The following is a 144,179-nucleotide window of genomic DNA, read 5'->3' as shown; positions in this document are numbered from 1 at the left end:
CTTGATTGTTTGCTGGGTCTGTCCCATACGTTCAGGTCAGGAAGAAGATTTTCACCCAGGGAATGTCCCAAGTACTACAATCAATGCATTGCAAAATGTCTTGTTCTTTTGTAGTTGCAAAACTCCTTCATATATTTTTTGGTAGCTATCTAAGGCCTCTTTATCTCTCAGGATCCCAAACGTGTTATCATATTATGGAAATATGCAGGTCAATATTCTTAGCTCAGAGTAAGACTGTTCATTTATTCAACAAATGTATATGGAATTCCTGCCATGAGAGATCTAGCAACTGGGAGTACAAATAAGGCAAAATCCCCTCTCTCTATTGTGTGTCCTGGGAAAGAGTAAACAAGAACTACAAAGCCCCTGGTTTTATGGGGCTTAAAGTCTGTAGGAAAGACTGATGATTAACCCAATACTATTAGAAGGTGGATAAACATGAAGATAGGGGAAGCACACTATAATGGGAGAACAGAGCAAGGGGGATTGACCTTCAGGAAAGGGTATCAGGGAAAACTTCCAAAGCTAGGGACATTTTAGTAAGACATAAAGTGTGAGTAGAAGTTAGTCTGGTGAAGAAGAAGGTAAAAAGATTATCAGACAGTGGGAACAGCACACGGAAAAGCCCAAAGATGAAAGAACCCCAGTATGGCTAGAGAATGGAGTGTGTGTGTGTGTGTGTGTGTGTGTGTGTACACACATGAGGTGGGGAGAGGTAGGGTAATGGAGGCATCTCAGACATAAGATGCCTACCCAGTATCCAATCTGCCACTTCTTTCTAGATAAACCCCAGTGGACATTCCTTAATCATAGGGAAGAAGGCCTCTACCTCAGCGTGCAGAATAAATCATGATTGGCCTAGTTTCTTTTCTCTCTTGCCCAGTGATTGGTCTACTAGCAGGCACATATGAAAAGAGGAGCCTCCCTGTGAGAGGGCCATGGGAATGGTTAGCCTCTAGGAAGAACTGGACTTCAATTAAAGCCTGAAGAAGTAGGAATAAACAGTTAAAGATGGAGGAGAGTTTATCAATCATAGGAAAGATTTCATAGAAACTGTGTGGCAGAGCAACAGTGGGAAATTGAATCAAAAGCACAGAACACAGAGATGTGAGTGGAGGGGTAGATAACAGGAAGAGATTGCATACTAGGTGGTGAGAAAAGATAAATGGTTACAAGGCAAAATGGGCTTGGCTAATTAGGATCCTTTTAGTTGAAAGCAATAGAAAGTCCCTTGAATTGGTATGTTTTACTTTTTTTACATTTTATTTATTTTTGGCTGCGTTGGGTCTTTTTTGCTGTGTGCAGGCTTTCTCTAGATGTGGCGAGCAGGGGCTACTCTTCATTGCAGTGTGCAGGCTTCTCGTTGTGGTGGCTTCTCTTGTTTCAGAGCATGGGCTCTAGGCACGTGGGCTTCAGTAGTTGTGGCATGCAGGCTCAGTAGTTGTGGTGCATGGGCTCTAGAGCACAGGCTCAGTAGTTGTGGGATACGGGCTTAGTTGCTCCACGGCATGTGGGATCTTCCCAGACTAGGGCTCGAACCCATGTCACCTTCATTGGCAGGCAGATTCTTAATCACTGTGCCACTAGGGAAGCCCAAATTGTTTTTTTTTTTTTTAAAGAAGTGCAGGGGAATTTGGCATAAGGATGCAGAAGTCTTTCATGGAACCAACGGTAAGAATGCAGCTGGACCTGAGGAAGAAGCTGGAAGCAAGAACTATTATGTCTTTGCTTCTCTTTGCCCATTTTCTTTCGTCTTATCTCTATATACAACTAATTAATTTTCTCTGCTTCTTTGTCCAAAGAGTGGATGCAGATCTCAAATTTACACATTCTTTTTCCAACCAAATGAGCTAGCAAATTGTAACCAACTTCAGACCCAGTTCCAAAATCTCAGGAGGGAAGACCTGATTGTCACAGCCTGGGTAGGTGTCCATCCCTATTCCTATTGGCCAGGAGAGCAGAGTCACATGGGATAAACATGACAGTTAGCCCTGAACTCCAGTGGGTCAGGAGCGCTGCCCCAAATTGTGATTCAGGAAGTTGACTAATGCACTCAAGACAATTTATCCTTACAAGTGCTTTTCTGGCTATATGGGATTGGTAATAGTGGGGGCTCTCTGGCCTCTCAGGGATTAGCTAACTCCTGGGTAAATTACCTCTCTGAAGCATATCAGATGTCTGAGGGCTGTGAAGACTCCAGTTTCTCTGTATGGTGTCCCCTGTGGTCCAAAATGAATGAGACTTCCAAACTACACAGCTTCCAAGGAAGGGGGTGACTTGAGGCCTACAGATGTGTGTGAAGGTACATGTGATGATGTTCCCTCTCTTTCCTCCATTCGGTGGCTGCCTTTTGCCCTCCAGGTACCCACTACACTGCAGGGGTTCTCAGTTTTCTGTGGACACCAGAATTAACTGGAGAGCTTGTTAAAATTCAGATTCCCAGCTCCAATCCTAGCAATTCCAATTCAGTGATTCAGGGCAACATCTAGGAATCCTCATTTTTTAAAAAATTTTTTACTTTATATTGGAGGATAGTTGATTTACAATGTTGTGTTAGTTTCAGGTGTACAGCAAAATGATTTAGTTATTCATATATCTATTCTTTTTCAGATTCTTTTCCCATACAGGTTATCACAAAGTATTGAGTGTTGTTCCCTGTGTTATACAGTAGGTCCTTGTTGATTATCTATTTTATATATAGTAGTGTGTATATATAGGAATCTTCATTTTAAACAAGTACCTCAGGTGATTCTGGTGCATGAATTCCTTGAATCACACTTTGAGAAATTTGGTACTACCAGCTTGATGGCAACTTTCAGGGCCCTAATAATGCAACCAGCTAAAAGTCACTCCTTAAAGCTATATTTAGCTCATTTTATATGTTTACATACATCAAATTATTTCCTTTGTTGACTCAAATTTGCATTAAATACAAAAATGTCTTTTTTGGCATCATGTTTTATTCCTATTTCCCAATTTCACTCCCAGCATTTAACTTGCTGCTTCTTAATAATTCTTGGTGAATGCTTCTGACTCTATCTTCTCAGCAAACTCTTTTCCTTTAGTAAATACTTTATTGCTGGTGACAGTCCGATGATCTTACTGCTTGTATCACTTGGCTAACATAGTTGTCGAGGTGGGAAAAGGAATGTTTAGCCTTTTAACCTGTTACTTCTACTCCTTTTAGGTCAAAGGCAGGGTGTAAAAACATGCAACAAACAAAAATGTTAGGTTAAGTATGAAACTGAGAACCAGGAGTTCCAAATTACCAGTTTATCCTAAAATATAATAAAATCCCAGGATGCCAGAACTGGTAGAGAACTTAGAGTTTATCTAGTTCAATCCATCATTAGGTTGGCTGTAATAATATGAACTATTTATTAAGGAACTACTATGTATGGGGTATTCTAAGTTCTTTGTATGCATTATTTCATCTAATCTTCACAATAACACTTGAGTAAGGGATCATTATTCCTAATGGAGCCAGGGTTTTAAGAGCATCTCAATAGGCTTGATCAGTGAGGACAATTAATAGGAATTAATATAAAGCCATTTACCTGGTCTCCAAACCTGGCTGCACAAGTTTGGGATGGGTAAGATTGGACTCCACAGAATTTTGTATGAAATGACATGTGTATTTTCACTGACTATAAGTTAAATGGGAGGCAATAGAACGACTGCCAGAAAACCTAAGTATTCCCAAGTACATGAACGGAAGATTTGTCCACTCTATTCTCTGCTCATTGTTCTGTGGAGTTGATTCCAGGCCCCACAATTTATGAGAAATTTTGATCAACCAGACCCCCAAAGGAGAGATACAGGGTCTTGAAAGATATTTCCTCTGAAGAACATATAAAGGAATGGAGGATATTTCACCCACAATAACATGAAAGCTGCTTTGAATACTTGAAGAGCCATGATATGCATTAGGAAAGGACTACGTGGGGCTCTGAGAATAGAAAGAGGCACAATGAGTGGGTCTCACAGGGAGACAAATTTCAACACAAGGTAAGGAAACACTTTCCAACAATGAGGACTGTCCATCAACAGCATGGACCCCGGTGTCAGGCAGCAGGCTCCCCATCCCTGGAAGCATCCATGAAAACGAAGAACACAACTTGCCCTGGAAGTTTGGGAGGAGATTCATCCCAGGATATGCGATTTTGTCCTATGACCTCTCAGATCCTTCCCAACTTTGAGAATTTATTATTCTGATACAACAAACAGGTAATAGAAAGCTACTATACAAGAGACACTGAATCAGTGCTTTGAAGCACAAAAATAAGGCATGATTCTTACATTCAAATTACTTGCCAACTAATGGATAAAAAGACAGGTTGAGGGCCTCCCTGGTGGCGCAGTGGTTGAGAGTCCGCCTGCCGATGCAGGGGATACGGGTTCGTGCCCCGGTCTGGGAGGATCCCATATGCCGCGGAGTGGCTGGGCCCGTGAGCCATGGCCGCTGGGCCTGCGCATCCGGAGCCTGCGCTCCGCAACGGGAGGGGCCACAGCAGTGAGAGGCCCGCATACCGCAAAAAAAAAAAAAAAAAAAAAAAAAAAAAAGACAGGTTGAAAAATAAATGTGATAATGCATAGTTCAAACTCCCCCTTTTACAACTGAGGTTAAAGTCAACATCTTTGTAGCTTCATTTATTGATGAAAGAATTGAAATTGAGGGATAGGGTGAGTATTGGATCAGGTGTTGCACATAGTAGAATGGAGATTCTATTTTGGGGTGACAATACTGTATTAAAGTGGTATTTTATTCAGGGGTTTTAGGAGTGTCCTATAACCCCTCCATTTAAAAGATTCTGATGGTTATAGACAAAAGACGAAGTAAACCAGAGAAGGTAAGTACATACTGTGCAATATCTATAGATTAGTCTCTAAATTCCAGTGGCCTAGGCTGTACCCCTGGGAGAAATTCTTTCTCTAAGTTAGGTTGGCTTGAGTGGCATGGAAACAAAGCAGGCTGTTAGGCTCGCTCTTTGTACCTTCCACAAACCCAAATCCCCGTCCCAGATCCTGCAACTATAATAGGCAACAAGGAAAAGATATATCAGTTGCAGTTCCCATGTGGACTTGGCCTCTGCTACTTGTCGTGGGTCTTCCTAAACACTAGATCCTGCCATCATGTGGGAGAAGAGGAAGAAAGATGGCCAAGGCTGCCCTTAGAAGGAAGCAAAAGGAGAGGAGGAAACACCACATTCATCCACACTGAGGCTGTTCTCTTTAGGAGCTTCACCTGCTGGTAACTGGCCAATCCAAACCTGGACTCCTCCTTAGGGGAGAGACTTCCTCTGTATCCCAAATCATCCTGTGAAAGGGCAGGGGGCAGGGAAGTGTTGGGTGAAAGAGAGGCCAAGAGGGGCTATGACTTTCTTCTCCTAGAGGTCAAATTGCTGTTTTATATCATGAAGTTAATGACACCTGTTTCTAAATTACGTAATAGGACTGTTTGGTGTGTTCATCACATCTTTTTCAGGGCTATGAGCTCTTTGAAGAAATGTTAACTGTGCTATGACTTCAGACTGAACATTAGTTGGAATCTCAGAAAATAATTTTTTGAAATACCTACATAAGAATTTACTGTGCATGAACTATGTAATAGACACTTTGTCAGCACCAAATAATAAATTATAAAATTTATTCTCATAATAACCCTGTGATTTAGGGATGATTACTAAAATAATAAAATGTTTTGCTTTCCATCACATGTAACTTTCACACAAACATACTTCTGTTCATTCTGTGGCAAACTGTTCAAAAAACTTCTGAGTGTAGTTCTTAGTAATCTGACGTGTGTTTATGTTTCACAGGTTTTTTTGATCTTGTATCTTCATTGCCAGTACCCAGCCCTGGGTAATTCCTCATGTCTGTTCTCTCTGCTGCCACCCCCAGGCTACTGAGAGTTTCTGTGAGTAACCACAAAGCCATACTCCCAGGGTCCACTCTGATATATGCAAACTCTCCTGGGCTGGACTCTTACTGCTATTCAAGCAATCACTTTACTTATCGCTGTTGACTCCCAGATACATCCCTTTTAGTATCTATTCTATATTTTTCCATACTCCCTAAACCTTCTCCCATTGACCCCACTCCTTCTCCAAGACCACTTCATTCTTAGCAGATGGCCATTCTACTATAATATGGCTCCCCCATTCTTTCAAATGGATGCTCCCCTGACTTCACTCCATAGAGACTTTATCACCATAGCAACCACTGCTGGCTTTGGTTCATTTCCTCAGAAGCCCCAACTGGCAGAGATGGCTGAATCAGGGAAGTTTTGCAAGGAAATACTGGGAGCCCTTGGTACTGGGGGCTGAAATCTCAAAGGCAGCTCTAAATTTAACTAACCAGAAAGAAACAGATTCATAACCACAAAGAAAAAGCAAAAGGGGGTCTAGAAACAGCCATCTCTTGTCCTGCCACCTTCTTGAGGGAAATCATAGGTTCTATGAAAAAATAGAAGTAGAGGTGGAATTTGAGATCCTAATATCAAAAGAATTATGCTTTGTTTCATTCGTTGTTTTAATACATTAAAAGTGTGAACTTTAAAGAAAGAAAATGAATATCTGACATTGTTTATCCCTTAACTATAATTTCAAAACAGACTTATGGAGTTAAGGGGTGGAGTGATAGTTTAAGCCTATTTAGCAAACATTTGTTGCTGTTCTCTTTATGCCAGACACTGACTTAGGTGATGGAAAAGAATGAATACAATATAGAATCTGTCCTAATGGGAGATACATACACACTAGGGGGAAACAAAAAAGTTTCCAATTAGACTTAAGTCTGCTCTTACAGAGGCATTTCTATCACAAAGCACAAGTATTTGTAAGCCTACATGGAATATCCATGAATTTGGGGAATGTTGTCTAATAAAGAAAGCACTCAGCCTTCATAGCACATCCAAGTTACCAAGGCAGTTCATTCTCTTTTGAAGTAGTTCACCATGAGAGAGTAGCTCCCCTATAATGGACTCATCATTCACAGTTCTTGGGTTTTTGCATTTTCTCTTTCCTTCATCATGCTTACCCTTACTTCTACAGCAGCCGAAAAAGAAGCTCTCAGCCAAAATTTGAGGACAACAAGTTTAGGCTACACAACAGAAAACTATAATAAAATGTGGTCACACTGTACCCATATAAGGTAAGGACAAAGTACAGCAGCAACACAAGAAAGGTGGCAATTTATGTTGTCCTGGGGACTTGGGAGAGGAAGAGTTGGCAAAAGCTTCATAAAAGAGAAAATACTGGAGCTGTACTTTGTCCTCCTCCTTTATTCCTAGGTGATGTTTTAAATCATATTCTCCTTTTGGGGAAATTAAAAATAAAAAAAGTTGGAAGAGAAGAGGAAATAAAACTAATTACTTTATAATTCTTCCCAGCCTCAGTCTAGACTTGCCAGAGAGTCTTTGCTAGGTTATGGACTTAGGTGTTGTTATTAAGGATTGTGTAGGATAGAGCCTTATTCCCTCTATACCCCAGAAGGCAGTAAACAGTTACTGATTCACTCTCCATCTCTCTTAAGCTTGCATTACTTAATTTCTTTCTTCCCATTAAATTAGTAAAAATCTCTTATTTTTTTCCTCAAAGCGTTTTTGAAAGATCAAGGAAACCATCAAGTCTTAAGAGTATTGGAAACATTGGGGACACACATGGCGTTCAGATACTCTAGGTGTTGTCTAATGATATCATTTTTAAAATGTCTTTCATTATTTTGCCATGTCCTGAAATCCCATGAAAGCATAACAGAAATGGGCTTGGGAATTTTACTAAACTAAAATTTGTAAAGGAGGAGGGAAAGAAATGATGGTTTCCTTGATTTTCATTATTGTTCATGCCAAATTCCAGGAAAAAGTAAACTATCCATCAAGACTCACAGTTCGATGATTCTATATAGGAAGCCAAGGCTAGAAGTTCAAATTTTAACAGGGTTGATGAAAGTAGAAAAGAATCAGCCATCAAAATCTCATTTCCCATTGACAGCACTTTCTGTTCTACCCCCAAAATGTTTCTAGGGCTTCACCTATTATACTTAGAATCATCAACATTGCTGAAAGCACTGTAAGGGTATTCATTATCTTACTTACTTTCCTAATTAGTTATGGGGCACATCTCTAGAGAACTGAAAGGGGATGGGTATCAGGAATGCTTCCTTGATGATAGGAAACCAAGTGACAAAAGAGAGGTGATTTGTCCCAAGATATCTAAAGGCAAATTGGAAATGACAGCTAGACTCAAGTTTGGTTCAGCCTGAATAAAGAAAAATTCTACCTTATTCACTGCCACCAAAATATTCGCCTTCACCTACAAAATGATTTTCTTTCTGGCATGATTTTTTTCCTTCGTTCAGCCTCAGAGATAATACTAATGATTACCAGTGATGGTAGTGAAAGCCAAGCTTAATCACCATAATTGACAATTAAGTTGGGTAACAACACAGAGACAGGTGATTTCACACAGGGCTAATGAAAATGGGCTATTAAAATCCGCACACGTTTGGCAGCAATTATGAGCTCCTGGAACCATTTGCTTTGAAATGTGCACATTTCACAGGCGGCTGCCTGCCACTGAGACAACTCTGAGCAGAACCAAGAAAGAAAGAGGAAAAGAAAGAGTAGCCAGAGATTTCTGTAGGTGCCATTTCCTTTTAGTGGTTTGCTGGATCTTTATTATTACGTGCCTGATATTTTAAAGCCAAAGAAAAATGCATAATTCACAGTTTTAGGGAATGATGACCCATTTTCCTACAAAACCACAATGGGACTGGCAGGGGACAAGGGATTGGGTGCGAACAAATCCATGGGGGCAGAGTAGAAGGAATCTGTGGAATTAAGGGTGGGCCATGTGGGAGAAAGTCAGGTTTCCTGTCTAGAGTGCACCAGAGGCCCTTATTTTAACAATTTTCACAAAATGTAAAGTAGAAGTAATCCCTGCTTCCCAAGGATGACAGAGAATAGTTAAATAAGTTCAGTTCCTTAAAGGCACTTGGATTCAGGAGGTGAAGTTACTTGACTGGTTCACCACTATTACTCCTTTATACTCAGTCTGCCACCATTCTGCTAAAAGCCCCTGTCCATTAAGCTCGCACTATTTGGATATACCAGTTATGAGGGAAGTTAATTAGCTTGTTTTAATAACGGGAAACCAGACTTTGTCAACTCAGTGTCACTGGCACAGGATGGAAGTGTACACTTAACAAGGGTGAAGATGGGTCATCAGACCCTTTTTCATCTTGAATTTTTTGACTTAAGGTAGAGCAGTGTGTTGAAAGTGGAGGGACATAGGGTTGGCTGAGGAAGTTCGAAAGGGTAAAGAAGAAAAACTTGGCACAAGTCACAATTAAACTTTGGGATGAACAGAAGCTACAGGAAAGTTTAAGGCAAGGTGCCACCATTATTGCTGCCTTAATCAAAGAAAGAAATTACAGACTCATTGGTCAACTACTGGTAGCATAAAGAACATGGAGAAAATTACCTACTGTGTTCTTAGAAACATTTACCTAAGTATCTCTTTTGTGCTTCTCTCCGAATTGTATATGGTAGAATGTTTAAGTCGTCTTTTATGTCTTTTATAATTTGGAGGATGTGATGCTTAGGTGAACTTGAAAACATTTTATGCATGTGAAATATAAATTGCCTAAACTGGAAAAGAACAGATAAGTGAAAAATAATAGCCTTCACATAAATAATCTTTTCACAAACGCATGAAGGTAAAATAGGAATAATGATGAGTCAGATAATTCTTCAAGGAATGAGAATTTAGAAAATGTCAACTATTATCTTTATATGTTAATTAGTAAATCACAGTATAAATGAAACTAATCAATAAGATTAATGAGTATTGTTAATTCTAAAAAAAAAAAAAAAACAGGAAACCAGATGACAGAAAGCAGTAACTAGTTGTCTTAAGGCAGTCTGGGAATAACATCTAAATATATTTAAATATGGCAGTTGAATCTTGTTTTTTATCCACTATGACAATCACTTTTTTTTAATTTTTAAATTTCTTAATTAATTAATTTATTTATTATTGGCTGTGTTGGATCTTCGTTGCTGTGTGCAAGCTGCCTCTACTTGTGGCGAGAGGGAGCTACACTTTGTTGCAGTGCGAGGGCTTCCCTTGTTGCAGAGCATGGGCTCTGGGCATGTGGGCTTCAGTAGCTGTGGCACGTGGGCTCAGTAGTTGCGGCTCGCATGCTCCAGAGTGCAGGCTTAGTAGTTGTGGAGCATGGGCTTAGTTGTTCCGTGGCATGTGGGGTCTTCCCGGAGCAGGGCTTGAACTCGTGTCCCCTGCATTGGCAGGCAGATTCTTAACCACTGTGCCACCAGGGAAGTCCCGACAATCTCTCTTTTTTTTTAAATTAATTAATTAATTTATTTTTGCTGTGTTGGGTCTTCGTTTCTGTGTGAGGGCTTTCTTCAGTTGTGGCAAGCAGGGGCCACTCTTCATCGCAGTGCGCAGGCCTCTCACTATCGTGGCCTCTCTTGTTGCGGAGCACAGGCTCCAGACGCACATGCTCAGTAGTTGTGGCTCATGGGCCTAGTTGCTCCGCGGCATGTGGGATCCTCCCAGCCCAGGGCTCGAACCCGTGTCCCCTGCATTAGCAGGCAGATTCTCAACCATTGCACCACCAGGGAAGCCCCTCTCTCTTTTAATTTATGCATTTAGAGCACTCATATTTAAAGTGATTATTGATATAACTGGATTAATACCTACTATATTGTAATTGTTTTTCTTTTTACATCTTTATTGGAGTATAATTGCTTTACAATGGTGTGTTAGTTTCTGCTTTATAACAAACTGAATCAGTTATACATATACATATATCCCCATATCTACTCCCTCTTGCATTACCCTCCCACACTCCCCATCCCACCCCTCTAGGTGGTCACAAAATACCGAGCTGATCTCCCTATGCTATGCGGCTGCTTCCCACTAGCTATGTATTTTACGTTTGGTTGTGTATATATGTCCATGCCTCTCTGTCACTTTGTCACAGCTTACCCTTCCCCCTCCCCATATCCTCAAGTCCATTCTCAAGTAGGTCTGTGTCTTTATTCCTGTCTTACCCCTAGGTTCTTCATGACATTTTTTTTCTTAAATTCCATATATATGTGTTAGCATACGGTATTTGTCTTTCTCTTTCTGACTTACTTCACTCTGTATGACAGACTCTAGGACTATCTACCTCATTACAAATAGCTCAATTTCGTTTCTTTTTATGGCTGAGTAATATTCCATTGTATATATGTGCCACATCTTCTTTATCCATTCATCCGATGATGGACACTTAGGTTGTTTCCATCTCCTGGCTATTGTAAATAGAGCTGCAATGAACATTTTGGTACATGACTCTTTTTGAATTATGCTTTTCTCAGGGTATATGCCTAGTAGTGGGATTGCTGGATCATATGGTAGTTCTATTTGTAGTTTTTTAAGGAAGCTCCATACTGTTCTCCATAGTGGCTGTACCAATTCACATTCCCACCAGCAGTGCAAGAGTGTTCCCTTTTCTCCACACCCTCTCCAGCATTTATTGTTTCTAGATTTTTTGGTGATGGCCATTCTGACTGGTGTGAGATGATATCTCATTGTAGTTTTGATTTGCATTTCTCTAATGATTAATGATGTTGAGCATTCTTTCATGTGTTTGTTGGCAGTCGGTATATCTTCTTTGGAGAAATGTCTATTTAGGTCTTCTGCCCATTTCTGGATTGGGTTGTTTCTTTTTTTTGTTATTGAGCTGCATGAGCTGCTCATAAATTTGGAGATTAGTCCTTTGTCAGCTGCTTCATTTGCAAGTATTTTCTCCCATTCTGAGCGTTGTCCTTTGGTCTGGTTTATGGATTCCTTTGTTGTGCAAAAGCTTTGAAGTTTCATTAGGTCCCATTTGTTTATTTTTGTTTTTATTTCCATTTCTCTAGGAGGTGGGTCCAAATGGATCTTGCTGTGATTTATGTCATAGAGTGTTCTGCCTATGTTTTCCTCTAAGAGTTTGATAGTGTCTGGCCTTACATTTAGGTCTTTAATCCATTTTGAGCTTATTTTTGTGTATGGTGTTAGGGAATGATCTAATCTCATACTTTTACATGTCCCTGTCCAGTTTTCCCAGCACCACATATTGAAGAGGCTATCTTTTCTCCACTGTACATTCCTGCCTCCTTTATCAAAGATAAGGTGACCATATGTGGTGGGTGTGTCCCTGGGCTTTCTATCCTGTTCCACTGATCTATATTTCTGTTTTTGTGCCAGTACCATACTGTCTTGATTACTGTAGCTTTGTAGTATAGTCTGCAGTCAGGGAGCCTGATTCCTCCAGCTCCGTTTTTCATTCTCAAGATTGTTTTGGCTTTTCGGGGTCTTTTGTGTTTCCATACAAATTGTGAAATTTTTTGTTCTAGTTCTGTGAAAAATGCCAGTGGTAGTTTGATAGGGATTGTATTGAATCTGTAGATTGCTTTGGGTAGTAGAGTCATCTTCACAATATTCATTCTTCCAATCCAAGAACATGGTATATCTCTCCATCTATTTGTATCATCTTTAATTTCTTTCATCAGTGTCTTATAATTTTCTGCATACAGGTCTTTTGTCTCCTTAGGTAGCTTTACTCTTAGATATTTTATTCTTTTTGTTGCAATGGTAAATGGGGTGTTTTCCTGATTTCACTTTCAGATTTTTTATCATTAGTGTATAAGAATGCCAGAGATTTCTGTGCATTAATTTTGTATCCTGCTACTTTACCAAATTCTCTGATTAGCTCTAATAGTTTTCTGGTAGCATCTTAGGGTTCTCTATGTATCGTATCATGTCATCTGCAAACAGTGACAGCGTTACTTCTTCTTTTCTGATTTGGATTCCTTTTATTTCCTTTTCTTCTCTGATTGCTATGACTAAAACTTCCAAAACTATGTTGAATAAGAGTGGTAAGAGTGGGCAAACTTGTCTTTTTTCTGATCTTTGTGGAAATGGTTTCAGTTTTTCACCATTGAGGACAATGTTGGCTGTGGGTTTGTCATATATGGCCTTTATTATGTTGAGGAAAGTTCCCTCTATGCCTACTTTCTGCAGGGTTTTTATCATAAATGGGTGTTGAATTTTGTTGAAAGCTTTCTCTGCATCTATTGAGATGATCATATGGTTTTTCTCCTTCAATTTGTTAATATGGTGTATCACGTTGATTGATTTCTGTATATTGAAGAATCCTTGCATTCTTGGAATAAACCCCACTTGATCATGGTGTATGATCCTTTTAATGTGCTGTTGGATTCTGTTTGCTAGTATTTTCTTGAGGATTTTTGTGTCTATGTTCATCAGTGATATTGGCCTGTAGTTTTCTTTCTTTGTGACATCCTTGTCTGGTTTTGGTATCAAGGTGATGGTGGCCTCGTAGAATGAGTTTGGGAGTATTCATTCCTCTGATATTGTTTGGAAGAGTTTGAGAAGGATGGGTGTTAGCTCTTCTCTAAATGTTTGATAGAATTTGCCTGTGAAGCCATCTGGTCCTGGGCTTTTGTTTGTTGGAAGATTTTTAATCACAGTTTCAATTTCAGTGCTTGTGATTGGTCTATTCATATTTTCTATTTGTTCCTGATTCAGTCTTGGCAAGTTGTGCATTTCTAAGAATTTGTCCGTTTCTTCCATTTTATTGGCATAGAGTTGCTTGTAGTAATCTCTCAGGATATTTTGTAGTTCTGCAGTGACAGTTGTTACTTCTTTTTCATTTCTAATTCTATTGATTTGAGTCTTCTCCCTTTTTTTCTTGATGAGTCTGGCTAATGGTTTGTCAATTTTGTTTTTCTTCTCAGAGATCCAGCTTTTAGTTTTATTGATCTTTGCTATCATTTCCTTCATTTCTTTTTCATTTATTTCTGATCCAAGTTTTATGATTTCTTTCCATCTGCTAACTTAGGGGTATTTTTTTTTTTTTTTTTTGTGGTATGCGGGCCTCTCACTGTTGTGGCCTCCCCCGTTGCGGAGCACAGGCTCCGGATGCGCAGGCTCCGGATGCGCAGGCCCAGCGGCCATGGCTCACGGGCCCAGCCGCTCCGCGGCATATGGGATCCTCCCAGACCGGGGCACGAACCCGTATCCCCTGCATCGGCAGGCGGACTCTCAACCACTGCGCCACCAGGGAGGCCCATGGGGTATTTTTGTTCTTATTTCTCTGATTGCTTTAGGTGAAAGGTTAGGTTGTTTATTTGAGATGTTTCCTGTTTCTCAAGGTAAGATTATATTGCTATAAACTTCCCTCTTAGAAGTGCTTTTGCTGCATCCCATAGGCATTGGGTTGTCATGTCTCCATTGTCATTTGTTTCTGGGTATTTTTTAATTTCCTCTTTGATTTCTTCAGTGATCACTTCGTTATTAAGTAGTGTATTGCTTAGCCTCCATGTGTTTGTATTTTTTACAGATCTTTTCCTGTAATTGATATCTAGTCTCATAGCTTTGTGGTCAGAAAAGATGCCTGATAAAATTTCAATTTTCTTAAATTTACCAAGCCTTGATTTTTGACCCAAGGTATGATCTATCCTGGAGAATGTTCCCTGAGCACTTGAGAAAAATGTGTATTCTGTTGTTTTTGGATGGAATGTCCTATAAATATCAATTAAGTCCATCTTGTTTAATGTATCATAGAAAGCTTGTGTTTCCTTGTTTATTTTCATTTTGGATGATCTGTCCATTGTTGAAAGTGGGGTGTTAAAGTCCCCTACTATGAATGTGTTACTGTCGATTTCTCCTTTTATGGCTGTTAGTATTTGCCTTTATATTGAGGTGATCCTATATTGGGTGCATAAATATTTACAATTGTTATATCTTCTTCTTGGAGTGATCCCTTGATCATTATGTAGTGTCCTGCTTTGTCTCTTCTAATAGTCTTTATTTTGAAGTCTATTTTGTCTGATATGAGAATTGCTACTCCAGCTTAATTTTGGTTTCCATTTGCATGGAATATCTTTTTCCATCCCCTTACTTTCAGTCTGTATGTGTCTCTAGGTCTGAAGTGAGTCTCTTGTAGACAGTATATACATGGGTCTTGTTTTTGTAACCATTCAGCCAATCTGTGTCTTTTGGTGGGAGCATTTCATCCATTTACATTTAAGGTAATTATCGATATGTACGCTCCTATTCCCATTTTCTTAATTGTTTTGGGTTCGTTATTGTAGGTCTTTTCCTTCTCTTGTGTATCTTTCCTAGAGAATTCATTTAGCATTTGTTGTAAAGCTGGTTTGGTGGTGTTGAACTCTCTCAGCTTTTGCTTGTCTGTAAAGGTTTTAATTTCTCCATCAAATCTGGATGAGATCCTTGCTGGACAGAGTAATCTGGGTTGCAGGTTTTTCTCCTTCATCACTTTAAATATGTCCTGCCACTCCCTTCTGGCTTGCAGAGTTTCTGCTGAAAGATCAGCTGTTAAACTTATGGGGATTCCCTTGTGTGTTATTTGTTGTTTTTCCCTTGCTGCTTTTAATATGTTTTCTTTGTATTTAATTTTTGACAGTTTGATTAATATGTGTCTTGGCGTATTTCTCCTTGGATTTATCCTGTATGGGACTCTCTGTACTTCCTGGACTTGATTAACTATTTCCTTTCCCATATGAGGGAAGTTTTCAACTATAATCTCTTCAAATATTTTCTCAGTCCCTTTCATTTTCTCTTCTTCTTCTGGAACCCCTATAATTCAAATGTTGGTGTGTTTAATGTTGTCCCAGAGGTCTCTGAGACTGTCCTCAGTTCTTTTCATTCTCTTTTCTTTATTCTGCTCTGCAGTAGTTATTTCCACTATTTTATCTTCCAGGTCACTTATCCGTTCTTCTACCTCAGATATTCTGCTATTGATCCCCTGTAGAGTATTTTTAATTTCATCTATTGTGTTGTTCATCATTGCTTGTTTCATCTTTAGTTCTTCTAGGTCCTTGTTAAATGTTTCTTGCATTTTGTCTATTCTATTTCCAAGATTTTGGATCATCTTTACTATCATTATTCTGAATTCTTTTTCAGGTAGACTGCCTATTTCCTCTTCATTTGTTAGGTCTGGTGGGTTTTTTATCTTGCTCCTTGCTCTGCTGTGTGTTTTTCTGTCTTCTCATTTTGCTTATCTTACTGTGTTTGGTGTCTCCTTTTTGCAGGCTGCTGGTTCATAGTTCCCGTTGGTTTTGGTGTCTGTCCCCAGTGGCTAAGTTTGTGTCAGTGTGTTGTGTAGGTTTCCTGGTGGAGGGGACTAGTGCCTGTGTTCTTGTGGATGAGGATGGATCTTGTCTTTCTGGTGGGCAGGTCCACGTCTGGTGGTGTGTTTTGGGGTGTCTGTGGCCTTATTATGATTTTAGGCAGCCTCTCTGCTAATGGGTGGTGTTGTGTTCCTGTCTTGCTAGTTGTTTGGCATAGGGTGTCCATCACTGTAGCTTGCTGGTCATTGAGTGAAGCTGGGTACTGGTGTTGAGATGGAGATCTCTGGGTTATTTTTGCCATTTGGTATTATGTGGAGCTGGGAGGTCTCTTGTGGACCAGTGTCCTGAAGTTGGCTCTCCCACCTCAGAGGCACAGCACTTACTCCTGGCTGCAGCACCAAGAGCCTTTCATCCACACAGCTCAGAATAAAAGGGAGAAAAAGTAGAAAGAAAGAATTAGTAGAAGAAGAAAGAAAGAAAGAAAGAGAGAGAGAGAGAGAAAGAAAGAAAGAAAGAAAGAAAGAAAGAAAGGAGGGAGGGAGGGAGGAAGGAAGCAGGGAAATAAGGAGAAAAAGAAAGGAAGAAAGAAAGTAAAATAAAATAAAGTAAGAGAAAATAAAGTTATTAAAATAAAAAATAATTATTAAGAAAACAAACAAACAAAAACGGATGGATAGAACCCGAGGACAAATGGTGGAAGCAAGGTTATACAGACAAAGTCTCACACAGAAGCATACACATACACACTCACAAAAAGAGGAAAAGGGGAAAAAATCATAAATCTTGCTCTCAAAGTCCACCTCCTCAATTTGCGATGATTCGTTGTCTATTCATGTATTCCACAGATGCAGGGTACATCAAGTTGATTGTGGAGCTTTAATCTGCTGCTTCTGAGGCTGCTGGGAGAGATTTCCCTTTCTCTTCTTTATTCTCACAGCTCCCGGGGCTCAGCTTTGGATTTGGCCCCGCCTCTGCGTGTAGGTCTCCCGAGGGCATCTGTTCTTTGCTCAGACAGGACAGGGTTAAAGGAGCAGCTGCTTCTGGGACTCTGGCTCACTCAGGCCAGGGGGAGGGAGGGGTACAGAGTGCAGGCCAAGCATGTGGAAGCAGAGGCCGACATGACGTTGCACCAGCCTGAGGCGCGCCGTGCGTTTTCCCGGGGAAGTTGTCCCTGGATAACAGGACCCTGGCAGTGGCGGGCTGCACAGCCTCCCCGGAAGGGGGGTGTGGATAGTGACCTGTGCTCGCACACAGGCTTCTTGGTGGCGGCAGCAGCAGCCTTAGCGTCTCATGCCCTTCTCTGGGGTCCGCGCTCTTAGCCGTGTGTCGCGCCCATCTCTGGAGCTCTTTTAAGCAGCGCTCTTAATCCCCTCTCCTTGCACACCAGGAAACAAAGAGGGAAGAAAACGTCTCTTGCCTCTTAGGCAGGTTCAGACTTTTCCCCGGACTCCCTCACGGCTAGCCGTGGTGCACTAAACCCCTGCAGGCTGTGTTCACGCCGCCAACCCCAGTCCTCTCCCTGCGCTCTGACCTGACCGAAGCCCGAGCCTCAGCTCCCAGACCCGCCCGCCCCAGTGGGTGAGCAGACAAGCCTCTCCAGCTGGTGAGTGCTGGTCGGCACCAATCCTCTGTGCGGGAATCTCTCCGCTTTGCCCTCCGCACCCCTGTTGCTGTGCTCTCCTCCATGACCCCGAAGCTTCCCCCCTCCGCCACCCGCAGTCTCCACCCACGAAGGGGCTTCTAGTGTGTGGAAACCTTTCCTCCTTCACGGCTCCCTCCCACTTGTGCAGGTCCCGTCCCTATCCTTTTGCCTCTGTTTATTCTTTTTCTTTTGCCCTACCCAGGTACATGGGGACTTTCTTGCCTTTTGGAAGTTCTGAGGTCTTCGGCCAGCGTTCAGTAGGTGTTCTGTAGGAGTTGTTCCACGTGTAGATGTATTTCTGGTGTATCTGTGGGGAGGAAGGTGATCTCTGCGTCTTACTCGAACACTCCCTAACACCATACACAAAAATAAACTCAAAATGGATTAAAGACCTAAACGTAAGGCCAGACACTATCAAACTCTTAGAGGAAAGCATAGGCAGAACACTCTATCACATAAATCATGGCAAGATCCTTTTTGACTCACCTCCTAGAGAAATGGAAATAAAACAAAAATAAACAAATGGGACCTAATGAAACTTAGAAGCTTTTGCACAGCAAAGGAAACCACAAACAAGACGAAAACACAACCCTCAGAATGGGATAAAATATTTGCCAATGAAGCAACTGACAAAGGATTAATCTCCAAATTTTACAGGCAGGTCATGCAGCTCAATATCAAAAAAAGAAACAACCCAATCCAGAAATGGGCAGAAGACCTAAATAGACATTTCTCCACAGAAGATATACAGACAGCCAACAAACACATGAAAGGATGCTCAACATCTTTACTCATTAGAGAAATGCAAATCAAAACTACAATGAGATATCATCTCACACCAGTCAGAATGGCCATCATCAAAAAATCTACAAATGCTGGAGAGGGTGTGGAGAAAAGGAAACCCTCTTGCACTGCTGGTGGGAATGTAAATTGGTACAGCCACTATGGAGAACAGTATGGAGGTTCTTTAAAAAACTAAAAATAGAACTACCGTACGACCCAGCAATCCCACTACTGGCCATATACCCTGAGAAAACCATAATTCAAAAAGAGTCATGTACTGCAATGTTCATTGCAGCCCTATTTACAATAGCCAGGACATGGAAGCAACCTAAGTGTCCATCAACAGATGAATGGATAAAAAAGATGTGGCACATATATACAATGGAATATTCCTCAGCCATAAAATGAAACGAAATTGAGTTATTTGTAGTGAGGTGGATGGACCTACAGTCTGTCATACAGAGTGAAGTAAGTGAGAATGAGAAAAACAAATATCGTATGCTAACTCACATACATGGAATCTAAAAAAAAAAAAAAAAAGGTCATGAAGAACCTAGGGGCAAGATTGGAATAAAGACGCAGACCTACTAGAGAATGGACTTGAGGATATGGGGAGGGGGAAGGGTAAGCTGGGACAAAATGAGAGAGTGGCATGGACATATATACACTACAAAATGTAAAATAGATAGCTAGTGGGAAGCAGCCGCATAGCACAGGGAGATCAGCTTGTTGCTTTGTGACCACCTAGAGGGGTGGGATAAGGTGGGTGGGAAGGAGGGAGACGCAAGAGGGAGGAGATATAGGGACATATGTATATGTATAACTGATTCACTTTGTTATAAAGCAGAAACTAACACACCATTGTAAAGCAATTATACTCCAATAATGATGTTAAAAAAAAAACCCACACAGCTTATAGAGGCATTCTCTCCCTTTTTTCTAGTATTTATATTTTTTCATTGTTTTTGTCCACTTTTATTAAGATGTAATTGATATACAGTACTATATAAGTCTGAGGTGTTCAGTATAATAATTTGACTTACATACATTACGAAATTTTAATCACAGTAAATTTAGTGAACATCCATCATCTCATATAGATACAAAATTAAAGAAATAGGGAAAATTTTCCTTGTGATGAGAGCTCTTAGGATATACTCTCTTAACAACTTTCATGTATAACATACAGCAGTGTTAATCTTATTTCTCATGTTGTACCTTACATGCATAGTATTTATCTTGTAACTGAAAGTTTGTATCTTTTGACCCCCTTCATCCTATTCCACGTTCCCTGTCCCCCCTCTCCCACCTCTGGTAACCACAAATCTGATCTCTTTTTATATGAGTTTGTTTGTTTTTGAAGTATAAGTGACCTACACCACTATATTATTTCCTTTTACACAGTATAATGATTCTATATTTCTGTACATTTCAAAATGATCACAATGATTTGTCACCATACAAAGATATTACACATTTATTGACTATATTCTGCACACTGTACATTTCGTACTCGTGACTCACTTATTTTGTAACTGGGACTTTGTACCTCTTAACCTCCCTCAACTATTTCTTTCTTTCTATCACCACACCCCACCCCACCTCTGGCAAATCGCTGTTTGTTCTCTGTATCTATAACTGTTTCAGTTTTGTTATGTTTGTTCATTTGTTTTGTATTTTAGATTCCACATGTAAGTGAAATCATACAGTATTTGTTTTTCTCATCTACATCTGATGCATTTGTTATTTTTTCCTGTGTGTTGTGTGAGGTATGTTCCAATTTTATCTTCCTCCAAATGGTTATCTGGTTGTCCCAATACTATTTATTATAAATTCCATCATTTCCAGTAAGTTGAGATTCCACTGTAATCATCCAACTTTTCTTTACATTTTTAGGACTTTGTTTTGGACTTTCAATTCTATTCTGTCTGTCAATTAATGTAACAGTAGGACACATTTATTCATAGATACTTTATCCTATACTTTTAAATCTGCTTTTCTTATTTAGGCTTTCTTCACTAAATACTAAATACTGTGAAATTTAGTACGAAACTCTTGGGAAACAATGTGGTATTTTTATTTGGATTGCATTCAATATATAAATAAGGGGAAACTAAGGTCACTGTAATATTGACTTGTTCAAGTATCTTATTCAATGTGTTTACATTGGTTCAAATATGCTTTTGTATCTTTTAGGGGTATTTTAAAGTTTTCCTTGTATAGGTTTTGCTCATTTCATGTTGATTTTATTCTTAAGTATTTTATTTTTATTGTCGCAATTTTACTTATTTTTTTATTAAAGTATAGTTGGTTTACAACATTGTGTTAGTTTCAGGTGTAAAGTGATTCAGCTATATATTTTTTTCAGATTATTTTCCATTATAGGTTACTACAAGATATTGGATATAGTTCCCTGTGCTGTACAGTAAATCCTTGTCATTTATCTACCTTATGTATAGTAGTTTTTATGTTAATCCCATACTCCTAATTTATCTCTCCCCTCTCTCCCTTTCCCTTTGGTAACCATAAGTTTGTATTCTATGTCTGTAAGTCTGTTTCTGTTTTCTATATGGATTCATTTGTATTATTTTTTACATTCCACATATAAGTGATATCATATTTGTCTTTCTGTGTCTGACTTACTTCATTTAGTATGATATTCTCTATGTACATCCATGTTGCAGCAAATGGTAATATTTCATTCTTTTTTATGGCTGATTAATATTATATCGTGTGATATATATATTACATCTTCTTAAACCAGTCATCTGTTGATGGGCACTTGGGTTTTTTCCCCATGTATTGACTATTGTAAATAGTGCTGCTATGGACATTGGGTGAGTGTATCTTTTAAAATTAGAGTTTTCATCTTTTCTTGATCTATGCCCAGGAGTGGGATCGCTGGATCATATATGGTAACTCTATTATTAGTTTTGTAAGGAACCTCCATACTGTTTTACATAGTGGCTGTACCAATTTACATTCCCACCAGCAGTGTAGTGGGGTTCTGTTTTCTCCACATCCTCTCCAGCATTTATTATCTGTAGACTTTCTGATGATAGCCATTCTGAATTGTGTGAGGAGATACCTCACTGTGGTTTTGATTTGCATTTCTCTAATAATTAGCGATGTTGAGCATTTTTCATGTGCCTGATGGCCATCCATATGGCTTCTTTGGAGAAATATCTATTTAGGTCTTCTGTTCATCATTCTTTGATTGAGTCATTTATTTTTTGATATTGAGTTGTATGAGCTGTTTGTATATTTTGGAAATTAAGCCCTTGTTGGTCACATTGTTTGCAAATATTTTCTCCCAGTCCATAAGCTGTCTTTTCATTTTGTTTATGGTTTCCTTTGCTGTGTCAAAGCTTATTTCCATTTACTTTTATTTCTATTGCTTTGGTAGACTGACCTAAGAAAGCTTTGGTGTAATTTATGTCCTAGAATGCTTTGCCTATGTTCTCTTCTAGGAGTTTTATGGTATCATGTCTATATATAAGTCTTTAAGCCATTTTGAGTTTATTTTTCTGTATGGTATGAGGGTGTTCTAACTTCATTGATTTACATGTAGCTGTCCAGCTTTCCCAACACCACTTGCTAAAGAGATTGTCATTTCCCCAATGTATATTCTTGCCTCCTTTGTCAAAGATTACTTGACTGTAGGTGTGTGGATTTATTTCTGGCCTCTCTATTCTATCCCATTGATCTATATGTCAGTTTTTGTGCCAAAACCACACTGTTTTGATAACTGTATCTTTGTAGTATTGTCTGAAGTCCGGAAGGTTATGCCTCCAGCTTTGTTCTTTTTCTTCACAATTGTTTTGGCAATTCTGGGTCTTTTATCCTTCCATATAAATTTTAGGATTATTTGTTCTAGCTCTGTGAAAAATGTAATTGGTATTTTGATAAGGATCACATTAAATCTGTAGACTGCTTTGGGTAGTATGGCCATTTTAATGATATTAATTCTTCCAGTCTAAGAGCATGGGATATCTTTCCATTTCTTTGAGTGATATTCACTTTCCTTTATCAATGTTTTATGCTTTCCAGTGTACAGTTATTTTTTGTTAGAATTTTATATGTGTTCTTCTTCCTTGATGATTTCTAATCATATATAATTTGTATATATGAAGACTATTGAATTTGCATGTTAAAATTTTATATATTGCTACTTTACTGAGGGTTTTTACTTTTTAATTGCCTGAGTTTATAACTGATTGTTTTGTTAAACTCTCATATCACCTTTTAACATAGATAGTCTAACGTCATCTTTCCAATTCTTATGTCTCTAACTGTTTTCTCTTTCTAATTACATTGGCTAAAACCTCCAGGACAATGTTAAATATTAGAGGAGATAATAGGTATCTTTCTTGGTTCTTGACCTTAGTAGAAATGGCTTTAGTGTTTTCCCATTTAGTAAAATATTGGCTGTAGGAGTAAGGTGTATATATTTTATCAATTTTATCAATTCCTAATCTGAGTATTTTAAAAAATAAAAATGAGGACTTCCCTGGTGGTCCAGTGGTTGTGAGTCTGCCTTCCAGTGCAGGGGACACGGGTTCAATCCCTGGTTGGGGAACTAAGATCCCACATGCCGTGGGGCAACTAAGCCCATGTGCCACAACTAGAAAGAAAAAACCTGCACACCACAGCTAGAGAGAAACCTGTGAGCCATAGCTGAGACCCGATGCAGCCAAAAATAATAATAAATAAAAATTTTTTTAATTAAAAAAATAAAAATGATTAGTGAAGTTTGTTAAAGACTTTTGTGGAATCTATGGTGATAATCTTATGCTTTTTTCCCCTTTTGATATGTTAATACAGAGAAAATTACCTCAATTTATGCCATATATATGTAATTTGGTATAGTGAATCTTATTTCATGTGACTTAAGTTTCTCTTTTCTTTTTTTTTAAGTTTGGCTTAAATGAAGCATAATTGACATATAAAACTATGATATATATCTAGATAGGTATAGCAAGAGAAACAATTTAAAACTGTAGTGTAAGTACAAAACAGTTAATGACAGTTATATTTGTCTTATACCTTTTATCACTGTGAGGTAATTTTCTTTGATGCTTTCTCTTGAATTCTATTTTGTTTAAAATTAACATTTGCCAATCCTAATTCTTGCTGTTAGTATTTCTTTGGCACATATTTTCCATATACTATTATGTTATTATAATAAGGGAAGTAGTTTGCCATTTAATATAGTGTAGTTCAGCACCTGTGCAATTCTTGCTGGGTGACAACCCAAATGTTAGTTGACTTATTTCCAGGTATGTGCAAACCATATTATGATTCTGGGATCAAATTTATGAGCAAGCTAGATATTTCATTTTCACCATACCTACTATCTCAATTGTTAAAATGAAATGGCTGTTTTCTCATTGTTTGTGTTAGTTAATTTTTTTAAATTAATTAAATTAATTAATTTATTTTCGTTGTGTTGGGTCTTCGTTGCTGTATGCAGGCTTTCTCTTGTTGCAGTGAGCGGGGTCTACTCTTCATTGTGGTGTGCAGGCTTCTCATTGTGGTGGCTTCTTTTGTTGCAGAGCACGGGCTCTAGGCACGGGGGCTTCAGTAGTTGTGGTGCACGGGCTCAGTAGTTGTGGCTTGCGGGGCTCTAGAGTGCAGGCTCAGTAGTTGTGCCACACAGGCTTAGTTGCTCCACGGCATGTGGGATCTTCCCAGACCAGGGATCAAACCCGTGTCCAGTGGCAGGTGGATTCTTAACCACTGTGCCACCAGGGAAGTCCTGTATTAGTTAATTTTTGATGTATAACAAATAACCGCAAACTCTAAGTGGCCTACAGCAATAAGCATTTATTTCACTCATTGATCTGCAAGTCCTCTGCTTTAGTTGAGGGAGCCCTGTTTCTCACTAAGTTCTGCAGGTCAGCCAGGAATAGCTTTGCTTCACATGTGTTCCACTAAGGTATAGGCTAACAGGATTACAGCTACTCATTGGAAGATCACATGGTGATAGCACAGGGAAAGAGGGCAACTAGAAAGAATTGAGGTCTCAAGACTGAGGCTCAGAATGGCAGACTGTCACATCTACCCACATTCCATTTATCGAAACAGGTAATATAGCCAACCCAAAGTCCACGGGTGAGGATGTGGATACTGTGAAGGGTAAGCATTGACATCAGTAATTTAACCTACTACATTTACCATCTACTTTTGGTTCTATTTTTTTGTCAGGGATTTTTTTTTCTTTGTTACATTTATGCATCTCTATATAGGACTATAAAAATAAATCGTATATTCTATTTAACTCCCCATCACCCATCTATTGAGACAGCTAATATATTTAATCTTATTCCAGGTGAATAACGTTTATCCTTTTTTTTCTTTTAAATTTTGGCTTTATTGAGGTATAATTGATATATAAAACTGTAAGATATTTTAAGTGTGTATTGTGGTGATTTGATATATGCATACATTATGAAAGGATTCCCTCCAACTAGTTAATTAACACAACCAATACATCACATATTTATCTTTTTTTTTCCTTTTGGTGAGAACATTTAAGTTCTACTCTCTTAGCACATTTTGATTATATAATACAGTGTTATCAACTATAGTCACCATGTTTACATTAGATCTTCAGACCTTATTCATCTTGTAGCTGAAAGTTTGTACCCATTTACCAACTTCTCCCTATTTCTCCCAGCCTCCATCCCTGGCATCCATTTTTCTACTCTCTGAATTTTAGGGGGGTTTTTCTTTTAAGATTCCACATATAAGTAATACATGCAGTATTAGTTTTTCTCTGTCAGGCTTATTTCACTTACCATAATGCCCTCACAGTCCATCCATGTTGTTTCAAATGTCAAGATTCCTTATTTTCCTCTTTGATATTTTGTATTTAAAAATATAACCAGAAATGGACCACTAGGCCATATGGTAATTTTATTTTTAATTTTTTGAGGAACCTCCATATTGTTTTCCACAGTAGCTGTACCAGTTTACATTCCCACCAACAGTGCCAAGGATTCCCTGTTCTCCACACCCTCCAACACTTGTTATCGCTTGTCTTCTTGATGGTAGCCATTCTAACAGATGTAGGTGATATCTCACTGTGGTTTTGATTTGTGTTTCCCTGATGATTAGTGATGTTGATCACTTTTGCATCAACCACTTAGCCATTTGTATGTATTCTTTGGAAAGTCTATTCAGTTTCACTGCCTACTTTTTAATTGTATGGTTTGTGGGTTTTTGTATTGAGTTGTATGAATTTTTAAAATATTTTTTGGATATTAACCCCTCATCAGATATATGATTTGCAAAAACTTTCTCCTACTCTCTAGGTGCCTTTATCATTTTGTTGATGATTTCATGTACAGAAACTTTTTAGTTTGATGTAGTCCCACTTGTTTACTTTTGCTTTTGTTGCCTTTGTTTTTGGTGCCAACAGTCTCTATTCTGTTCCATCGTCCTATGCATCTGTTTTCATGTCAATATCATACTCTTTTGCTTGCTATAGATTTGTAATATAGTTTGAAATCAGGAAGTGTGATGCTTCCAGCTTTGTTCTTCTTAAGATTGCTTTAATTATTCACTTATTTAGTTATTTTTGGTTCCATGCAAATTTAAGGATTATTTTTCTATTTCTGTGAAAAAATGTCATTGGAATTTTCACACAGATTGCATCAAAAGTGTAAATTGCTTTGGGTTATATAATCATTGTAATAATGTTAAATTTTCCAACCCATGAGAACAGAATATCTTCCCATTTATTTGTGTCTTCTTCAATATCTTTCATCAATGTCTTATAGTTTTCAGTGTAAAGGTCTTTCACCTCCTTGGTTAAATTTATTCCCAGGTATTTTACTCTTTTTGATGCAATTGTAAATGGGTGTGTTTTCTTTATTTCTCTTTCTGAGCGTTTATCAGTGTATAGAAATGCAATAGATTTTTGTATATTGATTTTGTATCCTGCAACTTTACTGAATTTGTTTATTAGTTCTGTGTTTTGGTGGAGTCTTTAGGGTTTTCTGTATATAAGATCATGTCATCTGCAAATAGAGACAGTTTTACTTTTTCCTTTCCAATTTGGATGGCTTTTATTTCTTTTTCTTTCTTACACACTCTGGCAAGGACTTCCAAAACTATGTTGAATAAAAGTGGCAAATTGGGCATCCTTGTCCAGCTCCTTATCTTAGTGGAAAAGCTTTCAGCTTTTAAACATTGAGATTGATGTTAGCTGTGGGCTTATCATGTATGGCTTTTTTTAACTTTTTATTTTATATTGGAGTATAGTTGATTAACAATGTTGTGTTAGTTTCAGGTGTACAACAAAGTGATTCAATTATACATATACATGTATATATTCTTTTTCAAACTCTTTTCCCATTTAGGTTGTTACATAATATTGAGCAGAGTTCCTTATGCTATACAGTAGGTCCATTTAAAATATAGCAGTGTATATACATGTCAATCCCAAACTCTCTAACTATCCCTTTCCCCCACCCTTCCCCCCCGGTAACCATAAGTTCCTTCTCTAAGTCTGTGAGTCTGTTTCTGTTTTGTAAATAAGTTCATTTGTATCATTTCTTTTTAGATTCCACATATAAGTGATATCATACGATATTTCTTTCCCTGTCTGGCTTACTTCACTCAGTATGACAGTCTCTAGATCCGTCCATGTTGCTGCAAATGGCATTATTTCATTCTATTCAATGGCTAAGTAATATTCCATTGTATATATGTACCACATCTTCTTTATCCATTCCTCTGTCCATGGACATTTAGGTTGCTTCCATGTCTTGGATATTGTAAACAGTGCTGCAATGAATATTGGTGTGCATGTATCCTTTCAGACCATGTTTTTCTCCAGATATATGCCCAGGAGCAGGATTGCAGGATCATCTCATAGTTGTATTTTTAGTTTTTTAAGGAACCTCCATACTCTTCTCTATAGTGGCTGTACCAATTTACATTCTTACCAGTGTAGGAGGGTTCTCAGAATTTACTGTTTGTGGATTTTTTGATGATAGCCATTTTGACTGGTGTGAGGTGATATCTCACTGTAGTTTTGATTTGCATTTCTCTAATAATTAGAGAAATAATTATTAAATAATTATTGGAGAAATGCAAATCAAAACTACGAGATATGTGACTTTTATGCTGAGGTATATTCCTCCATACCCACTTTGTTGAGAGTTTTTTTTTTAAGACTTTATTGAATTTGTTACAGTATTGCTTCTGTTTTATATTTTGGTTTTTTGGCCCTGAGGCATGTGGGATCTTAGCTGCCCAACCAGGGATTGAACCTGCACCCCCTGCATTTGAAGGTGAAGTCTTAACCACTGGACCACCAGGGAAGTCCCTGAGAATTTTTATCATGAATAGATTTGAATTTTGGCAAATGTTTTTTCTGCATCTATTGAGATGATCTACAGTTTTTACCCTTCATTTTGTTAATATGGTGTATCGCATTGATTCAACGTCTATCATTCAATTGTCCTTGCATTCCCTGGAATAAATCTCACTTCATCATTGTGTAAGATTCTTTTAATGTATTTTTGAATTGGTTTTGCTAATATTTTATTGAGGATTTTTGCATCTATGTTAATCAGGTATATTGACCTGTAATTTTCTTTCCTTGTGGTGTCCTTGTCTGGTTTTTGTATCAAGATAGTACTGGCCTCATAAAATGAGTTTGAAAGTGTTCCCTCGTCTTCTATTTTTGGAAGAGTTTGAGAAGGATTGATGTTAATTCTTCTTTATATGTTTGGTAGAATTTGCCAGTGAAGCTATCAGGTCCTGGACTTTTCTTTGTTAGGAGGTTTTTAATTACTGTTTAATCTTCTTACTAACAATTGGTCTGTTCAGATTTTCTGTTTCCTCATGATTCAGTCTTGGTAGGTTATACACTTCTAGGAATTTACCATTTTTTCTAAGTTGTCCAATTTTTTTTTTTTTTTTTTTTTTTTTTTTTTTTTGCGGTATGCGGGCCTCTCACTGTTGTGGCCTCCCCCGTTGCGGAGCACAGGCTCCGGACGCGCAGGCTCCGGAGGCGCAGGCTCAGCGGCCATGGCTCACGGGCCCAGCCGCCCCGCGGCATATGGGATCCTCCCAGACCGGGGCACAAACCCGTATCCCCTGCATCGGCAGGCGGACTCTCAACCACTTGCGCCACCAGGGAGGCCCTGTCCAATTTTTTGACATATATTTTTCATAGTATTCTCTTATCCTTTGTATTTATGGGATTATCAATTGTAATATATCCTCTTTCTTTGTAATTTCACTTGAGTTCTCTTTCTTGGTGTATCTAACTAAAGGTTTGTTTCTTTGGTTTTGGGTTTTTGTTTTGTTTTTTTTAAAAAAGCTCTTAGTTTCATTCATCTTTTTATTTTCTTTTTAGTCTCTATTTTATCTATTTCCACTCCAGTCTTTAGTTCCTTCTTTCCACTAATGTGTTTAATTAGAAGATTACCCCTAAGGCCACAGCTGTGAAGATAAGCTAATTGGCTCCTTTCACAGGAAGGCTGTAGGTTCATCTTACTGGCAGCTTGTTAAGAACTCTTTCTCCATTTGTTACAGTTCTATGGGACCCCCTGAATTTAAGACCCACTGCCACAAGACCCAGGTAATCGAGAGGTGTCCCCTCTGCCTGATAAATCAGCCCCTGTCAGGGCCTTCTTGGGGGGTGGGTAGCACTGAGAAAGTTTCTCTTCCTGCTTCCTGTGTAACCACATTCATACACAGTTGACTCAAACACGAGTTTCAACTATGTGGGTCCACTTACTTATATGTGGATTTTTAAAATAGAAATACAACAGTACTACATGATCCAAGATCTGTTGAATCCATGGATGTGGAACTGCAGTTACAGAGGAACCACAAGTGTATGGAGGGCTAGCTATAAGTTCTACACGGGTTTTCGACTGCACAGAGGGTGGGTGCCCCTAACCCCCACGTTGTTCAAAGGCCAATTGTAGTTTATTCCTTTTTCCCCAGTGGTGTATTGTATTTTCCTTTCAGGAGGGCTGGACTTTGCAAGTTCTCTCTCGTGGGTGAGTATCTGGCCACTTCAGCACTCACCTAATTCTTGCTCAACAGTAACAAGAGGTGTCCAGGAAGTCTCACTGGCTCTGCTGGTTCCACAGTTTGTATGGAGGTATGTCTGTCTGCTACTGGCTGAACAGGTGGGCAGAATTCCCCTTGGATCCCTTGGGGAAAGGTACAAGGTCTGGAAACCCTCATAGAGGCGACCCTGTTCATTATGGATGTCCAATTTTTTGGTTAACGAGGGGGATTAAAAAGGAGGAATATCTTATGCTGCCACGTGCTGATGTCCCTTTCCAACTTAAAATCTAAATAAATAGAGAGTTTCTCTTTACTAACTGGTGTGGAAGTTTTTCAGTGTTAACCAGTAGTGCTCTTGTACATTGAATATTAGCTAAGAATCAGCACCTTTGCTCCCACCTGTTATATGCCAGAAATGTCAGATAAACTGATAAAATGTGTAGAAAAATTTGGTGTCTTTGGAAAGATTTACTAAAGATGAGTCACCAAAAAATTGACATCAAATTACATTTGGACAAGATAATTGTAAAAGGTTGAGGAAAAAGTCATTTTAAAATATGTAGGACAATGCACTCAGTTGGCAGATAAGTCTTAAGTTCTTTTACTTGCTAAGTTATGAGAATAGATTTTTAATATTAATCTGTTAAATACAAAGTCAGTTTAACCAAATTAGTTCATACACGTTGCTAGATTTGATTTGTTTTTGTTATTTAGAATCTTTGTACTTATGTTCATAAGTAAGTATAGCCTATCATTTTCCTTGCTTGTATTGGCTTTGTTTTATTAAGGTTATACTGGCCCCATGAAATGAATCAGGGATACCACCTCTTTATCTATCCTCTATACAAAAGGGAGTATATACAAAAAGGGAATGACCTTCTGGGTTATTTAGTAGAACTTTTCTGTAAACTATTTTGGGCCTGGTGTTGCAATATTCATTTGCCTGAAAATATCTACTTTGCTTTAATTCTTAAATGATATTTTAACAAAGTAAACAATTCTAGGTTATTTCCTTTCAGCAATTTGAAGATATTAATCTACTATTTTTAACCTTCCATTTGCTGTTGAGAAATTTGTTCATAGTATAAATTTTATTCCATGAAGGTTATCTGTTTGGTTGGTTGTTTTTGTTTTGTTTTGTTTTTTTCTCTATGTCTATTTTAAGATCTTCTCTTAGTCTTTGGTGCCCTGAAGTTTTATTATGATACGTTTACATGGGGATTTCTTTTTATTTATTCATTCCCTGTTTGGGAATCATTGCTTCATGAAACTTAAGTATTAATATATTTCATAAATTTTAGAATATTTCAGCCATTGAACTTTCAGCAAATTGATTATTACATCTCATACCCATTATCCCTATTCTCTTATTTCACATTTTCCATCTTTGTCCCTCTTTACTACATTCTTAGACCTATGTTCCATTCCACCAATTCTCTTTTTATTGTGTCTAATCTGATTAACCCATTGTAGTTTCCTATTGTGGCCATAACAAATTGCCACAAATTTAAACAATGTTTAAAACAATAGAAATGTATGACCTTACAGTTCTATAGTTCAGAATTTCTAAATGGGTCTCCAGGCTGAAGTCAAAGGTTGTATTCCTTTCTGGAGGCTCTAGAGAAGAATCTGCTTCTTCACCCTTTCCAGCTTCTAGAAATTGTTCACATTTGTTGGCTGATGGTTTTCTTCCTCCAGTTTGAAAATCACATCCATCACTCTGACACTGACTGTTTTGCCTCCCTCTTCCACTTTGAAGTACTCAAGTGATTATATTGGGCCCACTTAGATAATCTAGTATTAGTCTCTTTACATTAAGGAAATCTGATTAGCAAATTTAATTCCATCTGCAACCTTAATTCCTGTTTTCATGTAACATAACATATTCATAGGATCCAGGGATTAGGACACGGACATCTTTGGGGGACCATTATTCTGCCTACCCATCCACTGAGTTAATTTCAATGATTTTATATCTCATTTCTACAAGTTTATTTGGCTGTTTTTCTAGTCTGCCTGGTCACTTACTATACTCTCATTTTTGTTCATATTTTCAGTTCAATCTTATTTCTACAAATGTTGTAAATATACTTTTAATATTTTACATCTGATAATTCCAATATGAGGCCTATTGGGTCTAATTCTGCTATTTGGTACTCCTGATCTTTTAAGGTGAGAAGAGTGATTGGGGGAATGTACAAGGTGCCTTGGGAAAAGCTATTTGGAATATTCTTGTAGGTTAGGGGACAGTTCCCAGAAGCAATGATAACTAAAGTAAGTCCTTTTGCATGAATTAATACTCTTAAGAAGGGGTTAGGTGTGTCAGGAGAAAACAGTATAAACAAAGACACAGAATCCTGAAACAAATGGTGAATGCAGTGAACTAGGAGTGTTTGGTGTTATTGGAACAAATGAAAAATGTAGCTGAAAGAAAATAAGGCTAGAGAGGTTGGTTGACTCACTCTAGGTCAGAGTGAATCGAGGTGATGCTGTAAACCCTATCAGTGATGAGTTACTGAAAATTTTAAGTAGGGAATGATACAGTCAGATTTGGTGTCTTGAGTATGTAACTCTACATATTTTATTTTGTTTTGTTTGCTTTGTTTTGCTTTATGCAATATGATAAGCTTAGTCTTTTAACTGGCATTGTAGTACATTTACACTTACTAATTAGTTACATACTGATTTGCTTCTACTGTGTTATATTTTATATCAATTTCTGTCAGTTTTCTTCCTCCTTACCTGATTTCTTTGTTTTGGATTGTTAAATTAGTATTTATATGTTCCCTCTAAAAAAGGGAGACCACTTCTTGGTTTTATCCCTGCCATACCCTCTACTTCTCAACTGCAACAGCATATGCAAGGAGACAACGTGGTACTATTTTTTAAATATTGAAGAAAAGACCTTTGAAACAAATTGCAGATTTAGCCAAAAAGTCATTCAAATGTATATGAATAATAAAAGATCCTCAGATATACTAAGTTCCTCAAGCACGATGAGGGAGTAAGATAAGTTAGTGAGGTAGTATGTTGCCCAGGGAGCATCTGATGGTTTTATTCCTCTTATTTGAATAATTCCTCCAAAAGTATATTTAAAATGGGTCTTTTTGTGACAAACCTTCTGAGACTTTTGGAAATTATACAATAATGTGCCTAGGTGTACAGGTTCTTCTAAGGTATGGGTTCTTTTTATCCCTTCTATTTAGTACTCTATGAACACTATCAATCTCCAGTTGTTAATCTCTCATTTTATTATTATTTTTTATTAAATGTAATAAAAATTGTTTTCCTTTTCCATTATGGTTTATTACAGGCTATTGAATATAGTTCCCTGTGCTATACAGTAGGACCTTTTTGGGGCTTCCCTGGTGGTGCAGTGGTTAAGAATCCGCCTGCCAATGCAGGGGACATGGGTTCAATCCCTGGCCTGGGAAGATCCCACATTTGCAGAGCAACTAAGCCCATGAGCCACAACTACTGAGCCTGTGCTCTAGAGACCCCGTGCCACAACTACTGAAGCCCGTGTGCCTAGAGCCTGTGCTCTGCAACAAGAGAAGCCACGAAAATGAGAAGCCCACACACTGCAATGAAGAGCAGCCCCCACTCACCACAACTAGAGAAAGCCCGCACACAGCAATGAATACCCAACACAGCCAAAAATAAAAACAAATACCAAGTGATATCACATGGTATTTGTCCTTCTCTGGCTTACTTCACTTATTATGATAATCTCTATTTGTATCCATCTTGCTCCAATTGGCATTATTTTGTTCTTTTTCATGGCTGAGTAGTATTCCATTGTATATATGGAATATATATATATATATATATATATATATATATATATATACACCACATCTTCTTCATCCATTCATCTGTTGATGGACATTTAGGTTGTTTCCATGTCTTGGTTATTGTGAATAGTGCTCCTATGAACATAGTGGTGCATGTGTCTTTTTAAATGATAGTTTTGTCTGGGTATATGCCCAGGAGTCAGATTGCTGGATCATATGGTAATTCTATTTTTAGTTTTCTGAGGAACCTCCATACTGTTTTCCATAGTGGCTGCACCAATTTTCATTCCCACCAAAAGTGTAGGAGGGTTCCCTTTTCTCCACACCCTCTCCAGCATTTGTTATTTGTAGACTTTTTAATGATGGTCATTCTGATCAGTGTGAGGTGGTACCTCATTTTAGTTTTGATTTGTATTTCTCTGATAATTAGTGACGTTGAGCATCTTTTCATGTGCCTATCAGCCATCTGTATTTCTTCTTTGGAGAAATGTCTTTTTAGGTCTTCTGCCCATTTTTCGATTGGGTTTTTTGTTTCTTTTGTTGTTGAGTTGTATGAACTGTTTGTATATTTTGGAGATTAAGCCCTTGTCAGTTGCATCATTTGCGAATATTTTCTCCCATTCTGTAGTTTGCCTTTTGTTTTGACTATGGTTTCCTTTGCTGTGCAAAGGCTTGTAAGTTTGATTAGGTTCCATTTGCTTATTTTTTGTGTGTGTGTGGTACGCAGGCCTCTCACTGTTGTGGCCTCTCCTGTTGTGGAGCACAGGCTCCAGACACACAGGCTCAGCAGCCATGGCTCACGGGCCTAGCCGCTCCACGGCATGTGGGATCTTCCCGGACCGGGGCATGAACCCGTGTCCCCTGCACCGGCAGGCAGACTCTCAACCACTGCACCACCAGGGAAGCCCCCATTTGTTTATTTTTGTTTTTATTTCTATTGCCTTGGGAGACTGAGCTAAGAAAACATTGGTACAATTTACGTCAGAGAATGTTTTGCCTATGTTCTCTTCTAGGAGTTTTATGATGTCATCTCATATTTATGTCTTTAAGTCATTTTGAGTTTATTTTTGTGTATGGTGAGAGGGAGTGTTCTAACTTCATTGATTTACATGTGGCTGTCCAACTTTCCTAACACTACTTGCTGAAGAGACTTTTTGCCATTGTATATTCTTGCCTCCTTTGTCAAAGATTAATTGTCCATAGGTGTGTGGGTTTATTTCTGGGCTCTCTATTCTGTTCCATTGATCCATATGTCAGTTTCTGTGCCCAAACCATACTGTTTTGATTACTGTCAGTTTGTAGTATTGTTTGAAGTCTTGGAGGGTTATGCCTCCTGCTTTGTTCTTTTTCTTCAGGATTGTTTTGACAGTTCAGGGTCTTTTATGGTGAGGAACTCCAACATTTAATGGCTGGGTGTTTGGGGCTGAATTGTGTCTTCCAAAATTCATGTGTTGAAGCCTTAATCCCCAGTACCTCTGAATGTGACTGTATTTGTAGATAGTGCCTTTAGAGAGGCATTAAGTTAAAGTCAGGCCATTAGGATGGGGCCTAATTCAATCTGACTGGTGTCTTTGTAAGAGGAAATTTGGAAATACAGATACCAGGGTATGCACGCACAGAGGAAACAACTTGTGAGGATACAACAAGAGGGTGGCCATCTGCAAGCCAAGGGGAGGGGGTCTCAGAAAAAGCCAACCCTTCTGACATCTTGATTTTGGACTTCAAGTTTCCTGAACTGTGAGAAAATACATTTCTTGTTGTCACCCAGTCTGTGGTATTTTGTTATGGCAGCCTTAACAAACTAATACACTAGGTAAAAAGAAGACCATGGGAGAAAACTGTGCAAAGATGATAAAAGATAAGTTCCTGGATTACTGTGTCACAGAAGAGTATCTTGTCGCAGAAGCCAAGGCAATAGTGTTTCAAAAAGAGGGAAGCAGTAGACAGTGTTGAACTCTACTCAGAGGTCAAGATGAGAACTGAAAAATGTTCTTTGGATTTAGCGACTTGGAGGTCATTGGTATTCTTAACACAGACTCTCTTGGTGGAGTGAAAGTGTAGAAAGTCAGAATGGTGTGGGTTAGAGTCAGTGGGAGGTGAAGAAACAAAAGCAGTGTAGATGGGACAACTCTTTGGAGGTTGGGCTGTGACGGGGGAAGGGAATGAGGATTTAGGGAGTTCTTTAAAAAAATTTTTGGCTGCGTCAGGTCTAAGTTGTGGCACATGGGATTTTTGTTGCAGTGTGCAGGCTTCTCTCTAGCTGTGGCGTGCAGACTTCTCTCTAGCTGTGGCGTGCGGGCTCCAGAGAGTGTGGGATCAGTTGTTGCGGCCCGTGAGCTTAGTCGACCTGTGGCATGTGGGGTCTTAGTTCCCCGACCAGGGATTGAACCAGCGTTCCCTGCACTGCAAAACGGATTCTTAACCACTGGACCACCAGGGAAGTCCCTAGGGAGTTCTTTTTAATGAGAGTGACTTGACCTTGTTTATACGTCAATGGAAAGATTCTCATTTAAAGAACAAACTGAATATATAAGAGAAAGTGGTAGAATAACATTCTTGAGAAGGCTGGAGGGGACAGAGTTCACAGCAGACATGGGGGAAGGGGGCAGTTGACCTTTTTGTTAACATAAGGGAAGAAAAGGATAGAAGGATTGTTGTTCATTTTCTGGCTGGTGAAGATCCTAGGTTTTTAAGCAATCTTTGCTTCCTAAAATGAAATCTCAGTTCAACTTTGCCTTATAACTAGTGTCATTTCCTCTCATGTTCTGGCATTTAGTTGGTTGGTTGTCTTATTTTCAGTGTGGTTGCGAGTCTTCACCTTAATGCCACTGGTATTTGAGAAGTTGGGAGAAGCTTCAAAGGCCAGTTGCTAGTCAGACACCATAAAAATGACAAGTTTATATATTCTCAAGTTTTACATTTAAGTACTTAAGCCATCTGGCGTTTATGATATATTCAGGGAGTCTAATACTTTTCCCAACTTGCTAGCCAGTTATCCACATACCATTTTAAATTCAATATTTGAGTAACTATTAATTGATTTGTGTGATAGGGAAAATAAATGAGAAATCACCTTTCTCAAAGGCCTTAGTACTTAGGCAGTAATTAAGTAAATATACCAATGAGTATAATATGTCAACAAATTAAGTGCCATAAACCCAATTATCATTTGTAGTTCAACCACAGAGAGGTTAGATTTTTCTGGATTCCTAAAGAATCAGATTTGATAGGGGACAATAGTGGGTTGGAGATACGGGAGGGGATTTAGAGGGTGCAGGGTGTCCAGGGAGGGACCAGAATGAGCAAAGGCTCAAGCAAGAAACTGTAGGATGTCTTTGGGAAATAAGGTTAAATTATGGTGGAAGACAAGTAATGCTCGAGTGAGTTTATTCTTCACTTAGTAGACAGCAAAAGAAAACACATTGGCCTAGAGATGGTTCAGGGCTCTAAAATGGGTGATTGATTCAAGCTATACTTGAGGAGGATTAATTAACTTAGAATGTAGTTTAGATTGATGGGACAAAAAATTAAACAGGCATGTTACAAAGTGAAGGAAAGTTTATTAAAAATCAAGAAAATATGTAAGATTGTACATAAAGAAAATTTCAAGTTTAAGTTAAGTTCCTCACTATCTCAATAAGCAGGGCTTTTAAAAATTGATGTTTATGGTACAAACTTCTCCATAAAAGCTCATCAGTGAACAAAATCTTATACTGTCCTCTTGGCCCTATCATGGCCTCCTCAGAGGGGGGGCCAGATGGCATCAAAGATGCTGTGGAAGAAATGGGACAGAACCCTTGGGATAAACAAAGTAGGTAGCTTCTCTCATTCTTCCTTCTCAGACAGTAACACACTTTGATGGGAAGAGTGAAGGGGTTATGAGACAGGAAAGACATATGGAGATAAAGCAGAGCAGCATTTTTGACTGATGAGCTAGGAGAGGTCAGAAAGGACAGCAGGGGGCTGCCACTAACAGGTGACCTCATGCTTAAGGGAGAAAGTGCCACATGAGTTTTCTGATCTCTTTCCGTGTTGTTTTGCCCAGTTTACCAGGGGGCAGACAGTCATGGCCCAGGGCCTTCATCCAGAGAAAAGGCCCATACGGTTGGAGCAAGTGGGACAGTATAGGGTGAAAAGAAGCCCCTTTCTTTTCAAAAAAAATACCTGTGCCCCTGAAAATGTCAGTTATGCTCCCTTTGGGAGTGAGTTCCCTGCTGATGCCCCTCTCAGATGTTCAGAAACATCTACAGCTAGTCCTATGAACTCTGATATCCAAAGGAAGTACAGCTTTTCAGGAGGGTATACAGCTTTTGGACAATCAAGTTTTCGTTGCATCTGCTTATACCGCACCTGTTTGGACTCTGGCTGCTTTTGAAGGGCCGGCAGCTTACTTATGCATTAGCTTAGATTTCTCTACCTTCTCCCTTTTTGGAGTTCCAATTCTGCTTCTAAGACTTAAGATGCCAGTCAAGAGGTTAAAGTTATTAATAATCACCCATGTGTCAAGCACTGGTGGTTAAGAGTAATAGATAGGAGGCAATAAAAATGAAAGTAAGAAATTTTAGGAGAAACAAATTAAGGAATCGTGAATTTAGGGTCTAATAGGTCTTCAAAACAGATGCTAAATTGTTGAAGGGTGAAGGAGCCGAGAGGGAGTCAAATAGAACAGTACAACCCAGGTGCCAACAGCACTACTCTCCTTAGAAGGCCATGGTCCCAGCTCTGAGACTTACAGCCTCAAAGCAGCAGAAATCAGGCTGGCTGAGGACAGTCAGCCAAGACTGAGACTTCATGTACAAAGTGTGAAAAGCCATAGCTTACATGGGTGTCTCCTCCTAAGACTCCTTCTCCTGTGGTTCTCTGCCCCCTGCCCTCCCCAGTCTGACATTCCCTGTCAGCTTTGTGCCATTTCCACAATTCCCTTATTTCTTGAAGCTGAACTGATTCGGTGGGAGGGGGAGTGATCTTCTGGTTTCTCTGAAGTCACATTTGACAGGCCTCTGGGCCAACGTGTGTTCTTCTAGCTCTGAATGCTGAGCAGGATGAAGAGAGGGCAGGAGGGGCTCCACATGTTTGGATCAGGAATCTCATTTCTCAGCCTTTCCCCTCAGAGACCTATCTTTCCAAAGCACGAATTGGCCGAAGGTGCTTCCTTCCCCTAGAGCCACCCTGTTCTCCTATTACCTTTCCTTTCTCCTTAATCCATTCACCTTTCTCACTATAAAGAAATCAGTCTGATGGAGGGGATGAAAACTAGATTGAGGGGAAAGAAAGCAAAGAAACCATTAGAGATAGAAAATGTATTTATTACTATGCAAATAGCTGTGCAAACTGGGGCCCTGGCAAGCTGCCAAAGGATTTTCCCAAATATCTTGTGCATCCCTGTATTACACGTACCACATCAGTACCACATCCAGGAGAACAGAATTAGAATTCAGAAAACAAAGTACCTCAGAGGCCCACCAGATCCTGATTCCTTTTTGAAATATTCTATTACAGTAGCTTTAAGCAAACATCTTAGCTGGTTGCTGAAGGCTGGATCTGATGCTGAGCTGATTGTTAAGGCACCAGCTGTCCTAAGGAGGAAGATGAGGCCTGTGGATGAAGGATGGCAGCCTTGCTTCTAGGAAAGTAGTAGCTGATAAGAATGGTCAAGGAATATATATTTCATCATTTTAAAAAACTTTAAAAGTTTTTAAAATCAACTTTACTAAAACTACTAGTTCTTTAGTAATTATTGAAATAACCACTCCAGAAGTAGCATGCCTTAGTTTCTTTTTACCATATCATAAATCTTTCCAATATTGTTAGTACTTATTACTGTAGAATTATTATCTGATATACTAAAACTCTTTTGATACTGCTTGAATTGTGCAAGTGTATAAAACATAAATTCTCTGCTAAGTTTTTACAGTGGTTTAAATAAACCAGCACTGAGTGAATTAATTTCAGTTAAGTATCTAAGTAAAAAGATGAAGTTTCTGTATAATTATAGCACTTGGGGGCCAATTCAGCTTCTTCTAGTAATTTTGGACTCAGTACAGTTCAAACAATGCTAACTTATACAGTAAGCAGGTCATTAGAAGAAAATACTAGTCCAGCAAAACTACATTATATACTCATGGTCAAAATGAATTTCACACTGCTCCTTAAGAATACATTGAATGGGTTCAGAAATAAAACAGTTCACTTGTTTACTTGTTTGTTTATTTTAGTGAACAGAGTGAAGTTCTTAGAATCAGGCCTTGGTCTATGGGCCTGAAGGATCTCCAGAGAATTGATGTGAAAAAAATTCAGTATGTTAGCAAATGGCAATTCTTCAATTAATTCCCCTCTTCATATATCTTTTAATTTAGCTGTTGGCAACCAGAAATGCTTGAGTATATTTACCTCCTTGGATATATACAAGTTAGAAAATGCTTCTTAGTTTTTTCTCATTGAAGAGGGGTAGACTGAAAAACATGGCAGAAGACGACTTGGCCTTGGATTAAATAATGACACCAGAAAAATGCAAGACATTTTCACCTTTTGAGCTGGAAGTGCACACCATCAGGATAACAAAAGGATACATGTAAGTTGGGATGCCTCTTGAGGCCAAGTGTTTCCGAATAAGTCGCTCAGTACCATACCAGTTAAAACCTTTCGTGGCATGTCCAATGCGTGGAAGATGGACACTTGCTGTTAAAAAAAAAAAAAAAAAAAATCATGATATCTTCGTTCATCAAATTGATTAATGTGTATAAAATATACATAGGAGATAATAACATATTCTGAGTCACTTTGTGGTTTCCAATGAACAAAATGTATATAATCTTGGTGTGTCCCACTCAAAGCATATGATTATGTCAAAAATATTCTGGGGAGGGGTCATAATAGGGGAAAATTAAATTAATTCTATTGAACACAAGGACCTACAGGCTCTGGAAATAAGTAGGTACTATGGAAATAAAATACGATCAATGATCAAGATGTAATTAAAATAAGGAAAGATTCTTTAACAAGTCAAGGGGACTTCCCTGGTGGCGCAGTGGTTAAGAATCCACCTGCCAGTGCAGGGGATGTGGGTTTGATACCTGGTTCGGGAAGATCCCACATGGTGCAGAGCAACTAAGCCTGTGTGCCACAACTACTGAGGCTGCGTTCTAGAGCCCTCGAGCCACAACTACTGAGCTCCCGCACCTAGAGCCTGTGCTCTGCAACAACAGAAGCCGCCACAATAAGAAGCCCGTGCACCGCAACAAAGGCATAGCCCCCGCTTGCTGCAACTAGAGAAAGCCCGTTTGCAGCAATGAAGACCCAATGCAGCCAAAAATAATAAAATAAATTTATTTTTAAAAAAGTCCATCAGTTCAAGAAACTCTGAGACACACTGGGCTTAGAAACAAAACTGAACTCAGATTTTTGGCAGAGAACTGTCTGCTAATGCGGCCTGGGACTCTCCAAGAGGTGCTTCACAACTGCATTATGACCAGTTTACTTCATCTCTGGTCCTTTACTTCCTCATCTGTAAAATGATACAAATACCCAAGTGGATGAAGGCAGTCCACAGAGATAATGGATACAAAAGTGATGTAGAAAGGAAAAGCGCTTTGCAAAAAGATGGGAAGGTTGTTACTTCTGTGATCTCTCATACTGGGGCTTACCTTTACCATGTATGTTGAATGGGGTCTTGACATTTCTTACCTCCCTTTAAAAATCACATCATATGCTTGGGAGCAGAAATTCATCTATCCCTGGGCACAAGTGGAAGAGCTTACCTTTCTTTTTCTTTGCTGCTAAAAATATCTTCTTCAGGCCCTCGTCTAGGGCTGCCATCTTAATGCCAGACAGGACATTGGCGCGATCACGGTGCTGGGCCACAATCAAGGCCAACTAGGAGGAACGATCATTAACTGGGTGGGAGCAGGAGTAGTTTCAAGGGGAGGTGATGGGAGTCAAAGTTCAGCTCTGATAAACTGATGTGGTTGTTTACTTACCAAATCTTGCCCTTTGTTTCTTGACTCTTTATCATCAATAGGAAATAAAAGGACACCTCCCAAACTCAAATCTGAGGTAAAACAAAAGGGAGCAACAGAAAGAACACAAAGTTCACTACAGAATGAGATCCCTGAGGAAGGACTATTCTGAATACTCCTTATGTCTTGCCTTTTCCAAATCCACTCAGGTATGGGTAAGAGTGGCACCCCTGTCTTGTTCCTGATATTAGAGGAAAAGCTTTCAGTTCTTGTGGAATGTAATGTTAGCTGTGGGTTTGTTGTATACGGCCTTTTATATCATACTGATGTATGTTCCTTCTATACCCAATCTGCAGAGGGTATGTTATCACGAAAGGGTGTTGTATTTTGTCAAATGATTTCTCTGCATCTATTGAGATGATCACTTTTATCTTTCATTCTATTAATGTGGTGTATAACACTTATTGATTTGTGTATGTTGAACCATCCCTACATCCCAGGGAAAATTCCTGCTTGGTCATGGTATGTAATCCTTTTAATGAGTTCCTGAATTAGGTTTGTTAATATTTCATTGAGAATTTTTGCATCAATGTTTACCAGAGATATTGGTCTATAGTTTTGTTTTCTTGTAGTGTCCTTATCTGGCTTTGATATTGGTAATACTGGCCTCATAGAACGAGTTTGGAAGTGTTCCCTCCTCTTCAATTTTCTGGAAGAGTTTGAGAAGGACTGATGCTAATTCTCCTTTGACTGTTTGGTAGAATTTGCCAGTGAAGCCATCTGGTCCTGGAGTTTCCTGTGTTGGGAGGTTTTTAATTACTGAGTCAATCTCTTTACTCATCATTGATTTGTTCAGACTTTCTAGTTCTTACTGGCTCAGTCTTGGTAGGTTGTAGATTCTATGAACTTACCCATTTCTTCTAGGTTATCTAATTTGTTGGTGTACAATTATTCACAGTAGTCTCATGATTCTATGTATTTCTGTAGGGTCAGTTATAATTTCTTTTCTGGTTTTATTTGAGTCTTCCCTCTTTTTCTTAGTCTTGCTAAAAGTTTATCAATTTTATCTTTTTGAAAAACTAGCTCTTAGTTTCACTGACCTTTTGTTTTTCTGGTCTCTATTTCATTTATTTCTGCTGTGAATTTTACGTCCTTTATTCTGCTAACTTTGGGCTTAATTTACTCCTCTTTTCTAATTTCTTGAGAGGTAAAGTTAGGTTGACTATTTGTGATCTTTCTAATTTCTTAATATTTGCATTTATTACTATAAGCTTCCCTCTCAGAACTGTTTTTGCAGCACCTCATAGGTTTTGGTTATGTTGTGTTTCCATTTTCATTTTTTTGAAATATTCTTTGATTTCCCTGTTGGTTTCTTCTTTGACCCATTGGTTATTCAGGAGTGTGTTGTTTAGTTTCCACACAGTTGCAAATTTTCCAGCTTTCCTCGTTTTATTTCTAGTTTCATACCATTGTGAACAGAAAAGATACTTGGTATGATTTCAGTTGTCTTATTTTGCCAAGACTTGTTTTTTGCTCTGTCATATGATGTCTCCTTGAAAATGTTCCACATGCACTTAAGAAGAATGTGTATTCTGCTGCTGTTGGATGGAATGTTCTATAGATGTCTGTTAGGTCCACTTGGTCAAATGTTTGGTTCAAGCCCATCATTTCCTTGTTGATTTTGTCTGGATGATTTACGTATCACTGACAGTGGAGTACTGAAGTCCCCTATTATTATTGTATTGTTGTCTATTTCTCCCTTCATATCTATTAATATTTGCTTAATGTATTTAGGTACACAGATTTACGTGCATATATATTTACAACTGTTATATCTTCTTAATGAATTGATCCCTGTATCATTATATAATGACCCCTTTGTTTCTTATTACCATTTTTGGCTTAGAGTCTATTTTGTGTGATATAAATATAGCTACTTCCACTTGCTTTTAGTTTCCACTTGCATGGAATGTATTTTTCCATCTCTTCGAGTCTACACGTGTCTTTAAGGCCCAAGTTGGTCTCTTATAGGCAGTATATAGTTGGGTCTTGTTATTTTTATCCATCTAGCCACTCTGTGCCTTTTGATTGATGAATTCAATCCATTTACATTTTATTTATTTATTTTTGGCTGTGCTGGGTCTTCATTGCTGCACGTGGGCTTTCTCTAGTTGTGGCTAGTGGGGGCTACTCTTCACTGTGGTGCATGGGCTTCTCATTGCGGTGGCTTCTCTTGTTGTGAAGCACGGGCTCTAGGCACACGGGCTCAGTAGTTGTGGCACAGGGGCTTAGTTGCTCCGCAGCATGTGGGATCCTCCCGGACCAGGGCTCGAACCTGTGTCCCTTGAATTGGCAGGCAGATTCTTAACCACTGCGCCACCAGGGAAGTCACCAATCCATTTACATTTAGAGTAATTATATGTAAGGACTTACTAATGTCATCTTGTGCTTTCCAGTGGTTTTGTATTTCCATTGTTTCTCTTTCCCTGTTTTCTGCCTACCTTTGTAAATTGGTTATTTTTTGTGGTGGTATACTCTGGTTCCCCTTTCTCTGTCTTTTGTGGATCTGCTCTAGGTTTTTGCTTTGTGGTTACTATAGCGCTTACATGAAACATCTTATAGACAGAACAGTGTTCAATTGCCTATAAAAGCTCCACCCTTTTACTCCTCCCTTTTATATTATACATGTAACAATTTACCTCTTTTTATGTTTTTATATTATTCATTAGCAATTTATAGTAGCTATAGTTAGTTATTTTTACTACTCTTTTCCTTTAACCTTTAAATTATAGTTGAGTGGTTAACACACCATCCTAACACTTAGTTTTCTAAATCTGACTCTATAAATTTTACCTTTACCAGTGTGTTGTGTACTTTCATATGTGTTCATGTCACTGATTAGTGTATTTTCATTTTGGCTTGAAGAACTCCTTTCAGCATTTCCTGCAAGGCAGGTCTAGTGGTGGTGAATTCCCTCAGCTTTTGTTTGCCTAGGAAAGCCTTTATTTCTCCTTCATACCCAATAGATAACTTTTCTGGTAAAGTATTCTTGGCTGGAAATTTTGATCTTTCAACACTTTGAATATGTCATTCCACTCTCACGACCTGTAGAGTGTCTGCTAGGAAATCTGCTGATAGCCTAATAGGGGTTCCTTTGTAGGTTACATTCTTGTTTTCCCTGGCTGCTTTTAAGATTCTTTATCATTGATTTTTGAGTTTCATTATAATGTGTCTTGGAGAAGGTCTTTTAGCATTGAGATTATAAGGTGATCTATCAGCTCCATGGACACGTATGTCCAAGACATTCCCCAGGTTTGGAAAGTTCTCAGCTATTATTTCTTAAAATAAACTCTTTGTCCGCTTCTCCTTCTAGAAGCCCAATTATTCTGATATTTGTGTTTTCTTGTTTCAATCTCATAACTTACATAAGCTTGCTTCGCTCTTTTAAAATTTCTGTTCTTTCATCTGTTCTGTGTTATTTCAAAATTCCTATCTCCCGAAGTCACTTATCCTTTCTTCCATATGGTCTCCCCTGCTATAGCTGCTCTCTATTGCATTCTTCATCTCATCCACTGACTTCTTCAGTTCTACGATTTGTTTGGTTTTTTAAAATTTCAATCTCTTTGAAAAGAAGTCATTATGTTAACATATTTTATTCCTGATTTTACTGAGTTGCCTGAGTCTTCTTGTAAAATTCATTGAGTTTCTTTATAACTGCTATTCTGAATTCTTTGTCAGTTAGATCATAATATTCTGTGCCTTTGAGCATGGTTGCTAGAGAACTGTCATTTTCTTTTTGTGATGCCATATTTCCTTGATTTTTCATATTCCTGGTACATGCTGGTGCTTTTGAATCTGAAGTAGCGGATACGTCCTAAACTCTGTGCTCATTACCTTCAGCAGATGGGGTATTATGTTCTATGGTTTTGGTATTATCTCAGTTTTTCCTATGTGTTTGTGCTCCACTCTTCTTGCTCTGTCTTGTGGCCAAATTTTTAAGCTTTTGTGTCTTCTCTGATTCTTATAATTCACCAGGTTGGCTGCACACCTTTTTTCCCCAGAAAGTGGCACTATAAATTAAGTTTGTGGTTTCTTCCCTGCCCATCGACAGGACCTGTTTTTGAGTGGGCTCCTGGTCTAGCAGAGCTCACTCTCATGGACACACTGCGGAGCAAGCACAGGGAGCCAGCAGCAGAACTGGGGGGAGGTGTGGGTTTAACACTTGGTGCATAGGGAGTGCCCACACACCTAGTAGGGAGATCCCCAGGGTGGTACCCCTAGAGGTCCTTGAGTGAACTTCCTACTGAGCACATGTCTTTGACACCATTTGAAACTCTTATCTGCCTCTTTCCCAATATCCTTCCTTCCCACAGTCGTGGAGCTCCCACCTTAGTACTCCAGATGCTGGCAAAGAGAAACAGGTTTTTCCAGCTGTGTTCCACCTGGCGAGGGTAGCTAGGTGCCTCTGCCAGAAGAATCAGCCCCTCGAAGTGTTTCCTTGGGGGGAGGGTTGATGCTGGGAAAGTCTCTTACCACCTCTGCTGCAAGCAAACTCATATTTTTCTTTTTCTCCAATAGTGTACCAGAGTCTCCCTTCAGGAAGGCTGGACTTCTGCAAGTTCTGTGTGTGAGTACCTGCCCAGGGCAGCACTCACCTGATTTTTGCCCTACAGCAGTGAGAGGGGTCTAGGCAGTTTTGCTGGGTCCATTGGTTCCTTGCCTATACGGAGGTGTGTCTGTCTCTTACCAGTTGCAGTGGTGGGTGAGTCTCCTCTTGGGTCTCCCAAAAGACCCACCAAAGCACCTCTGTTCATGTTTAGATGTCTAAACCGTCAGTTAAAAAGGGAGATTAAAGAAGAAATGTCTTATGCAACCATGTCACCCCCTTCACACCTGAATTTTTATGATCTCCTAATTCAGTGCCTCTCAAACGCTGCCTACAAAGTACTCCTGTAGGCATTGGAGAGTGAATGCAAAACCCAGAGGCATCCAGGCTGGGAGGGGGTGGGGCACTATGAACGTAAAATTCCTTTAGAAGAGTCTTACGTTTGTCTTAAACTATTCAAATATTGTATTCTACAATACTTACGTATTTGTATTTGTATATTTTCCTACCTCATCCAAATCAAATCAAATTCTCTAGAGAAATGTGCTAATTTAATTCTATGGCTTTGCATACTCCAATTTTTTTTTTTTTGGCCTACTCCAGTTTGAACCTTTTGTCCTCTCAATCCATCCTGCATACCCCAATTGTTCAAGTCATTCTAAAATATTTGCTCTGCTATGCCATTCTTCTACTCAAATCTCCCATATCTAGCCACTAGCCATTGGATAAGGTCCTGCCTAGAATGGCATCTCCCTGGACAAGTCATGTACGGTCTTCTATAATGTGGCCCAAATCTCTTTTCTTTAAAATCTAACTCTCCTCTATTCCTCAGCCTAAACCCTCTATTCCAGCCTGTCTGACCTACACAACATTCCCCCAAAACATCTGCAGTGTAGCTGCAGGGATCATTCAATACCCCATACTGGGAACGGTGGAGTTACAGGGATACCAAAAAGAATGAGACATGGTTATGGACTCTCCTGCCCTTTCTCTCCACCTATTTAAATTCAACCCAACCCACCCTTCCAGGCCTAAGAGAACTTTCACCACTTTCCATGAAGCCCTCCCTGATAATTCAAGCCCACTTTTCATCTACCCTGCTCTACCTTATTTCAATCCTTCTTCAGAAGACAGTGCACACCCTCATCTGTTTCCTTACTGATCACTTACGCCTTAACTCTGTGCAACCAGGTTTTACTTTTCACACATTCTTCCAAGTGCTCCAAGGTCATGTGACTGCCCTTGGGGCAAATCCAATGGCCTTTTCCCAATGCTCATCCTCACTACAGTGTCTGACACTACAGACCACTTCCTGACACCTCTCCTCCCTTGTACCTCAAAACACTCCATTCTCAAGGTTCTCTTATTTTTCTGACAGTTCCTTCTTTCTCCCCTTCTTGCCTCTGCTCCTAAATGGAGGTGTTTTCCATGCTCTATTCTCTGCCCTCCCATTCCTCGTCCAAAGGGGAACTTCTCAGCCTGCATCTCTAACTCCGACCTCCTCCTGAATTCTCTCCTTTTCCAGCTGCCCAATCAATATCTAGATCTGGGTTAATTATTTCACACATATTAAGCTCTGTAATATGTAATCTGTTTTAGTAGAAAGAGTATTCACTCTAAGTCCTTACATCCCCTTCTACCCTGGAGAAGTGAGCAGAAGAATTAGTAAAAAAACAATCTCTAAGAAATGTGAAGAGCCCTCCTCCATTGGATAAGATCCTTTATTTCCTATGGAACTTGAGAGGCTAATCACAACAATCACTTTACTCCTCTTGCCACTTTGTGATCTCCACACATAACAGGAGGTGCCCTGGCCCCTCCATATGCCAAGGGGGAATAGTGTTCAGCTTCCAAGTTCCCCTGCCCCGCACAGCTCTACTTCTGCCTCCAGGGAGTGTTACTTCATAATACAACCTCCTTCCCTTCAGCACCCAGGTCTTGTTAGCACTTCAATGGTATGTCTCAGTTCTCTCCCACAGGAGTCTGACATTTTCAGGAGATATTCCCTCAAGAAGATGGAGTGAATTGAGTAAACAATGAAATGATCTTCAAGCCAACACTTTAACATGAATGCAGGAATTGACATTTATCAAAGTACTTGCACATTCATTCATTATCTTCATTATAGTCCCATGCAGTGGGTGGAATAAGTATTATTCACAAATTACAAATGAGAAAACAGACACAGGGAGGGGAAGGGATTGCCTCAAAGCCACATATCAACCAGCTGACTGATGACAGAATGCGGCTCCAACCAGCTCGTCCTGCTCCTCATCTAGTGCTTTTTAATGCACCTAATACTTGTCCTAAGCGTCCTCTCCCCTCTTCTCCCATCCCTAACCCTTCTCTCTGCTTTGCTTCTTACCTTTCATTTTCCCAGCCAGCTCATATATTTTTCTTGGCTCAGCAGATCTTTTTTCCAGAGCTGTGAATAAACCACCTCTGCCCCAGCAGCCAGAGTCATCTGACAGAAGAAAGAGAAAATTTTCTTCTATAGGAGGCAAAATCCAGTCCACAATTTAAAAAAACAAAGGTACACCGAAGAGACTTGTAGAAGAATGATTTTTCAAAGAGCAGAAGAAACTAATCTCCTACACCTATTATACACTGGACTTCTCAAATATGTTTAGGTTTTCTGGAATATACTTGGCCATCATAACAGAAAAGCATCAAAAAAATTAGTGTTTTGATGGGCCTCCCTGGTGGCGCAAGTGGTTGAGAGTCCGCCTGCCGATGCAGGGGATACGGGTTCGTGCCCCGGTCTGGGAGGATCCCATATGCCGCGGAGCGGCTGGGCCCGTGAGCCATGGCCGCTGGGCCTGCGCGTCCGGAGCCTGTGCTCCGCAGCGGGGGAGGCCACAACAGTGAGAGGCCCGCATACCGCAAAAAAAAAAAAAAAAAAAAAAAATTAGTGTTTTGAAAGAGCAGAATCTCTGCGGTACTTCTGTAATTCCTGGGAGATGGCTGAGGAAAGATGCAGAGCAGACATAATACAACAGCACACAACTCCCATTTTACAGGTAAGAAAATGGAAAGGTTAAATGACTTATTCAAGCTGGTACTAACACAGCTAGTTAGTACCTGGTATTTACAGTCATTCATTCATTCAATTATACTATAAATATTTGTTAGTATTACATGTCAAGAACTGTTTTAGGCACTAGGGTTACAGCAGTGGACAAAAAAAAAATCCCTACTCCCATGGAGCTATTTTCTAGTTCAATGAAACAAATAAGCAAATACATAGGCAATACGTCAGGTGGTGATGTATCATCAAGTAAAATAAGGTAAGAAAGTGGATAAAGAAGAATAGAGGGGTGAGGATGGGGTCTGGGCAATCAAGAGAGACCTCTCTGAGATGCAGACATTTGAACAATGCTTGATGTGGCAAAGTGGGGAAAGAGGGCTCCAGACAAAGGAAGTAAAAAGTACAAAGGTCATGAGGGAAGAACATGCTTGGAGTTTTGAAAGGATTCATTTGTCTTATAGATGCTACCTCCTTGTACTCTCTTAAAAACCTTGTGCAGAGAACAGGGCAGATCTTATACCATTATACAGATAAGGAAGTTGAGGCCCAGAGAGGCTGGGCTGCTCAACCAGATAAACAAGAGGGACAAGAGTCAAATCCCAGTCTCCTGGTTCTAAAATTCACTCTTTTTGACCACACAAGACTACACTGGGCCCAGTAATCACCCCTAAATCAGGATTCTGCCTCATCTTCCCCAGATCTTGGTACCACAAAGACTCAGGCCCCACCACTTTTCCTACCTACGCAGTGCACGATGACAGCATCCTCCGCCCCAGCCTGTGGGTGGGTGACATCACCGCTTACATACTTGATGGAGGTCGAGTCTGGGTCCTCATAATCCAGTTGGGCAGAGCGTTCATCTTCCCAGTCCTCCAGGTCCTCTGGTTCGCTCTCCTCGGAAGGCAGGCAGAAGGACTGGTAATCGTTGGACTCCCACCAGGCCATCCTTCAACAGGCCAGAGAGGAAAGGAAATTAACTGGGCTTATCACAATTTCCCTTGGAGCACATCTTGTACTGCTATTCACAAACAGTAAGTGCCAAGTGGAGATGCAATTAGAAACTCACCCTGTTTTCTGCCTATTTGTAAATAAACAAGAAGCGTTACTGATTAGCCTAACTGCCTCCTGACTACACTTCAAAAATGAGCAGCCACCGGATGTCACTGTTTTTAAGAACGTGTGACTAAAAGGAAATGTTCAAGTAAACTACTCTCGTTAGGCAGCTGAAATAAAATCCTAAAATTTTCTAGCTTCAACTGAATGCATCTTCTCTGCCTTAGGCACTCAGGACTGTTCTCTTAAGTAGACTAACTGTTAAGGTTAAAGTTTAATCTTTAAAAATGTATTCTATTACCAGTAGGAACTACCAGCTTTACAGACATTTTCTGCAATTGTAAAGTGATGTTCAACTGTGGACTCACTATGCAATAGTGATTCCTTTACCAACTGGGACCCTCAGCTTTATTAATAATACAATCAAATAACACATACATACTTTTTCTTATGTTCTGCTTCTTCCTTCTTCCTCTTCTTCTCCTCTAATAGTTTCTTTCTCTTGGCTGCTGCTTCTTGTCCTTTCTTCCTCCTGTCCTCCAGCTCTTCTGGGCTCAGAATCCGCTTCCTTTTGGTAGACCCCTCCACAAGGCCTGGGATGAGAACCTGTAGGAAGAACAAGCTCCATAACCAGGAAAGTTGGGGGCTACCTGTTCCTTCACGAGTTTCATTCATCCCTAAAACATACTCTGAACAGAAGCAACGTGCTTAATATTTCACAAGACATTGCCAGCACGTCACCTTGGGTGGTGGGAAGTGGTAGCAAGACACTTCAATTAATACATCTTGTAGGCATGGTAACCAGGATACCATGCTCTAAACTCAACCAAAGCACTGCCATGGTTAGTACAGCAATACATCATTTTGATTAATTTCATTAATTTCATTAGGAATAAGGTACTTCAGAAAATAACTTTTTTTAAAAATTGAAGGCATACCCTGCAGGATGCTATTTTAGGTTTAACCATTTTTAATGGTATTATATCATTCTGTCTTAAACAGAATATTTCAACATCATGATTATCTTTTTTTTTTTTTTTTTTTTGCGGTATGCGGGCCTCTCACTGTTGTGGCCTCCCCCGTTGCGGAGCACAGGCTCCGGACGCGCAGGCTCCGGACGCGCAGGCTCAGCGGCCATGGCTCACGGGCCCAGCCGCTCCGCGGCATATGGGATCCTCCCAGACCGGGGCACGAACCCGTATCCCCTGCATCGGCAGGCGGACTCTCAACCACTTGCGCCACCAGGGAGGCCCTGATTATCTTAATGACAACTAGCATTTAATGAGCACAGATTAAGTGCCAAATACTGTGGACATTACATACAACACTTATGGTTGTCATCCTCTCTTAATGACATAGGGTCATGATTGTCAGCAGCAGGGTGTGGTATTTTGGTGTAATGCCATGATCCCTTCAGGGGTGGCTTAGATAGACAAGGCTGCTATCACCTGCATTAAATGGTAAAATATACCCTTGTTATTATTTTTATGCCAACTTCTTACATAGTTTTTATACTAGGGTACAGTCAATGATACTTATATTTCAACAAACACTTACACACTTATTTCTTAACCAATCACTCCCAGCATCGTTTTTTGTTCTCTTAGGATGAACGTTTGAAAGAATTTATCCGTACATAAATTAATAGTTCTTACACTGCCTTTATTTCGGAGTAACCGGCCCTCTTGACTAGTCTTCTCCAAAAGGGTTTTCTGAAGATTCACCAGTTGCTCAAATGATTTTCTGTCTTCTTTACTAGGCTCCTTAGAATAATCTTTACCTTCAAATAAGTACATGTGGTTTTCTAAAAACATAAAACACAAAGAGAGAAATGTTAGATACTAAAGAAAAATAGATTGATTCTAGTCAAAGCAATAACCAGGGCGAACAAAAGAGCAGCCTGTATTCTAAATGGGCTAAGACTAGCTTGTGATGAAGGTACTGGATTTCTGATCTCACTAATGCTGATGGGTTTGGGATCCACATGGGGATCTCGTGTATTTACTTTTCAAAGGAGAGAGCTAAAGGCTTTTTGGTCTATCTCTAGATGGTCTGTGAGTCTCTGCTGGATGCCTCCACCCTGCTGAGTTCTGGAACACTCATCACTTGTTCATTCCACACAACTCCCCAGCATAAATCTCACTGACATTAAGATTATCTAATAAAGGTAACCAAGAGCATATTTTTAAAATTCCAAACACACGTTTAACACTCAAACTTTTCCCCCCTTTGCTGTAATATTAAAAGGAACAAGTAGAAAATCTAGGAGGGAATAAAGAAGCACAAAAACAATCCCTTAGATTTACAATATTCTTTGTAGATCTCATGAAGCATCTTCATGAGCCTCACCCCAGTTCTGATATAACTAACCCCACTTAAGAAAGGGAAAACTGAGGCTCAGACAGTGATCAAGAGACTCCTCAGTTCTCATTGCTAATAAGTGAAGACGGCAGGATTTTCTGACTCTAAGGCCAGTGTGCTCTTTTCAGTACACTACTGTTCTCTATAGAAGGATGGAAAGGTAACAGGCCGGCAAATAACAATTACAGTAACAACAATAATGGTGACAGTGTAAACTTGAATAGCATTTTATGCTATGTGTTTTGCAACTGTGTAAAAGAGTAAAGCAGATACTAATAGCACCGTTTTACAGATGAGGACACAAAGGCTCAAAGAGGTTGGCTGATGTGCCAAGATCATGAATCACATGATAAAGATAAGTCACAACAAGCCAAGACTAGCAACCAGAGAGGTGAGACAATGATTCTAAAGTGAAACATATTTAATAGCACGTTACCAAAAATGTATTTTCACAGCGTTATAATATCAGCTGTAAGTATGCTTTCCCCAGAGAGTACGAAAGCAAAACATTTTCATTCTCAAGAGATCAACTGCTTCACACTTGTACCCAAATCCAACCAGCTGTAATTCTAATTGGCATTTGCTAATTAAATCAGCAGGGGGCTTTCAATGAGGTGCTCTATCAACAAGTGGAAAAAAAAATAAAGAGCCAAGAAGTGTAAAATATCAACATATGTATCTTCATGCAATTCTCAACTTATGAACGTGATTTAAAAAAAAAAAAGCCTGGCATTCAAGATAAAGCCACCCTGTTTTCTATTTTATTTTGATAGGGGATGCTGTAATTACTAGTCTTTCATATTTATTTGTATTCTTTTAACCATGCTATCTGTCTTCAGTCTGCAGCCCAGAGAAGTTTGGAGACCACAGGCTTAGACACTTATCTATAGCCTGCCAATGGAACCATCTACCACAGAGTGAACTCTACACTCACTGATCAAAGACAAAATTCCAAATTTTAATACAACTGGGAAATCTTTTCTGGCAGCTGGACTGCCTGAAAAAAAAATATTTCTCAGTCCAACTGCTAAAAATATTGTAATTATCTTTCTGGAAAACAGTGAAATTTTATTTTGTTCTACTAAACGTTAGGAAAATAAGCTGAAATTAATCTAGATGAGTGCAGAAATGGGTGCAAGCAAGCTTCAGTACTTAATGTAATCAAAGTGCAACTTAAAAATAGGACCACATACATCTATTTCTTCTCCCACCTAAAATAAGTACATGGCAGTAAAGGGATTTTAAAAATATATATGAGATGACAGTGGATGAAAAGGTCAGTAAATCTTTAGAAAATAGAAGTGGCTGGAGGGATGATAAGAGTGAAAAGAACAGTGGAAGCAAAACACAGGTGCCTAGTCAAGGGGTGATTATAAGAACACAGACCCTTTCAATCCCCCAAAAGCTTAGAACTTACCATGGACGAGGAACTGTGGGGTGGAGGAACTGAGAGAAAATCTGCACACCAAATACAGGAGTGCCCTGAACCCCTTCACTCACACTGTCTCCTCAATCTGAGCAAACAGGTTATTCCGACCCTTACCCACCTCTTCCAAGAAAGATATTAAAGGATTCGTCTCTGGAGAAACAGAGTTACCCAGAGAAAAGACTTCCAATACAGGCATCTGGGAAGGTCCCTTTCAGTGTGAAAGACAGCTCACCAACCAGTGATGCTGGAATAAGCCCCGGGAGCCCAGATGCTGTGGACCAGCTGGAGAAAGAGGATCTCACCGCCCAGGGCCAGAAGGGAAGGGGTAAGGAACTGAAATAGCACCGACGAATGGGGTCAGAAGGCCCAAGACAACTGATGGTTGCAAGGCAAATTTTATTGTGCTACAGTTGCAGATTATATAGACTAGAAAAGGGAAGGTTGCCAGACGGTGGTCTACATTATCTAATGACTGTCTCAGCTCAAGGTTAACTTCCCTGGGAGAAAACCCATAAACCCAGAATCATCAAAACTAACCTGCACGTGCACGGGGGAGACAGCTTTGCTTATCTCATTTTACATTATTTCTGATCTCTGGGCCCTGGTGATTTACCTCCCATGGAATGGAACAAGGAGGGAAACAAGTAGGGACAGTCCCTTCGAGCAGCGGCAGCATGCCTGGCACGTCCGCAGCCTCCTCTCAAGGCTGACTGCTTCCCACACCCAGATACCTGCTCAGGCCGGAGCTGCCCATCAGCTTTGGCATTTCACCAGCACACGTGAACAGACAGCCAGAGCACACCCGGTATTTCAGGAAAACTACCAACAAGGAGAAGACAAATTTTTTAAAAAGAAGGAGAAGCAACCAGAGAAAAGAGAGACAACACAGGGAGTAGAGGAATACTTTGTGAAAAGATACAATAAATATTTTCCCTGGAATACTTTTTAAAAGCTATAATAAATGTCCTCAGAGAGGATGTTATATCCCTGGAATGAGAACAAGATACATTTAAAACAACAACAAGCAGAGAATAAGAATGAGTTCTTGAAGAATAAAAATGGGACGCTAATATTAAAAAATTTAAAAGCTAAACTACGAGCAAAGTCAAAGAGCACTATCTTGTAGAATCACGCCAGCTGCTGACATTCCAATCTCCCCAAACATCCTATAAAAACCATACAGAACAAGGATAACAAAACCACCCTGAACCCACGCCTACTACAAAACTAGGAGGCAGAGTACTACAAACTTCAATTTGAAGGCAGGTAGAGAAATGAACATCTCAAACCAGCTAAGTCGGCTCCCAAGCCCACACTAGAGTAGAGAGTCAGGCAGAGACTGCATAGAAAAGAGGCAGTTCTAGCAACGTCAGACACAGATCAAATTTATCCCACACGAGAAGGACACACCCCAAATGGGAAAATAATGAAGCAAGGTCTGAGACCTGGCAGATCAGAGCAGCGGCTACTAAGGAATTGAAAGGAAGGAACTAGAAAGTAGTTGCAGCTTACAATTTGGGAAGGCACTGCTTCTGGGGGCAAGAGACAACTTAGAAGGGGAAGACATGCTTTGACAGTTTGGTGGCAAAGGGAAAGAAGGAAGCAAGTGATGGAAATTCAGGGTCCTACAGAAACAAGAGAGAATCACAAAACCGCAAGTCATGCCAGCCCACTCTCCACCCAATAAAAGGAAGCAGTGTCGGGTAAAGAAACTGCCCTTCTCTGTATGAACGGAATAAGGTACTCTTGAATTAAGAAGCCTAGTAAGACTATCAGACCTCTCACCCCAGTCCACACTGAATCTCTGTTGTCACTGGTATGGGAAAATAAAGTCATTTCAAAATAACCCTAAGACAACAGGAAACATCCTTACAAAGCTACTATGTGAAAAAAAAATTTCAAATCAGAAATTAAAATACTATAGAAATAGTAATGGACAAAAGACAAATGTTGACCCAAATCAGAAAAAAAAGACAAGATCATCTCATGATCATATATATTGCTTCACTAAAAAAATTAAAATTAACGGTACCTCACTTCACAGAGCAGTGAAATGAAAACATAGGTATAAGGCACATAAGTTCACACTTAATGCTCCACTGGTGTTAACTATAATTTAAAAAATAACTCATTCTACTATTCAGAAAAGGGATCACTGTGTGTAGCGCCATACTAAGGACAGAAGGATTTACTGATAAACAAAGGAGAAGACGCTTGCAATCAAGGGGGGAAAAACACAAATTAAAATCCTTGAGATTGATACTACCATAAGCATTAGTATCATCAACTTGGTTCAAAGTTCAGATACAAGGGAACAGCCAATTTCCAATCAGCCTAGGAAGAGTTCTTGAACCATGTTAAGTCTTAAACAGTGTGCCCAGGATGAGAATAGGGCTGGACAGGAAAAGGATGTCCCAGGAGCAGTATCCAGGACCTTCCCTGGGGACCGATCTCACTCATGTTCTAGCCTGGGGTGGCCGCGCCATTGGCTCTGCTCTCATCGCCCCCACTTACTTCCTTCCTCTTGTTCTCTGCTTCTTTCTTCTGCTGTCGGCAGGGCACCAGAGATCCACTGGCCATCTTTTGTTTCTCCCAGGATAGACTCCAGGTCTATTTCTTCCATGGTGCTCCCCTCAGAGGACAGCAGTTTATCCAAACCGAATTTGAGTATCTCATTCAACTTGAATGAAGAAAACAAAAAGTCCAGTTGGCCCTCATGAAAACAAACATTGGATATCATTGATTTGCAAAGTGGCTTAACGACACCAGGCGCACTCCTTCTCTGATGGTCAGCCTTCCTTCTCTCCCCATGACAGATGACACCAATGGGGCTGTTCTGTAGTTGGATGATGGGTAAGCAGAGAGTGATAAATGACAGAGATGCTGACTTTGACAATTCTCAATAAACAAAAAATCTGAGCCTCCAATTTTTTTTTTTTTTGAATAACAGCCATATCCTGCATTATCTTAGCACTTCTCATGGAGTCTTTTTCACAGGCAATCCCAGCAGCCACATGAGAAGTCAGACCCTGTTAGCTACTCTCCCATCCCTTCCACTGCCAAACTTCTTGGAACGAGAAGGCTACACGGGGTACTTCTTAAGTGACTTCTTTCCTTTGGCAATTTTGTTCCTGCCTCAGTGCTCTACGGAAACTGCCTTCACGAAGACCAGTAACAACTCCCAACCACTAGACCTGAAAGCCCTTTCTCAATTCTAATGTTGCTGGACATTCCTCTAGCATTGCACTACCCTGCTTCTCTTTCCTTCTCTCTGATGTGCCCTCAGCCTATCCCTAGGGCTGTAGGAATGACCTAAAAAGTTCAGATCATCTTTCCTGGCTTTAGCTTCCTGCTTCCAGCTCTGTACTTCCCTAAGTGATAACTCTGAGACTCTAAACCAAGCCGCATTCACATCTTGGCTCATTTGCATCTTGTCTCTTTAGACTGGGTCAGTTATCTCCAGATGGTGTATTCTGTGAGTAACTTGGAGATCTTAATGTATTCTGTATCAGCTTGAAAACAATTTAGACAGCTCACTCATCAAACCTGGATATACTGATCTTTAACCTGGATATATATAACAATACGACTGGCACCAAAAATAGAAGAAAGCCAAATATTTATGAAAAAGACTGGTCCGTCCTGGGACACTCCCTTCAGTCTACCTTGTATTTATGCTTTCACTTGTGATGTGTCTCAGTCACCAAGGGACTACACGTGTTTTTAAAGAAGCAATAATATTACAGTAATTAACGGCAAGGGCATGTGCTTGGAAGTTAGAGAGTACTTGGATTGGCGTCCTAATAAGTGAATGTCCTAGGGCAAATTATTTAAAATAGGAATAAAGAGAGTGCCTACCTCATTCCCTTGTTATTCATATTCACGAAACAATCGGAAAGAAGCACTTCATATGATACTTAGCACACAGTAAGCGTTCAATACATGTTCACTACATCTGCATCCGCCTCTCTCTGTTTCTATTATGTTCCTCCTGCAGGATAACAAACCTTCCTTCCTTCCTTGAGGACTTCAGGATCCTATACTTCTTAAATTTACTAAACAACAGTTACATCTTTTACTATTGGATTCTTTTCATCTTACAAACAAACCCTGCTGTCTTCTGAGACAAGGGCATTGGGTTGTTACCTTTGCTTTTGGCAACCAAAGAGATAACTTGCAGAGTCTTGGTAGGGAAGAGAGAAATCGGACATTAGAGCCGGAACGTAACCTTCTGATAACCACGAGCTGGGCGAGATTCCGACAGAGCCCCTCTCAAACAGCCAGGGGTCTATGTTCCCACTAGTATTTGGCCCACGGCACAGAGGCATGTCTACTCAATCACATGGACATGCCCAGCAGCCTGCTTCACAGGGACACCCCGACTGAATCCCCTGAGCCCCTCCCGCACTGGGAGAGTTCCAACTTCTCACTGACAACCCCTCCTCCTCCCACACCCAGAATGTGGGCACTCCAAGGCTCCGCCATCTATTCCCACCACCAGACCCAACGCTGAACTTGTCGCTCTCAAGGTTCTATGGGAGAACTCGTGCATGGAGAACTATATTTAAGAGTCTCTGCTGTCTGTCCCTACCTCTCTCTCAAGCCTTCATCTTACATTTGTAATTGCCTTTTGGATAATGTGAAAAAAATACATACAGCCGGCCCTGCCACCAGCATGGATAAGCATGCACACATCAATTGGGAACCAAAGGAAAAACAGAGAAAGAAAAAAAACACACTTTGCACCTTGAGATAAACAAAAATCAAACAAGTAAATGCACAAAACCCAGGGATACTTTCTAATTCTAGACCTAAAATAAAAGAATCCTTGAGCCCTTCCTGTCAGCTACCGACTCACTAACAAAACCAATGTGAGCCCTGTCTTTTGCAAAGCTGATGTGTAAAGATACGCACTGGTCTTTGTGGATATGATAGCCATGTGAGAAAATGTTTTTTTAACCAGACTAACTGTAAACTGGGTAATTCTGCTTATAATAGTGTTTAACTTTTTTTCCTTTAAATACTTGTTGTACTGATATTTTCTGTTTGAAAAACTAGTCCCTTTAAAGCCTACTCTCCTACAAACTTTTGCAAATGAAATTTTTGTCTCTGAGTTTTCCTCTAATAATAGTTTTGTTTATATTTTTTTACTGCAAACTCTGTTGACTAAAGCATAAACTATCTTCCCTTCCTAAAACTCTGCCTACCTTCTATCTTCCTAATTTCTACCCTCCTCATCATCCAGGCTTAAGACCTTATAGACACCTTTGAATTTTCCATCTCCCTAGCTTCCCACCTCTAAGCAGCCGACTCCTGTCATTTCTTCTTTTGTAATGTTGCTCACTCCAGACCCTCCCACTGCTACTGCGCCATCAGAGGTCTATTACTCACTTCACGCCTGGATCTTTCCAGTATGCTAGGAGTTGGTCTCTCCACTTCCAGCCACTCATCCCTGGGTCAAAATGGGAGAACCTGGGATATATCGTAATATGGGTTCCAATTTTAACCCAAGGGCTGCTACAGAATATCTCTAAGCCCTCTTCCAGAAGACAACTTTCTCTAAAGTCTTCCAAACCAGCATTTGCTTCCTATCCTGCGTCCCCTTCTTCAAGAAATTAACTCTAGTTCTTTCATCTATTTTTCCTAAGGCATAATTTTGAATTCCTGATCTTGTCCACCTTTCTCTGAGTTTGAAGAAGGTGATGTAGAGCGCTGATCCAAGGGTCTGGGGTTAAGATGGAGGTATGAGATTAATCATTATTTATTATGCTGAGTTGTTTATCTAATTCTCTTAAGGCCCCCTGAGGTAACTTGTGGTATCCTCACTTTTAGAAAAACAAAGGTTAAGAGATCTGCTCAAAGCCACTCAGCCAATAAGTGGCAAGGCTTGGATTTGAATCCAAGCAGAGGGATCCAAAGCCCATCCTCATTCTGTATTTTTCTGCCTTTATATATCAGATTCATTTTAGCTCCCACAGCAGCTTGCACGCAGTAGATATAATGAACGGTAGGAATTTGGCCAGAGAACAAATGTGTGGTTGGGGAGAGTGGGTGGTTAATTCATTTACTTTCTCATCCACAGGAGCACTGACTAAAACCGGGACACATTCTAAAGTGAAGAATACGTTTTACCTGGAGGTCAGCATGCGCAGCAGGTTTCTGGGCTCCCAGAGTAAAATGGCCCCCTTCTATGATCATGTTGGTGAGCTGCAGCTTGGAGGCTGCTTTCCTACAGACTATTTCTTCCACAGTGTCTCGGCCAATCAGCCGAATGACTTTAACGGACCTGTACAGAAGTCAAAGGAAAGCAATGCACTAACATAGAAGGGTCTGCAAAGAAGGGCACAAGCATGCAAGGTCAATACACCTAAAAGAAAACAAACCCAAAATGCCATGTTCAGGGTACAACTAAAGGGAAGTGGTTGTATGTGAACCTGAGCATTTGTTAGACAGATCCGGCTTCTAATTCTCACTGAACCCTTCCAAAAGAGTCAAGGGAGGGATGATGAGATGGCCATAACTGGGTTCCTTATCTGTGGTGGAGGAAAACTTTCGGGAGATCTAAATCATCCTCAGGCCAAAGGGTAAGACTTATCTTTTTAGCTTAGCTCCATAAAGCCATAACTTCATTTTTTAACTGAATTAGACCTTAATTCAGGAAGGATGAGATAAATAACTTCTAAAGCTTCCTTCTAGTCCTTTCACAATCTGACTCTGCTCTTTGTTTTTTTTTTTTTTTTTTTTTTTGCAGTACGCGGGCCTCTCACTGTTGTGGCCTCTTCCGTTGCGGAGCACAGGCTCCGGACGCGCAGGCTCAGCGGCCATGGCTCACGGGCCCAGCCGCTCCGTGGCATGTGGGATCCTCCCGGACCGGGGCAGGAACCCGTGTCCCCTGCATCGGCAGGCAGACTCTCAACCACTGCGCCACCAGGGAAGCCCGACTTTGCTCTTTTTAACAAAGCAAGTATGGAATAATAACATGCCCATCCCAGTACTACTCATGAGTGAGCAACAGAGCTGGGCTAAAACCTAGCGGTCTCTCACCCTCCAGTCTAGGACTGTCACCAGCCCACACTCTTCACCTTCCTCCCCAACCCAGAACTGCTCAAGAGCCAGGGAAGTGGAACCGTGCTATGCTTAAATCTCTCACTTGTTCTGGCCAATTCGGTGAGCCCTGGCAGCTGCTTGCAAGTCATTCTGAGGATTGAAATCGCTGTCAACAAAAATAACGGTATCTGCTGCCGTTAAGTTCATGCCAACTCCACCTGAAAACAATGCAAAAAAGAATGTTATCAGCAGCACATGGGCTAGGGACCAGACAATAAAGACGCAAGGCTACAGTGGCCAGATTGATAAATTGAGAGCAGCCAAAACAATTGGCTTCATCCTTCAAACTGACACCCCCATCCCCAACTCCAGACAGAGCCTTGTAGTGGTTAAAAGTCCTACCTGGGCTCCTATCGCCTGACTTGGGAAAGTTTAACGACTGAAAGTAACAGAATGAGGGCAGCAGGGGTAAGGAGCAAAAGTGGGTACTTAAGTTCATGCCCTGAAGCCATCTTAAATCTCTTCTGTTTAAAAATCTTCATTACAATTTGTTTAGAATCATCTATAGCAAAGGCCACATGCTCTTTCAGAAACAGTTTTAAATATGAGTGAGGTCTGCTGTGGGCAACATTAAGAGAAGAGCTCTTAACATCCACTGCAAGGTACAACTAAGCAGTAAGACCCGCGATACAAGTTAATGAGAAGAGGGGATGCCATTTAGTACACTCCCAAGAGGAGTGGGGAAGCTACCTCCCTCTGACTGGAGAAAACTTCAGTTAAGTCTCTTCTGTATGTGTTTCCACATTAATCAAAGACAAGGTAACAAAACCAACCAAAGGACAAGAACACTCCCTGGGACAACTTTCTGGTCTTTCTTCAGCACTGTAAGAAAAGGGCTGGGGAGGCTCCCTGGACTACAGGAATTAATTAAGAGAACCATGAAGGCAAATTACAGCCTTCTCTTTGATTAATGTGGAAACAAGTACAAAACTGACTCCCTCTTTGCAGGGTCGTTACAGCTCGTTGCTGAAACAAGCAAGCCTGAAACGGCTTGTTCCAAGAGCCAAAATTAAGGACTAACTTTTGAGACAGGCTACTGTCTCTATGCTGGATTTCAAGACAAGTCAGGCAGGAATATTCTAATTAAACCCTTCATATAAAATTAAAGTTGGAATAAAGAGATATTAAAGACTGATTACTGAGAGATGCTAAATTATACTTAGTAATAATGATGGCTACCCTGGTGCTGTGCTTTACTCCTTGCCAGGCACTGTTTTAATAAGCACTTTACATATATTAACTCCTTTAATCCTTGCAACAATCCTATGAGCAGTTACTGTTATTATGCTCATTTTATAGATGTTGAAATGGAAGCACAGAGAGGTTAAGGGATTTACTGGAAGTTGCACAGCTGGAAAGAGAAAGTGCCAGATTCAGTGCCACATAGTCTGGCTCCAGAGCCTATGCTTTTTACCCACTATTCCATAATACCTCCCAGGCACTTCTTTCATTAAAGTGTGCTCCCTAAAAATTTTCTTCTTCTTCTTGGGTTAGTGTTGTCTAAGTTAAACTCTTCTTCATGAAGGGGTAATATTTTATAAATAAGTTGTAGCCAGACTTCTTTGGGACATATTCATGAGCTATCACTGCCACCTGGTGGCGATATGACTCAATCAGAAATATGTGAAAGTTGGAGGGAAACTGCTGAATAAATGATAATGATGCAAATATACAGCTAAAAAGCAAGAGCAAACAGGACAGTGTTTGGAAAAGACTCATGTCCAGAACTGCTTTGGCTTCTAAAAGATCACTGTGTTTCAACTAATTCTGAGTGCTCCAAGGAGATTAGTTGAAAAGCAGAGATCTCTTTCTTCCTAATTTTAGACGTTTCAAACAATGCTTCTCTCTGAATATGAAGATGATGAAATCAGTAAAGCATAAAGAGGGCTGTTTTCCCAACAGTGATGATGTTTGCCCTGATCCTTTCGGTCTCTCCTAAGTCTACCCTGAGACAACTAATGACAGGAACAAATGGCTGAGATCCAGGGTGCAGTTGATGATCTTGGAAGCGAGTAGGGTCATATGAATCTGACCAGATCTTCACAATACAGAGGTGAGACGTACACAGGCGGAACAATGCTTAATAAATGCTTACTAAGTAAGCCTGAACTCTCTTCTCATAAAGATATTGATCTCTCTTTATTAATAGAGGACACATATCCCTTCAGAGCTCCTGCATCTATTCCATCAAGATTTAGGTCTACAAAAAATAAAATAATGAAACTTAAGATTCTATGAGTTTAAAACTAACTTAAGGTCTGCTTGTTCCATGACATGAGAATAATTTCATCTCCAAGAGCTGATGTCATATTATTTAAAGAAATGAAAACATTCTGTAACTGGTAAAACACTATAAATGTCATGTATAATATTTTTAACAAGTTTATATAGGCAATGTTATAAATAATTCTAACAAGCTGGCAATTTCATTATCACATTTTTTTTTTTTTTTTTGCGGTACGCGGGCCTCTCACTGTTGTGGCCTCTCCCGTTGCGGAGCACAGGCTCCGGATGCGCAGGCTCAGTGGCCATGGCTCACGGGCCTAGCTGCTCCGTGGCATGTGGGATCTTCCCGGACCAGGGCACGAACCCATGTCCCCTGCATCGGCAGGCGGACTCTCAACCACTGTGCCACCAGGGAAGCCCTATCACATTTTTTAATACTAGATTTTTATTAAGCTTTTACAACACTATTCCAGAGCTACTTGTAGGAAGGACAACTAGTAGACAGGTTGTTATCTCATTTCATGGCTGGGAAGGTAAGCTGCCTCTATCAAATGTGACTAAAATTTTGCAGAAAATCATAGAAATCTTTCAGGACGATCCCAGGTCAATAGTCAAAGCAGGTTAGAATTACTTTCCAACGACCCCAGGTGTTAGCCTTACTTCCCTGATGAGATGAAAGTTTAGATCGGTTGGATAGAAAAGAACACCATGCTAGGAGTCCAGCACCTTGATAAACTTATGTCATCTGCCTCAGTTCCCCCTTTTTTTCCACTCCTCAGTAATAACCTCACCTTTCAGAGAATTAAGGAAAAACATACTAATGGCTAGGATGTGAATGTACTGTGTCACCCCTTATTTGTCTGCTTTGGTCAGTGTCTATGCGGCCTACCTGCCCTGGTACTCAGGAGAAAAATAAAGATGGGCTGCTGTCCAAAGTTCCTGATGGCCAGGTGTCTCTCTTCTCCTCTCACGGAGCCATCCACACGCTCATAGCTGTAGCCTTCACACAGAGGGAGAAAACAGAGAAACATTAACCATTTCCAAGTATTCTCTGTGGAATTAAACACTGTCAGCTCAAAACCAAATGCTGATTTGTCCCTTCTCATATACAGGCACGCCCCTACTGTAAGCAACCTTCCTTTGGTTCTGAACAATGTTCTTACACTGCTTTCCTCTGTAACAGCCCCACACCCCAGGTAACTCTTCAGGGGCCTATCTGGACTGTTAAAAGTCTAAAAGTCTTGAGCAATGTAGTGGTCAAGGGATGTCACCTCTATAATCCATGTAGTCTTGGAGAATATCCAACATCTGGGTCATTTGGGAGAAAAGTAAAACTCGATGGCCCCTGGCAAGAAAAAGAAAAGGAAAACTGCCAACTCTGATAGTATTTAAGGTGGGTTTTGCTCAGGTGACACTTACCAAAGAATGCAAGTTTATAAAGAAATGAAATACTGAAGCAGAAATATAAATGTCATAATCATTTACAGAGACTTCTTCAGTAATGCAAAATGCTTTATGTAAGGATATAACAGCACATGTAGCTGTATCCTTAGAGTAGTTCTCAAACTAGAGTGGGGATATTCCCAGGAGCATGTGTCAATGCACCAGAGGGTGTAGGAAGACTGGATAACCAAGACACCTCTTTCTAGGATGTCAAATACTAAATGGAAAGAAATATACGCTTTTATTTTAACAGCAAAATAAAAGATTTGTGAAGAGAAAAATGCAAAATTCAAATGTACAAAAAACAAAAATTGATAACCCTAAAGAGCTTGTGGTTGGCAATCTATAGCTATTCTCTACTTGGGGGTGAAAGTTACTATCCTTTCAATGTATAGCATTATTGGTTAAAAATTCTGAGAAACATCACTTTAGAGAAGCAAGGGGCAGGTGGCATCTCATATCCCATGTGATACATGAGAAAATTTATGTAGGGAGAGGAGAGAGGAAAGGAGGAGGTAAAATGGATTAAGTCAAGAACAAATTCAAGGGAATTCCCTGGCGGTCCAGTGGTTAGGACTCTGTGCTTTCACTGCTGGGGGCCAGGTTTCAATCCCTGGTTGAGGAACTAAGATCCCACAAGTTGCACAGTGCGACCAAAACAAACAAACAAAAAACAAAGTCAAGCTTAGAGCCCCATGCTATCAGCCATTATTTGACCGTCATAGAGAGTGAAGTAAGTCAAAAAGAGAAAAACAAGTATCGTATGTTAACACATATATGTGGAATCTAGAAAAATGGTATAGATGATCTTATTGGCAAAGCAGAAATAGAGACACAGACGTAGAGAACAAACATATGGACACCAAGAGGGGAAAGGGAGGGGTGGGATGAATTGGAAGATTGGGATTGACATATATACACTACTGATACTATGTATAAAGTAGATAACTAATGAAAAAGAATAAAGAAAAAAAAGTTTGTGTAAACAAAGAAGCACAGCACTGTCAAAACAACATTCTCATTAGGAAAACTAATTTAATCTGATTTTGCAATGGGTGTAGATGAACAGTTATGAACAATTCCTTCAAGACTCTAGTCCCACATTGGTAGAAAATGCACTGAACTTAAAATTGAGGACCTCAGTTCTAATCCCATCTCTGTCATTTGCTAGCTGTGGTGGCCTCAGACAAGCCACACAATCTTTGGGCCTGTTTCATCACCTGTGAAAGGAAAAGGTTGGGGAGAAGATATTTATCAGTCCTTCTCCAACACTAAGACACTTAGAGTAGACACATCATAGCCAATAAAATATAGTAAGACATGTAGTTATTTGACTTGCACATTCCTAATGCTGGACAGTTTTGCCAAATCTGAGGTTTTAGGTTGGTTCAGGCCTACTTGGGTCAGTTGTCCCTAAGGGATAACTTTGAAATCCTTGGGAAACTAGGATTTTTCTAGACTCCTCTGTCCCTCTGGGGATCAGGAAGATCAGATACAGGCTGGACACCAGGCCACTGAACACTTAGCGGAAACTTTAGAGGCTCCAGAAGTGACTCGGTCATCCGATGCCCAACTCATGTCTCAGGGAAAGAGTCCCCAAGTTCTCCCTGGGTTCAAACCAAGGCCCACAAGTTAACAGAAGTAAATATTTACTAAGCACTTATTATGTGCCAATTCAATGCAAGGTACCAGCAGGAAATGAAACAAGAAATGCTTGATGTTATCTCTGTCCCTGTGGAACTAAACAATATAGCTGGAGTGAGATGGTTAATATACAGCAATTAACCAGACAGCAGATTAAGGCAGCACATTGCCAAGCACTGGATTAGGATCCTAAGTGCTGTATGAAATCAGGAAAGGAAAGGATGATTATGGAGGGGATGGTGTGGGATGGAATGGAATGGGGGGAGGGGGTTGTAGTTGCAGAGAAGATGGAACCTGAATCAGGGTCTTGAAAAAAGGAGAATTGGGATTAGTCTCAAGAAACCAGTGAGTTGCTCCTTATTCTGGTTTTAACAGTCACCAGCTCAGAGCAGAAAATATGAAACTACCACCTACTTGGAATACAGGAATGCCAGCAGCTTATCCAGCAGGTGAAGTTTCCCACTGGCCTCAATCAGGTGACCTCCAATTTCAAAAGGCTCTGGTTCCACACCTGGAAAAGAAAGAACCCACTGCCCGTAAATGTGTCCCCAGTCAGGGCAGACTGAACAGAAAAGCCGATAGCCAAGGCTACAGAGAGGCCAAGCTCCTTCCAACTGATAAAGGGCCCAAGTCTCATATCTCTTTGAGGTGTTTCATAATTATTTATTTTTTTTTTTAATTTTTTTTTTTTCTTTTTTTTGCGGTATGTGGGCCTCTCACTGTTGTGGCCTCTCCCGTTGCGGAGCACAGGCTCCGGATGCGCAGGCCCAGCGGCCATGGCTCACGGGCCCAGCCGCTCCGCGGCATATGGGATCCTCCCAGACCGGGGCACGAACCCGTATCCCCTGCATCGGCAGGCGGACTCTTAACCACTGCGCCACCAGGGAGGCCCCCATAATTATTTTTTACATGATGATCTCAGCACTGCCTAACATCAATCACAGAGCCTGGCACACCCAATATGCCTAAGAAATATTTACCCAAGGAAGAAACCCACTCTTTAGGAAGCTGAGGCACCAGGGATACGCTAAAGACCAAAGAGACCCAAAATTGAAACCTTCAGGCTCTCACTCTAGAAAACAAATCAAGAAATAGGCTTAGATGTATAAATGAGTCATTCTCGAGGTGGGGATAGTAGAATAACCTGGAGGGCTTCCTTCAAAATCTACATGTTCCCAATGCCCCATCTCTTAAAAAAAAAAAAAAAAAAAAAGCTCTGATATGCACCTAATTAAGATTCTGTGACATTTAAAAACAATTCATACTGCTACTTGGCAAAGACTTCCTTAAGATGACTTGGCAAACCCTCCACACTGATCCTATCAATAACAGAGCCCTCACAGCCACAAAAAGTCTGGAATGGTCCCAAAGGCTACCAATCAGAGTGAATTAAAAAAAAATTTTTTTTGAATGAAAATGAAAACACTACATATCAAAATGTATAGAATGCAACTAAAGTAGCACTTAAGAGGGAAATTTACAGACATCCATAAGATGAAAGGGAAGAAGCAAAGGAGGCTGAGAAGGAGCAGACGTAAGGCAGGTGGAAAAGCGAGAGAAAGTATTGTCCCAGAAGCCAAAGATAAAGGTGTCTCAAGACGCAATCAATTACGTCAAGGTTTTGAGAGGTTAATTAAAATGTGAACTGACAACTATTGGTTGAGCCACTTGGAGACCACTGGTGAACTAGGAATGGTAGTGATAAAAGGCTCAACAAGTGGGTTCAAGACCAAGGGGCATCCAATCATAAAGAAATGATCAGATAATGATTCACTTTGTTATACAGCAGAAACTAACACAACACTGTAAAGCAATTATACTCCAATAAAGATGTTAAAAAAAAAAGAAATGATCAGATAAATTCAGATTATGAGACATCCCATAAAACAACCTGCCCTGATTCTTCAAAACTGTCAATTTCATGAAAGACCAAAAAAAAAGCTGAGGAACACTTCTAGATTACAGGAGAGTAAAGAGAGCCCTCATAGCCACGAAAGGCCTGGAACTGTCCCGAAGGCTACCAATATAAGTGAATTAAATTTTAAAAAATGACAAAAAGGGCTTCCCTGGTGGCGCAGTGGTTGAGAGTCTGCCTGCCGATGCAGGGGACACGGGTTTGTGCCCCGGTCTGGGAAGATCCCACATGCCGTGGAGCGGCTGGGCCTGTGAGCCATGGCCACTGAGCCTGCGCGTCCGGAGCCTGTGCTCCACAACGGGAGAGGCCACAACAGTGAGAGGCCTGCGTACCACAGGAAAAAAAAAAAAAGACAAATGCAATGCAGGATCTATGACTAGATCCTGAATTTAAAAAAAAAGACAGACATGAGACAGATTTACAGGAGAGAAGCATACACATTATTTCCCATAAGTTTTTACATGACACAGGGAGCTCTCCTAAGGAAATGAAGAAAGACCCAGAAAAGTGGCAAAATTTAAATGCTTTTCTATTGTGCTGAACAAAGAGAGGCAATTGTGAAAAAGGAACCACACTACGTGGGAAAGGCTAAGGAGAATGAGAATTGTGTTTAACAAGGCCTATTTGTACAGAATTCTCTCATTCTCCAATTTCTGCCCTTGAGTATAACCATGTCACTCTCCTCCCAGCAAAGGGAGGAGGTCTTCATGGTGGGAGGGGATGGGGGATGGATATGTTATCCTTTCTGCGCCTGCTGTTTTGGGGGTTGGATTGTTTGTTTCGTTTTTGCTGTTGTTTCTTTTTTAAGTGTCCTTAGCTCAAAACAATAAAAAAATGTAAATTAGATAATGTCACTCCCTCTGATTAAAATTCTCCTGTGTTTTCCCATTGTATCTAAAATAAAAATAAAATTACTTTAAAAAAAGAAAAGAAAAATGAAGTCAAAAGGGATGTTTAGGAGACAATTGAAGAAATCTGAATATGAACAATACATGAGATAACATCAACATAAAAAATTAACAGGAGAAAATGGGGGAAAATAGACAGTAAATATAGGCAAATCTTTTGAAGAATTTTGCTGTGAAGTTGGCCACAGAAATGACAACAAAAAGTAATGTGAGAAAAAAGGGCACTGCCTCACCATCAAATAAATATGGGTGATCCACACACTTTCGAAGCTGGGACAAGACATTCTGAAGTTTAACTTTCTTTGCCATCTCATTTTCAAACACATCTGAAATTTAAAAGAGAGAGAGAGAGATGGACTACTGGACAACAACAGAAAAAACCCTGTAAGTTTCCATACATAACCTTACTCATTTCAATAATATATCTTTCAAACCTGTATTAACTTCCCAAATTTCACTGAATCGCATTAAGAATTAATAGCACATCGATATAACGTTTTCTTAACCATCACCTTGTTTCAAGAAGGAAGCCTAACTATAAAACAAAATCAGGGGGTACTTTGTTACTCTTTTGCAGAATTCTAAATTTCACTCTTCAACTGCTATTCTGGAGCCAAGGGACAAAACAGTGCAAATTGAGAGACCTGTCTATTCCTATCTCTCCCTTCCCAGTCCCGATTCCTTCCAGATAGTATTGGATTGGCCAAAAAGTTCATTCGGGTAACGTCTTACAGAAAAACCCAAACGAACTTTTTGGTCAACCCAATATGATTTATCCGAAACATTTTGCAATGTGTTAAATATGTGTCAGGATAGGAAAATGAAAGGCATGACTGGGACACCTAGAAGAGTTTGCTTAACTAAAGGCAATAAGGAAAACCAGGAGCAGGGGGATGGGGAGGAAATTTCACAAATGCAACAACCAATAAAGTCTGAGTTATATTAAAGATACTCTGCAGCGGACCCGAATATTATTCAGAATACAAAATTCCATCCCATGTGCTTGCTATACAAAGCGAGTGTGATTATAAAATATTTCCTTGCATGCAAATCACATCCTCATTTAGTTTCTAAATGGACAAGTGCCCTCTGATTACCTAGGTCTTTCATCAAAATGGCCTTGTAGTATTTTTTCTGCAGTGCTGACATGCCATGGTATATCACTACTTCTGTCTTCTTGGGAAGCTCTGTGGCTACCTCAGCTTTCACTCGCCTCAGCAGAAATGGCTGCAAGAGTTTGTATAGTTCACTTGCTGTATGAGGGAAAGACACACACACACAAGTAGTGTGGGACAAAAGCAAGACCAAGGCAATGAATTACTGGAGAACATACAACAGCTTCTTTTTGTTTCTCATTTTCATGCCAATTCTGGGTTCTAGGCCAGCACGGTAATGTTTCATAGTATTTCTTCCTTCATTGGGCTCTTCTTTCCAACTCCTTCTGATTCTTACTAATAATCTCATTTGCATAGAGCTAGTCTGTTTCCAGGATACTTCTGCATTTGATCAGCATAACAGCTCAGAAATGTACGGCAATAGGTAATATTGTCTCTATTTGTATAACTAAGTTAAGCGAAGCTCAGAGGAATTAAACCCCTTATCCAAAGTCACACAGCTGGCTCTAATGTTGCTAGCACTCAAACTTAGTTCTTTGACTTCAACGCCCTTGTTCCTTCCCCAGCTGTCATGAACTTCGAAAACTAGCCTAAATTGGAATTCCACTGCATGTAGGATTGCCAGATATGGCAAATAAAAATACAAGTGCCCAGTTAAATTTGAATTTGATAAACAAATAATTTTTTTTAATATCAGTATGTCCTGTGTAATATTTGACTGGGTGTCATATATTTTATCTAGCAACCCTAAACATGGGAACAATCAGAGCAGGCTCCCCAGGTAAATTTCAGCCTGTGGTGCGGGGATCTCTGCTGTGAGGAGCCTTTCCAACTCACACTCACCTAGTACATACATACCCACTAGTTGGCATGCCTACCACTTGCTTTGAATAATCATCCTGGGATAATATCACAGAGATAGACAGACAATCCTATGAGGCAGGGGGGCAAAGGTGCAAGAGGAAGAAGACTATGAATGGTGACTGTACAAACAAGGAAGGCTTCCCCCTGTACTTCTACCACCATCCATCCCAGACTTCTGGTTTTGGTGCAGTGTTAAAAGAAACACCAGTGCTGTGGAATGCTGAATGACAGTTTCAGACTATAGCGCCTGCATACTTTTCTGCCTCAGGAAGTAGCACGAGAAGTTAACAATGTCCTTATAGAAATTACACATTGGAAAAAAAAGGTCTGCAAATCAGCAAATATTATTTCTTCTGAAAATGACCCAAATAAGCACGATTATAGAATCATGTTAACAAACGAGTAAGAGAGTCATGAATAGCAGGAGCTGGGAACAACAGCAGGAGGGCTCTGACATCACCTTATCTTTGTGCAGCTCTGTATCTCCCCGGAAGGTATCCTCTGGTTATCGATTCTCTTTCTTTTCTATCTATAACCCTTATGCACTAGGGAAGTCTCTGGGCCAGACCTCTTGGGCATGATTTGTAAGAATGGAACTTACCTGACTCAGACTCTTTCTCAATATCCTGGTAACGCTGAATGAAATCTTCCACCTGCTCCTTGGAAAAGACATCAGGCTCCACAAAACTGAGGAGAGAGTAGAGCTCTCGAAGGCTGTTCTGGATGGGAGTTCCGGTCAACAGGAGATTGAAGACGACTGAAAACTCAAATATATAAATAAATAAAGTGAAAAATCCATAACCCTGGAAAGCAAGACTGAGTTACCCATCACAGCCTTTACAAAGAGAGGCATGATTTAATGAAATGACTAAAGGGACATGAAATCAGAAGGCTCAGGTTCAAAATGTATATAACTGTTTGATGTAGGAAATAATACCTCTTCAGTTTCAACTATAAGAAAGGATAATAATCCTGTGAAGGAGATACCATTATAAGGTAAGTAAAATCACATTTTGAATGCTAAAGTACTGCATGAGTATTGAATATGGGTACTGTTATTCAATCTATGTGGGCATTCAAGCACACAGCATATACCCAAGCAGTTTGAGAAGCCCAAAGCAATAGCAGCAGGACCCACCACTACAAGCAAGAAGCAAGAAGATCTCTTTTAAAAGAATGTCCTTTTGTAAAACTTTACAAGTGCAGCCAATGCAAGGCATCAAGACTTCTGGACATTTCTGGACCATATAGAGTCCAAAATGGAAACAAACTCTTTAAATTTTGAGCAAGAGATGGGAACACCAAGAATAACAGACTAATGAAGTAAAGGTTAGGAAAAACAATAACATCAGATATTAGGTAAAGCAAAGGACAACTCTGAACTAACATTAACAAGAACTTAGACCACTTGAGTTAAATAATACAGCACAAAAAGAAAGCCATATCCTATGTATATATGTTAAACATCAAAATACATTATGTATGAGTGTATGTATCTATATAGATACACATACACACTGCACTTTGATATTTAAAGTAATATATTTTTATTTTTTAAATAATATATATGCATATTTATGTTTGGGTATACACAGCACTGCAAAGGATGTGGCAGCATATACACCAAATATTAACATATGCAGTGGAGTAGGATTTTTGGTAGCTTTTACTTTTCTTCTTGTGTTTCTATATTTTGATTTGGGAGGGGGTCATAAGAAGATACTGCTTTTGGGAATTCCCCAGCGGTCCAGTGGTTAGGACTCTGTGCTTTCACTGCCAAGGGTGCAGGTTCAATCCCTGGTCAGGGAACTACGATCCCACAAGCCACACAGTGCAGTCAAAACTTAAAAAAATAAAATTAAATCAAATTTAAAAAAGGAGACAATGCTTTTGAAATAAGAAAAGGTGATAAATGAAACGACACAATCAATTAAAATTGATTTCAAAATCTTTTTTTTGGGGGGGGCACTCTCGTTTCTTTTTAAATTGTCTAATCAATGTCCATTCATGCCTACTCTGCTTGTAGGACAGTGTTTTCATAGTAGTTCAACAATAAAAATTTCCAATAACCAAATCACATTTTAAAAATATGTGCTCACCAAGCAAAGAACTAAAGTGACCAAAATAATGAGGTCAACAAAGATAATCAAGGTTGTCAGTCACTAAAATCAACTTACACTATCACATGAGTTAACATTTTTATTCAAAGCAGTGTCCATTTTGGCATCAAAACTTATACTCGGGAATAAAAAAAAAAGAAGTCCAGAGATGGGGCTTCCTTGGTGGCACAGTGGTTAAGAATCTGCCTGCCAATGCAGGGGACATGGGTTCAAGCCCTGGTCCAGGAAGATCCCCCATGCCTCAGAGCAACTAAGCCTGTGCGCCACAACTACTGAGCCTGTGCTCTAGAGCCCGCATGCCACAACTACTGAAGCCCACATGCCTAGAGCCCTTGCTCTGCAACAAGAGAAGCCACTGCAATGAGAAGCCCGTGCAATGCAACAAAGAGTAACCCCCAGTTCACAGCAACTAGAGGAAGCCTGCACGCAGCAACGAAGACCCAACGCAGCCAAATACAAATAAATTTATTTAAAAAAAAAAGTCCAGAGGCAATCTGTTTGTGTACAATATTTTGTAAACATTTTTGTATAAAATATTTTGCAAATATTTTCTACATTATTAAATATTCTGCATAATTTTTCATGGCAGCCTTACTTTGTAAGTGTACTGTATGCGTATAGCAAAAATTGTATAACCGATTCCTTATATTCACATTTAGGTTGTTTCCAACTTTTACAAACAAGCTCAAAACAACATTAGGAAGGAGGAAAAGGCAGTACCCTTCTCCCCACCAATCAATAAATGTGAGTATTCAGATATAGAGAGCAGACTTGTGGTTGCCAAGAGGAAGGGGGATAGGGGAGGGATAGACTGGGAGTTTGGGATTAGCAGATACAAACTATTACACATAGAATCGATAAACAACAAGTTCCTACTGCATAAAACAGGGAACTCTATTCAATATCCTGTAATAAACCATAACGGAAAAGAAAAAAAATTAAAATTATTAAAGTGAGTGTTTTTTTCTGACCAACTAGTTGTCTGCAATTCAAACCTCACCTAAAAAGGAGTACTTAGATGATGCAGAACAATTTCCTCACTTAGCCCCTCTGAGCCTTAGTTTCCTTATGAGTAAGAAGAAAAGGCTCTGGAGCCGGCAACAGACTTTAGCTTCCCCGACTCCAAGCTCAGGGTCCTTTTACTACACCCGCTTTTCTTCTCCCATTGTAAATCAGTTAACTGGCATGGTAGTTTATGAAGCAGTCTCTTATAAGGTTAGGCGCCAGGATATGACAACCTCTTGGGAAAGAGATACTGTTATGAGTCCCTAAAAAGAACATAAAGGACACTATAGAGCAGAGGGGCCCCCACTAAGGGACAGCAATCTTTGAGATTGTGCTAATAATAGACAGTGGCCATATCTGCATTAACACTAAAAACTGCAACTTTTAGCCAATAAATATAGAATTAAAATCTAAGACTTTCTCCAAAAGACCTCTAAATTTATTAATTGATCTATTTTAGGATAGGGACCAAAATTCAGTGACGGTCCCAGACATTCACACGTGGGGGTCTCCTGAACGAACAAGCCTTTACTAGGTCAACAAGGAGAAGGGCACTTCATACTCATAAGCTGTTCCACTGGCTCCTCAGAAAAGAGGGCATATCTAGGGCTACAATGACATGTCTCATCTACTTTGCAGGAATGATGCCAGAGATTAAGAGAATGGAATAAGATCAAGGGTGTCATATTCAAAAGTATGACAAAGACAGGAGAGATTGGAGGGACTATTCAACGGTGTGAAATCAGTCTCTTCATGACTCCGTGAACTGTCAAATTTTTTAAACAGGTAAATGGGGGAGGGGTACAATATGTCAGATATTTTGTTACTGCAGACAGAAAAACTACAGTAAGATTATTTTTAAAGAAACTGCCTCTTTGAAGAAGATCAAAAAGACAGTTGAAACATTTCCAAAAATACAATGTATTTTCCTGGGGTAGAGTCTTACTCATTTGATAACCAGATTTTAGTAAACACCTCCTGTGTAAAAGACAAGAGGAAGAAGTTAAGCCATATTAAGTACTACTTCTGTCACCATAAATGTTCACTGAGCCCTGTAGAAATCTCACTGAAAAAAAATATTTCAACTGAATTGGCTCTATACAGGACTAAACAATTTTTTTTTTTGCGGTATGCAGGCCTCTCACTGTTGTGGCCTCTCCCGTTGCAGAGCACAGGCTCCGGACGCGCAGGCTCAGCGACCATGGCTCATGGGCCCAGCTGCTCCGCGGCATGTGGGATCCTCCCAGACCGGGGCACGAACCCGCGTCCCCTGCATCGGCAGGCGGACTCTCAACCACTGCGCCACCAGGGAAGCCCCCTAAACTAATATTTTTTAAAAGGGAGTTATATAAAAGCTAAGAGTATCCTGGGAGTTTACCTCTGAAAGTGTCTTATGCAGCAAGGAGCTTTGGTTTTTCAACCTGTGAGCTTCATCCACAACAAGAACGCTCCAAGGGAAGCTGTGAGGGAAAAATCCAAGCTTTCAGTTTTATGTAACTCAAACATATATCTCACAACCAAAAGTCTTACTATAAAACCATGACTCTTGCTGGGAAGACTAATAGCAAGTCCATTCTATTAGAAACACACCCAAATTGCCTTCTTATCTTAGAGCTAATCATGTACATAAGACAATCTGGATAAGGTAGTAAAATTAAGGAAATTTATGGGAAAGATCTATGCATTGAAAGCAGAAAGAAAGGAGTCAGAGACATAAAGCAAAAGAAAACGCTTATGACCACCTACTATGTGCCAGACACTCAGCTTGGGGCTTGAGGTATGTTATTTAAACCAAAAATATAAAGTGAGCAAACATTATTGTGCACATTTTACCAACACAGAGACTAAAGCTCAGAAAGGTAGATGACTTGGTCAAGGTCATAAAGCTAGTATGAGGCAGAACTGGGATTCAGACCCAGAAGAAAAGCCAAGAGACAGTGGTGTCACGGTAACTAAAAAAGTATGATTTTAAGATGGGGATGTGGTGAACAGGATCAAATATTACAGACAGTAGGATACATCATTGGCTCTGTTAACGTGGCAGTCATTGGTAGCTGTGCCAGAGCACTTCTGCAGCATAATAGTTATGACCACAAACTCACAAGAGGTTGTAGTCATAAAAGCACATCCTCTGCATATACTCCTGGGAAGCTGTTTTTCCCACCAAAAAATTTCAAAATATGGAAATATATGTATGTATGAATATGTTCCAAGCTCCATTATTTAAAACAGCAAAAAATTGAAAATAATAATAATAGGTCCAATAATGGGTGACGAAATACAGCATTTTAAATGATAAATATGATTATGTTATAATATAAAGGCCTATATAACTAAAAAAGGTATTATATATCTTTTTCACAAATGTGAAAACCATGCAAAAGATAATAAAGTGGAAGTTATAAGGTTTTAACTTTTTTTTCATTTGTAAGTATTCTGTACTGCCATTACATTATTTTTATACTTAAAAAACTTAACATATATACAAGTAAAGCAGAATATTGGGAAGACAGTAGGTATGGAAATAAAAATCCCTCAAATATTAGAGGAAGATATTGAGCAGAGGTTGGCCTTATGAGGAGGAAGCCTTCTTCCTCTGAGGCCACAAAGAAAATCCAAAAAACAGGTAAAAATCCAGCAGAAATTGGGATCATTCCTGCTGGGTAGCAGGACCAGGGGCTGCACTGAAGGATAACAAAGAATAAGAGTGCAACTGATGTTGGACACTGGTCATGAGACAAGGTGTGAAAGCAGCTGTAATACAGTGCCTGGCTCCTGTTTGAATTACCATTCAAAATAAATTACGTGTTAATCTATTAAGATTATTATGGTATTATTAAGGTACTAAGAACTAGATATTCAGGTTTTTACACACCGCAAGCATCCAATAAAAAGTGTATTCAATGAAACAGACTTCAGGGAGGTGGATCTGGGCTCAGTGAAAGAAGGAGGTCAAGTCACTCATCAAAGGACACGCCAAGGGATGTTCCCTGGAGAGGATGAGGCAGAGGGAATTCCAGCACTGAACAGAAAGTAGGACAAAGTAACTTCTAGTCCCCTTGATCCAAAGATTTTGTAAGTCTGCTGTCAAAAAATGTTCCGATTTTTCACATTGTTACATGCACAGTCTCAGCTCTCTATGATAAGCCTCTTTAGGGCAAAGATTACATTACACTCCCTGGCTGTTCTCAGAGTGTGCAGTATAGTAATACAAAGTAAAACCTTGCCAAATACATGAACCTAGTTGCAGGGCAGGAATAAAGAGGCAGACATAGAGAATGGACTTGAGGACATGGGGTGGGAGGGGGAAGCTGGGGTGAAGTGAGAGTAGCATTGACATAATATACACTACCGAATGTAAAATAGTTAGCTAGTGGGAAGCAGCTGCATAGCACAGGGAGATCAGCCTGGTGCTTTGCGATGACCTAGAGGGGTGGGATAGAGAGGGTGGGAGGGAGGCTCAAGAGGGAGGGGATACGGGGACATGTGTATGCATATGGCTGATTCATTTTGGTGTACAACAGAAACTAACACAGTACTGTGAAACAAATACACTCCAATAAAGATTTATTAAAAAAAAGAATAAATCCGTGTTCTCAGAGTTCATACTAAGTAAACATTATAGATGTCTCTTTATTATTTATGTTCTTAAATTCACCTGGAATGGATTGAAGGCAGATGATCTAATATAGAAAGACTGTACTTCTGCTGAAAATGTGAAACTCCAGTGCACCTAGATACTTTGTAAAGCTCTCTTATAAAGAAGCTCCCCAGCACTGAGTGGTGGGTTTGGATGTCTGCTCTGCCATTTACTAGCAATGTGCCCTGGGATGGGTCACCTAATCTCTTACCTTTCTCATCTATAAAACAGATGATAATACCCACCTTAGGGTTTTCATGAAGATTAAATAGGATAATTTATGTAAAGTACCCAATAATATCTATCTCCCAATCTTCTTGTCTTTTGAGACTTCCAATATATTGCCTTGTTTTATGGATATCTCTACCCTTCTTACCCCTCTACTGGAGTTTATGTCCTCTTAGCATCACTCTATGGTTTACTTTCCTGGTATTGCTGATAACTCCCAGAACAGTGTCTTTCCAGGGGACAGATCTTCAATAAATATTAAGTTGGATATTAATAATAAAAAAGAAGTGAGAGGGAATGCATACCCTTTTCCTAAGAAAAGTAAGGTAATATGCTTACTTAAATGAAACTTAAGTGAAACAAAACACTAGATGGAAGTCATGAAATCTATGACTGATCCTTTAGTGTTTCAAAATAAGATGAAAATAAAAATCCAACTCAGAAGAACCTGGATAGGAAATCACATTCAAAATATTGATAAAGCACTTTGAAAAGTTTCCAAATATTAAAGACGCAAACCCCACCTAACCATGTCATAACTACACATGCTATGGAGAATGAAACTCTGTCAACATAACTTCTTATTCACCTAAAACTAGCTCTTGTTTGATTTACATGGTGACTGTTGTCTTAACCACATACTGCAACACCTCATCCCTATTGCCAGGTAGTACTAAGAGTTACATCTACGTTTCCCGTACTTCACGAGCTGAGGAGAGGCCTGAAAGCCAATTCACTGGAAAGAAGTATACTTAAAAATCCCTTTCTAAAAAGCTAATTTTATAGCACTCACTGCTCTTTTAGGATACTTCCAGGAAAAGGCTCAAATAATTCACCTGCTGTGTTGTAGTAAAATCTCCACACTGCAGTCCTGAAAGGTATTTGTGCAAGTTGTGATGTAAAGAATCTAGTATCTATTAACCACCCACCACTATACCTTATCTTATTTAATCCTCACAACAAACATCCAAGGTAAAAATTTCATTATCCCCATTATACAGATGAAGAAGCTGAGGTTCACAGACGTTAAGTAATGAACCCAAAGATTTACACCTAATGAGTAGGGGGTTAGACTGTAAGACTCCTGCCACGCCGCACACCAGATAATACTCGTGGATGACACATAAGGAAAAAACACGAAGTGCTAAAATGTGAAGTAAAGACATGACTTCCACGATATATTTAAGACAATTTTTGAAGTAGTGCAACATACTCACGACTTTAGAAATGATGCATCTTTCAAGCAAATCTGAAAAATTAAGGAAGACACATTACAAAGGCTGATATTGATATAACTCTGATATTAATAAGCTAGCTTTTTATTAACTCTCCTAAACTACAGGATTTAGCTAAGTCTTATTCATTCACTACGTAAGAAATTCTGAGCATAACTTCTAAGTAGCACCATCTTACAGACAAACAAAGGGAGGCATGAATGAGTGGAAGGTCTTGCTTACAGTGACCTGGACAGTCTTAGCTTGAAGAACAAGGACTTAAACAGGGACTGGAACTCAGTGTCTGGAACTAAGTGTCCTCCTTTCCCACCCTCCAGTAACAAGAGATGATGCCTCAGCCCTAAAAACCCTTTCCCCTGCCTGCCTGCCTCCTTCTACTCATTGGCCAGGAGGCAGCTCAAGTAGTACCTACCTGGGAAGCCTTCCCCCTTGATCCACCAGGACAGAGAGGGAGAGATAGCTAACTAACTTGGAGCACAATGGTCTTTCACTTCCTTTGCTCACATCCTCTCTGTAAGAATCTAATAAAAGTAGACCTTCTTCTCAGAACAATATGAACCCTCAAAAAAAAATTAAATATAATTCCAGTAGATTCTACAACTTCTAAGGTCCCAGGTTAAGAGTTCTGGCTGTAGAAAAACAGATACCTCATAGGTAGTTAGCAGCACATGAAAACGTGACTCCTGCCTTAGGTCTTGCTGTAGGTGGGCTCTCTCCTCCTTGTCACCTGAATATGTTACACAGGAAAGACCTGGAGCAAATCTGAATCCAAGAAAAGAGGTAGATGAACACAAACACAGAGCCATGGAAAAGGGGTGCACGTCTGGAAAATTACTTTTCATGGAAGGATTGCAGATGTGCAGACCCCAGGATGCCCTGCAGTCAGAATGAGTCCTGGGACCCTGAAATCTTACCTACAGTAATGGGTAAACCTAAGGGTAAGTCCCTGTGTGAAGAGGGAGACGTGTCAGATAAACATCTAAAAGGGTCTTGTGTTAACTGTAAAAAGAAAACTATTTTTCCACATTTGTTACTTCCTATGAAGTGTCACTATATCACTATGAAAAAGATGGTTTCTTCCTTAGTTCAGCAAAATTTACTAAAAATGAGTACTGACCTTCAAATTGACAAAAGGTAACAATAACATCCATTGGACCCTCCCCCATCAGATCCTCAGTCTCTACCTACACTGCCTCATGTCAGAGTTTTCTGGAAGAAATAAACTCACTGCTTAGGACAATATGTTGTTTTATCATATTTAACATAGCACCTAGAAAACAAAACCTTAATGTGAAAGATAAAATTTCAGCCACATCTACTCTTGTACCTCTCTATCTCTTCTTTCCAGTTGCTCAAAACAGACAAGGGACAAAGAATCAGAAATGGTCCTTCATCATTTAATCTTCCTGCCAAGTAAACGAAGAGAGCAATAGTCTGGAACACAGAAAAGGAAGGCATTTTTGACCATATTTCCACATGAGAAACAATGATAAAGTTCCCACAACCTTTTAGAGAACACTTACAATTGCATCAAAAATAATAAAACACAAACACAAATTGTTGTAGAAGACTTGCTTTACAAAAAACAAAAATAATATACAATCCTCCACACATTAGGAGAGTCACCCATTCCTAGAGTGAAATCAGGTAAGCCTCAATATGACTGCCAAAGAAATTTATGGTACTCAATTACATCAATAGTCAACAAGCAATGGTACTCAAAATTTACGTAACTGAACCTTTTATACAAAGGAAAACATCAGGAAAGACAATAGAAATCAGTGAAAACAATGCAAATGATGCATAAGGTCAGGAATGCTCTAAAAACATAAGGTAAGAAGTATCAAGACTTGACTGCAAAGAGGCCCAACCATGTGGTGGCCTCTTGCTGTTGTCCAGGATCTCCTAAGAGATGATGTTTTCCTTCCTCCCTCCATGTGCATTGATGGTGCACCTTCTATTTACTAGGCACTATTCTGAGCTCTGGTATATAATTAACAGTGAACAAAACAAACAAAACTCTTAGTTCTCCTGGGGCACACATTCTAGTGAGGAAAACAAACAATAATATAGCCTCATAAACTCAGGTCAGGGTCTAAACTAAAAATCTTTGTAAAGCCCAATAGCCTATTTTAGGATATAGCTATACACACTTTTGAGCTTTTAAATTTTTCTTTAAAAGGTTGCTGTGATATATAGAGAAAATAGCACTCTTTTATAAAACAAAAAGTTTGAGGGCCCACCATCCCCAATGGCTGAACTGTTTCTTAGAAAAATCTATCCTAAGGATATAATCCAAAATCCTAAAAAAGCTATACAAGTCCAAAGCTGTTCACAGAGAGGTTAATTTAAATATCACAAAAGAGGGGAACTCTCCATTCCTCATTTGTAGAACATTCAAGTAAATTATGATCAATTCTCTTGATGGACCATTATGCAGCCAATAGAAAATAATCACAGTGAAGAATATAAAATATAAAGAATATAAAATGGAAAATAACAATGACTATTAGATTAATAAAATGCAAACTATATGTGCACTATAATTTCAACCATGTAAAACACATATTGCTATTCATGATTATGGCTAGAGTGCTATGGTTATGGGTTTTAACTGATACTACATTAATTTCATAATGGAAATATTTTTCTTTTTTAACTACCCATGGCTTCCCAGCCCAGATTGTGCCCAGACAACCACCCAGTAAGTATTTACTGAATTAAAATCATTCTGTTTAGTTTTTGCTGAAGACGCTATTTAGAGAAAATTTATCTTTTATTATCTTAAACCAGCTATCTACAAATTTGGATTCACTAGCAGATTCTTCCCAACATTTAAGAAAGAAACAGTAACAACTCTATAAAAAATCTTACATAAATCTGAAAAGGAAGGGATACTTCTCAACTCAACTCACTTTATGAAGCCAGATTTACCCCAATACGAAAACCATACAAAGACATTACTCAATGCAAAATTACACATATGCAAAAATTCTAAACAAAATTTTAGTAAGATGAACTTGGAGGTGTGATTTTTAGGGCACTTAAAGTAGAGCTATATGAACAACCTGGGAAAGGCAAAGGACAAGTGGAATTTGCTGGCTCTGAATGAAGTCTGGGCGATTCCAATGTCCATGGCACAGGAGACTGCAAAGCGGGCTCTGTACCTGAGTACAAGAGTCCGTTAGCCTCCCTCCCAGAAACACTGGGAAACTTACCTTTGTTCCATAGCTCTCAGTTCAGGAATATACTAGAACCAGAATTATTGCCTGAGACACCTGAGGGTAATAAATGAGGTACCTGGGGCTACCATGCTCAGAGGTCATACTGTATCCTGAATAACCCAAAGATTGATGAGGTACACCTGGATTCGATTAAGGCGTCTCCAACATATGGCCAGCCTAGACTCTGAGCAGAACTGCTCCATCTGGATGTTTATGGATGTGAGGTTAGAGGGGGCAGGTTAAGCTTCTAAAAGGATGAATGAGAACTTTACTCACTCTGTGGGTTCACTGATGAAACCTTTTTGGAATCAACAAACCTACAGTTCCATGGTTTCTGCTCAAGTTGCCTCTGCTGTGTATCCTGACTGCACTGACTTTCTTTGGTACTTTATAGATGAATAAACCTTGTGTGATGAACCCAAGGAGTATCTGTGTCTGGACTTTTCATCAATCCAAGCCTACCACTGACATCTGTCAACATGAGCTGTATTGGTGATCATCCTACTGGAAGCATCAATCTCAACATGCAACCTGCTAATCAATGCCCAAGGAAGCCACATCTAACTCTCCAGGTGTCTAGACTATATCCTACAGTTAGATGGCCAAGGCATTTTGGAAAACACAGAGTATTTCCTCTGTACTTCTGTAGCATGGCAGAGAAATGGGAATTAGCCCCACCACTCACTGATGAAGAGAGACTAATATGAGAAATGATCCAGTTATCTTAACTAGATAAAATATTACTAAGGGGCTTCCCTGGTGGTGCAGTGGTTGAGAGTCCGCCTGCTGATGCAGGGGACACAGGTTCGTGCCCCAGTCCGGGAAGATCCCACATGCCGCGGAGCGGCTGGGCCCGTGAGCCATGGCCACTGAGCCTGCGCGTCCGGAGCCTGTGCTCCACAACGGGAGAGGCCACAACACCGAGAGGCCCGCATACCGAAAAAAAAAAAAAAAAAAAAAAAAAAAAAAAAAAATATATATATATATATATATATATATATATTACTAAGGAGGGCAGAGTCGATTTGATTCCTAAGACAGGTATATTTGCTTTATATAGAGAAAAACCCTGCCCATTAATTGTAATTCTATATGTCAAGGGATAGATAAAATATAGGTAGTGACACAGTTCAAAACCATCCCCATGGGCTTCCCTGGTGGCGCAGTGGTTGGGAGTCCGCCTGCTGATGCAGGGGACACAGGTTCGTGCCCCAGTCTGGGAAGATCCCACATGCGGCAGAGCGGCTGGGCCCGTGAGCCATGGCCGCTGAGCCTGCACGTCCGGAGCCTGTGCTCCACAACGGGAGAGGCCACAACACTGAGGGGCCCGCGTACCACAAAAAACAAAACAAAACAAAACAAACAAACAAAAAATCCCCATCATGAGAAAAGTCAAGTCCAACGTCATGATATCTTAACAAAGGTTCAGGCATTTTACCTCTTAGTATAAAAATACATACCAACAGCTGGCAGCTAAAGATAGTAATGAGTCATGAGGAGGTACTTCAGTAGAGGTGAACAGTACTTACTCCACAGTAACATACCTGGCAGGTCTTACCCAAGCCCATCTCATCTCCCAGTATGCAGCCATTCTGACAATGGAAGCGTTGGGCTAGCCAGTTGACTCCCTCCAGCTGATAAGGGCGTAGATGGATCCCTAGAAATAAAAAAAGCAGCAAGTCCAAAGAGCAGACATTTAAGCATACACACAGGCTATGCTTAAGACTTTGACTAAAGAACACAGCCTAAATTCCCATACCCCAAACCTTACTGGCCATATTCTTTGCTAAGAAGTTACAGATATGCAAATATTTGCTGACTTCCAAACTACTTTTTGAGCAGACTTAATCACCACTATAATCAAAGCTCTAAAACAGCCTGTCAGTGTTACAGGATCCACTTGACAGTTGAGGAAGTCAGCCTGGGATTTGGCCTCTAGACTGTCTGAGTCTCAGGCCAGTGTCCATTCTAGGAAATGAGGCTTTACTGATGTGATATAACAGCAAACAACACATGGACTGTACATGTCTCTGCTTGCTTAATTGCAATGATGTAAATTTGCCCTCAGGTGCTAAAGAAAAAAAATCAAAACAGGACTAGATTAAATCATGCTTCAATCAAGAAGCAGTGCTGGGCTCTTCAGGGGAAGATGGCGGAAGAGTAAGACACAGAGATCACCTTCCTCCCCACAGATACACCAGAAATACATCTACACGTGGAACAACTCCTACAGAACACCTACTGAATGCTGGCAGAAGACCTCAGACCCCCCAAAAGGCAAGAAACTCCCCACGTACCTGGGTAGGGCAAAAGAAAAAATAAACAGAGACAAAAGGATAGGGATGGGACCTGCACCAGTGGGAGGGAGCTGTGAAGGAGGAAAGGTTTCCACACACTAGGAAGCCCCTTCGAGGGCAGAGACTGCGGGTGGCGGAGGGGGAAAGCTTCGGGGTCGCGAAGGAGAGCACAGCAACAGGGGTGCAGAGGGCAAGGTGGAGAGATTCCCGCACAGAGGATTGGTGCTGACCAGCACTCACCAGCCCGAGAGGCTTGTCTGCTCACCCGCCGGGGTGGGTGGGGCTGGGAGCTGAGGCTCAGGCTTCGGTCCAAGCGCAGGGAGAGGACTGGGGTTGGCGGTGTGAACACAGCCTGCAGGGGGTTAGTGTGCCACGGCTAGCTGTGAGGGAGTCCGGGAAAAAGTCTGGACCTGCCAAAGAGGCAACAGACTTTTCCTTCCCTCTTTGTTTCCTGGTGCACGAGGAGAGGGGATTAAGACTGCTGCTTAAAGGAGCTCCAGAGACGGGCACGAGCCGCGGCTAAAAGCGCGGACCCCAGAGACGGGCGTGGGACACTGGGGCTGCTGCTACCGCCGCCAAGAGGCCTGTGTGCGAGCGCAGGTCACTGTCCACAACCCCCTTCCGGGGAGCCTGTGCAGCCCGCCACTGCCGGGGTCCCGGAATCCAGGCACAGCTTCCCCGGGAGAGCGCACAGCGCACCTCCGGCTGGTGCAACATCACGCCGGCCTCTGCCGCCGCAGGCTCGCCCCCAACTCCATACCCCACCCTCCTCCCGGCCTGAGTGAGCCAGAGTCCTGGAAGCGGCTGCTCCTTTAACCCCTGCCCTGTCTGAGAGAAGAACAGACGCCCTCCAGCGACCTACACGCAGAGGCAGGGCCAAATCGAAAGCTGAGACCCGGGAGCTGTGAGAATGAAGAAGAGAAAGGGAAATCTCTCCCAGCAGCCTCAGAAGCAGCAGATTAAAGCTCCACAATCAACTTGATGTACCCTGCATCTGTGGAATACATGAATAGACAACGAATCATCCCAAATTGAGAAGGTGGACTTTGAGAGCAAGATTTATGATTTTTTCCCCTTTTCCGCTTTTTGTGAGTATGTATATGTATGCTTCTGTGTGAGATTTTGTCTGTACAGCTTTGCTTCCACCATTTGTCCTAGGGTTCTATCCGTCCGTTGTTTTTTTTAAAATTTTTTTCTTAATAATTATTTTTTATTTTATCTTACTTTATTTTATTTTACTTTATCTTCTTTCTTTCTTTCTTTCTTTCTTTCCATCCTTCCCTCCTTTAGACAACAAATCATCCCAAATTGAGGAGGTGGACTTTGAGAGCAAGATTTATGATTTTTTCCCCTTTTCCACTTTTTGTGAGTGTGTATGTGATGCTTCTGTGTGAGATTTTGTCTGTATAGCTTTGCTTCCACAATTTGTCCCAGGGTTCTATCCGTCCTTTTTTTTTCCTTAATAATTATTTTTATTTTAATAACGTTATTATACTTTATTTTATTTTACTTTATCTTCTTTCTTTTTTCCTTCCTTCCCTCCTCCCTTCCCTCCTTCCTCCCTCCTTTCTTTCTTTCTTTCTTTCTTTCTACTTCTACTAATTCTTTCTTTCTACTTTTTCTCCTTTTTATTCTGAGCCGTGTGGATGAAAGGCTCTTGGTGCTGCAGCCAGGAGTCAGTGCTGTGCCTCTGAGGTGGGAGAGCCAACTTCAGGACACTGGTCCACAAGAGACCTCCCAGCTCCACATAATATCAAATGGTGAAAATCTCCCAGGGATCTCCATCTCAACACCAACACCCAGCTTCACTCAACGACCAGCAAGCTACAGTGCTGGACACCCTATGCTAAACAGCTAGCAAGACAGGAACACAACCCCACCCATTAGCAGAGAGGCTGCCTAAAATCATAAGGCCACAGACACCCCAAAACACACCAACAAACGTGGACCTGCCCACCAGAAAGACAAGATCCAGCCTCATCCACCAGCACACAGGCACTAGTCCCCTCCACCCGGAAGCCTACACAACCCACTGAACCAACCTTAGCCACTGGGGACAGACACCAAAAACAACGGGAACTACGAACCTGCAGCCTGCGAAAAGGAGACCCCAAACACAGTAAGATAAGCAAAATGAGAAGACAGAAAAACACACAGCAGAGCAAGGAGCAAGATAAAAACCCACCACCTAACAAATAAAGAGGAAATAGACAATCTACCTGAAAAAGAATTCAGAATAATGATAGTAAAGATGATCCAAAATCTTGGAAATAGAATAGAGAAAATGCAGGAAACATTTAACAAGGACCTAGAAGAACTAAAGATGAAACAAGCAACGATGAACAACACAATAAATGAAATTAAAAATACTCTAGATGGGATCAACAGCAGAATAACTGAGGCAGAAGAACGGATAAGTGAGGTGGAAGGTAAAATAGTGGAAATAACTACTGCAGAGCAGAATAAAGAAAAGAGAATGAAAAGAACTGAGGACAGTCTCAGAGACCTCTGGGACAACATTAAACGCATCAACATTTGAATTATAGGGGTTCCAGAAGAAGAAGAGAAAAAGAAAGGGACTGAGAAAATATTTGAAAAGATTATAGTTGAAAACTTCCCTAATATGGGAAAGGAAATAGTTAATCAAGTCCAGGAGGCACAGAGAGTCCCATACAGAATAAATCCAAGGAGAAATACGCCAAGACACATATTAATCAAACTGTCAAAAATTAAATACAAAGAAAACATATTAAAAGCAGCAAGGGAAAAACAACAAATAACACACAAGGGAATCCCCGTAAGTTTAACAGCTGATCTTTCAGCAGAAACTCTGCAAGCCAGAAGGGACTGGCAGGACATATTTAAAGTGATGAAGGAGAAAAACCTGCAACCAAGATTACGCTACCCAGCAGGATCTCATTCAGATTTGATGGAGAAATTAAAACCTTTACAGACAGGCAAAAGCTGAGAGAGTTCAGCACCACCAAAACAGCTTTACAACAAATGCTAAAGGAACTTCTCTAGGCAAGAAACACAAGAGAAGGAAAAGACCTACAATAACGAACCCAAAACAATTAAGAATATGGGAATAGGAACATACATATCAATAATTACCTTAAATGTAAATGGACTCAATGCTCCCACCAAAAGACACAGATTGGCTGGATACAAAAACAAGATACAAAAACAAGACCCATATATATGCTGTCTACAAAAGACCCACTTCAGACCTAGAGACACATACAGACTGAAAGTAAGGGGATGGAAAAAGATATTCCATGCCAATGGAAACCAAAAGAAAGCTGGAGTAGCAATTCTCGTATCAGACAAAATAGACTTTAAAATCAAGACTATTACAAGAGGCCTTTCTCACCTTTTGAGATGGCCCACACTCTGTCTGTGGAGTGTGTTTCTCTCTAAATAAATCCACTTCTTACCTACCACTTTGACTCTCACTGAATTCTTTCTGCGATAAAACATCGTTAAGTCCTTCATTAAGTCCTGAAACCAGGTGTGTGATCTCAGTTGGAAGACTGTGGGTTTTGGCCGGTTTCAAGTCCCAGCTGCATGGGTTTGAGTCCCAATCAGGGTTTTGGCCAGGTTTGAGTCCCGGCCGTGTGGGTTCAAGTCCCAGTCAGGGCTTAGGCTGGGTTCAAGTCCCAGCATGTGAGTTCAAGTCCCAATCTGAAGTGCACGGTTTCAGCTGGCAACCACCAAGGGACAGTGGTAAGGTAAGAAAATGTTGAGAGTTAAGTCTTGGTCCTAAAGAGGCCAGTAGGATGCCACGAGCCAGGCATACAGGGGAAGATGCTCTGCCAACGTCTGCTCATTTTTGACTGGTGGGTCAACCCCGTATACTTATGCACATCCAACAGCAGGTCCAAGACAGGATTGTTGATCTCTATACTCTTCTCCTTGACTCTGAGGTTTTTCTTCTTCTTCTTGTATTCTTGTTCATTCCTGCTCTATTTCTTTCTTTCTTCTATTAAACCCAGAAGACCTGTGTGACCACCAAGGTGGACTTTTTATTGCTTTTACTCTCCTCCCTCTGACCCTTACAAGTGCTTATCCTTTATTCCCAACTTATAGCTAGACCAACTCCCACCCATCATCAACACAATTGGGGACGTCTTCTGTGCCATTTCTTTGTGAATTTTTGGGCACTAACACCTGGTTGGGAGACTACCTTGGAAGGGATAGCATCTAAAATTGTAAGTGCAAATCTTGACAAAATTGCACGGTGGATTTTGACTTAAGAGTGGAATTTTGGATAGCTCAGGAGTTAGAGACATTACCTCAGGCTTGTCTGAAATGGGTCAGGCTGCATCAGTCCCAACCAATACCCCTCTGGACCATTTACTCCAGGATTAGGAAAGATATGGACAACAGGAATTAAAAGGAAAAAACTTAGTAGGTTAGGTAATCAGGTTTGGCCACAATATGAGTTAGGATATTTAAAATGGAGTGAAGTACCCTATGTTCAAATTTTCATGGGCTTGTATCTACGCAATGGAACCCAGAAGGAATTTAAGGTGTGTGTAGCTCGGGAGGAATAACTCTAGGAAGGATACAGAGGACATTATAACTGACTCACCAAAAAAAAAAAAAAAAAAAAAAAAAAATTAAATAAAGACTAATACAAGAGACAAAGAAGGACACTACATAATGATCAAGGGATCGTTCCAAGAAGAAAATATAACAATTGTAAATATTTATGCACCCAACATAGGAGCACCTCAATACATAAGGCAAATACTAACAGCCATAAAAGGAGAAATCGACAGTAACACATTCACAGTAGGGGACTTTAACACCGCACTTTCACCAATGGACAGATCATCCAAAATGAAAATAAATAAGGAAACACAAGCTTTAAATGATACATTAAACAAGATGGACTTAATTGATATTTATAGGACATTCCATCCAAAAACAACAGAATACACATTTTTCTCAAGTGCTCATGGAACATTCTCCAGGATAGATCATATCTGGGGTCACAAATCAAGCCTTGGTAAATTTAAGAAAATTGAAATCTTATCAAGTATCTTTTCCGACCACAACGCTATGAGACTAGATATCAATTACAGGAAAAGATCTGTAAAAAATACAAACACATGGAGGCTAAACAATACACTACTTAATAACGAAGTGATCACTGAAGAAATCAAAGAGAAAATTAAAAAATACCTAGAAACAAATGACAATGGAGACACGACGACCCAAAACCTATGGGATGCAGCAAAAGCGGTTCTAAGAGGGAAGTTTATAGCAATACAGTCCCACCTTAAGAAACAGGAAACTTCTCTAATAAACAACCTGACCTTGCACCTAAAGCAATTAGAGAAAGAAGAACAAAAAAACCCCAAAGTTAGCAGAAGGAAAGAAATCATAAAAATCAGATCAGAAATAAATGAAAAAGAAATGAAGGAAACGATAGCAAAGATCAATAAAACTAAAAGCTGGATCTTTGAGAAGATAAACAAAATTGATAATCCATTAGCCAGACTCATCAAGAAAAAAAGGGAGAAGACTCAAATCAATAGAATTAGAAATGTAAAAGGAGTAACAACTGACACTGCAGAAATACAAAAGATCATGAGAGATTTCTACAAGCAACTCAATGCCAATAAAATGGACAACCTGGAAGAAATGGAGAAATTCTTAGAAATGCACAACCTGCCAAGACTGAATCAGGAAGAAATAGAAAATATGAACAGACCAATCACAAGCACTGAAATTGAAACTGTGATTAAAAATCTTCCAACAAACAAAAGCCCAGGACCAGATGGCTTCACAGGCGAATTCTATCAAACATTTAGAGAAGAGCTAACACCTATCCTTCTCAAACTCTTCCAAAATACAGCAGAGGGAGGAACACTCCCAAACTCATTCTACGAGGCCACCATCACCTTGATACCAAAACCAGACAAGGATGTCACAAAGAAAAAAACTACAGGCCAATATCACTGATGAACATAGATGTAAAAATCCTCAACAAAATACTAGCAAACAGAATCCAACAGCACATTGAAAGGATCATACACCATGATCAAGTGGGGTTTATTCCAGGAATGCAAGGATTCTTCAATATACACAAATCAATCAACGTGATACACCATATTAACAAACTGAAGGAGAAAAACCATATGATCATCTCAATAGATGCAGAGAAAGCTTTTGACAAAATTCAATACCCATTTATAATAAAAACCCTGCAGAAAGTAGGCATAGAGGGAACTTTCCTCAACATAATAAAGGCCATATATGACAAACCCACAGCCAACATTGTCCTCCGTGGTGAAAAACTGAAACCATTTCCACTAAAATCAGAAACAAGAGAAGGCTGCCCACTCTCACCACTCCTATTCAACATAGTTTTGGAAGTTTTAGCCACAGCAATCAGAGAAGAAAAGGAAATAAAAGGAATCCAAATTGGAAAAGAAGAAGTAACACTGTCACTGTTTGCAGATGACATGATACTATACATAGAGAATCCTGAAGATGCTACCAGAAAACTACAGAGCTAATCGATGAATTTGGTAAAGTAGCAGGATACAAAATTAATGCACAGAAATCTCTGGCATTCCTATATACTAATGATGAAAAATCTGAAAGTGAAATCAAGAAAACACCCCATTTACCAGTGCAACAAAAAGAATAAAATATCTAGGAATGAACCTACCTAAGGAGACAAAAGACCTGTATGCAGAAAATTATAAGACACTGATGAAAGAAATTAAAGATGATACAAATAGATGGAGAGATATACCATGTTTTTGGATTGGAAGAATCAACATTGTGAAAATGACTCTACTACCCAAAGCAATCTACAGATTCAATGCAATCCCTATCAAACGACCACTGGCATTTTTCACAGAACTAGAACAAAAAATGTCACAATTTGTATGGAAACACAAAAGACCCCGAATAGCCAAAGCAATCTTGAGAACGAAAAACGGAGCTGGAGGAATCAGGCTCCCTGACTGCAGACTATACTACAAAGCTACAGTAATCAAGACAATATGGTACTGGCACAAAAACAGAAAGATAGATCAATGGAACAGTATAGAAAGCCCAGAGATAAACCCACACACATATGGTCACCTTATCTTTGATAAAGGAGGCAGGAATGTACAGTGGAGAAAGGACAGCCTCTTCATTAAGTGGTGCTGGGAAAACTGGACAGGGACATGTAAAAGTATGAGATTAGATCACTCCCTAACACCATACACAAAAATAAGCTCAAAATGGATTAAAGACCTAAATGTAAGGCCAGAAACTATCAAACTCTTAGAGGAAAACATAGGCAGAACACTCTATGACATAAATCACAGCAAGATCCTTTTTAACCCACCTCCTAGAGAAATGGAAATAAAAACAAAAATAAACAAATGGGACCTAATGAAACTTGAAAGCTTTTGCACAGCAAAGGAAACCATAAACCAGACCAAAAGACAACCCTCAGAATGGGAGAAAATATTTGCAAATGAAGCAACTGACAAAGGATTAATCTCCAAAATTTATAAGCAGCTCATGCAGCTCAATAACAAAAAAACAAACAACCCAATGCAAAAATGGGCAGAAGACCTAAATAGACATTTCTCCAAAGAAGATATACTGACTGCCAACAAACACGTGAAAGAATGCTCAACATCATTAATCATTAGAGAAATGCAAATCAAAACTACAATGAGATATCATCTCACACCAGTCAGAATGGCCATCATCAAAAAATCTAGAAACAATAAATGCTGGAGAGGGTGTGGAGAAAAGGGAACACTCTTGCACTGCTGGTGGGAATGTGAATTGGTACAGCCACGACGGAGAACAGTATGGAGGTTCCTTAAAAAACTACAAATAGAACTACCATATGACCCAGCAATCCCATTACTGGGCATATACCTTGAGAAAACCATAATTCAAAAAGAGTCATGTACCAAAATGTTCACTGCAGCTCTATTTACAATAGCCAGGAGATGGAAACAACCTAAGTGCCCATCATCGGATGAATGGATAAAGAAGATGTGGCACATATATACAATGGAATATTACTCAGACATAAAAAGAAACGAAATTGAGCTATTTGCAATGAGGTGGATAGACCTAGAGTCTGTCATACAGAGTGAAGTAAGTCAGAAAGAGAAAGACAAATACCGTATGCTAACACATATATATGGAATTTAAGAAAAAAAAGTGTCATGAAGAACCTAGGGGTAAAACAGGAATAAAGACACAGACCTACTTGAGAATGGACTTGAGGATATGGGGAGGGGGAAGCGTAAGCTGTGACAAAGCAAGAGAGAGGCATGGACATATATACACTACCAAACGTAAGGTAGATAGCTAGTGTGAAGCAGCCGCATAGCACAGGGAGATCAGATCGGTGCTTTGTGACCGCCTGGAGGGATGGGATATGGAGGGTGGGAGGGAGGGAGACGCAAGAGGGAAGGGATATGGGAACACATGTATATGTATAACTGATTCACTTTGTTATAAAGCAGAAACTAACACACCATTGTGAAGCAATTATACTCCAATAAAGTTGTAAAAAAAAAAAAAAGAAGCAGGCTGTTAAGAATGGAAACAACCTTACATAGAAGGTGTTTTTACAGTGCACAGGGACAACAGAAAATGTCTGAAATCCACATAGAGCTTCTGCCGTTTCTCTTTCCTCTCTCTCTCTTGAAAATAAAATCCAATTTCAGAGAACAGCCATATCTTTGGGAGACGGAAGACCCCAAACATACTTTATAGAAAAACTATTAACAAAAGTAAAACTCTGGTTTGATCTCATGACATTTAAAAAGAAACTAAACAATATATAATTGTAGAACATTGAAAAGATTAACAAATTATTTTTATTAAGCACTTACTAAGTACCACAGAGAGCAGTAAACACTGTACATAAGTTACCCCATTTAATGCTGATAATGATCCCTTGTACTAGGTATTATCCACATATTGTACGTTAGAAAATTCAGAAAATCAAAGAAAATTAAAATGTGAAATCTGGAGACTTCTGCTATTGGGAAGATGGAGATGTTCTTTTCCCCATTCTTCTTGCTAATATAACTAAAAATCCTGAATATTACAAAGAAAATGAACATAATAAGATGACTCTGAAAAGGTGGGGTGAAGAAGGCAGACTGTTTAGTAACCTCGGGACCCAGTAAACAACACAGTGATGAGTTCCCTGGGTTTCTTTTTGCCTCATATATCCAGACCTAGAGGTGAAGAAATTGGCCACCCAGAAATGCCAATGGACATAGAAAGAAAAACAAAAAAAGCCCACAAAAGCCTACTCCCACTCGCCAAAGGAAAGGGACAGCCTAGAGAGACAGAAAATGTAAACTTTTAGACAATAGCCACTCCAGTTAAGCCAAACACCATATGGAAAAAAACGTGGCCCACCCACATCAGCAAAGGCCAAATGGGAAACTACACCTCCACTCTCAAGAGATTGTAATGAAGTTCCCCAACATCCCCAGCAGGAAGGTACCAGAGAGGGCTAGGTAGGGAGCCAGCATTTTCATCCCCACTCACCAATAATGAGGCCATCCCCACTCCATTTCTCCCTCCCATGCAGGTCAATGGAGACCACATAGTGAGCCTGGACTTCTACCCCTACTAGATCTTATGAGCCCCCTCCCCAACTACCCCTAGAAATGGTGTCAAAGGAGGTCCAGTGGAGACTCAGGATTTTTATCACTGCCTAGAGGTAATGAGACCACCCCTACCAGTGTCAGTGGGGACCAAGTTGGGAGCCGGTACTCTCATTCTCACCCAGAAGTAAGGAGGAACCCCCTCCCTATCACCAGGTATCAAGAGAAGCTCAGAGGGGGAGCCTGACTTCTATTTCTACCTGGTAGTAACAAAGCAGCAACCCCCCTTCCCCTGCCAGAGCAGCATGAAACAGACAACTGAACAGAAGGTTTAAATAAGATCCTGAGTCTCAAAACATTAAGACAAAAATTTCCAGGTTTCAATACAAAAGATCATACATTATACCAAGAACCAGGAAGGTTTCAAACTGAATGAAAAAAGATAATCCACAGATGCCAACATCCAGATGACACAGATGTTACACTTATTTTAAAGCAGCAATGAAAAAAATGCTTCAATAAGCAACCATGAACATGCTTAAAACAACTGAAAAAATAGAAAGCCTCAGTAAAGAAAGTCTCAGCAAAGAAAAAGAAGATATTTAAAAATACAATAACCAAAGTAAAAAGCTCAGAGAATGTACTTGATAGCAGAATGGAGAGAAGAAAGAATCAGTGAACTGTAAGACAGAACCATAGAAATTACTCAACCTGAACAATGGAGAGAAAACAGTCTGAAAACAAATGAACAGAGCTTCAGGGAACTGCAAGTCTCTAACAAAAGAACTACATTCATTCATTGACATCCTAGAAAGAGATAAGAAACAGGACAGGGCTAAAAAAGAGTACTCACAAAAATGGGTGAAAACTTCCCACATTTGGCAAAAGACCTACAGATTCAAGGTGAATGAACTTCAAACATAATAAAAGAATAAATCCAAAGAAATATACACCAAGACACATCATAATTAACTTCCTAAAGACAAAGAAAATGTCTTGAAAGCAGCCAGAGAAAAATGACATAAGTTACCTAGAGGGGAAAAACCAGGAGGCCATTACCCCAGCTGTCAGCTCCAGGACCTTACTGCCTCAGCTGCAAACCATGCCAGCAAAGTGGATGCTCAGTACCCTACCCAACCCCACTGAGGTTAAGAGTTACGGCCAAAAGAAATGTAGAAAATTTAAATCCCTCAGGGACTGCAGCCTTTCTCCCTCACTTTCCTCTTCCAAATCTTCCACAGTCATCTGCTAGGTGGAAGTCAAGTCATATGCACAACACAACTCCAGGCGAGTCTCGGAAATGTAGTCTTTTTCTTTCTAACCTCTGGGAGGCAGTAAGGCATGCTTTGGGGTTGGGGAAGAAATAAATTTGAGGGACTTCCCTGGTGGCACAGTGGATAAGCCCCCGCGCTCACACTGCAGGGGGCCCAGGTTCAATCCCTGGTCAGGGCACTAGACCCCACATGCATGCCACAACTAAGGAGCCCACCTGCCACAACTAAGACTTGGTGCGGGACTTCCGTGGTGGCACAGTGGTCAAGAATCCGCCTGCCAATACAGCAGACATAGGTTCCAAGCCCTGGTCCGGGAAAATCCCACATGCCACAGAGCAGCTAAGCATGTGCGCCACAACTACTGAGCCTGCGCTCTAAAGCCTGCAAGCCACAACTACTGAGTCCACATGCCACAACAACTGAAGCCTGTGCGCCTAGAGCCTGTGCTCTGCAACAAGAGAAGCCACCGCAATGAGAAGCCTGCACATTGCAACGAGGTGTAGCCCCTGCTCACTGCAACTGCAGAAAACCCGCACGCAGCAACGGAGAGCGAGCATAGACACAAATGAATGAATGAATTAATCAATGAATGAATAAATAAAATAAAATAAACTCCAAATGGATTAAAGACCTAAATGTAAGACCGGACACTACAAAACTCCTAAAGGAAAACATAGGAAGAACACTCTTGGACATGGATCACAGCAAGATCTTTTTTGACCCACCTACTATAGTAATGCAAATAAAAACAAAAATAAACAAATGGGACCTAATGAAACTTAAAAGCTTTTGTATAGCAAAGGAAACCATAAAAAAAATGATAACCCTCAGAATGGGAGAGAACATTTGCAAATGAATCAACAAAGTATTAATCTCCAAAATATACAAGCAGCTCATGCAGCTCAATATCAAAAAAAACAAATAACCCAATGAAAAAACGAGCCGAAGACTTGAATAGACATTTCTGCAAAGAAGACATACAGATGGCCAAGAGGTACATGAAAACATGCTCAACATCACTAATTATTAGAGAAAGGCAAATCAAAACTACAATGAGGCATCACCTTACACCGGTTAGAATGGCCGTCATCAGAAAATCTACAAATAATAAATGTTGGAGAGGGTGTGGAGAAAAGGGAACCCTCTTCCACTGTTGGTGGGAATGTAAATTGATACAGTCACTATGGAGAACAGTATGGAGGCTCCTTAAAAAACTAACAATAGAATTATCATATGACCCAGCAATCCCATTACTGGGCATATACCCTGAGAAAATGGTAATTCAAAAAGACACATGGGGCTTCCCTGGTGGCGCAGTGGTTGGGAGTCCACCTGCTGATGCAGGGGGCCACGGGTTCGTGCCCCGGTCAGGGAAGATCCCACATGCCGCAGAGCGGCTGGGCCCATGAGCCATGGCCGCTGAGCCTGTGCGTCCGGAGCCTGTGCTCCGCAATGGGAGAGGCCACAATGGTGAGAGGGCCGCGTACTGCAAAAAAAAAAAAAAAAAAAAAAAGACACATGCACCCCAATGTTAATTGCAGCACTATTTACAAGTCATGGAAGCAACCTAAATGTCCATCGACAGACGAATGGATAAAGAAGATGTGGTACGTATACACAATGGAATATTATTTAGTCATAAAAAGGAACGAAATTGGTTCATTTGTAGAGATGTGGATGGACCTAGACACTGTCATACAGAGTGAAGTAAGAAAGAGAAAAACAAATATCGTACATTAATGCATATTTGTGGAATCTAGAAAGATGGTACAGATGAACCGGTCTGCAAGGCAGAAATAGAGACACAGATGTAGGGAACAAACGTATGGACACCAAGGAGGGAAGGGGGGGGTTGGATGAATTGGGAGGTTGGGATTAACATATACACACTAATATGTATAAAATAGATAACTAATGAGAACCTACTATATAGCACAGGGAACTCCACTTTGCTGTACAGTAGAAACTAACACAACGTTGGAAAACTACTATACTCCAATTAAAAAAAATTCATAGCAATAATAAATATTTGGTTCCAAGTATATTTTTTAGTATTATTTAAAATAGCAAAAAAAGAACCTAAATACCTAAATAGAGTGGCTGGCTAAATTACAGCACATCCATACACTGAAATAGTCTGTACCTAATAAATATGATATTGAAGAAGACTAAATGATAATAAGGAAAAAAATTATAGTTTCCAAAAAGTATGTACATGAAACCCCATTTTTGCACTTCTCCCTCAGTCCCTGCTCCACCCTGGAAAAGAAAGAAAAAAAGAAATTACATACACACATATGCATGCACAGACCAAGGACTGGCAGGATAGATAATAAGATATTAACAGTAATAGGATTATGTATATTACTGTTTTTTCTTTATGCATAAAACATTACCCTAAATGATTTACAGAGAACATGTACTACTTCTGTCAATCAGAGGGAAAAAAAATCATTAACCATGTTTAACCAACTCACAAAGAATAGTTTCTAAGAATATTAATTTATTCTGGCAAATAGAAATAGGAATTTCAAGTTATAAGATTAAATGGTTATTCCTCTGAGTATACCTATCTTCTAATTTTTTCTTTCCCCCCACTATCCACTTACCCATGCCCACCACCAAGCTTCCACATTTGTCTATTTACTTCTTCATTCACTCACTCTAATTCATCCAGGCAAACTTGCAACCTCTTATCTATCTCCTCAATTTCACTATAGTAACAGCACTGGTCCATGTGTATATTTCTCCAAGTGTATTACTGACAGTCCAGTATCAATGTGCACATTAGAACAAGCCTTCTCTCACACATAGTATCATACCCAAAAACACATGCAAGGAAATAGGCAAACACAAATAATCATGTATAAACTTTGGCTCTGGGCTTCCCTGGTGGCGCAGTGATTGAGAGTCCGCCTGCCGATGCAGGGGACACGGGTTCGTGCCCCGGTCCGGGAGAATCCCACATGCCGCGGAGCGGCTGGGCCCGTGAGCCATGGCCACTGAGCCTGCGCGTCCGGAGCCTGTGCTCCGCAACGGGAGAGGTCTCAACAGTGAGAGGCCCGCGTACCGCAAAACAAAAACAAAAACAAACTTTGGCTCTATAAACATATAAACTTTACACCAAACTTAAAAGCATCAGTCTGTAAATTCATACTTAAATTGGATACATACTCCTTACAGACACAGAGATACCATTTTCATAGATTCAGAGCCTCAAGAAGGGAGAGTTCTTTCTCTTCCATGTCTGTATCCTATCCATTTATCTCTTCCCATCCCTCTTCTAAGTTGGACATAGAACTGCCCCTTTTGTTTCATTCATAACAAAACCTCACCCGTCCTTCGTATTTGGCACACAGTATGAGTTCAATAGATACTTGTTTATATTTTTGAAATCACTCACAGACTCCAATCTAGAAACTCTAGGGAGAGCAGGGCCCACATTTGTATCCTCATCTCTGCACCTAACATCTTGTAGCATGTGGCTCTCAGTAGCACTCAATAAATAATATATCATTATTATTGATCCAAGAGTAAGACAGTTAAGGCACAGCACTGCGTTCCCCATTTTATAAATAAAACGAGTATGGGAGAGGTTAGGTGGTGAGTCAAGAGCAGGCCGGGAAACAGGACTGGGTCTCTCCATCCTATGACCTCCATCCAGAGATGCGGTCTGCCCCCCTGCCTGCAGACCTCAGGGGGATGCAAGTTTTCGCGCTTCGAAGTTTCTAGGGAACGGCTACTATAAATAAAATAGCTACATGCAGTAATGAGTTTATGAACTTTGCTTAGCTGCATACTTCAAATTATAGCGTTGAGGGAGAATTAACCAGTGGAGTATTATCAAAGAAATGCGCGCGCACGGTAAACGAAGAAGAAAAGTGAAGCTTGGATCAGAGTTCTGATAGTTTTACACAAGCAACTAGTTAAACCCCCCAAGCCAGGCCTCCAAACCCACCGGAACAGAAATTTTAAACCCACACCTTTGGGGCGCCAGGATGCCCTCCGCTTCTTCAGAGAGGACGGTCCTACCTTCCGAACAGGGGCCTCACCAAGTTCCCCCTCCACAGGGCCAGCGTGCCGGGTGGCGGGGGCCGCGGGCGGGCCTCGCTTCCCTGCCGGGAAACACATTCTTCCCGCGTCCGCGGGCCCTGCGCGCTGCGCAGGCGGGGTAAGGGCTACCTGGCCCCAGGCGGGGTTCCTCTCCGCCCAGCCCCACCGCAGGGGCGAGAAGGGAAGGCCCTGTTGTCCGCAGGTTAAAAACCCACAAGACGGTCCACCCGCGGCACCGCCGGACCGTTCCTGGCGCCGGGTCCCGGGCCGGGAGAAGAGAGTCCCGAAGAGTCGCGCGGCGTAGCCGGAAGTTCCCCCGTGGCCACTGACCTGTCAGGCCCCACTGCTGCAAGTCCTGCTCCTGCACCCGCGCCCGCGCCGCCTCGACTCGGCTCTCGCCCTGAAGAGTCTGTAGAAAGCCGGGCATGCCGCCCTCGCGGGTCGCAGCGCCCTCACGCTCCATCAAGCCACGGCGAGACTCCGCCCTGCGCCGCCCCGCGCGCTTCCTTCCCGACGTTCGCGGCCTAACCCCCGGGCGCCGCCGCCGCCAGAGGGCGCGTCCGGCGCTGAGGTTTGGGCGCGGAGAGTGCCGGAAGGTATCCTACCCGCTGTTGAGGAGCGCTTGCAGCCGGGTGCGCGTGGGGCCGCTCGATTCTCACAGCTTATGCCCTCTCTAGGCGACTGATGACCTGAAACGCTCGTCACTCACTTATTATTTAATCAACATTGACTGTCATGTGCCAGGTGCTCTGCTGGGCTCTGGGGTTATAGCATTCAGTAAGACATCGCCTCTGCCCCTCAGCAATTCACAGCAAGATTGTAAAGTTCAGTTTACACGAGTAATAAATTGGCTTGGGCCCTGAAATCCTCTTACTCCCTGTTGTCTGTAGGGTGGAACTTCTGAATGGTAGAAAATTAAAATCATGAAAGATGTCGTTGCCACACTGGGTTTCTTAAGTGAATTATGGGGAGCAAATTGAAGCGCTATGTTAGATTGTGAGTCACCATGACTCAACATAAACTTTAAGTGGATTTAAGATGTAGTGATTTATGATTAGTCGTATACCACTAATACAAATATTATGATAACAACCAAATACCTGCATTTATTGATGCGTTAGAGTTGCTGTCTCATTTAATCCTCCCGATAACCCTATAAATAGGTAGCATAATTGTTCCTACATCACAGTTGAAGAAACTGTGACTTGGAGTGGTAATTGACAAAGCTGAAACAGTAACCATGTTATTCTCTGGGTAATGTCATAAGAACACTGAATTCCTATTTAGGTTAAATCTTGGTGCTTCCACCTTCAGTAAACACAGATTAAAGTTGCACTCCCCACATCTTCACCCCCTTTAAATAAATGGGGGAACTTAGCTACAAAGGAGATGTCTTCAGGTTTGTTTATTCATAAAAACTCAAACAAAGCACTGTTTGTGAAGCTAGCTTTGTGTCTTGAGTCATTCTGTAAATACTGACTGAACATCTACTATGTGCCAAGCACTCTTTTGGCACTGGAGATAGAGGCCACTGATCTCATCTGTAGAACATTTAAGTAAATTATACTTATATTAAGTTTATAGTTTAAGCTTATATTTCAAAAGGAGGAGACAAGTAATAAGCAAGTAAAATCAGGTAGTGATCAACGTTAAGGTGAAAGAGAAAGTCACTTAATGGGGCTACACTGATATCCTACCCGGGTATTTTCTCAAAACCTTAACATAGACTTGTGCCCTTTGCTGGCTTCTCTGGAGGGGCTTCTGTCCTATGTGGCTGCTCCTGAGTGGCGTTTGCATCCTGGTCTCTGTGTTTGACTTATTTCTTCCCCTCTAGGCTCTGTGGGTAGACTTATCCACTAAAGCAGCAATATCAACTACCTGCAGCTCAAGCAAAAGGGTGTTCATTATTTTTAACTTAAAGTACATTTGTTTTTGTATAATACCAGAGATAGGATACTAGCTATAAGCTAAGTGTTCTGTTGATATATTTAGTCTGGCATCTAAAGCACAGCTAGGTAACTGTATAAAGGTAACTGAGAGACTCCAAGTCAGCTAGTTGAGATGATGCCTATAAGTCTACTCTGAATGCTGTATGAAAAGTCTATAGAAGAGAGCAGAGTGGAAGCAGGGAGACCAGTTAGGAGACTGTTGCAGGTGTCTGGGCAAGAGAGGATAGTTGTTGGGTCACTGTGGTGGCATTGGAGTGGTGAGAGGTGGTAACATACTAGATATTTTTTAAAGGTAGAGCCGGGCTTCCCTGGTGGCGCAGTGGTTGAGAGTCCGCCTGCCGATGCAGGGGACGCGGGTTCGTGCCCCAGTCCGGGAAGATCCCACATGCCGCTCCGCGGCTGGGCCCGTGAGCCATGGCCGCTGAGCCTGTGCGTTCGGAGCCTGTGCTCCGCAACGGGAGAGGCCACAACAGTGAGAGGCCCGCATACCGCAAAAAAAAAAAAAAAAAAAAAAAAAAGGTAGAGCCTATAAAATACACTGATTCAGGGACTTCCCTGGTGGTGCAGTGGTTAAGAATCCACCTGCCAATGCAGGGGACACAGTTTCGAGCCCTGGTCCAGGAAGATCCCACATGCCAAGGAGCTGCTAAGCCTGCGTGCCACAACTGCTGAGCCTGCGCTCTAGAGCCCATGAGCCACAACTACTGAAGCTCGCGTGTCTAGAGCCCGTGCTCTGCAGCAAGAGAAGCCACCACAATGAGAAGCCCGTGCACCGCAAGGAAGAGTAGACCCCACTCGCCACAACTAGAGAAAGCCTGTGTGCGGCAACAAAAACCCAATGCAGCCAAAGATAAATAAATAAATAAATATTTTTTTTTAAGTTTTAAAAAAATACACTGACAAAGTATCTGAGAGAAGTAGAGGAATAAAGGGTGATTTCAGGGATTTGGCCTAAGAAAATGGTATAATGGAGTTTCCATTTATGGAAGGGAGAAGACTGAGAATGAGGAGGTTTGAGAAACATGAAGAATTCATTTTTGGACGGAGTAGCATGAAATGGTTACTAGATATTCAAGTATAGATTTTGAATAGATAATCAGATTAGTCTGGAATTCAGGGGAGAGATTGGAACTGAATGTATAAATATGGAAGTCCTCATTTTAAGATAGACCTTAAGCTTTGATACTAGATGGGTCCCCCTAAGAGATGACTGAAACTATAAAAGAGACTAAGCCTAGGACAACTAATATTTAGAAGACAAGAAGATGAGGCGGAACCAGCAGAAGAGACTAAGAAGAACAAACAGCCTGTGACATAGTATGAGAACTAAGAACATGGTGTCCCTGAGCCAAATGAGGTGCTTTAAGAAGTGTGATTGTGTCAAATGCATCTAAGAGGTGGAATAAAGGTAGGACAGAGAAATAACCACTGGATTGGGCAATATGGTAGTCATTGTTGACCGTGACAAGAATGATTTCTGTATACAGAAGTGGGTTTTAAAAATGGAATAGGAGGGGGCTTCCCTGGTGGCACAGTGGTTGAGAGTCCACCTGCAGATGCAGGGGACATGGGTTCGTGCCCTGGTCCGGGAAGATCCCACGTGCTGCAGAGCGGCTGGGCCCGTGAGCCATGGTCACTGAGCCTGCGCGTCCGGAGCCTGTGCTCCGCAACGGGAGAGGCCACAACAGTGAGAGGCCCGCGTACCGCAAAAAAAAATAAAAATAAAAAAAATAAAATAAAAATGGAATAGGAGGAAAGAAAGTGGAGACAAAATGTCTCACGCCTCTTTCAAAGAGTTTTGCTGTAAAAGGGAGCAGAAAACTGGGAGCAATAACTGAAAGGGGAAATAGGGTCAAGGGGAGGGTTGTTTTGCAGATGGATGACATTAGAGCATATTGAAAGCTCAGAGAAAAACAATCGACAGAAAAACTGATGCTGCAGGAGTGATGTCCTTAAGTGAGAGGAGGTGGGACCCAATGTACGAGTGGAGGGGTTGGTCCAGACAGGAGCATGGACAGTCCACGCATTGGAACACACAGAGGCACACTGTATGTACAGAAGCGGTGGGGAGAGCACGTGGAATATCTCTTCTGTTTTTGTTGTGTATGTGAAGTAAGAAACAAAGTCATCAGATGAGCTTGAGGAGGGGGAGTGGGGTTAGAGGTTTCAGGAGGGAAAGGTGTGAAATAATTGTCTGGGGAAGTGGGAGAGTGAATTGACTGGAGAAAATTGCCAAACAGCAGCGAGGGACACTTGAGGTTTATGGTTGCGAGACCAGTCCGCATAGTGTGTGCTGGGTGCAAGTGAGGAATAGTTAGAGAACTGGATTTTACCAGGTTGGATTTTTCCGGATGAATACAATAAATAGTGGTTTTGCTAGCCACAACCCCAGTGTCTGGAATGGAGGTGAACAAGTCAGAAAATGTCCTTGCACTTACAGAGTTTAGATCCTGTGTTGGAGACAGACAGAATGGTGGTGGCGGTGGGGAAGCAGTGTACAAGTGAGTTATCAGGTAGTATTAGTGCTAATAAGATGGTAAAAGAAAAAAAGGGTAATAGATTAAGAGCAGGACTGGGGAGCAGCTCTGTATTGGATGGGTTGAAGAACATGTCACTAACAAAATGACATTTGAGCTAAGATCTGAATGATGAGAAGCCAGCTATGTGAAATCAGGAAGGAGCGTGTTCAAGGCAGAGAGACCACAAGGGTGAAAACACTGAGGCAGGGTTAGCAAGGGAGTAATAGATTCTTTTCATTTGTGAGGGTACACTTGAGAGGACCGATGTAGGGCTGAGGGAAGGAGAAACAGGACTGAGGGAAAGAGAAACACTGAGACTGACGCCCAGGGGTTTCTGCCTCAGGCAACTGGATGGATGTTGACGCCACCACTGAGACAGAGAATATAAGAGATAAAAGCTGGGCTGAGGAAGAGAAGATAATTTCACTTTTAGATATGTTGAAAATTCAACTGTACCTAGAAGATTACCTGGCACATAATAAGTATTGCTGAATCTTTGAATGAGGTATCTGTAGAACAATTCTAAAATCCAGGACCTATGATTGTTATAACCTTGAGGTACAGAGAGGATATTTCACAAATGGGTAAACGAAGGTGCAGTGAGTTTAGGCAACTTGTCCAATGTTTTCTAGTGAATCAGTGTTAAACTCCAGAATAAAGTATAACCCCAAGTCCTGTTTCATTCATTGCTCAGGTTATATAAGCATGGTGTTCATATTAATTCTTTGATTACACCACAGAGAAGGTACACCCGCTGCCAACGGCAACCTGATAAGATTAATGGTATCCAAGTCATGTCAGTGATGGGCTTTGGCATATACCAACCCTACCAAAACATGCATGATCACAGGTTAGTGAACAAGTTGTGTTTCTTGTCTGTTATGTCCCTGCTCTGTTGGGTCACAGCAGGATACTATCTAGCAGCATCTAGTGAGTCAGATATGGAGCTTGAGTAAAAGTTGTGACCTAAGAATAGAGAGAAACTTCCTCAATTTGATAAGATTATTTACCTAAAACATACAAATAATATCATACTTAATGGTGAAATAGTGTATGCTTCGCCTTTACAAGATAAAGATGTCTGTTATCACCACTTATATTCAACATTGTATTGGAGTTCCTGCCAGTGCAATAAGGAGAGAAAAAAAAATTTTTAGTTGCAAAGGAAATAGTAAAACTATCTTTATTCATAAATGACATGATTGTGTACATAGAACATCCAAGGAATGTACAAACCACTAGAAGTAATAAGTGAATTTAGCAAGGCCATGTGTTACAAAGTCAATATACAAATATCAGCTATATTTCTTTATACTTGCAGCAAACAATTGAAATATGAAAATGTAAAAATAATACCATTTACAATAGGCTTTAAAAAATAATAAGGTACACAAGACTAAATAAAATGCAGAAGATTCTACAGTTAAAATCATAAAACAAGGAGAAATCAAAGAAGACCTAATAAAAGAAGAAATAGCCTATTTCATGGAGTAAGGTTTAATTGTTACGATGTCACTTCTCCCCAGTTGGTCTATACATTCAATGCGATCCTAATCAGAATCCCAGCAGGCTTTTCTGGTAGAAATTGATAGGCTAATTTTAAAATTTAAATGCAATCATCAAAATCATCTTTAAAATAAAGATGGAGGATTTATGCTACCAATTTTCAAATTTTACTATCAAGGCAAGTAATTAATACACTATGGTATAGGCATAAGGATAAACAAATAGATCAATGGAACAGAATAGAGTCCAGATATAGGCTCACACATATATTGTTACTTGACCAATGAAAAAGACACCAATGCAATTCGAAGGGGAAGAAAGGTCTTAGAATAAATGGTGTTGGAAGAATACAGCATCCAAATAGAAAAAAATAAACCGTGACTCTTACACTCACACCATTCACAAAAAAATTAATTTAAAATGGATTGCAGGGGACTTCCCTGAGGTCCAGTGGTAAAGAATCCACCTTCCAATACTGTGGACACAGGTTTGATCCCTGGTCAGGGAGCTAAGATCCCACATTCCGTGGAGCAACTACGCTCGAATGCCACAACTACTGCACTCGCAGGCCTCAATGAAAGAGCCTGCGTGCCGTGCACTACAGAGCCCACGCGCCCTGGAGCTTAAGCGCCACAACTAGAGAGAGAAAACCCACACGCCACAACTAGAGAGAAGCCCACATGCCTCAGTGAAGATCCCACATGCCGCAACTAAGACACTACAGCCAAAAAATAAAGAAAATAATTTTTTTTAAAAATGGATTGTAGATCTAAATGTGAAATCTAAAATATGTATCTAGTTGGAAACACAGGAGACTATATGATCTTGGAGTAGGCAAAGATTTCTTAAATAAAAGCAAAAAGTACTAACCCTAAAGAAAAAAATTATAAAGTAGATTTCATCCAAATTTAAAACTTCTGCTCATCAAAAAACACAATTAAGAAAGTGAGGGACTTCCCTAGTGGCACAGTGGTTAAGAATCTGTCTGCCAGTGCAGGGGACACAGGTTCGTGCCCTGGTCCGGGAAGATCCCACATGTCGCAGAGCAACTAAGCCCGTGCGCCACAACTACTGAAGCCCACGCACCTAGAGCCCATGCTCCACAACAAGAGAAGCCACCACAATGAGAAGCCTGCTCACAGTAATGAAGAGTAACCCCCACTCGCCGCCACTAGAGAAAGCCCACACACAGCAATTAAGACTCAACACAGCCAAAAATAAATAAATATTTTGAAATAAATATGTCTGCAAAGAATTGGTAACCAGCTTGTACAAAGAACTCTTACAACTCAATAATAAGACCACTCAGCTTTTAAAAAACAGGCAAAACGTTTTCACAAACACTTTGCAAAGGAGATGTACAAATGGCCAAGAAGTTAAATGGAAAGATGTTCAACATCATTAGTCATCAGGGAAATTCAAATCGAAAACACCATGAGATAATACCACACACCCACAAGAATGGCTAACAGTACCAAGTGTTGAGAGGCTATGAAGCTACTAGAATTTTATATATTGCAGGTGAGTGTATAAAATGGCACAACCTCTTCTGAAAACTTTTTGGCAGTTTCAACTAAAGTTAAACATAAACCTACCCTATGACCAGCAATTGCACTCTTAGGCACACAAGAAAAATGAGGGCAGATGTCCACAAAAAGGACTTGTTCCAGAATAAAACACCTTCTTCATTACACCAAAAAGTGGAAATAATCCAAATATTCATCAATGGGAGAATGGATAAACAAATTATAGATTCATACAAATAAAAAGAGCAACCTACTGATACATGCAACTACCTGGATAAATCTTAAAAACACTACATTGTGTAACGATTCTAAGCACAGAGAGTGAGTACATACTATATAATTCTATTTATATGAAGTTTGAGAACAAATAAAAGCATCAGATGTTAACTAGACTTATTTTGGTTATCATTTCACAATATACAAATATCATTCAGATGCACAAGTGTTGTACACCTGAAACTCATATGTTACATGTCAATAAATAAAAAACAAACAGTAATAAAAAAACAAACAAAAACAAAAGGAAACAATGCTTACCTCTGGAGGTGGATAGTGGCTGGGAAAGTGCACAAGAAAACTCTCTGTATGACACCTCTGCTCCACATCCATCATTACAGTCATTCTACCTCTGAACCATACCAGAATCATCTCCTTCTCGTGATCTCCACTGTCCCCACCCTAGGACAAGTCTCAACTGTCTCTGATGTGCAGGCCACAAGAAGGACCCTGTGCTTGAGGAGTGAATGGGAGGACAAGAGTCCCCAAAGACTCATCAGATATGAGTGCTGTTCTGCCCAATGTGAATGAGTCATTACCACAAAACTTCCATTCCTACTGATCCAGAATTTTAACTGATTTTCTTTTTTTTTTTTTTTTTTTTTTTTTGCGGTACGCAGGCCCCTCCCTGTTGTGGCCTCTCCCGTTGCGGAGCACAGGCTCCGGACGCGCAGGCTCAGCGACCATGGCTCATGGGCCCAGCCGCTCCGCGGCATGTGGGATCCTCCCGGACCGGGGCACGAACCCGTGTCCCCTGCATCGGCAGGCGGACTCTCAACCACTGTGCCACCAGGGAAGCCCTAACTGATTTTCTTTTGAGCTTCAGTTGATTTTTACAATATTTCCAGTGCCTTAACCATGAAAAATGACATTGTTTCTATGGGAAAATGTATTCTGATTTTCAACAATTGATTAAAATTGTTAAAATTGATTAACTTTTTAGAACCCAGTCATTTCTTCATTGGAGATTTTCCTCTTGTTTTTTATGGTATTTTTAAGTATCTCTAAATCTTTTTAATGGGTTTATATTCTGTATTTCCAATCATCTTTGAAAATCATGAAGGGCAGGCTCTTCCATTACTTGTGTTTGTATGTTAGAGAATGGCATGCAGCACTGGATGCATAGGAAGCACAGCTGAAATGGAGCAGAACCCTATGGTCCTCCCCCCACCCCCCATGTCCTCTGCCTGCCTTTTGTCTGTAGAAAAACTTTAGTCAAAGTTGAGCCTGTATATACTCACTTGCAAATTTGCAGTTAGCCTAAACAGAGAAAATTTGAGTCAAGGTTTAAAACATTTTACAAGTAATTTAAAAACAACATAAAACATATTTGCCAAGTTTAAAAGTAATTAATTACAAAACACAATTAAAGTAGTAGAGCATTAAAATTACATTTTACAATATTAAGTTTTAAAAGTAATTCTTGTATTGTTCTGAAACTGATTCAGTAGGGAGAGATGAATATTCAGTTCATAAAAGAATTCATCAGTTTTCCTATAACTAGGCATCTCTAATACATTCAAAATTATCCAAGTAATTCATTTATAAGTTAAAATTCCAATATGTAAAATGGTTGCATTAAAACACTTTTCAGAATTTTATTTTTAAAGGTATTATTATTGTATAAGTTCACGTTTATAACTGAAAATCTTTCTTATTAATTTATTTATTTTGGGCTGCATTGGGTCTTTGTTGCTGCACGTGGGCTTTCACTAGGTGCAGCAAGTGGGGGCTACTCTTCGTTGCGGTGCACGGGCTTCTTATTGCGGTGGCTTCTCTTGTTGTGCAGCACGGGCTCTAGGTGCGTGGGCTTCAGTAGTTGTGGCACGTGGTCTCAGTAGTTGTGGATTGCGGGCTCTAGAGTGCAGGCTTGGTGCTTGCGGCATATGGGCTTAGTTGCTCCGCAGCATGTGGGATCTTCCTGGACCAGGGCTCGAACCTGTGTCCCCTGCACTGGCAGGTGGATTCTTAACCACTGTACCACCAGGGAAGCCCTATAACTGAAAACTTTTATGAAAGATATCAGTCTTTAAAAAGTTACAGGTCCAGGACTTCCCTGGTGGCGCAGTGGTTGAGAGTCCGCCTGCCGATGCAGGAGTCACGGGTTCGTGCCCCGGTCTGGGAAGATCCCACATGCCGCGGAGCGGCTGGGCCCGTGAGCCATGGCCGCTGAGCTTGTGCGTCCGGAGTCTCTGCTCCGCAACGGGAGAAGCCACAACAGTGAGAGGCCCGCGTACCACAAAAAAAAAAAAAAAAAAAAAAAGTTACAGATCCAAAGAATATTGATACTAATATTAATTAGGGTTGTCTAAACAGCTGTAAAAAGCAAAATTTAAAACTCGATAGCAGACCCCATATGCCGCTGAGGGGCTGGGCCCTTGAGCCTGCACGTCCGCAGCCTGTGCTCCGCAACGGGAGAGGCCACAGCAGTCAGAGGCCCGCATACAGCAAAAAAAAAAACAACTCAATAGCACAAATAAAACAGCAATTTACTTATCTTTCATGTAACACTCCAAGATTAATAAAACCAGATTAGAATATCCAGTCATTTAGGGCTCCAATCTGATGGTGGACCTACTTCAATACATAGTTCCCAAAGGTCTCTCTGGTTACCATTATTCTAGGCTACAGGAAAGAAGAGTGGGCAGAAGTCCAGGGCAAACCATTGACTTTTAAATGGATTAGACAGAGCTCAGTGAGAACTTAGTCATATGTCCACGTGCAGCTGCAAGGGAAACTGGGAAATACTGTTGCTATTTGGGCAGCCCCATCCCAGCTACAGTCCTATAATGCTGTAATAGGAGGAAAACAGATTTTAATGAAGAGTTAGCAGTGTCTGACACCCCTCTAGCCACAAGAATTCTGTGTTCATCCTTCTCTTGATATGCTCATCCCCTCCCCAAGGGAGACAACTCCAAATTCCATCCAGGTGCTGCATCCAGCTCAAATTCTGGGATCTCTGGGTGACTTGCAATCATCTCCCTCAGACTCAGATTGGCTTTTTGCGGTCCAGCAACTCATTAACTCAAAGGAAGTCACTTACTTCTCCAACACCCAATAAACCATGGTGTAATAGAAACAGGATGATTATATGACAACTTCTTGTTCTTTAGTATTCAGTGGCCCTTCCGCTGCTGTAAATCTTGGGGAGGGATAAGACGAGAGGTTAATATTTTTGAAATCTCAAGAGAGATGCATTTAGGTAACTGGAAAAAACAAAACAAAACAAAACAAACCCCTGCTTTTTCTTTCTAGGAGAAAGTAGCCTTAGACAGCAGAAAACATATTTGGTGACAAAAGACATTCTATTTCATGGTATTTGATGGTGAGGACACTAGTTAAATAAGGGATTTCTGGAGCAAAGTGAGAAGAGAATCCAGAACAAAACTAAATAGTAGATTTTTTTTTTAAAGACAAATACAACTATTGAGAGATTAATGACACTTTGATAAATAAGAACCATAACAAAAAGACAGCACTGCATCAAAAAACAAAAACACTTTTTTTAATTACTGAGAAATATATATAACTCCATCCTTAAGCTTCTTTCCCTTTACTCTCCCATTAGGCTATGTTGATGTCCTGTGTTCCCTACTGTGTGCCTGTGTTTATGTGTGTGTGTGTTCATATAACTCAGACCATATTTTGAGCAGGAGTCTTCCTGATGGAGCCAAATGATTTCCAAAACCAAAGATCTATTTTTAAACATATTTTAAAGTAGTTGAAATAATGCAACAGCTAAAAGCAGTTCAACTAAAGTGTACACTGTAAAGGCAGGAGTTAGGCAAAGAAAAGGGATGCAACAGAGAGACGAGAAATGGACAAAGACTTGTGGCTAAATAAGATGTAAGAAAATTCTCATAAAGGAGAGTATATATAGTGATTGAAGCCAGACTGCCAGGTGTACCTACCTGCCTTTTCACTTACTTGCAAGTAAGTAAGAACTTGATAGTACTTACTTGAAACTACAAGTACTTTTTCTTACTTGATAGTACTTGAAAGTACTTGATAGTATTTTCTTCATGGGGTTGCCGAGAGGATTACATGTGTGCATTCCCAAAAGATACTATCCATTCCCATTGTATCTTTTGCACCATATAAGGTAAACCCTTGAGAAATAACCCACTGGTCTGGGAGGGATACATTCGGGGTGAGGTCACTAAGTCAAAGCCAGGTCAGTAAGTCAAAACCCAGTGCTGGAATTATTGGCATCAAATTATCTTCAGCAAGGTTGACTCAGGGAGTAGTATAAGGTGCACAAAGATGCATGGCATCTCTCACAACCCAGCTCTCCCAGAACCCCTTACACCTGTCAAAATAGACTCCTGGGTTGAATGAGCCCTGATTCTGACCCAGTGTATGAAATCCTATATCCATTACATTGGTCTTTTCTGAATAATTTGAAAAATTTGTTACATTTTAAAAGTGGATATTTTGTGTTTGTAATCACACAGGTAGCTGTGTGAGGAAAGCGCTTTTTTTACAGTATTTTTATTTTTTTGAAATTATCTGTTTGTGTATCAGTCTTCTCTACTAAACTATAAGCTCCTCTAAGTAGGAAACTTAATCCCCTCACTCCCCACTGTACCCCAGCACCCAGCTCAGTGCATGGGTATTTTAAAGTAAATTTCTTCCCTTAGCACAGAACCAAAGATCCGATTTGTGGGGTTGGGGGTTGGCTTGGAGAGGTGGATGAGGGGCTGGGATGTGTTCTGACAGTTCTCCTGAAAGATAGATGTTCTCCGCGTAAGCTTCTGGAGCAAGACTTGTTTCGGGGTTGTTGGTGACAGTTTCCCTTCACCAGTAGGAGTTTGTCACTATAAGACAACACCAGAAAGTTAAAAGTGAATGGGAAGGGTGGGTGATGGAGATTCCGACCCCTAGGGTCTCCCCTGAGAGTAGCTGAGAGTGTGGGCAACTGCAGGTGAAAAACAGAGAGGTCATAGGGTTAATCTTTTCTGCCCAGAGCAGGTTTGGCCCACATTTTATCCCCTCTGTGGGGGTAATGGGTGCTGCTGAGTGGGCGGTGTGTTGCCTGAAAGGAGGTGGAGCTGAACAGCCCCTCCACATTGGCTATTGCTGCTGTTTGTACTTTGTTGCTTTACATTTCTTTGCAAAGAGCTGAAAGTGCAGTGCCCTCCAGATCGCAGCTGAAGGATCTGCCAGTATTGGGGCAAAGGCAGCGAGGTCGGGTACCGCAGCAGAGCTCTCAGCTCTGGGTCTCAGCTCTGGGTCTTCCAGGCACAGGGCTCACCCATCCAAGGTGTAGTAGTTCCCGGTGGTCCACGAGGACAATGGAATCTGGGTTCCCCAAAGGCACCTGCTGCTGCAGAATTTATCTAAATGCCACGTTCAAGCTCTTCTTTGAAAGGTGATAACTGGTGTGTGCTTTCTGTCTTTTGTCATCCTTTCTTTAGGACAGGTTACACTGACCCAGCCCGGTGAAGATCTCTGGAGACCATGACCAAGAAAAGAATTGCTGTGATTGGGGGAGGAGCGAGTGGGCTCACGTCTATCAAGTGCTGCCTGGAAGAAGGTTTGGAGCCTGTCTGCTTTGAAGGGACTGATGACATCGGAGGGCTGTGGAGGTTTCAGGTAAATCTCCTGGTTCCTTAATACTTGGAATTCTCGCTGTAACTAGGTGCATAAGATATTTTACCTCGTGTCAGGAAGTATGACGGGCTTCACAGTGATTAAACCTGCCAGACTTCAACCTGCTGACCTCCTCTCAGCAGCCATCACCTCAGGTTCTATGCAGGTTCCTCTTTCCCTACGCTGGCAGCAAAATGGGACGCAGGTATCACTCGTTTTTTCCTTTACTGATGTCTGTGAAAATGGCACAGAGATCATTTTCATGTTCAGATCTTCCTTGATTTACAATGAGGTTACATCTTGATAAGCCCATAGTAAATTGAAAATATCCTGTTACAAATGTATTTAATACACCTAACCTACCGAACACCATAGCTGAGCCTAGCCTACCTTAAACGTGCTCAAAACACTTACATTAGCCTACAGTCAGGCAAAATCATCTCACACAAAGCCTATTTTATAATAAAGTGTCGAATAGCTCATGTAATTTATTGAATGCTGTATTGAACATGAAAAACAGAATGGTTGTTTGGGTGCAGAATGGTTGTAAGTCTATCAGTTGTTTACCCTCCTGATCCTTCCAGCTGACTGGAAGCTGCCACGGCCCAGCATCATCAGAGTATGTTACAAAATATCGCTAACCCGGGAAAAGATCAAAATTCAAAATTCAAAGTGTGGTTTCTATTGAATGTGTATTGCTTTTGAACCATTGTAAAGTCAAAAAAATCACAAGTTGGGCACTGTCTGTAATGAGTTTTGCTGCTATCCAGAAAAGGGTAACAATCTTGGTGGGGGGTGTAGCAGAATGGCAGACATGTAAAGTGGTTGCTCTTGGCCTGCGTTCATCGGTAAGTGATCTAGAATACTGCTTACAACTCCTTCCAGGAATCCCCCTTTTCAGTCTCTTCTAACCTTACTGTTTTTTTTTTCTTTTCTTTCTTACCTTCCTTCCATCGTTGCTTCCTTCCTTCTTTACTTTAAACAATTCTCTAATGATTCTAGTGCTTGAATAGGATATAAAATCTGGCTGCCTTCTTTACTTTGCACTTTTCCTTCACTTGAGAAATCAAAGCAGTAGTCCTATCTTCAGGGAAGGGCAGAGGGCACCTGCAACTGGCTTTTCTTGTCCTTGCAGAGACTCAGTTTTAAAGTTGAGTTGTTTTAATATGCACACCCAGCCCTGCAACTTGTTACCAACAGTTAAGATATCTTCTTACTTAAATGATAGTTAAGCTTATTATATGTCAAAGAATATCACCCTCCTTAACTGATCTCCAAAGCAACATCCATTGGGTTTGCTTTTCAACTCACTTTTTAAGCCAGTGTTTTAAGTGTATTAAGGTGTCCAGATTAGTTTCATATTTCACAAAATGGAGACGGTGTTGGCCAGCTACTTAAAAGTGGTTTCATTCATTCATAGCATTCCTTAGTAGAACAGCAGTACAGTTGTTTTGCATTTGGGCTCTGTCTTGGGGACTAATTCTATTTGACAATCATCCTTATTCAGAGCTAGAGTGGATACTCCTTAGCACACCACCCATGGCTCGGTCATAATCATTCTTCGGCATGGCTGAAAAAACTGTTAATTAATATTTTGAAATCAATAGAAAATTTTACTTTTGAAATCCAGCCACAACATGGTGTAGAGGTTAAGAGCACGTCTGGGTTCAAATCCTACTCTGACCTTGGGGAAAACCATGCCCTCTGTACTTCTGTGTTGTCATCTTTAAGAAGGAGATAATACTGGCACCCACTTCATAGAGTTATTGTGGGGATTAAGTGAATGAATAATTATGTCATCACTAATAACAGTGGCACAATAATTGCTAAACATCAATTATTATTCAGTAGGCCTAGAGTGTGGCCAACATGTTTGGTGTCTGGTAAGCATCCTAGCCAGGTCTGGCAACTACTGACCAGGCATGAAATTAGTGAAGGGTCCACCATCCTACCTGATTATCGGGTTTTATTTCCAAAGTGGTTTAAACTTCTTCTCTCTTAAATACCCAATTTGGAGTTTTTTCTGATTATAATCTTGGCAAAATTTCAACACCTTATAAACTGCTTCCTTGAAAATAAATAAGCTATATTTCATTATAATAGTCTGACTTCTGTTAAGACAGACCACATCTGTGTCTATTATATTATATATAACATACATATATTTTACATATATTATACACACACACACACAAACACCACTATATCTCTAGAGCCACAGGTGATGCCTGGCATATATTAGGAACCAGATATATTTACATTTTATAAATGAATCCTAGAGAAGCAAAATATCTTGGGTGGCTGCTTAGAATGCTTGTGGAAATAGAGACCTTCATTCTCACATATTCCACAGTTACACAGTTGTGGAGCCTGAGGTATTATAAACATCCATTAATTGCAGATTAAACATGTTTTACATGCTGATGCTGGTTTCCTCAAGAATTGCCTCTGAGATCTGCTTTTCTGTGACCCCCTTGCTTGTTATTTGGAGTCTTCCTCTCCCCCATCCTACTCCCACTAAATTTTCTGTAATTCATTGGGGGTTTCATATATAGGATCATCTCAAGCAATTTGGAATTCCACCATTGCTACCGGGTGTCCAGTAAGCCACTGGCAACTCAGGGCTTCCATTTTCTCTTTCTTGTAACAGTTCTCAGGGACGCAGTATAAATTTCTTTCTTCTTGGTCTCCTCATTAATATTAGACCAGACTGATGGTGAAAAGTCAGTAGTAATGTGAGACGTATCACTTTAATTTTCATACTGCAATATTACTTTATGAACAAAATAGCTTAAAATTATAAATCCCTTATGAAATGCTGAGGTTTTAAGAAGTATGTAATGCTGGAAAATAATTTTTAATATTCTTTAGTCAATCTGAATTTTAAAAATCCTTAAAGTATACCAAAGCAGTGCTTCTCCAACTGTAATGTGCACATGAATCACAGGAGCTTTTCCTGAAGTGTACATTCCGATACATTAATCTGGGGTGGTGCCAAGATTCTGTATTTCACTTGAAGCCCCAGGTGATGCTGCTGCTGCTGATCTGATAACTACAGTTCACATAGAGAGGTTTTAAAGTGTATATGTGATACAAAGGTACCATATGGATACAATATAATGTCAAATGAGGCATATTTAATACATTTTAATTTAAAATATAAAATTAAGTAATAAACACCCTTAGATGAACAGGTGTTTTTAATTCTTAAATATATCAACTCCACCCCCTGAAAAAAAAAGACAACTGAATGGATACAAAAATACTTAAAAGAGGGTAACCGTAGAGCAGTGGCTGTCAGATCTGGCTGCAACACTGAGCAATCACTTGGGGAACTTTAACGAACTTTAACAAATAATGATATCAGTCCATCCAGATTCTGGTTTTATTGGCCTGGGTGCCAGTAAAGCTCTCCACTAGTTATTTCTAATGTGCAGCCAACATGGAAACCTTTGCCCTTCGGCTTTTACCCCAGCTTTCCCAGGTGATTAATGAGGATGACATTGCATTTTTAAAACAAAATCGATAACAGTTCATTGAACAAACATTTCTGAAGCTCAGATTATATTAGAGTGTGTGGAGATACAGAGTTATATAACCTCCTGCCACTGCCCTCAGGCATTCTGCAGTTTAGCTAAGGATGTATGGAGAAAGGACTTCTGAGGTGGATGGGATAAACCCTGGTGCCCTGAGCTTTCCGGGGCCACCACACGACCTCTTACCAGCAGATCTCAACCTTGTCTACACATTAGAGAAGGAGCAATTAAAACAGGGTCTCTGGGAGTAAGGGCCAGGCATTAGTATTTTAGAGTTCCCCAGATGAGTCCAGTGTGAAGACAACTCTGAGAACAGTCCTAAGACAGCTTCTGTCCCATGGGATTCTGAGGGTCTGTCAAAGGAACAGAAGATCCACACTGTTCTCACTCCTCCCACTGAAGGGGAGTCATTTTTCTCCTTTCTTCTGCCCTTACTATTGCCTCAATCCATTCAGTTCCAATTACACTACGCTACGTCCCTGGTTCTCTCTTTTCTCATATGGACTTCCTACTCAATGCGAGTCATGTGCTTAGGCAGGAAATAGAATCAAGATACATCTCTAGAGGGCAGATTATTCGCCGATGGTAGGAAATACTAAAATGCAGGAGCAGAAGCTTCTTTTAATACTCACTGACCCAGTACTGCTCTGCCCTCACTCTCTTTTGTAAAGCAGTGAGTTGACAGTGATGAACCCCACCTAGGATCCAATCAGGTGTTTAGAAGGGCTTGAAGGTTTTTGTTGACACACAATAACACTTTGTTGTCTTAATTACTTGAAAAAGAATACAAATATATGATTATTGTCACGGGGTAAGATCTGTGATTCATTTAGCTCAGTGACCCCAACACAGCTGCTGTGGAAAGCATGGCTCTACTCCTTGTACTAAACTTTCAACCCTTGGGAAACAGGGACAGACTTGGATTTTGTAGCATTAATATAGTGTTTTTATTACAGAAGGACTTTAGAAATATCTACTGAATGAATGAATGAAGTCAAATTTGATAGTTAGGAATGTGTCTACCCCTGCCCCCTCAAACATCTTCATTCCAAAAGGACCCTACCACTCATTAATTTAATTTTTTTTGAAAAAACGTGCTATGTACAAACAACATGTTTAAATAAACTTTGAATTTTAGAACTGTGTTAGATTTACAGAATAGGAAGATAGTGCAGAGTTCCCATATACCCCATGCCAGATATTATTAACATCTTACATTAGTATGATACATTTGTCCTAATTAATGAACCAGTATTGATACATTATTATTAATTGAGGTCCATGTTTTATTCAGATTTACTTAGGTTTTTTTCCTAGTGGCTTTTTCCTGTTCCAGGTGTTCCCATCCAGAACACCACATTACATGTAGTTGTCATGTCTCCTTAGGCCCCTCTTGGCTGTGACAATTTCTCAGACTTTCCTTGTTTTTGATGACCCTGACAGTTTTGAGGATTACTGGTTAGGTATTTTATAGAATGTCCCTCAACCAGGATTTGCCTGATGTTTTCATCATGGTTAGACCGGAGTTAAGAATTTTGGGGAGGAAGACCTTAGAGGTAAAGTGCTATTCTTATCACATCATATCAATGGTACATACTATCAAACTTATCACAAATGATTGATGTTAACCTTGCCAACCTTGCTTGTGATGGTGTTTATCAGGGTTTGCCACTGTAAAGTTGCTCTTTTTTTTTCTTCCTTGTCATACTATACTCTTTGCAAGAAAGTCACTATGCACAGTCTACACTTAAGGTCAAAGTTGGCTATTCTAAGCCTCTTTTCTTTCCACATAAATTTTAGAATCAGTTTGTCAATATCTACAAAATAGCTAGCTGGGATGTTGACTGGGATTGTGTTGAATCTACAAATCAAGTTGGGAAAACTGACATCTTAATGATACTGAATCTTCCAATCTATGAGCACAGCATATCTTTCCATTTATTTATACCTTTGATTTTCTTCTTCTCTGTTTTATGGTATCTGCATATAAGTCTCATACATATTTTGTTAGATTTTTCCTAAGCACTTAATTTGGGTGGTGTTATTATAAATGGTACTGTATTTCAAAGTCCAATTTTTCATTTCTGGTATATAGGAAAGTAAGTGACTTTTGTATATTAACCTTGTATCCTACAACACTGCTATAATTGCTTATTAGTTTCAGGATTTTTTTTTTAATTATTTGGGATTTTCTACCTAGACAGTCATATCATCTGTGAATAAAAATCATTTTATTTATTCCTTCTCAGGCTGTATACTTTTATTTCCATTTCTTATCTTATTACATTAGTTAGGATTTCTAGTACAGTGTTGAATAGAAGTGGTAAGAGAGGCTGTCCTTAACTTGTTCTCAATATTATGGGGAAATTGTCCATTTTCTCTCTATTAAGTACACTGTTAGTTGCAGGTATTTTGTAGATGTTCTTTATCAAATTGAAGATATTTCCCTCTATTCCTAGCTTGCTGAAGGTTTTTAACATGAAGGTGTAGTATAAACAAAATTTCTTCAAAAATAAAAGAAAAAATCATACCTCCTTAATAAATCAATTTGTTTTTCCTACTTTCGAGTTTTATTGATTTAAAATAAATAAAATATACTCGTATAACAGGGGAGAGATTATACAATGTGTAATTATATAAATATGGGTAGACATAGGTATATAGTTGCCCTAGGCATACATAATATTATATACTTGGTGATTAGAATGTGACCTGAATTTTTTCATATTACTTTTTCCACTTAAAGTTATATCATAGTCCATTTTCAATGTTTCTACACAGATTTCAAAATCATAGTTTTAAGTATCTCCAAATTCAATCTCTATAATTCACTTATTAATTCATTTCAAAGCTTTTATTAAGCATCCATTATATATGAGGTACTGTTTTGATGATAGAGCTATGAAAAATAAGACACAAATCCTACTTTTGGGTACCTCACAGTCATAGAAACAAATGCAGAATATCGTGTGTTCTAAGTTGCCTTGATGGCAATATGAGCAGAGAGTTTTGGCAGCTTGGAGGTTGAATGGGGCATTTAACTCAGTGGAGAGGACAAGAAATACTTCTTCAAAGAAGTGACATTTGATGTAACTCTTGAATGATAGATAGGAATTTTCCAAATGAAGAAGTTGTACTGTAGTGTTACAAAAGTTTAAAGTTATGAAAGAGTCTGGAATGTTTCAACAACAATTTAATGACTCAGAAGCTTGAAGTTAACTGAGGAGAGCACTAAATGAAGATAAAAAGGTAGATTGGGATAGATTGTGAAATATGCTGAGTTTCAAAATAAGAAATTTGCTTTTCCAAATGGAATCAGTAGAGCCCATTAAGCAGTGGGGTGACAGGATCTGCTTTGAATTTAGCAGGATACCTAAGGAGTGGTGTGGAAGGTAAATTCTGAATCATATTGAGATACCATAATTTACTAAAACATTTTCCTATTGGGGGAGGGGGGCATTTTAAGTGGTTTCTAATTAATAGTTATTTTAAATACTATAAAATGAATATCTCTATGCATTTGATTTTATATTATTTTGCAATTTTCCTTGCAACAAATTTTTGTGAATAAGATTAAAATATCTTATTCAACTGTTTTTAAATGAACTTTTATGTATTTCATTAGTTTTTTATGCATTATGTAAATTTACTTCCTTTTTCTCTATGTACCTTTCTCAATATAATTCAACATACATCTATTAAATATCTACTAAGTGCTATTTATAATTTTATATGCTGTAGGAAAGATCATGAATACAAGTAAAGGGGCTTACAATCTAGTTGGGGAGATAAGGAATAGACTATAAGACATTACGGAGGTCTTTGAATCCTAAGCTGAAAAATATACACTAGAGAAAATGGGGCAGTATCCAAAATTTTAATTATGACAGAGATACAACCGTACCCTAGAAGGAACACTTTGGCTGAAATAAGGAGGACAGATTGGAAGAGACTTGTAAAAACACCCTTAGCAGCCAAAGGGAATGCGATCTTGAAGGATGGGGCAGAGAAATGGGAATGATCAATTCAGGATTCTGAAATTGAAAAATTCTTCTCTAAAAATGGGAGGAAAATCATCTCTAATGTGGGCAAAGCCAGTGAACACTCTCCTTTGTGGCCATTTAATGTTCAATAATAGCCAGCATCCAAATATCTATTTCTGGAATAAAAAGAGAAGAGGGGGTCCAAATTGGTAAGGTAATTTTCCATAATCAAAACAATTTTTTAAAAATATAATAGAGTTGAAAATTCATGGTTTGTGATACCTCAGTGACAGGCTAATATAACAATCTGGGTAGATACTGCTTTATTTTATGTGATCACTACAACACCCCCATGAGGTAGTTATTAGAAGTTTTTGAGAAAGCAAAGAAGTTAACCTTGATGGGGGAAGAACATTGAACCGGGGTTTGATATCAGCTAGAGCAATGCTTCTCAGCTTTCAGATGCATCTGAAACACTTAAGGATTTTGTTAAAAGGCAGATTCCGATTCAGTAGATCTGGGATGGGGCCTAAGATTCTGCATTTCTAACAATCTTCCAAGTGATGCCCCTGCTGCTAGTCCACAGATCCTACTTTAGGTAGCAAGGATCTGGAGCAGTTGTTCTCAAAATTACAGTGAATTTTGTTGGGCATTAAATGGTTCTGAGACCAATTCCAATGTGTGTGTGTGTGTGTGTGTGTGTGTGTGTGTGTGTGGCAGGTGGTCCCCAGACACCAGCAAACAATTCTCAAACACTAGCAGGATGTCCAAGAATTCAACTAAATTCTGATGCCTATCTAACCAGAGACAGCGTCAGATTCCACAGATTGAGGGCTCAGTCCCTCAACCCCACTTCAGACACCAGTCATAAGCCCTGGTTATTACCTGGGTTTCTGACCAACCAGCTACAGATTGGAGGTTCCAACGACCCCCTCCTTGGATTTGGACTTCAGATGCCAGTCTCAAGTCCTGGTTGTTTGTTACCTATACTTCTGACCAACTGACTATAAATCAGAAATTCCCACGACCACCCCCACACCCACCCCTTGGGTTTGATTAATTTGCTCACTGAACACAGGAAACCCATTTACTCACTAGGTTACCGGTTTGTTATAAAAGAATATAATTTAGGAACAGGCAAATGAAAGAGATACATAGGGAAAAAGACACTGAGCTTCCATACCCTCTCCAGGCACACCGCTCTCCCCTAATCTCTTTGGTTCACCAACCTGAAAGCTCCCTGAACCCCATGCTTTTAGGTTATTATAGAGGCTTCATGACATAAGCATGATTGATTAAATCATTGGGCATTGGCTATTGCTTCAACTTCCAGCCCCTGTCCCCTCCCAGAGATCAGGGAATAGGCAACTGAAAGTTACAACTCTCTAATCACAGGTTTGCTCCATTGGTAACTAGCCCCCATCCTTAGTTGCTTTCTAAAAGTCAGCGTATTAACATAACAAAGGGCACTTTGTATCACTCTCAACACTTAGGAAATTAGAGTTTTAGGAGCTCTGAGCTAGGAACTGTGGAGAAAGACCAAATATATATGAGAAATATATTTTGACCATCTGGATGACCAAATATATATTTCCTATAAATCACAATATTGCAGGCATATAGCTTATTTCATTTTTATGTTATAAATAATGCTATCATTAACATCCTTTAACATAAATCTTTGTCTACAATGCTGAATCTTTCTTTAAAAGGCTAGGTTGCAAGGGTTTCATATTCTTGTCACATTGCTGTCCAGAAAACATTGTACTAAGATCTCATTTCACCTCATTTTTGCTAACACTGAGTAATTGTCTTTTAATTTAGTAAAAACGAGGTAAAATGGGAACACATAGTGGACAGAATGTAAGTTAGTACAATGTTTCCTGGAGAACAAGGTGGCAAGTGTATGAAACTCTTGAAACTTCCCTAGACTTTGAAATATATATACTATTTAAAAGACTATTACTCAAATGGGCAGTTCTCATTTGGAGTCTTATGTCATGGCAATCAGGTGACAGCTGGGACTGGATGTGTGCTATGACCTCTCTGCTCACATATTTAGAATGTCAGCTGGGATAACTAGAACTTCTGGGGGCTGGCTGCACACCTCTCTATCCCAAACATGCTCTTCATGTGGATAGCTTGGGCTTCCTCACAGGATGGTAGTCTCAGGGTAGCTGGACTTATTACATGGCTGCTGACTTCCACCAGAGCAAGCTTTCTAAGAGACCCAGACAGAAACTGCAAGACTACCTATCACTTAGTCTTGGAAGCCATTCAGTATCATCCCAACTGCATGCTGTTGGTCAAAAGCAAGTCATAAAGACAACTTAGATTTAAGGGGAAGAGACTGCACGAGGGCACAAATACTGGGAGATGTAAAGGGTTGTGGGGAGGGGACTTTTTTAAATGGTCATTTCTTTCAGAAAACTTTTTCAAATGTTTGTTGGCTGTTTACAAACCATGACCTTAATTCTCAAGTTGCTATGAATGCTTTTTATTTACTGCAGGAAGAACCTGAAGAAGGAAGGGCCAGTATTTACAAGTCAGTGATCATCAACACTTCTAAGGAGATGATGTGCTTCAGTGACTATCCCATCCCAGATCACTATCCTAACTTCATGCACAACTCCCAGGTCCTGGAGTATTTCAGGATGTATGCCAATGAATTTGACCTTCTAAAGTACATTCGATTTAAGGTAGGGAATTTCGTGGGTATCTCTGTGTTCAGCGTTTCAAGTAAACGAATAACTGTTCTCATATACCAGTGCTTATGTATAGATTGGTTTGATATGGTCATGTATCTATCCTATCCAGACAGATTCTACTCTATGTCTTCTCTGTGTCTGAAAATATTCATGGAAAGGTCCCTCTTCTATATATTTTGACTGCAGATCCAAGAAGCCATATTCATTTCATTGCCTTCATTCTATATCATTTGATTACAATAAAACAATGAGGGGGAACTGACAGGTATGGGAACTTTAAAACCTTCTGGTTCCACACTTAGCCCTTTTGTACTTTCTGAAGTATTTTCCAGTGCAATATTTATGTGATCACAACAACCCAGTGACGTAGATATTGAAACGTTATGAGGAAGCAAATAAGTTAACTCTGGTGTAGAGGGAGGAACATTGAATTGGGAAACAAAAACTTGAATTCTAGTCTTTGCTCTACCACTAATCAACTTGTGACTTCAGACAAGTAGGTTCCCCAACGTTGATGTGTCTTAAGTTTATTTGTAAAACAAGATGATTGTACTAGATCACGTCAGTAATTCCTTCCTGCTATAAATTCTTCCATGTTATTTCTATCATTCCAAACCACGACCATATAATAATTGATATTTCTAACAGCTGGCAAAAAGCCGAAATCTTCTACCTTCTGATCATTCTACTAAATCATGACTCTTTCTCTTTAACAACAAAATTAAAATGGCAATATCCAGTGACGACTTCTAAAGTCAGTCATTTACAGCCTAGTGGTGCTTCTCTTCACTTCTTTAAACACTTATTGAACAGGTTTGTTACCATACTAAGCAGTGAAGACACAAAAACAAAAAAACCCAGTGATTTCACAGTCTTGTTAAGGAGATAGAATAATGAAGAGAAATTTCATTGTAAACATAATTATAAAAATAAAGAGTTACAGAGTGATAAATGCCACTGAAATCTATACATTGCAGCTCAGAGGAGGGAAACAGCCCATCAGGGCATGAGGCATCAGGCACCAGGGTAGTTTTCTTAGAGGAGATAATACCAAGCTAAATGTTGAAGGGTGAGTTTCTCCAAATGAAGAAAGAGTAGAAGGATGATCCAGGCAGAAGCACCAGCCTGTGTAAAAGTAAGAACATGATAGAGAGGAACTATAAGTAGTATAGGATGTCTCAGGTATACAAGAGGGGTATCTCTGTTAGTCAACCAAGACATTATGGTCATAAACCCTAGAAGCAGAAGAACACATTTTTAATGTTTCCTTAACCTGGGTAGAGTAACCTATATTTATTATTATTTTTTAAAGCTAAAAATTGTACCACTGACTATCCCATCTCACACCTTTCTTTATAGTTACTTGTAAAATGGGCATTTATGGGAGTCAAAGAGAGGTTCATTTACATAAAATATGAGCCACTGAGATATTTTTCTACTAGGAAAGGGAGCCCTCTAGCTCAGTCACAAGTTTAAGGCCAGTGAGAACAGGACTTGAGGTAAGAAGGCATCAGAGGGTCTCAGGATGTCTGGGGGTATGGGGAGGAATAGGCATTTAGTGCATGGAGTGTCTCAGAAGCACAAGAGAAGCCCAAACTTTATTCAAGTATCACATTGCCTTAGGGTATGGTCCAAGAGAACTAGTAATTTGCACTTTTCTAGAAGCAGAGTAGAGTGCAACATTAGTCTGCCAACTCTGTTTTATTTAGCTTGCCTCATGGAAGTTTTCTCACTCTGACCACAGCCCCAAACAAAAAAGTTCTGATTTGTGGAGTATGAAAATCAAATATCCCTGCATGAGGCCTGTTATGTGGTATCAGCCGTTTGTGTAACCCTCTGCAAGGAGAGTCCTGTCAGGGAAAATGTCCACTATATTGACTGTGGTTATAGTCCCCTGTGGCTATCCCTTTTCTTTTTAGACCACCGTGTGCAGTGTGAAGAAGCAGCCTGATTTCTCCACTTCAGGCCAATGGGAGGTGGTCACGGAATCTGAAGGGGAAAAGGAGGTGAATGTCTTTGATGGAGTTATGGTTTGCACTGGCCATCACACCAATGCTCACTTACCCTTGGAAAGCTTCCCTGGTAAGTAGCCTACAAGGAAGGAAGACACTTGAAGTATGCCTGTGACCTGATCCCTAAAGAATGGGAGGATTGTTGTCTGAATGATTCCTATCTTGGGATGAAATAAGGCTTATCCTAATTCTGCATATTCTCCTCAAAGATGTTTGGGCAACTTGTATTAATGCTATTTAGGACGTAGAGATAACAGTAATTTCAGGGACTAGAGGAAAATTAGAAGGCTCTATATTTAGTTTTACAATAATTTTAGTTTTTTTAAGGATAAAAAGTTGATCCGCATCAGATTGAATGAGGCCTTTTTTCTTATTAAATTTTTATTGGAGAATAGTTGATTTAAAACGTTGTGCTAGTTTCTGCTGTACAACAAAGTGAATTAGTTATACATATACATATATCCACTCTTTTTTAGATTCTTTTCTCATATAGCTCATTACAGAGTACTAAGAAGAGTTCCCTGTGCTATACAGTAGGTACTTATTAGTTATCTATTTTATATATAGTAGTGTGTGTATATGTTAATCCCAGTCTACCAGTTTAGGCGTCCCCCACACCTTTCTCCCCTGGTAACCATAAGTTTGTTTTCTACCTCTGTGAGTCTATTTCTGTTTTGTTCATTTGTACCATTTTTTTTAGATTCCACACATAAGCGATATCATATATTTTTCTTTCTCTGACTTACTTCACTCAGTATGACAATCTCTAGGTACATCCATGTTGCTGCAAATGACGTTATTTTGTTCTTTTTTTTTTTTTTTTTTTGCGGTACGCGGGCCTCTCACTGTTGTGGCCTCTCCCATTGCGGAGAATAGGCTCCAGACGCACAGGCTCAGCGGCCATGGCTCATGGGCCTAGCCTCTCCCCGGCATGTGGAATCTTCCCGGACCGGGGCATGAACCCGGGTCCCCTGCAACGGCAGGTGGACTCTCAACCACTGCGCCACCAGGGAAGCCCTATTTTGTTCTTTTTTTATCACTGAGTAATATTCCATTGTATATATTTACCACATCTTCTTCAACCTGAATGAGGGCTTTTTTAGCAATCAAGGAAACAAACAGAAATATTGAGTTTCTAAGGAAGAAAATAAAGCTTAAAGAAAGAGCTTAATTACGGTCTTTGACCTGGATTTTCATTTTTTGGGGAAAAAAGCACTCTATGTATACTTTAGAGTATATAAGAACATATATACTCCAATTGGAATGGAAGTAGGTATTTACAGATGAGGAAAAGAGGGGGTGGGGGATGGGCAAAATAGGTGAAGAGGATTAAGATATACAAGCTATCAGTTATAAAATAAATCAGTCACAGGGTGGTAATATACAGCACAGGAATATAGTCAAAATACTGTAATAACTTTGTATGTTGCATAATCTATATAAATATCAAGTTACTATGTTGTACATCTGAAACTGATATAATATTATGTCAACTATACTTCAATTAAAAAAATAAACAGGATGAAAAGACAAAAGAGAATGGAGGTTTTCTGAAGCAGTTTGGATTAGTGAGTCCACAGGTCCAAAATATTAACAGATCCTGAGTTAAGCAGACTACTTATAATAAGGAAATCACAAGGTTCCACTCTGAGGCTATGGGAAAAGAAAACAGGCAAAATATTCAGAAAGGCAACAGTGCACCTGAGTAAAAGCAGAACATATGGAGAATATATGCATAAACTCTACACACTGCAAAAAAATGAATGATTTAACAAATGATATCAGATAAACCATCACCCAATAATTATTTTCCCTTCTCTTGTAGGAATTGAGAAGTTCAAAGGACAATACTTCCATAGTCGAGATTATAAGAATTCAGAGAGTTTCACTGGAAAGAGAGTCATTATAATTGGCATTGGGAATTCTGGAGGCGATCTGGCTGTGGAAATTAGCCATACAGCCAAGCAGGTTTGAATTAGTACATTATTTACTTTGTTTCACCAAGGAAGCTGCAGGTGGACCCAGCAGAGTGTATGGATACCTGCACACAGCCCATCAGTGCCAACGGCAAATGCAGGGCTTGGTTTCACTGCCTCAGTTGGCAACATTTTGATTGATGATGTGATGGAGCCAAGGTTACAAGTTAGATTCCCATCATTCATTTGGCCTCACACTAAGGAATTTGGTCATGACCACAAAGTGTGCTCATAATCTCACTCAGCTGTCTCTTCAGATTGTGCTTCTGGCTCTGAAGAAGACCAAGTGATTGCTGGGAGAGCTTGTTAGAATGCAGCATTCAGAGTGTGGATCACCTGTTGGCCAGCAGAAGTGATAATGCTCTTATCTGAAGGAAACTGTACTCAGTCACTGAAAGCTTTTCACTCATAGGATGTTGGAGGAATTTTCCTCTTCACTCTTCATCACTCCCCGAACGGAAAAAAGAAGTCTAATCCTTCTAGAGACAACATGGGTATCAGTATGAAAAGCATCCACATTGTAGCACATGCAAGCAGCTCTCCCCAGCCTTTGCATACCATTAGGTAACACAGAATAACATTCACACTAAAGCAATTTCTATGTCCTTGAGGTTTTTTGGTTTGTTTGTTCTGTTTTTTGTATCATAGCTTTTGAACTGGGAAAAAAGTCTCTTAATTATAAATTCCTAGAAAAAGACATCATTGATATATTTTGTTATTCACATCTTTATTGAATTGTAACTTTGTTGGCAATAAGTACATGCCTGGTTGTTCTTCACTAACTAATTAAGCTGTGCTTCTCCACAAATTGTTTTAAAATTATTATTATTATTTTTTAGGGTTGGCATTTATTTTTTTTTAACATCTTTATTGGAGTATAATTGCTTTACAATGGTGTGTTAGTTTCTGTTGTATAAAAAAGTGAATCAGCTATACATATACATATATCCCCATATCTCCTCCCTCTTGTGTCTCCCTCCCTCCCACCCTCCCTATACCACCCCAAATAGAAGTTTAATGCCACAACTTTGTGAAATGAACTTTACCCACAAACTCCATTCAATAATACTTCTTCTCAGGTCTATCCCCATCTATCACCACAAAACTGATTTTATATATTACTCCATGAATTAATTCAACAAGCATTTATTAGGAAATAGGTATATAAACAATAAAGTGTAAAAATGTGTGTGGGTGCTATGATAAAAGAATGTACAAGGTATGTGGTGGGGACTGAAGGCATGAGCTTTCTTTAATACCATTGGCTTGTTCAATGGTCAGTTGTAGAGGAGCTGAGCCTTTCAAGCACTGAGGAATTGTAAATTGCCAAAGAACAAGGCAGCAAGAGCAGGTGGAGGTAAGGTGGTTGTGTCTGAGAAAGCTTTGTGACCTATGTATTATTTCCACTATTTTATACATAGAGAACTTTTTAACTGAAGCTCTGATCATTTACATTACTCATAACCTATATTTAAAAAGTTATACACACTGCACACAAAACCACTTGATTTCTGAGACTACACACAGGCTCTTTCAACGGTGACACGTAAAAGTGCTTATTTATGATAGCAGTTAAGGTCACCATCAGTGAGAATATATGTATGAAGTACATGATTATCCCTTTTAACATGAGGGCTTAAACAAAAGACCATAAAACAATGTACTTATATAGCTTACAACCCTGGAAACTACCTCCAGCGAGTTTTATAATATAGAGAAAGCGATGCTTTTGCCAGGTAGTTGAATACCAAACTTTTATTACGTGGACTTTAGCCAGCAGATAACACAGAAAGACGGACCAGTTCCATGTTGTGCTACTTGCAATCTTCAGTTTTTCCCTTAAATAAATGATGAAACATTACTTAAGCACAGGCTTTGGAGTCAGTTAGACTTAGGTTTGGAAATTCAGCTCTACCATTTAGTAGCTATATGATCTCAAGCAAGTTATTCAGCCTTTCCATGCTTCTCATCCATAAAATGGACATAACAATACCTACCTCAAGAGGTTGTTGTATTGATCAAATAAAAATATAGATAAAGGACTTAGTTCAGTGACTGACAGGTTACAATTCTCAATAAAAGGAAGTGAGGCTGATGATAGGCTGGGGACTAAAGGGTGTATATGCTCTACCTCCCACCTTGGAGAAAACACATTTGGAAAGATAAAGATAAGAATATATAATATTAAATATCAATATAAATGATAAGTTTTTTATAATACTGCAAACAATGTCAAAGGCAAAAAAAAAAAGACAGAAGATTTCAGATCAAATGATGTCCAGTTGCTTTCAGCTTTACTGTTCCATGATTTGAAATGAGTTGGACAGGTGACAAGTGCTAGAGAAGTTCAGAAGATGGAGAGAAAATTATCAGCCAGAAAGGTCACTAGTGTCTTCATGGAAGAGGGAGACTTGATCTGGATCTTAAAAATGAATAGGCTTTAGAGAATGAAGGGGATAAGGAGGCATAATGACATTAAACAGAAATGCACTGGTGGTTGAGAGCAAGACATAGTCTTGGTCAGTGACTACACCAGTTTAATTGTAAGCTTAGTGTTTGAGAAGAAAATGGCAGGAAATTTAAAAATATATATATTGCCAGGAATAAAAAGCCAGACTAATGAGTTTGAAGTTCAGCTTGAAGAAAATGGGTTCCCATTCCTTCACAGAAATGAGTCAGGGAATGGCAAAAACAAACATTTTTTTCCCCATGCCTCAGGTTTTCCTCAGCACCAGAAGAGGAGCTTGGATCTTTAATCGTGTCGGAGACTATGGATATCCTTTTGATGTGTTATTCTCTTCTCGATTTAAATATTTTATGAAGAAGATTTGTGGTCAATCATTAACAAATATATTTTTGGAAAAAAAGATGAACCAAAGGTTTGATCATGAAATATTTGGCCTGAAGCCTAAACACAGGTATGTTCTCAGGCTGGGAGGTGGGCAGTAACAGCCAAGGCAAAGAATAAGGACTGTTCACATAGGCTAATAGTATAGCTACCTCTATCTGTACTTTAAGCAAATCCACAGAATCTGAGATTAGATTTCTACCTTTCCCCCACAGATGTCCAAGATCTATTGGTCTGTAATTTTCAGGCTATAATTCTCCTTGGCATTAACCATTTTATCATTCCCCGAGGTACCAGTTCTTTTTACATGATGCCCAGTAGCAACAACAAAATGGTAGTAGCAGGCAATGTATCATTCATTCATTCATCCAACAAATAACTGAGCATCTGGTATGAGCCAAGCATTATACGGGCATGAGAATACTGAGACTAAAGACCTAATAGTAATAGTAATACTAATAATAACACTGTACCTTTTTGAGGACTTAATATAAGACAAGCACAGTGCTAAATGAGTTACATGCATTATCTCATTTAATCCTCACAACAGCCCTATAGGTTGGTACTATATTCATCTCCATTTTGCAGATATAAAAACTGACACTTAGAGAAACTAATTTGCCCAAGATCACACAAGTAATAAATGACAGACTCAAGAAATTGATATTTCCTTTAATACTGTAACAAGAAGACAGACAATAGAATATGATAAAGAAATGCATGGAGTCCCATGAGAGTATGAAGGATAGGAGTTCTCACACAGCCTAGAAGGTAGACTGTGACAGCATTTCTAGAAGCTGATTTTAAACGCTGTTTTCCCCTACAGCTTTTAATTTTTTTAATGTTTAGATATACTTGCTATAAAATAGTACGTACAATGAGCACCCATATATCCTTCACTTAGATTCACCTATTATTAACAGTTTACTATATTTGCTTTTTCCCTCTCCCTCTCTCTGGAGATAGATAGATCTATACATATATAGCATACATATATACATACATATATTCATAAATTTTTCTGAAACATTTGAGAGTAAGCTGCAGGCAATACAACATTTTACCCTACATTCTTTAGCATGTATTGCCTAAGGAAAAGGGCATTCCTCTACATAAACATAATTATCACACTTAGTAAATTTAACATTGATGAAATACCATTATCTAATATAATGCATATTCAAATTTTCCAAGTTGTTTCAATAATATTTGTAGCTTACTTATTTATTATTTTGGCCACACTGCATTGCTTAAAGTTTGGAGTCCTAACAACTGGAATGCCAGGGAATTTCCTGTAGCTTTTATAGTTTTAAATCCAGGGTCCTGTCAGGTATTACACCATTGTATTTAGTTGTCATATCTCTTTAATCTCTCTTAATCTGAAATAAATTTCCATTTTCTTGACATGGATTTTTGTTTTTTTTAAGAATTCAAGCAATTTGTTTTGCAGAAAGTCTCTAAATTTGGAGGTTCATAGTTGTTATTCCTCTATTATATTTAGGTTAAACAATTTTGGTGTGAATATTCATAGGTTATGTTGTGCCTTCTTGGTGGATCACATCAGGAGCCATATGATAGCAGTTTATTGCATACTAATGATGTAAAATTTGACAACTTGGATTAGGTGGTCTACCACGTTTCTCTTTTGTAAAGATTATTTTTTCCTTTGAAACTAACCAGTAGGGTGATATTTTGAGAGTGTGTTCCCCAAACTTTCAGCCATTTATTTCACCCAATTATGGAAACTAGCATCCATAACTTTGGTGATCACAAAATAAATTGAGGCTTTATGGAATAATAAGAGATAGTCAAACAAACAGGGTAAGGAAGTAGCATTCTAATTATAATACAAGGTCTTGGAATAGCAAAATATACGTTATGCTCTGAGACCTGCACATAGTTTGGTTTGGCTGGACTACAGGCAAAGATGGAAGAATGACTGAGTATATCTCCTGGTTCACGGGGCAGATATATGAAAATGTTTGTATGCTCTGCTAAATAAAACGTTTAGAATGAAGACATCCCAGAGCCACTGAAAGATTTTAAGCAGGTGAGTGACATAATAATAAATACATTTTGGAACAATCACTCCAAAAATGATGTAGAAGATAGATTGAAAGGGGATGGAGCAGGAGGCCCTAGAGACAGCTGTAATGGCCCAGGTGAAACAGCATAAGTAAAACTATTCTGGGGGTGTTAAGAGGAGAAAGCGTGGCCTTGGTGACCAGATGTAAGACTCACAGTTTTGTAGCTTGGGCAACAATGCGGATGGTGGTACTGTTAGTAAAAAGGAGTAAGTTTGGAGAGAAAGATGAAATGATGAGGTTGCAATGAGAACAGAATCTGTACCTAAAGGTTTGTGTCAAAGAATTACCAAATTCAGCAAACCAGTAATACTGTTTAAACATATCTTGTTCCTAAGAAGAGGCCAGCTCTGTCTGAACATGATGGGCTGAGGATTCTCAGAGCCTGTTAACACAGGATCCAAGGATTCACACTGCTTTTAGAAAGGTCCAAGATTCTGCACCTTATCCTATGCTATTTCGAGGAAACACTACTTACCATGCCTAGAGTATCTCAAGGGAGTTCATAAAAAACCATTTGATATAAATCCTAAACTCCTAGGTTGTGTGACCTTGGGCGAGCCACTTAACTTCTTTAGGCCTCAGTTTCCTCGTCTATAAGACCTGGATAATCACAACTGTCCTGTTTCCTTCGTTGGGTTTGCGTGAGACTCAAATACGTTAATGTATATAAAAACAGTTTATAACTGTAAGTCACTATACACATATAATTTATTATACCTTTTGGAAAATGATGGTCCAAACCTAGCTCTTGGGCTTTTGAAGAGGAAAAGAGACTCAACAGAATGCTGATAGTCCAGTTCTGCAGATTTCTTGATATATGGATAGAAGCTACTAGACTGTGGACTTATCATATCACTGAGAGCATTATTAGTCCTTGAGAAACCATGCACGTACTCATCAAATAAAATAATGCTTCCCTCACTTCTCCAACAGCTTCTCTTTCAATGCCACCCGGGGTCCAACATTTACTCTGAGATCCTTACCTTTTTCAAGCTGGTATACATTAGACCTTTCCCAAATTTCATGAATAAAGGAGACTATTGGCATATTAATTAACCACCTCAATCAAAATACAATTTTACTTACATGGTAATGATATTTCCCTCTCATGATCTCTCTTGATTTCTCCTTCATTATCATCATTCACAGAGCTCTGAGTCAGCATCCAACAATAAATGACTTTCTGCCAAATTGTATAATTTCTGGCTTGGTGAAGGTGAAATCAAACGTGAAGGAATTCACAGAGACAGCGGCCATATTTGACGATGGCTCCAGGGAAGATGACATTGATGCTGTTATCTTTGCTACAGGCTATAGCTTTGCCTTTCCTTTTCTTGAAGATTCTGTCAAAGTAGTCAAAAACAAGATATCCCTGTATAAAAAGGTCTTCCCTCCTAACCTAGAAAAGCCAACTCTTGCAATCATAGGCTTGATCCAGCCCTTGGGTGCCATTATGCCCATTTCAGAGCTCCAAGGACGCTGGGTCACTCAAGTATTTAAAGGTAAGTGACCATGCAAGATGACTACCTAATTACTTAGTGGTTTGTTTAATTATGTTTATGTTCTTGCTTATAAATAGCCGAGACAGTATGTATGATTGTAACAGTGCCTGGCACAAAATTAGTGCTCAAAAATTAATTTTTGAGGAAATATAAAGTAGTGATTTATAACCATGGACATATAGCAGAATCTACTAGGAAGTTTTCCAAAAATAGGCATGCTTTGCCTGGTAGTGTTTATTTACTACGTCTCGAGTGGGGCTTATATAAGATTGTTGAGAAAATGTTCCCCAAGTGATTCCAATATGCACTCCAGATTAAAATCCACTCATCTAGATTTCAGACAACTGATACATATTTGTGAAGCAAAAGAATTTAATCTTCTTTCATTATAGTTAGAGAAAGTCACATATAGAAGTGCTGTGATTTCATTTTAGACAAAAATTAAGATCTGGTTAAAGACTAGTCCAGAATGAAGAAGATACAGCCACTCAAATTCTTACTTCCCCCCTTTATGTTCCCTCTTTCAGAAAGTTTTGGCTAGGAAAACATGAGAAAAAATTTTGGGGTTTGGGATAGCAGGCTCAATATGAATCAGCAGAATGATGTGGCTTCCAAAAGACTTAACTATATCTGGCATCAGTAAAAAACTATAATGTCCTGGAATTTATAACTGTTCTTCCATGTACTGGTAAGACCACACCCAAAGACATTTTAAAAGTGAAACTGGGGCTTCCCTGGTGGCACAGTGGTTGCGAGTCCGCCTGCCGATGCAGGGGATGCAGGTTCATGCCCCGCTCTGGGAGGATCCCACGTGCCGTGAAGCGGCTGGGCCCGTAAGCCATCGCTGCTGAGCCTGCGCATCCGGAGCCTGTGCTCCGCGGCGGGAGGGGCCACGGCAGTGAGAGGCCCGCGTACCGCAGGGGGGGAAAAAAAAGTGAAACAGGAGTACATTAAAAGGAGAGAGACAAGAATGGTTAAGGGAGTTGAAAATGTGCCATTTGAAGTACAACTAAAGGAGCTGGAAAGGTTTGGCCTGGAGAGGATAAGATTTAGGGGAGATATGGAAGTTCCCTTCAGATACCTGAAGAGATGCCCCATGGCAGAAGGTTTTATATATTTGCTTAGTATCACTCCAAAGGGTTGAACCAGAAGCAAGGAGTGAAATTCTGAGAGTTTGCACAATATCAGCTTAACATTAAAAATAAACTTTGACCAGGCCAATATGAAGTAGATTCAAGCCTCAGAACAGGGAGAAATCAGATGACTTTTAAGGTTCCCTCTAACAAAGTAGTTCTTTGATTCTATGGTTACTATAATAAAATTTGCTACCATTACTAATGTTTAATTAAAACTATTCAAAGTTCTTGTTGAGGGACTTCCCTGGTGGTCTAGTGGCTAAGACTCCACATCCCCAATGCAGGGGGCCTGAGTTTGATCTCTGGTCAGGGAACTAGATCCCACGTGCCTCAACTAAAGATCATGCATGCCACAAAGAGGATCTTGTGTGGCACAACTAAGACCCGGTGCAGCCAAATAAATAAATATTTTAAAAAATGTTTTTATTGAAATTTCAGATTCTTCTTCCCTAGTGAAGATCCTCATGGTAGCATAGAAAAAAGAAGCAATGATGTTAGAGTTGATAGAAAGAAAATTTTTCCAAATTTCCCCAAAGTTCTTTCATTTCGTTCTTTTTTTTTTTTCTATTTTTAATTTTTTGGCTGTGCTGTGTGGCACATGGGAATCATAGTTCCCCAACCAGGGATCGAACCCAAGCCCCTGCAGTGGAAGCATGGAATCTTAACCACTGGACTGCCAGGGAACTCCCAAAGTTCTTTCATTTCTTAATTCCTTTTAATTCTATCCAGTAGATCATGTATTCCTTGAGCACTGGACCAGCAATCCAATGCAAGTAACTGGTGAAGTTGGCTTAATTCCAGTCATATAAAGTGGATCTTTTAATTGGGTCAATAAAGTAAGAGGAAAAAATTGCTTTAAAATAGGCCACAGCATCTTAGTACACTTTGAATAAAAACTAGACTCTTTTCCAGGACCAAGTGAACCATTGAGAGGATTAGGGCAACTGAGTATTTGGAAGATTCTGCATTATGACTGTGGGATTAGGGGATTTTAGGGGAAATGCACAAAAAGCTCAGTTTCCTATGCTAGCAAATCTTAGTCAGTGCTAATCCCTCTAGCTTTCTTCTTAACACTTGGAAGGAAGGAAACATCAGAGAATCCCTATAACTTTATCAAATTTCCAAAACGAACCCTGAGTTTTTTGTTCTACTGTCTGCCTACCAAATCCTTGCCTTTCTCATCCCAGAATTCTACCTTCACTGTGCCAATTTTAAGACCATTCTATCACACCAGCCCAACTCAGCCTGTCCTCTTCCCTGGCCTGTTCTTTCCTCACCAAGCCGCATTTCCCTACTTCCTTTGTTCTCTAGAATTACTATTCTCTTGTCAAGAAAATATTCCACCCTCTTCTAGAACACAGAACCCACTTGCTTGCCTTGACAGAAATCTACTTTTCTTTTGTCTCGCTTGTAGCCCTCTCAAAAGCCCTTGCAAGTGTTCCACTTTCATTTAGTAACTTTCTTCCCTTGAAAACCGTATGAAATGATACCAATTCTCTGGATTACAAGGAGGCATTATGTCATAGGATGGCATTCAAGTTCCTCCAAAAATTGGATACAGGCTGCTTTCTCAGGCCCACCTTTCACTAGTCATTACCATCCATCCTACAATCTTTTGAATGCACTGAATGACTTACCCACTATGCAGCAAACACAGCAGGTACTCTTGTACCTTATACCTTTGCTTCTGTTGTTCTCTCTGCCTGGTATGCCTCCCTTTACTCGTTATTTGTGTGGAAAAAGCCTGTTTATTTCCTCCCTCTCTTTGTAGTATATTGAAAGCTCTTTAAATAAAAGAATCATGTTTATTTGCCTTTGTCTTCCAAGTCTAGACCAGTGCCTAGCACATGGGAGGTAGCTAATACATCTCTATTCAATGACTGCGAGTTTAGTTTTGGAGGTTTTCTAAACTCTACAGTAGAAAGTTCTTATCAGAGGATCTCAGCTTATGAACTACCTTCTCAATTTCCAGTCATGGTAAAAGGCTGTTCTGGACTGGACTGAAAGAACAGAATGGCAGCCACACCTCCTTTCTCTTGTAACATTATCTTTACATTAAACATGCAGGGATTAGTCAGGATTACATAAATACAATCTGCCATAGGCCCAAGAGCCGACTGAAAGACTTAGTTCCACAGAGTTATAATTCAGGCTTGCCCATTTTTTTTTTTTTTTTTTTTTGCGGTACGCGGGCCTCTCACTGTTGTGGCCTCTCCCATGGCGGAACACAGGCTCCGGACGTGCAGGCTCAGCGGCCATGGCTCACGGGCCCAGCTGCTCCGCAGCATGTGGGATCTTCCTGGACCAGGGCACGAACCCGTGTCCCCTGCATCGGCAGGCGGACCCTCAACCACTGCGTCACCAGGGAAGCCCAAGCTCGCCCCTTTTGAACCTTGTCTTGGAACCCTTAGGAAATCTCTGAACTTCAGTTCCACACTCTTCTTCAACAACATTCTTCAGCTAACATTTACTGGCCTCTTAGTATATGCCAGACCCTCTGCTAGGTGCTGGAGATGCAAATATGACCAAACAGAAAATTCCTATCTCTATGGAACTCAGAGTCAAGCAAGGAAGACAGACAAGTAAACAGACATTTAATGTGTTCATTCATTCAGCAGATATTTACTATATCCTAAACAAGGGTCAGATAACAATGTAGAGGAGCTGGCTATGGGAGCAGAAAGGAATAAGTACCCAATTCTCCCTACAACTGCAAATACACTGTAAAAAATAAGAGTTTACTAAAAGGACAAGGCCATCTTGACCATAATAGAGAAGAGAACAATTAGTAATATTTATGCAAAGTTACAGAAAATGACAAAATAAACCAAGTCCTGAGAACTACAAGGAGTTCAGAATTCTGGAGAATAAAGTATTATAGGAATTAAAGAAAATGAAGCTGGAGATATTTATAGAGGCAAAACCAAGAAAAATCCTTAGGTGCGATGCAAGAAGTTTACATTCAATGTAGGCAATAGAGAACAATTGAAGGATTAACTGAGAGAGTCACATCAGATTTGTAATTCAGAAGATGTATTAGAGGGAAATGAAATGGGAAATAGGTCAATTTTGAGCCTGTGACAAATGTCCAAGAAAGACATAATGAGGGCTTTAAACTAAGGTAAAGGAATACGAGAAATATTTGAATGAAATTTCATTGGTGAATTTGAAAGGATTTGGATGGAATGTAGGTTGGAGATGAAAGAGAGAAAAGAATCTGCTCAGGGGCTATGGCCATTGATGCAAACTGGTAATATAAGAGAAGGAGCAAGATAGGAAGGAGGGAGATACATATGGTAAAAACGACATGTGCCTGAACGAGGAAACACTGCAACAGTATCAATGAATTAAGAACTGCACCACTGGATACAGTACACATCTTTATATATTGCTATCTATTTACCTATCTAATTTATAGTGATTTTTTGTTTGGTTGTGTTTTTTTTTTTTTTTTTTTAATGAATTGGCTGAATCACAGGCAAGAAATCACCTCCTCCTCCATAATCTTTCTAGTTAAGAGAAGTAAAAATTACGGTTGTACTATGAGAAATACTTTGGAAATCAACTCTCAAACTGTGTTTCATGAGCATCTTAAGACCTGTGATTAACTTCAAATGAAGCATTTCAGTGATTCCTCATTGACTTACGAACATACATAATAATTCCCAAGGCTAAAATGAAAAGAACACATGGCAAAACACAGAAGGCTATTTCTTGAGTGTCGAATTTGGATCTCATGTTTTAAGAGGTACACACCAGGATAGTTACTAGAGTGTGCCCAGAGAAAGGCAACTAGTGGGGCAGAGAACGTGAAACCTGTTATATGGGGAACTGTTAAGGCTTTAAGGCTGATAATGGGAAGACTTAAAGAAGTTATGACAGTTGTTCTCAAATGGTTCAAAGGCTGTCATTTGTTAACACTAGACTCCTTGGCCCCAGAAGGCAGAGCTAAGTCCACTGGTGCCAGTTGCATGCAGGCATGTTCTGGGGTCAATGAAAAGAATAATGTTCCAGGAAGTAGAGTGGCCAAACAATTAAATCATCTCCTCAGGTGATGAGATCCCCATCACCAGAGATATTTAAGGAGGAATGAGATAACCACTTGAGAGTACTTGTAGAGAGGATTGTATTAGGTAAGATATACTCCCATTCTAAAATTACATGTTCCAGAATTTTGTGGAGTAACACTTTAGAGTTGGGTGTGGCTAGTTTTCTACATGGCATAGTGATTGTAAATCTGGACATAAAGGTAATCACTTAAATTGAGAGTTGTCTATGTTGACTTAAATACTATTCTACCTTTGTCTAGCCATGTCCTTGGTGTTAAATTCCTGCTACTGAAACTGGGCATTAGTGCTTAAATTTATTTGTTAAGATTGGGTATTATGAGTTGCCTTTGACCATCCCCCTCACTCTCACCAGATAAAAAATTTAGAAAGTAAGGCTTATCTTCCATGGAACTTTAGGCATAAAATAGGACTGAGAGTTTACTTTTACTTCTCCCTGTGGTATAAAGCCTCTTTGTTATTAAGAGTACAAGTACAGATGTGTTTCCAATCCTCCCCCCTCCTTTTACTTTGCACCTCATTTTCTGTATATTTTTAAGGCCATTTATCATTTCCTCATGTCCAATTTCATTTCCCAATTGAAAGACTATGTAAGGGAGGAGGCAGCTTTTGGTTAGAAAGCAGATTAGGAGAAATATCTTCCAAAGACAAAGCAGAAAACAGTAAGCTACTGAGGTTAACATGATTATATTTTGGTGGTGGTAGCGTAAGGTGGTCAAGTGAAGGTGTAACCTCCTTGCTACAGACAACTAGCCTGTATTCCTTTGAATTTTCCATAGCATGGTAATTGTTAATAGGATTAGTGTTCATACTGAGGTAATTTTACACTTAAAATTTTGATTTTTCTCTTTAGGGATAAAGACATTACCCTCACAAAATGAAATGATAAAAGAAATAGCTAAGGTTCAAGAGGATATGGGCAAAAGGTAAGAGTTCTCCCAGGAAGATAGGTGGTTAATTTTTCCCACTTATTTTTCTTTTCTTTTGGCTGCACTGGGTCTTCATTCCCGTGCGTGGGCTTTCTCTAGTTCTGGAGAGCAGGGGGCTACTCTTCTTTGTGGTGCATGGGCTTCTCATTGTGGTGGCTTCTCTTGTTGCGGAGCATGGGCTCTAGGCACACGGGCTTCAGTAGTTGCAGCACGTGGGCCCTAGAGCGTGTGGGCTTCAGTAGTTGTGGTGCATGGGCTCTAGGGTGTGCGGGGTTTAGTAGATGTGGTACACAGGCTCAGTAGTTGCGGCACACAGGCTTAGTTGCTTCACAGCATGTGGGACCTTTCTGGACCAGGGATCGAACCCGTGACCCCTGCATTGGCAGGCGGATTCTTAACCACTGCACCACCAGGGAAGTCCCGCCACTTACTTCCTAATAAGAGCAATGTTGTACTATATTTATTGTCCTCATGTCTGTTTAAGGATTTAGATTATATTTTGAAGGAAAAGGAAATAATAGTTTGTGACAATAGAATAGAGAAATACCACCAAGTGGTTTGAATATGGATGGGAAAGGAGAGAAAAGCTTAAGAATATTCTATGTTTAGGGCCTAAAAGAAAAGTCAAGTAGGAAAAAGCACATGGAGAAAAAAACTGGTACATTATTTTGGCAAGGATTACATGAAGGGATATTAGAGCTGCCAGAGGAAGGAAGGGAAGCGATGAATAAATGAGAGCTAGATACGGTTAAATTACAAATCTGTAGGTAGATTTACAAATCTGCAGAGGCCACTTTGCTGGCTATCATATAACAGCATACTTAGGTCACAGTGACTCTTACTATGAGTAATCTATAGGATCTGGGAAGGTGGTACCACCAGTCCGTATTTTAGTGCTTGGGTGGACACATTTAGCCATCTGAATTTCAGAACTTGAGCTTATTCACCAGTGATTTTCATTTGAACAAAGTTGATGTTGATGATGTTCCTAGATTTTTATGGAGAAGTCAGAGGCACAATCATCCCATGCCCAAAGACGTGGTTTTCTTCAACTGATTATACCAGCATAACTCTCCCTTCTGCAAGGAGGAGAAAGACATTTTTTATTTAACCCTGATACCCTTTCTAAGTGCTTTCCTATTTTCCTCCTTCCTTTCACTGCCAAACTCCTACAATATATAATCTACATTACATATATTGACTTGTAATACTTTCCTCTTTGTTCTCAGCTTATCTATTTCTTCCACATCCTTCAAGGACTTATCATAGCTCGATTTTAACTACCCTCTTCTACATTTCTATTTAGGAGTCTAATACCACATGATTTACCAAAAGTCTTACATTCTTCTCTGTTTCATGTGTATCTATCTTATCTAGTCCAGTGGACTATAAGGCCCTTAAGGATAGAGACAGTGTTTTTCTTCTCTATTTTCTACAGCTCCTAGCCCAATATTGAGTCAAGAGCAGATAGAAAGCATTGATTAATTGATGGATTGACTGAATTGTTAATAGGAATGGCTTCTATCTCCTCTGCTTCAGGTATGTGGACAGCCAACGCCATACCATTCAGGGAGACTATATAGATACCATGGATGAGCTTGCTGATCTGGTGGGCGTCAGGCCCAATCTGCTGTCCCTGGCCTTCACTGACCCCAAATTGGCATTACAGTTATTTTGGGGACCCTGTACTCCAATCCAGTATCGGCTACAGGGCCCTGGAAAGTGGGATGGAGCTCGAAAAGCTATCCTCACCACAGAAGATCGTATCAGGAAGCCGCTAATGACAAGAGTAATTGAAAACAACAATTCCACAACTTCAACAATAACAGTGGCCAGGTTTATGCTGGCTGTGGCTTGCTTTGCTATAATTATGACCTATTTTTAGCTGTTCCATTGTCATTGTCCCAATTTTCTTTGAATGCTGGATCTGCCTTCAGAACCTGACAAGATTGAACAACTCTCAGCTTCACATTGCCCAGAAATCTTTTATTTCTCTTTCTAAATCATTAAACCTTTTTCCTTTTTTCCCTACAATGAAATCCCACCTTTTTATTTGTACTGACTTACCTACCTTACTCTTATGACCCATCACTTTTTCCTTTCAGTCATTCCTGGACTGTGAGCTCAGATACTCTTTTAGTCATCTTTGTTTTGTCCTTAGCAGAGTTCCTGAAATGTGGTAGGTGCTTTCTTTTCTTTTTTTCACATCTTTATTGGAGTATAAAGGCTTTACAATATTGTGTTCATTTCTGCTGTACAACAAAGTGAGTCAGCTATATGTATACATATATCCCCATATCCCCTCCCTCTTGAGCCTCCCTCCCACCCTCCCTATCCCATCCCTCTAGGTCTTCACAAAGCTCTGAGCTGATCTCCCTATGCTGTGCAGCAGCTTCCCACTAGCCATCCATTTTACATTTGGTAGTGTATATACGTCAATGCTACTCTCTCACTTTATCCCAGCTTCCCCTTCCCCACTGTGTCCTCAAGCCAGTTCTCTATGTCTGCATCTTTATTCCTGCTGTGCCACTAGGTTCATCAGTACCACTTCTTTAAATCCCATATATATGCATTAGCATATGGTATTTGTTTTTCTCTTTCTAACTTACTTCATTCTGTATGACAGATCCTAGGTCCATGCACCTCAGCACAAATAACTCAATTTCGTTCCTTTTTATGGCTGAGTAATATTCCATTGTATATATGTGCCACATCTTCTTTATCCATTCATCTGTTGATGGACACTTAGTTTGCTTCCATATCCTGGCTATTGTAAACAGTGCTGCAATGAACATTGTGCTACGTGACTCTATTTGAATTATGGTTTTCTCAGGGTATATGACCAGTAGTGGGATTCCTGGGTCATATGGTAGTTCTATTTTTAGTTTTTTAAGGAAGCTCCATACTGTTCTCCATAGTGGTTGTATCAATTTACATTCCCACCAACAGTGCAAGAGGGCTCCCTTTTCTCCACACCCTCTCCAGAATTTATTGTTTGTAGATTTTCTGATGATGCCCATTCTAATGAGTGTGAGGTAATACCTCATTGTAGTTTTTATTTGCATGTCTCTAATAATTAGTGATGTTGAGCATCTCTTCATGTGCCTCTTGGCCATCTGTATGTCTTCTTTGGAGAAATATCTATTTAGGTCTTCTGCCCATTTTTGGATTGGGTTGTTTGTTTTTGTGTTACTGAGCTGCATGAGCTGATCATATATTTTGGATATTAATCCTTTTTCAGTTGCTTCATTTGCAAATATTTTCTCCCATTCTGAGGATTGTCTTTTGGTCTGGTTTATGGTTTCCTTTGCTGTGCAAAAGCTTTTACATTTCATTACGTCTCAGTTGTTTATTCCTGTTTTTAATTCCCTTATTCTAGGAGGTGGGTCAAAAAGGATCTTGCTGTGATTTATGTCATAGAGTGTTCTGCCTATGTTTTCCTCTAAAAGTTTTATAGTGTGTGGCCTTACATTTAGGTCTTTAATCCATTTTGAGGTTATTTTTGTGTCTGTAGTTAGGGTGTGTTCTAATTTCATTCTTTCACATGTAGCTGTCCAGTTTTCCCAGCACCACTTATTGACAAGGATGTCTTTTCTCCACTGTATATTCTTGCCTCCTTTGTCAAAGATAAGGTGACCCTATGTGCGTGGGTTTATCTCTGGGTTTTCTATCCTGTTCCATTGATCTATATTTCTGTTTCTGTGCCAGTACCATACTGTCTTGATTACTGTAGCCTTGGAGTATAGTCTGAAGTCAGGGAACCTGATTCCTCCAGCACCATTTTTCTTTCTCAAGATTGCATTGGCTATTTGGCATCTTTTGTGTTTCCATACAAATTGTAAAATTTCTTGTTCTAGTTCTGTGAAAAATGCCACTGGTAATTTGATAGGAATTGCATTGAATCTGTAGATTGCTTTGGGTAGTATAGTCATTTTCACAGTATTGATTCTTCCAATCCAGGACCAAGGTATACCTGCCCAATTGTTTATGTTATCTTTGACTTCTTTCATCAGTGTTTTATAGTTTTCTGAGTACAGGTCTTTTGTCTCTTTAGGTAGGTTTACTCCTAAGTATTTTTTATTGTTGTTGTGATGGTAAATGGGATTGTTTCCTTAATTTCTCTTTCTGATCTTTCATTGTTACTGTATAGGAGTGCAAGAGATTCTGTGCATTAATTTTGTATCCTGCAACCTTACCAAATTCATTGACTAGTTCTGGTAGTTTTCTGGTGGCATCTTTAGGATTTTCTATGTACAGTACCA

At 39.9% G+C, this 144,179-nt stretch overlaps 2 protein-coding genes across 3 annotated transcripts; one reads left to right on the top strand and one right to left on the bottom strand.

Moving 5' to 3' along the window:
* Window positions 1–38,715: 38,715 nt before the first annotated feature.
* On the bottom strand, window positions 38,716–100,283 carry CHD1L (chromodomain helicase DNA binding protein 1 like). 2 transcript variants are annotated; one of them, XM_060090390.1, is made up of 23 exons: window positions 100,096–100,283; window positions 84,081–84,193; window positions 80,640–80,746; window positions 79,960–80,074; window positions 79,295–79,326; window positions 75,588–75,669; window positions 71,686–71,848; window positions 70,203–70,358; window positions 69,339–69,431; window positions 66,697–66,793; window positions 64,467–64,540; window positions 64,085–64,195; window positions 61,013–61,127; window positions 59,995–60,148; window positions 56,377–56,542; window positions 51,728–51,876; window positions 50,515–50,678; window positions 49,760–49,965; window positions 48,357–48,455; window positions 41,407–41,477; window positions 41,188–41,302; window positions 40,000–40,108; window positions 38,716–39,068 (listed from the first exon to the last, which is right to left on the bottom strand). In XM_060090390.1, exons 1-23 carry the CDS (start codon window positions 100,226–100,228, stop codon window positions 38,990–38,992), a joined length of 2,703 nt encoding a protein of 900 aa, XP_059946373.1. In that variant the 5' UTR covers window positions 100,229–100,283; the 3' UTR covers window positions 38,716–38,989. The 2 variants fall into 2 exon arrangements, with proteins under 2 accessions (XP_059946373.1, XP_059946374.1); XM_060090391.1 differs by lacking the exon at window positions 70,203–70,358.
* Window positions 100,284–113,001: 12,718 nt separating this feature from the next.
* On the top strand, window positions 113,002–141,802 carry LOC132481972 (flavin-containing monooxygenase 5). The gene is made up of 8 exons (XM_060086938.1): window positions 113,002–113,136; window positions 123,163–123,351; window positions 125,280–125,442; window positions 127,198–127,340; window positions 130,067–130,266; window positions 133,433–133,785; window positions 139,842–139,914; window positions 141,457–141,802. Exons 1-8 carry the CDS (start codon window positions 113,002–113,004, stop codon window positions 141,800–141,802), a joined length of 1,602 nt encoding a protein of 533 aa, XP_059942921.1.
* Window positions 141,803–144,179: the final 2,377 nt, after the last annotated feature.

Source organism: Mesoplodon densirostris, chromosome 2 (genome assembly GCF_025265405.1).
Source record: "Mesoplodon densirostris isolate mMesDen1 chromosome 2, mMesDen1 primary haplotype, whole genome shotgun sequence".
Classification (NCBI taxonomy): Eukaryota; Metazoa; Chordata; class Mammalia; order Artiodactyla; family Ziphiidae; genus Mesoplodon; species Mesoplodon densirostris.
The sequence above is the reverse complement of the archived record's forward strand: the minus strand, read 5'-3'. Positions and strand labels throughout refer to the sequence as shown.

Coding starts and splice junctions, on each gene's coding strand:
- LOC132481972 (XM_060086938.1), top strand. CDS start 113,002: ATGACCAAGAAAAGAATTGCTGTGATTGGGGGAGGAGCGAGTGGGCTC. Junction 113,137..123,162: donor GAGGGCTGTGGAGGTTTCAG/GTAAATCTCCTG, acceptor TATTTACTGCAG/GAAGAACCTGAAGAAGGAAG. Junction 130,267..133,432: donor GGCCTGAAGCCTAAACACAG/GTATGTTCTCAG, acceptor CATCATTCACAG/AGCTCTGAGTCAGCATCCAA.
- CHD1L (XM_060090390.1), bottom strand. CDS start 100,228: ATGGAGCGTGAGGGCGCTGCGACCCGCGAGGGCGGCATGCCCGGCTTT. Junction 80,747..84,080: donor GCTTGGGTAAGACCTGCCAG/GTATGTTACTGT, acceptor TCTGTGTTCCAG/ACTATTGCTCTCTTCGTTTA. Junction 39,069..39,999: donor AGAGGCATCCCAACTTACAT/GTATCCTTTTGT, acceptor CATTCTTATCAG/CTACTACTTTCCTAGAAGCA.